General features: G+C 41.2%; 2 protein-coding genes and 3 long non-coding RNA genes across 7 annotated transcripts; 2 read left to right on the plus strand and 3 right to left on the minus strand.

Moving 5' to 3' along the window:
• Nucleotides 1-11,854: 11,854 nt before the first annotated feature.
• On the plus strand, nucleotides 11,855-14,644 carry LOC126381370 (uncharacterized). Of its 3 annotated transcripts, XR_007568779.1 has the most exons (9): nucleotides 11,855-12,141; nucleotides 12,228-12,362; nucleotides 12,450-12,584; nucleotides 12,669-12,803; nucleotides 12,905-13,039; nucleotides 13,619-13,745; nucleotides 13,877-13,975; nucleotides 14,093-14,232; nucleotides 14,365-14,644. It is a non-coding gene; the product is annotated as an uncharacterized LOC126381370 (long non-coding RNA). The 3 variants fall into 3 exon arrangements; XR_007568778.1 differs by lacking the exon at nucleotides 13,877-13,975 and having other exon boundaries at nucleotides 11,859-12,141; nucleotides 14,365-14,643; XR_007568780.1 differs by lacking the exons at nucleotides 12,450-12,584; nucleotides 13,877-13,975 and having other exon boundaries at nucleotides 11,856-12,141.
• Nucleotides 14,645-25,424: 10,780 nt separating this feature from the next.
• On the minus strand, nucleotides 25,425-28,349 carry LOC126381367 (uncharacterized). The gene is made up of 2 exons (XM_050030864.1): nucleotides 26,677-28,349; nucleotides 25,425-26,023 (listed from the first exon to the last, which is right to left on the minus strand). The coding sequence occupies exons 1-2, from the start codon at nucleotides 27,611-27,613 to the stop codon at nucleotides 26,004-26,006; spliced, it is 957 nt and encodes a 318-aa protein (XP_049886821.1). The 5' UTR covers nucleotides 27,614-28,349; the 3' UTR covers nucleotides 25,425-26,003.
• A 27,925-nt stretch (nucleotides 28,350-56,274) lies between these two features.
• Nucleotides 56,275-60,133, plus strand: LOC126381368 (uncharacterized). The gene is made up of 3 exons (XR_007568776.1): nucleotides 56,275-56,432; nucleotides 59,019-59,245; nucleotides 59,948-60,133. It is a non-coding gene; the product is annotated as an uncharacterized LOC126381368 (long non-coding RNA).
• Nucleotides 60,134-60,401: 268 nt separating this feature from the next.
• Nucleotides 60,402-64,654, minus strand: LOC126381369 (uncharacterized). Its single transcript, XR_007568777.1, has 2 exons — nucleotides 63,846-64,654; nucleotides 60,402-60,648 (listed from the first exon to the last, which is right to left on the minus strand). It is a non-coding gene; the product is annotated as an uncharacterized LOC126381369 (long non-coding RNA).
• Nucleotides 64,655-65,397: 743 nt separating this feature from the next.
• Nucleotides 65,398-70,621, minus strand: LOC126381372 (WASP homolog-associated protein with actin, membranes and microtubules-like). The gene is made up of 3 exons (XM_050030866.1): nucleotides 69,838-70,621; nucleotides 69,259-69,471; nucleotides 65,398-65,423 (listed from the first exon to the last, which is right to left on the minus strand). Exons 1-3 carry the CDS (start codon nucleotides 70,619-70,621, stop codon nucleotides 65,398-65,400), a joined length of 1,023 nt encoding a protein of 340 aa, XP_049886823.1.
• Between the last annotated feature and the right edge of the window lie 73,558 nt (nucleotides 70,622-144,179).

Consider the following 144,179-nt stretch of genomic DNA (forward strand, 5'->3'; position numbering starts at 1 on the left):
GATAGCAGACGGTAGGCCTCGAACAATAGATATAATGGATTCCTTATACGAGACTTTCCAGTATCCTCTCTTATATCCTCACGGAAATACTGGTTGGCATCCAGATATGAGAGATAATAAGGGCAATAAGCTTAATCAGGTTAAATATGTCCGTTGTTTACTTTTATCAGAATCGCGATTTAGCATATTTGGTCGGTTATCTGAAGAGTGGTTAGTCGATATGTTTTGTAGAGTTTTAGAAGAACGCTTGCGGTTTTTGAAAAATAGCCAAACAAAACAACAAAACAGGCTAAGAGTAGCTCCACTCCAAGAATTAATTAATGACGAGTTTATTTTAGGAGAAGGTGGAGTAGAACCTGGTAAAATTTATTTACCTAGCTCATTCACAGGGGGTCCACGATACATGAAAAAGAAATACCTGGATGCTATAGCAATGGTAAACAGGTTAGGTCCACCATCATATTTTTTAACTTTAACATGTAACCCCAACTGGCCTGAAATAAAAAATTCAACATTATCAGGTCGATCAAAAGACCCCCTTACTTGTGCTCGAGTTTTCAACTTAAAACTCGGAGAGTTATTAAAAGATTTAAAATCGGGTAAATGGTTCGGAAAAATTGTTTATATAATGCATGTTATAGAGTTCCAAAAAAGAGGACTACCACATGCGCATATTGCTTTTAGAGTGGAAGGTGGTGGACCAGTAGAAAGTCTGGATATTGATAAGTTTGTTCGAGCTACCATACCCGATCCAGCACAAACTTTATTATACAAAGTTGTCATGGATCACATGATACACGGTCCATGCGGCCCTCCTTACCGAACTAATTTGCCGTGTTGGAATAGTGAGAAAAAAAACTGTTTAAAATATTTTCCAAAAAAAGAAACACCAGTCACCTTCAGTGACGATAGAGGTTTTATACATTTACGTCGCAATAGTAAAAATCAGGCGATTATTAAATATCGCGGCAGAGACGTAATAGTTAATGATTTGTGGGTCGTTCCTTATAATCCTGCTCTTCTCCTAAAATATGATGCTCACATAAATTTAGAAGTGTCCACACAGCGTGCTATAATTAAGTATTTATTTAAATATATGACAAAAGGACCTGATGAAGCCCGTATTGCCGTTGTTGATGAAGAACATCGTGAGGATGAAATCGAACAATATGTCACTAAGCGATATATTAGTTCTAGCGAAGCAGCGTGGCGTGTTCTCGAATTTGATATTGTAGCTAGGAACCCTACGGTAAAAATGTTAACAGTACATTTGCCCGATCAAAATTCGGTATTTTTTAAGCCTGGCCACGCGAACGAGGCAGTTAATAATGCAGGTTCAGATCTTTTAGACTATTTCAGTAGGCCTTTAACTGAGGAGTTTGATCGGGTATCCTACTTAGACTTTTTTGAAAATTATAACATTCATGCGAAAGATCCATGTTTAAAGACAGTTCAGGCGGTGCAAATGCAAAACGGCAAATTTCTTACGCGGAGAATGCGGGGTGAGCTCGTCGCGCGTCTATTTTGGGTCGCGCCGAACAGAGGTGAACAGTTCTTTTTAAGACTTCTTTTAAGTGTTTACCCTTGTCGTAGTTTCGCGGATTTACTTCAAATTGGAGGTCCAAATTGCACAACTTTTCAAGAAGCTGCCAAATTCGTAGGACTTGCGGACGACGCAGTCGAATATGAACGGGCTATGGAAGAAGCTTCCACTTTTTTAACCGGACCACGACTTCGTAGCTTTTTTGTAACGCTGGCTGTTAATGGTGCCTCAGTGGCGTCACTGTGGAACACGTATAAACGTCAATTGGCCGAAGATTTCCTTTACAGGGTGCCAGATGACGAAGAAAACGCGTTTAACATGTGCCTCATTCAAATAGATAGAATGCTACGCAGACACGGAACTTCGTTAATAGAACAAGGTTTGCCGGAAGTAGTTTATAGGTCAACGGAGTTGGATAGGGAACGCACTGAATATGATTTAGATAGTTTGAAATCATACGTAGAAGAGTGGTTGCCACAGTTATCTCCCGATCAACGTGCCGTATTCGATTACGTGGAAAAGCTTTGCGTTGATAGTGTTTACCGAGAATCCAACAACTGTGCGATTTTTATCGATGGTCCCGCCGGCACCGGGAAAACGCTTTTATTGAAGGTCATAACTGCATACATCCGCGGTAACCTTAAAGGTATAGTTTTAACCTGTGCATCGTCTGCAATTGCTGCTCAAAATTACACAAACGGAATGACGGCTCATTCCTTGTTTAGATTTCCTTTACATCTATTAGATGATAGCGGATACTGGAACATCTCAAATGGTACTCAAAGAGCTGAATTGATTTATAATTCTAATCTCATTGTGTATGATGAGGCGCCGATGGCTCATAAATACCTTATAAATTTATTAAATAGATCATTACAGGATTTGATGAGGTCAGACAAAATTTTTGGTTCTAAAATAATTATTTTTGCAGGAGATTTTCGTCAAATTCCTCCTGTAGTCCCAGAAGCACGAACGAATTTTGATATATTAAACGCGTCACTAAAAACTTCACCTATTTGGAAACAATTGAAAAAATTTAGTTTGGTAACTTCACAGAGATGTAAGGATGACGCACAGTATGCAGAATTTCTTTTAAAACTGGGTTCAAATTTATTACCTACTCTTAGGTTAGAAACAAATAATAATGATTTGCAATTAGTCGAACTTGAATCCATTGATTATGTTACTGAATTAGAAGATTTAATTGATTTTGTATTCCCAGAAGTTACCCTTACTGAGCCAGGCGTATGCTCCTTCAGAGCGATTCTATGCACCCGTAACGATGCAGTTAGAGAAATTAATGCCGTTATTTTAGACAAACTACCAGGAGAAGTATTACATTTTTATGCCATAGACAAAGTTTTAAGCGACAACGCTGATCAAGTATATTTTAGTCCCGAATTTTTACATACACTTCGACCACAAGGTGTTCCAGATTTCGACTTACAATTAAAATTAGAATGTGTTTGTGTAATCACGCGTAATCTTAGTTTCGCGGACGGCTTAGTAAATGGCACCAAAGTAATAGTTGTTGAAACATCTCCATATATTATTAAAGTTCGGAAACAAGGTGAACTAGGAGATTATTTGATCCCTCGAATTCTTTTTAAAGCGCCTATAGAACATAACAGCCCTTACGAGATGTGTCGCCGTCAATTCCCATTGCAGGTGTGTTATGCAATGACTATTCACAAGAGCCAGGGTCAAACGATTAGTCGCGTTGGGGTCGATCTTAGATCTGATATGTTTAGTCACGGTCAACTGTATGTAGCTTTAGGTCGCGTTCGCGAAAGACGTGACATAAAAGTACTACTACCCAGGCACCGAATCGAAAATGACCAACCTTTCTCGAATAACGTTATCATATCAGAACTTTTAAGTTTAACGTAACTTTATTTAGGGTGGCACTTCTTGAAAAGACTGAACAGTTCATCTCTGTTATTAAGCTTATTGGGTTTTTTTAGATCGGTTAAATCATGTGCTGAAATTATCGTTTATTGCGAATTTTTAATTATTATTTATATTCATTCTATCTTGTTTTTTCTTCTTTTCGTATAATTTAACGATAGAACTGACTTTAACAAGCTTGCACTCGATTTGATAATGGTTACATTGAATTTCAAAGCTAGGTTTACCATTTTATTAGTCACAATCACTGAATTAAAATGTGTGTTAATCAATTGGCAATGTGTGCATGCCCTTCCCAGCCGTTAACGCTGTGGAGGCTCATCTTTAGGGGACGAGAGAACGGGCGTGAAGGGAACTGGCAGGATGAACACTTGGCTGCGGGTGCGACCGGTGCATGGGAGTGAAGTGGAGCTGGCTGGAAGATGGAGGCAGGTATCACTCGATTGCTTTAGCTGAGTTCCACTCAGATCAAGTAAGCTGTCATATGGATGAATGTCGCAGGTTGGAATGATCCGGAGTAGAACTGTCGGTGTCGTTCCCATCGTCGTAGGCATTTTCGGTGGATTTTGTAGGTCGATCAACAATGGTTGCGTGAGTTTTAGCTGTCAAGCTGCTATGCCGTGCTAGCCGATTCTTGCGATCTGGGATACAAGGGATGGACGTATCCTGTGGAATGATCGTGTCAGTGAAGGTTTGAATGTCGCTTAGGACTGGAAAGGAGGGAGTACGGAAACTGTAATCAGTATTCTGGATCTTGCTGTACATGGACAATGTTTAGTTTAGGTGTATTAAAGTGGTAATTGTTCGAAGTTATTTGAAAAGAATTCTGTTTCAGTGTTTAAGCGCTAAAACTGTTTGTTTTTTGTGAGCAAACGTATGATTTATTGATGTTCATTTTTTACTTTATAACGCTAACGCCTTACAAATAATATTGTTACCAAATTTAAGTGCGTATATAAACAATAAATTAATACTAAAATATTTCGATGAAGACACCAATAATGTTTATTGATACATTTTTCTCCTAAGTGCTACTTTCTCAACTTAAAGCAATAAGTTATGCAGTAATTATACTTCTACAAGTATATTTAAACAAATCATCATTCAAAAGCATTTTACCCAATACCTAACTTACATTAAGTAAAATTAATCTTTGTCATTATAGTCACTTATTTTTTTATCATTCACTAAGCAGTAACCAAAATATATTTACTAAAATAATAAAAAAAAAATACGATATTCATGGTAAGTTGGATTAGCTACTTTATAACACAAACGACTTGATATTTTCATGCATTAATTCAGGAAAATAAAATTGTATAATGAAAAATAAGTTTTTATAACCGATTAAATTTGTGTAATGTGTAGTGTATACATTTTAATGTATTTAACATTTGCAAATTATATTGATTTGTAAAAAATATAAGTTCCATTAAAATTGTACTAAAGAATATTTTATACTAGCGTATATTAGTAACTTAAGTTAGAATTAAGTAAACAAAAAAATATACGCCTTAAATAATAAATATAAGGAAGAAAGGAAACTACCCGGATGCCTGTTTACTCATCATCAAGGAAACTTTAAGAAATAACATTACTACAAATGTCTGCTCGAGGAAATATTCAAAAACTTAAACAAATGCCAAGCTGGAAATCGATTAATGAGTACACATAAACGCTACATAGTGAAACTCGTGTGTCATGTAATGGAACGGACAGAATAAAGAATATGTGTTATGGTACGTTGAATCAGTACAGTAAAATATTATACATTAGCATTCAATGGTGTATGAATGGTCATCGTCATTGTGTCAGCAAAGACGCTTCATCAATTGCACAGATTTGTGGCTACAAATATATAAATGAAAAGTATTATTTAGAACATTATTTATTGTGTTGTGGAATAAAATAGGTCAATAATTACCTGTATCCGGCAGTGACGAACAATTTCATTCATAAACATGGGTAAATATGACGACTGTCAGATGGGCTAAACATGAAAAAAGTCCTTAAACCAAATCCCATTGTTTCGCTATTGTGTTTGAAAATCTAAGCCGCAGGAGGATATTAAGTACGATCATGCTTTACCTTTAATGGTGTATGTAAAAATAATAAAGCCTATAATCAACAATGAATGTTCTATACCATTCTAAGCAAATTCAAAAACAAATTTGATCATGTTAATTTCTGGCCTCCCACAAGCGGGTCTCACCAGTATTGACAGAAGAATGATCACTCATCGATACAAAAACATACATAAAGTAATTAATACATGTATACAGGCTAAATAAAGTGAAATTGCTAGAAAATACCTACTACTTGGAAAAACAATAATTGGAGAAGAAAGCACTACCTAACAACGTGAAACTTTGATATTCAAATTTTCAAATCAAATATGGCTAAAACAAAAAAAAATACTTAAAAATTTAAAGGTAAAAGAAAACACCTTTAGTTAAAAAAATAGAAAGCGAGTCATATTTTATATATTCTGGTAAAATTGTTTAGTTTTAAATGTTACCAAATACACCAAATGTTATTAGAAATGAAAGTAACTGCATATAGTTTAATTCATATGTGTACAGTCATAACCAACATACTACCTACGTTTTATTTTTTAAGTCTACATTCGTTATTTATTTACTTATAATGACGCAAATAACAAACAACTATGCTTGTTATTAATTTGCATACACCTACAGTAAATCCAACTTACCATGAATATACAATGATAATATAATATACATAGTAAGTGCAGAATAAAAACTTAGGGATTACATGGTTTTATGTTTTCCGGTGGATCTGGTTAGAGCTATGTCACGCTAAATAGTATTCTTTGCATTTCTTCTTACATTACTTTTCAATAGAACACTGTTTCGCATGAGACGGTTCCTCAAAAAACATAATATCGTGTATGAGCTAAACTAAAACTTAGGTTTTATATGGTTTTATGTTTTCCAGTGGATCTGGTTAGAGCTATGTCACGCTAAATTGTGTTCTTTGCTTTTCTTCTTGCAATACTTTTCAATAGAACACTGTTTCGCATGAGACGGTTCCTCAAAAAACATAATATCGTGTATGAACTAAACAAAAACTTAGGGTTTTACATGGTTTTATGTTTTCCAGTGGATCTGGTTAGAGCTATGTCACGCTAAATGGTGTTTTTTGCATTTCTTTTTACAATACTTTTCAATATAACACTGTTTCGCATGAGACGGTTCCTCAAAAAACATAATATCGTGTATGAGCTAAACTAAAACTTAGGGTTTTACATGGTTTTATATTTTCCAGTGGATCTGGTTAGAGCTATGTCACGCTAAATTGTGTTCTTTGCATTTCTCCTTACAATACTTTTCAATAGAACACTGTTTCGCATGAGACGGTTCCTCAAAAAACATAATATCGTGTATGAACTAAACAAAAACTTAGGGTTTTACATGGTTTTATGTTTTCCAGTGGATCTGGTTAGAGCTATGTCACGCTAAATGGTGTTTTTTGCATTTCTTTTTACAATACTTTTCAATATAACACTGTTTCGCATGAGACGGTTCCTCAAAAAACATAATATCGTGTATGAGCTAAACTAAAACTTAGGGTTTTACATGGTTTTATGTTTTCCAGTGGATCTGGTTAGAGCTATGTCACGCTAAATTGTGTTCTTTGCATTTCTTCTTACAATACTTTTCAATAGAACACTGTTTCGCATGACACGGTTCCTCAAAAAACATAATATCGTGTATGAGCTAAACAAAAACTTAGGGTTTTACATGGTTTTATGTTTTCCAGTGGATCTGGTTAGAGCTATGTCACGCTAAATTGTGTTCTTTGCGTTTCTTCTTGCAATACTTTTCAATAGAACACTGTTTCGCATGAGACGGTTCCTCAAAAAACATAATATCGTGTATGAACTAAACAAAAACTTAGGGTTTTACATGGTTTTATGTTTTCCAGTGGATCTGGTTAGAGCTATGTCACGCTAAATTGTGTTCTTTGCGTTTCTTCTTGCAATACTTTTCAATAGAACACTGTTTCGCATGAGACGGTTCCTCAAAAAACATAATATCGTGTATGAGCTAAACTAAAACTTAGGTTTTATATGGTTTTATGTTTTCCAGTGGATCTGGTTAGAGCTATGTCACGCTAAATGGTGTTCTTTGCATTTCTTCTTACAATACTTTTCAATAGAACACTGTTTCGCATGAGACGGTTCCTCAAAAAACATAATATCGTGTATGAGCTAAACTAAAACTTAGGTTTTATATGGTTTTATGTTTTCCAGTGGATCTGGTTAGAGCTATGTCACGCTAAATTGTGTTCTTTGCTTTTCTTCTTGCAATACTTTTCAATAGAACACTGTTTCGCATGAGACGGTTCCTCAAAAAACATAATATCGTGTATGAACTAAACAAAAACTTAGGGTTTTACATGGTTTTATGTTTTCCAGTGGATCTGGTTAGAGCTATGTCACGCTAAATGGTGTTTTTTGCATTTCTTTTTACAATACTTTTCAATATAACACTGTTTCGCATGAGACGGTTCCTCAAAAACCATAATATCGTGTATGAGCTAAACTAAAACTTAGGGTTTTACATGGTTTTATATTTTCCAGTGGATCTGGTTAGAGCTATGTCACGCTAAATTGTGTTCTTTGCATTTCTCCTTACAATACTTTTCAATAGAACACTGTTTCGCATGAGACGGTTCCTCAAAAAACATAATATCGTGTATGAACTAAACAAAAACTTAGGGTTTTACATGGTTTTATGTTTTCCAGTGGATCTGGTTAGAGCTATGTCACGCTAAATGGTGTTTTTTGCATTTCTTTTTACAATACTTTTCAATATAACACTGTTTCGCATGAGACGGTTCCTCAAAAAACATAATATCGTGTATGAGCTAAACTAAAACTTAGGGTTTTACATGGTTTTATGTTTTCCAGTGGATCTGGTTAGAGCTATGTCACGCTAAATTGTGTTCTTTGCATTTCTTCTTACAATACTTTTCAATAGAACACTGTTTCGCATGACACGGTTCCTCAAAAAACATAATATCGTGTATGAGCTAAACAAAAACTTAGGGTTTTACATGGTTTTATGTTTTCCAGTGGATCTGGTTAGAGCTATGTCACGCTAAATTGTGTTCTTTGCGTTTCTTCTTGCAATACTTTTCAATAGAACACTGTTTCGCATGAGACGGTTCCTCAAAAAACATAATATCGTGTATGAACTAAACAAAAACTTAGGGTTTTACATGGTTTTATGTTTTCCAGTGGATCTGGTTAGAGCTATGTCACGCTAAATTGTGTTCTTTGCGTTTCTTCTTACAATACTTTTCAATAGAACACTGTTTCGCATGAGACGGTTCCTCAAAAAACATAATATCGTGTATGAGCTAAACTAAAACTTAGGTTTTATATGGTTTTATGTTTTCCAGTGGATCTGGTTAGAGCTATGTCACGCTAAATTGTGTTCTTTGCTTTTCTTCTTGCAATACTTTTCAATAGAACACTGTTTCGCATGAGACGGTTCCTCAAAAAACATAATATCGTGTATGAACTAAACAAAAACTTAGGGTTTTACATGGTTTTATGTTTTCCAGTGGATCTGGTTAGAGCTATGTCACGCTAAATGGTGTTTTTTGCATTTCTTTTTACAATACTTTTCAATATAACACTGTTTCGCATGAGACGGTTCCTCAAAAAACATAATATCGTGTATGAGCTAAACTAAAACTTAGGGTTTTACATGGTTTTATGTTTTCCAGTGGATCTGGTTAGAGCTATGTCACGCTAAATGGTGTTTTTTGCATTTCTTTTTACAATACTTTTCAATATAACACTGTTTCGCATGAGACGGTTCCTCAAAAAACATAATATCGTGTATGATCTAAACAAAAACTTAGGGTTTTACATGGTTTTATGTTTTCCAGTGGATCTGGTTAGAGCTATGTCACGCTAAATGGTGTTTTTTGCATTTCTTCTTACAATACTTTTCAATAGAACACTGTTTCGCATGAGACGGTTCCTCAAAAAACATAATATCGTGTATGATCAAAACAAAAACTTAGGTTTTATAAGGTATTATTATGTTTTCCAGTGGATCTGGTTAGAGCTATGTCACGCTAAATTGTGTTCTTTGCATTTCTTCTTACAATACTTTTCAATAGAACACTGTTTCGCATGACACGGTTCCTCGAAAAACATAATATCGTGTATGAGCTAAACAAAAACTTAGGGTTTTACATGGTTTTATGTTTTCCAGTGGATCTGGTTAGAGCTATGTCACGCTAAATTGTGTTCTTTGCGTTTCTTCTTGCAATACTTTTCAATAGAACACTGTTTCGCATGAGACGGTTCCTCAAAAAACATAATATCGTGTATGAACTAAACAAAAACTTAGGGTTTTACATGGTTTTATGTTTTCCAGTGGATCTGGTTAGAGCTATGTCACGCTAAATGGTGTTTTTTGCATTTCTTTTTACAATACTTTTCAATATAACACTGTTTCGCATGAGACGGTTCCTCAAAAAACATAATATCGTGTATGAGCTAAACTAAAACTTAGGGTTTTACATGGTTTTATGTTTTCCAGTGGATCTGGTTAGAGCTATGTCACGCTAAATTGTGTTCTTTGCATTTCTTCTTACAATACTTTTCAATAGAACACTGTTTCGCATGACACGGTTCCTCAAAAAACATAATATCGTGTATGAGCTAAACTAAAACTTAGGGTTTTACATGGTTTTATGTTTTCCAGTGGATCTGGTTAGAGCTATGTCACGCTAAATGGTGTTCTTTGCATTTCTTCTTACAATACTTTTCAATAGAACACTGTTTCGCATGAGACGGTTCCTCAAAAAACATAATATCGTGTATGAGCTAAACAAAAACTTAGGTTTTATATGGTTTTATGTTTTCCAGTGGATCTGGTTAGAGCTATGTCACGCTAAATGGTGTTTTTTGCATTTCTTCTTACAATACTTTTCAATAGAACACTGTTTCGCATGACACGGTTCCTCAAAAAACATAATATCGTGTATGAGCTAAACAAAAACTTAGGTTTTATATGGTTTTATGTTTTCCAGTGGATCTGGTTAGAGCTATGTCACGCTAAATGGTGTTTTTTGCATTTCTTCTTACAATACTTTTCAATAGAACACTGTTTCGCATGACACGGTTCCTCAAAAAACATAATATCGTGTATGAGCTAAACAAAAACTTAGGTTTTATATGGTTTTATATTTTCCAGTGGATCTGGTTAGAGCCATGTCACGCTAAATAGCATTTTTGTCATTTCTTCTTTCCATCCTTTATATTATATTAAATAATATTTCATACGGTATTATTTCGTTCTTTAATTTAATGTGTTTTTAGTGCTTCTGAATGTGATTTTGTTTTAAATACTTAGCTTATTAGCATTCATCAGTATCCAAGAATTCATACCACTGCTAATCAATAAACAAACAACGGTCTTAGCGTTTAAATACCGAAAAAACACCTGCCTGTTCATTTATTACTTGTTTTATTAAACAGGAATTTGCATATCGATCGTTTTCAATTAACTTCGAACAGTTACAACTACACGTAAACTGAGCATGTAGTCTATCTACAGCAAGATCGTGACCGCTGACTGCAGCTCTCCTTCTCCCTCCATTTCACTCCCAACCGACATTTTCACCTTTGCTGATATGATTACTCCACAGGATACCTCCATCCCCTGCATACCTGGTCGCTAGATTCGGCTGGCACGTCATATCGGTTTGACAGCCAACTCACGTAACTATTGTTGATCGATCCACAGTCCACTGAAGTGCCTACGATGAAGGGAACAACATGGACAGTTCTACTCCGAATTACTCCAACCCATGCGATGTTCATCCATGCGACAACCCACCTGATCTGAGTGGAACTTAACTGAAGCAAGAGAGTGATGCCTAATTCCATCTGCCAACTAGCTCCACTTCTCTCCCGTGCACCAGTCGCACCCACACCGACGTGTTCATCTTGCCAGTTTTCCTCACACCCGTCCACTTGTCTCTTGAAGATTGGCGTCCACAACACCAACGGTTGGTTAGGTCATGCAAGCATTGTTACAATTGATAAAAACACATATTTTCATTTAGTGAATGTGATAACCTGTACTAATAATTTGGTCAACTTAGCGATGATAACTCAATGTAAGTATTAACAAACTCGGTACGTGTTTGTTATTGTCAATAATATCTTTAAATTATACAACTCGCTTATGTTTGACAATTACTGAGTAATTGCTTTGCTTATTGCATGCTAATTGCTGAAAATTGCTTTTTATTTTAAATTCCTTAGCTAAAAATTGCTTTTTCTTTCACATTTCTCTGCTTATTGAATGACTATTGCTAACTCATTAGATAGAACCTACTTCTCATATAAGTAGGTGGATGCGGCCTCGATTAGCGGGGGAACCACATGAAAAAAAGCGAGCTACTGGGTGTACCTCCTGGGTAGTTTGGAAATCACCTAAGATATATATGTATATATTTATAAATAAAAGTTAATATATATAAATTAACATTAATTTTTTTTAACAGGAAATGCACAATGCTAAAAACTGCGTAGGAGATTTTAATACAATAGTACTACCAAGCCTGATGTTGGCCGCTATTTCAATGAATGCAGCAGTGTCACAGCTAGCAATCAAAAGTAACAAGATATTGAGGTACGTTAAATGACGATCACGACCACTTTGGCAAATACGTATCGCTATAGACTAAGGAAAAAAAATAATATATATTTTATTTACAGGAAATGCAGATGGCAATAAACTGTGTAGGAGTTCATGATTGCAATAGAATAAAATCGACCAAGCCTGAAGTCAGCAGCCCCTTCAATGAATGCAGCAGTGTGACAGCCAGCAATCAAAAGTTACAAGATATCGAGGTACGTTTCATGACGACCACGACTATTTTGGCAAAAACGTATCGCTATAGACTAAGGAAAAAAAATTAATATATATTTTATTTACAGGAAATGCAGATGGCAATAAACTGTGTAGGAGTTTATGATTGCAATAGAATAAAATCGACCAAGCCTGAAGTCAGCAGCCCCTTCAATGAATGCAGCAGTGTGACAGCCAACAATCAAAAGTTACAAGATATCGAGGTACGTTTCATGACGACCACGACTATTTTGGCAAAAGCGTATCGCTATCGACTAAGGAAAATAAATTATATATTTTATTTACAGGAAATGCAGAAGGCAAAAAACTGCGTAGGAGATCATTAATACAAAAGTATTATATAAACCAAACCTGATGTTGCCAGCTCCTTCAATGAATGCAGCAGTGTGACAGCCAGCAATCAAAAGTAACAAGATATCGAGGTACGTTACATGACGACCACAACTATTTTGGCAAAAACGTATTGCTATCGACTAAGGAAAATAAATTACATATAATATTTAATTATATATTTTATTTACAGGAAATGCAGAAGGCAAAAAACTGCATAGGAGATCATTAATACAATAGTATTATATAAACCAAGCCTGATGTTGGCCGCTCATTCAAAGAATGCAGCAGTGTGACAGCCAGCAATCAAAAGTAACAAGATGTCGAGGTACGTTACATGACGATCACGACCACTTTGACATAAACGTATCGCTATAGACTAAGGAAAAAAAATGTAATATACAGGGTGTTAGTGACATCGTAACGAAAACTTTGAGGGATGATGGAGACCATGATTATGAGATGATATCAAGTGGAATTTTCCGTCGCAAAAGTATGGAACAGAAAATAACTTAAAAAAAAACAAAAATTTTCATGAATTTTCCGACTGAAAATTCCACTTGATTTCAACTCAGAATTATGGTCTGAATCATCCTCCTCAGTATTTGTTACGGTGTCACTAACACCCTTACCTACTTGTATGGCTACAGTATGTACTTGTGCGGGGTGTAAGTGACATCGTACCGAATACAGAGGGGGATGATTCACCTGATTATTCTGAGTTAATATCAAGTGGAATTTTTCATCGCAAAAGTATAGAATTGAAAATAATTTAAAATAACTAAAAAAAAAATCATGAATTTTGCGACGGAAAATTCCACTTGATATGAACTCAGAATCATGGTCTGAATCATCCCCATCAGTATTCGTTACAATGTCACTAACACCCTGTATATTTTATTCACAGGAAATGCAGAGTGCAATAAACTTTGTAGGAGATTATGATTGCAATAGAATAAAATCGACCAAGCCTGAAGTTCTTCAATGCACGCAGCAGTGTGACAGCCAGCAATCAAAAGTTACAAGATATCGAGGTACGTTACATGACGACCACGACTATTTTGGCAAAGACGTATCGCTATCGACCAAGGAAAAGAAATTATATATAATATTTAATTATATATAATATTTAATATGTATTTTATTTATGCAATAAACTTTGTAGGAGATTATGATTGCAATAAAATAAAATCGACCAAGCCTGAAGTTCTTCAATGCACGCAGCAGTGTGACAGCCAGCAATCAAAAGTTACAAGATATCGAGGTACGTTACATGACGACCACGACTATTTTGGCAAAGACGTATCGCTATCGACCAAGGAAAAGAAATTATATATAATATTTAATTATATATAATATTTAATATGTATTTTATTTATAGGAAATGCAGAAGGCAAAAAACTGCGTAGGAGATTATTAATACAATAGTATTATATCAACCAAGCCTGATGTCGGTAGCTTCTTCAATGAATGCAGCAGTGTGACAGCCAGCAATCAATAGTGATAGTGACAAGAATCTAGGTACGTTACATGACGACCACGACCACTTTGGCAAAAACGTATCGCTATCGACTAAGAAAAGGATATTATATCTATACGTTATTATAAATATACGTTATTATAAATAAATTAATATTATTTTATTTTTAACAGGAAATACAGAAGGCAAAGAAGCAGATGTCATCAAAGAAGATCTTTGTTCCTGCAATGTTTCCGCAGACGATACATCCAACAGAGCGAAGTGGAAGGAAAAGACTCGGAAAAAAGACCCCACCACCATATGGGAACAATGCAAGGGAGAGAGAGAGAATATAATTTTATATTTTTATTTTTTGATAACATAAAATAAACCAACAATATCCTACACATTTTTTTTATTTCTTTTTGTGTCTGTCTTAATAGTTATTACAAATCTGTGATGCGAAACAAACTATACGAAAACGTCAATCCACGTACAACGCCCGCGAAGCTGCTTTAGCAGCGAGCGCACTTAGCACCATCTAGTTATATTATTATATTATATATAGCTACAAACCCACTGACTCACTGACATAATTGTTCTCCCAGAAGGAGCGTCGGGGGGTCAAAATGATGTATGGGGGGTGTGACCGGGACCTCCCGGTGAGTATGGGAAAAATCCCAAATCTTGGAAAACTGCTCCGCATCAGGGAGAGACCCTACGGCCTGGCGCAACTATCGCACCTGGAATGATTCTTTTTTCACAAAACCTATTTAAATCTTGGTCAAATTCTATAGTAGTTGAAAAAAAATCAAAATGGCGGAAAAACAAGATGGCCGCCATACAAAATTTTGTTTTTGCAGAAAATGCATCGGGAGTAAAAACTGTGTATGAAGATGTAATCGGAACGTCTTGTGGAGTATGAAAACACTTCTCTATCTTCAAAATCTGCTCCGCATCAGGGAGACACCCTACGGCCTGGAAAAACTATAAAACCTGGAGCAATTTTTCTTTCGCGAAACATATTTAAATCTTGGTCAAATCCAATCCCCGCTGAAAAAAAAACAAAATGGCGGAAAAACAAGATGGCCGCCATACAAAATTTCGTTTTTCCAGAAAATGTCTCGGAGGTAAAAATGATGTATGGGAGGTGTGATCAAAACGTCAAGTTGAATATGGAAATACTTCTCGATCTTGAAAAACTGCTCCGCATCAGGGAGACACCCTACGGCCTGGCGAAACTATCGCACCTAGGACTTTTTTGTTTTCACGATACCTATTTAAATCTTGGTCAAATTTTATCGCTGGTGAAAAAAAATCAAAATGGCGGAAAATCAAGATGGCTGCCATACAAATTTTCGTTTTTCCTGAAAATGCCTCGGGGGTAAAAATGATGTATAGGAATGTGATCGCAACGTCATGTCGAGTATGAAAATACGTCTGGGTTTTCGATAGCTGCTCCGCATCAGGGAGACACCCTACAGTCTGGCGCAACTATTATACCTGGGTCAATTTTTTTTTCGCAACACCTAATTAAATCTTGGTCAAATTCTATTGTGGGTGAAAAAAAATCAAAATGGCGGAAAAACAAGATGGCCGCCATACAAAATTTTGTTTTTCCAGAAAATGTCTCGTTGGTAAAAACTGTGTATGGGGTTGTAATTGGAACGTCTTGATGAGTATGTAAATACTTCTTAATCTTCAGAAACTGCTCCGCATCAGGGAGACACCCTACGGCGTGGCGAAACTATCGCACCTGGAACAATTCTTTTTTCGCACAACGTATTTAAACCTTGGTCAAATTTTATCACTGGTGAAAAAAAATCAAAATGGCGGAAAATCAAGATGGTCGCCATACAAAATTTTCGTTTTTCTCGAAAATGCCTCGGGGGTGAATGTGATGTAAGAGGAATGAGATCAAAATGTCATATTGAGTATGGAAATACTTCCCGACCTTCAAAAACTGCTCCGCATCAGGGCGGCACCCTACAGCCTGGGAAAACTATCGCACCTGGAACGATTCTTTTTTCACCAAACCTAATAAAATCTTGGTCAAATTTTATCGCCGGTAAAAAAAAAACAAAATGGCCGAAAAACAAGATGGCCACCATACAAATTTTTGTTTTTCCAGAAAATGTCTCGGGTGTAAAAACGATGTATAGGGGTGTGATCGGAACGTCATCTTGGAAAACTGCTCCGCATCAGGGAGATACCCTACAGTCTGGCGAAACTATCGCACCTGGAACGATTCTTTTTTCACAAAACCTATTTAAATCTTGGTCAAATTCTATTGTGGGTGGAAAAAAATCAAAATGGCGGAAAAACAAGATGGCCGCCATACAAAATTTTGTTTTTCCAGAAAATGTCTCGGAGGTAAAAAATGTGTATGGGGTTGTAATCGGAACATCCCGTTGACTATGGAAATTTTTCTCGATTTTGAAAAACTGCTCCGCATCAGGAAGACACCCTACGGCCTGGCAAAACTATAAAACCTGGAGCAATTTTTCTTTCGCGAAACATATTTAAATCTTGGTCAAATCCAATCCCCGCTGAAAAAAAACCAAAATGGCGGGAAAACAAGATGGCCGCCATACAAAATTTTCGTTTTTCCTGAAAATGCCTCGAGGGTAAAAATGATGTATAGGGATGTGATCGGATCGTCATGTTGAGTATTTCAGTACTGCTCGATCTTGAAAAACTGCTCCGCATCAGGGAGTCACCCTACGGCCTGGCAAAACTATAAAACCTGGAGCAATTTTTCTTTCGCGAAACATATTTAAATCTTGGTCAAATCCAATCCCTGGTGAAAAAAAACCAAAATGGCGGAAAAACAAGATGGCCGCCATACAAAATTTTCGTTTTTCCTGAAAATGCCTCGAGGGTAAAAATGATGTATAGGGATGTGATCGGATCGTCATGTTGAGTATTTCAGTACTGCTCGATCTTGAAAAACTGCTCCGCATCAGGGAGTCACCCTACGGCCTGGCAAAACTATAGCACCTAGAACTTTTTAATTTCACGACACCTATTTAAGTCTTGGTCAAATTCTATCGCCGGCAAAAAAATGGCGGGAAAACAAGACACGCGAGCAGCTTGCTGCGAGCGAACCACGCGACATCTAGTTTTTTATATATAGCTACAAACCCATGTACTGACTGACTGACTGACTCACTGACAGGGTTGTTCTCCCAGAAGGAGCGTCGGGGGGTAAAAATGATGTATGGGGGGTGTGATCAAGATCTTCCGATGAGTATGGGAAAACTTCCAGATCTTGGAAAACTGCTCCGCATCAGGGAGACACCCTACGGCCTGGCAAAACTATAATACCTGTGAAGAAATCCTTGGGTGTCGGGACGGTGAAATTTATTTAATGAAATAAAACAGCAGCGTCTTGTCTTGTGTTGTATTGAGAGAAGGGAAGAACGAAAGCTCCGCGAATGAATGTAATTACAAAAGTGTTTCCATATTTAAAATACAAATCTTAAATATATTTATATGTTTTCAACATAACTCCCAACAAGGCAAAAGATAATGCTTCGATAATGGACTGTAAGTATATAATTAATAGGTAACTGATTCAAATGTGTGCGATAACTTTTGCATTTGTCAGTGCTATGAAGAATAGTTTGAACTATCTATTACAATTACACATTCAACTTATTATTTATAATATTATCTATTTATAGTTTTAGTTTAAGTAGGTTAAGTTTAGAAGATAAGTACTTTTAATTTATCTAGCTTAAGTTTGGAAGGTAAGTACAATTATGTAAGTATGGTTTACTAGTATATAAGTTACTGTAATTTTACAATAAACATAACTACAATTATTTTTTGTTTTTCACTTAACCTTTTTAACTTTTATGTTATACAACCACTGAGGTAAGTATTACTGGTAAGTACCTATGTAAGTATCTAGTATTTATTTTTTACATTTATAATTAAGTAAAGTAAATTAAATTTAAAGTTTATGAACTTGTTACATAGGCAGCTAGCAATAGTGAAATCAATTATTTGCTCTTATAGTTATTATTCGATTATTTACTCTTATATATAACTTAGGAATTGTTCCTTTTACAAACGTAAATTGGTAAGTAACCAGTCTTAGTGACATAACTATAATTTAGTTAGGAAAATGAATAGTTTTACAATTCAACTTAATTAAACTTATTAATTAACTTAGCCTAAGTCTCTTGGCATCCTCTCAGGCACAATTAGGTTACCTGAGAAGCATCTAGGCCTACGAGAACTGGACAACCTTATACACAGGTAATAATAATAATAGGTAGTTAGACTGAGCCTGATAACAACTTACTTAAATTGTTAGGTATTTAATTTAAAGGCAATATGCAAACTTTAGTTATAGAAGTTTTGTGATAATTACCATTTGCTTTTTTAACTTCCATGGCTCTTATTTTTCCATCACTACCTGGAAATACCTTTGTGACTCTAGCCATTGGCCACGTCATGGGGGGTGTGTCCAATTCTTTCAGAATGACAAGATCGCCTATCTTTACATTTGGCATGTTATCTTTCCATTTTGGTCTATTCTGTAATACATTTAAATATTGTTTTGACCACTGTCTCCAGAACTGTTGTTTTAGAGCTGTACATTTTTCCCAAAACTTAAAAGTGTTTATATTATTTTGTGAGATATCTTGCTCTGGTAAACAAGTTAAGGGGCTTCCTGTCAAGAAGTGAGCAGGAGTGAGATATGATACATCATCACAGTCTGTAGACATTGGTGTTATAGGTCGAGAATTTAATATGCCTTCTATCTGTACAAGTACAGTGTACAGCTGCTCATAGGTGAGAATGTGACTACCTAATACTCTCTTTAGATGGTATTTAACGCTCTTTACTCCCGCTTCCCATAGTCCACCGAAGACCGGGGAGTAGCTGGGTATAAAATGAAAATTGATTCCCAACTGTGAGGCTGCACTCTGCACCTGTTGCTGATGAGCTACTGAGCTATTAAATTTGTACAATTCTTTTAACTGTGAGTTTGCACATTTGTAAGTACTAGCATTGTCGCAATAGACTTCTGTTGGAACATTCCTTCGTGCTATGAACCTTTTAAAGCTTGCTAAAAATGTGGCGGTAGTAAGATCCGACACTAGTTCTAGGTGTAAGGCTTTTGTTACAAAACACACATAGATAATTATGTAAGCCTTTGTTGTAATGACACTTCGAACACGGGATTGTTTAACAAGAATAGGCCCAGCAAAGTCCATTCCGACCTTTTTAAATGGTCGACTAGTAGTTACCCTGTCCGCAGGGAGTGAACCCATCAGCTGTTTGGCTGTTTCAGCCTTGAAACGAAAGCATGTTGTACATTTATATATTACACTCTTAATTAAGCGTAAAGCATTGACAATCCAATAACGTTGGTTTAAACTAGACAAAATTAATTTTTGACTTGCGTGCAAAAGCTTGTTATGTTCATTTTCAATTATCATACAAGTAATTAGAGATTGCCTAGGTAATATAATTTGATGCATTTGGTTATATGGCAAACCAGAATGTTGCAGTCTACCTCCTACCCGGAGAAGACCGTGAGCATCTATAAACGGGTTAAGCCCTCTTAAAGAAGCTTGTACTTGCATACCGTTTTGCAAAGCATTTAAATCTTTAGAAAAATACTTGAGCTGTTCGTGCTTTATAAGCAGAGAAAATGCATTGTTAGTCTCAGCAAAGGAAACAAAGTTTTCTTTAATTTTGGCCGAGTTAGGTTTAGAATTATTACAAAATCTAATGACATATGCAAGTACACGTTTCATTCTGTTAATATCAGAATATTTGTGAATAAAATTATCAAGGAATGACGACCCATTTGAGCTCAGCGATACCGCCGCACAGACCGCCTCGTTCTGTGAACATTTAATTTCAGGAATGTCCTCGGGTAATTGGTAAGTACAATTTTTAAATTTATAATTACAATCTGACATTTCCTTAGGCCCTGACCACCATAAGTGGTGATTTGGTAAGTCGCAGGGACTTGTTCCTCTGCTCAAGCAATCTGCAGGATTTTTATCTGTCTGTATATAGGACCAATTAAAGTTATTAGTACATTCAGTAATTAATTTTGTTCTATTCGCAATATAAGATTTTAATTTGATTGGATCGGTCTTCAACCACGCCAATACGACTTGTGAATCTGTGTAAAGGTGAACTTCATTTACTATCTGTTTCTGACTAATAGTATTGTATACTTTTGAAGCTAACTTGGCAAGTAAAAGCGCAGCGTTTAATTCTAAACGTGGGATGGTTAACTGTTTAGGTGCAATGGGATTTATGCGTGACTTAGAGCATAATAGTGACATTTGAACTTTACCTTGCATGTCAATAGTTCTCACATAAATTGCACAACCATATGCCACATTGGATGCGTCTGAAAATCCTATTAATTGAAATGTTTGATGTTCACTTTTACACATTGTATTCCTTTCAATATGAATACTTGACATGTTAGTTAAGTCATTATAAAGTGATTGCCATTTATTATTTAATTCTGGCGGAGGAATAGAATCCCAGTCTGTTTTGGACAGCCATAGCTTTTGCATAATATGTTTGGCTTGCACAAAGATTGGTCCAATCAGTCCAAGAGGGTCATAAAATTTACTGATAAAACTTAAGATTTCTCTTTTGGTCTTGACAGATTGCTTAGGCGGGGGGGAAAATTTAAAAGTGTCTGAATTGACGTCAAAATTCAACCCTAACGTTTTAACATCTTTTTGCATGTTAATTTCTCCAGAATACCTCTGTTCCTTCGGAATATCCTGTAAAATACTGGAATCGTTGGCTGACCATTTATGCAAGAAGAAACTACCTTTAGATAACAATTGTGAAAGTTGACTTTTTGTTTCTATTATTACATTTAAATCATTATGAGTATACAATATGTCATCAACATATGTTGCATTTAGAATTACTGGGACAGCCAAAGGATATTCATTTTTAGATCTATAAGCTAACTCATTTAAGCACCTTGTTGCTAAAAAAGATGAGTTTTTTAAGCCATAAGTAATAGTGTTTAATTGTAAACATTTTATGGATTCATGGGGGTCATCTCTCCATAATATATTTTGGAGTGACCTCTGACTTTTTTCTATTAAAACATTTCTAAACATACGCCTAATATCGCAAGCGAAAAAATATTTATTTAGTCTGAACAACAATAGAGTGTCGAATAATTCGTTTTGGACCACAGGGCCATTCAACATAATATCATTCAGAGAAATTTTATTTGTTCCCAAGTAGCAACCGATTGTCTTAAAAGAGAATTGTAGATATCTTGAAGGCAAGTAGACTAAATCAAGCCCTTGTCTTGGATAAGTCTTATATGTCTCCAAGATATCCCTCAAGATATCTTGAAGACACAGTTTAGTAAAAGTGGGCACATACTTTAACTCTTATACAAGACAGACTTAAGACAACGCTAAGTCAGACTTAAACCCTACTTTAGACAATGTTCTTGCGTATTCTAAACTTAGAATTCTTGTAGTATCACTTAATACCAAGAATGTATACTTGAAGATATCTACAATACTTAGTTAAGACTATAGGATTGAATTGCACTGAGTCAATTGTAACTTAACGAAGTAAAACTTCAGGTCATACTTAAAACGATTTTTACTTCACGCGTCTTTATTTTAGAATATAATGGCGAACATTTACATTAACACAAGAAATGAAGTCTGTAAGAAAATGGCGACTAAAATACTAGTTGTTATTTTAACAAAAGGTTATTACGCCGTTTCACATACAGGAAATTATAAACGCATGATTGTTTCTCGTGTAAAATCGATAGAAAGTGTTAAAAAACAGAAGGGCCTTGAATATACCAGAAAAATAATAATAAAATTTGTATTGATTATTCAGCAAATAAAAAAAATGGTGACATATGGTACAGATAAATTCATTTTCTATTAATATGTGACAGCTGAACGCAGTAATTGTTACTACAACAGAAATATTATATTAATTTACTTCAGTTTTTGACGATAATATTGTCAAAAAAAATTACTTGTTTTCGTCCCGTAAGTGCAAAATGGCGTTAAGTAATATTTTTCTAAATGAAGTAAGACTTTAGAAACAATTGATTTCGTAAGAATCAGTTTAGAAAAGTAAAGTCAAGTTGCACTTCATCAAGTACTAGTTAAGATAAATTTTACTTCAATTGTCTAGGAGTATACCCACTTAAGACAAAAAGTATTTAGTGAATTCCTACTTAAAACTCTTATATCTAAAGTTATCCTCTATTTTGATTTACTGAAGTATTGTCGTAAAATCATGTTTGTTTATTTTGTGCCAGAATTAGCTATGTAACAAGTAACAATTAAAATCGAACGAGCTTTTAAAACGTATGGAAAGTATGTTTGTTTAAGAGGTAAGTTTTTCGACTCGTGGAAGATAAACAATATTGTTATGCTAAGTTCTTACTTGGATAGGAATGTGATTTACTTAATTGTTTAATATTTATCAGAAATGGAACTAACAAACATAAACTCAATTTGCTAATGAGTCTCCGCGCATACATTCTCATAGGTTACCTACATGGTTCGCTGACGCAAAGTAGGTACGATCACCGCGCTTCTAATTGCCAACGGAAACAATGTGATTATTGTAAAAATTTACGAGTGTCCGTTGAATATTGTATATACGAAGAACCCTTGCAATTTGATTAACGTCGTGTGTGTGCGCGGTAGTTTCTAATCCCACCAAAAACATTATTGTTAATAAAGGCGGCCAAATTCCCGATGACTTTTATCAAGCTAAAAACATATTGGATTCGAATCTAATGCTCACTTTAAATGCATTTAACCATACACAAAACTTAAAATATATTTATGATTGTGAATAAAGCTTAGTTAAAAATAGGTACATTTTTAAAATTATTAAAAGAAATAATGAAATGAAAGAAGAAAGAAAAGTATCTAGACACGCGGTAGCGTGTCAAGCCAAGTTCAAGAAATAGAACTGGCGAGCCGCACCGTGTGTAATATTACACGAACCATCTGGAGCCACTTTTGACCCCCTCATAAATCAAAAACTATATCACATAAACGTATCAAATTTGGCTCATATATTGAGACTTGCAACATACATATGTGTTCTAAATTTCATAAGCTTATCTAAAACGGTTATTTAGATATTAATATCCAAAAATCCTCATTTTTATCATTGACTGACTGACCTATAGATCAAAACTCTAACCCAGTTGCAGATGACCTAGAAAGTTAAAATTTGGTATGCAGATAGGTAATTAGATGAATACAAAGGAAAAAAAAAACTAGCAACTTTTAAATAATTAGATTCTATTATGAACGCTTAACATAATACCTAATTAGTGCCTGTACCTAACTATAGATGTAAGAATCAGTAAGTAATCAAAACTCATGACAGCCGGTCTTTTTGTGGTAGGTATGTAGATTAACTTAACATAACATATCACGCCTATATGCCCTATCGGGGTAGGCAGAGCACTAAGTGATCATGGAACCACTTGATGCCACATTCGACAAGTACTATGAGGGTAGGTAAGCAAGTTGGAACATGTGTTTAGCGGTGATAGGTTGTCAGCTTTTCGCCCATGATACAACACAACTCTCATCCATTTTACTGGCATATATTTTTTTTAACTTAACGAATCTTAAACAAGTTTAATAGGTATTCAAATGTTTTATTTTTATAAAGTCGACTTTTAGTTTTGAATTTGTCCTTTTAAAAGGACCCACGCGTTACGAGGATATGTACTTACCTACAAAAAGTAATGATATCCAATCAAAAACATAAATGTGAAATGAGAGCCAAGTTCAATATTATCGTTAGCAAAGTTTTTTAGTTACAAACAAACTCAATTTGCTAACGAGTCACCGCGCATACATTCTCATAGGTACATGGTTCGCTGACGCAAAGTTGGTACGATCACCGCGCTTCTAATTGCCAACGGATACAATGTGATTTTTGTAAAAATTAACGAGTATCCGTTGAATATTGTATACACGAAGAACCCTTGCAATTTGATTAACGACGTGCGTGTGCACGGTAGTTTCTAATTCCACCAAAAACATTATTGTTAAAAATGGCGACCAAGTTCCCGATGACTTTATCAAGCTAAAAAAATATTGGAAGCGAATCTAATGCCCACTTTAAATGCATTTTACCATATACAAAACTTAAAATAGATATGTTTATGATTGTCAATGAAACTTTGTTAAAAATAGGTACATTTTTAAAATTATTAAAAGAAAGAATGAAAGAAGAAAGAAAAGTATTTATTTATTATTAGACTAATAGGTCATCATCAATTTAAGAGCCGCGCTCTTGTCGGTGTAGCATTTTCCGAATACTCTCCATGCTACTTTTTAGGGAAAAATAGACTAATAGGTACCTACTTTTAAATTTGAACTTAGCAGGTTTTTAATATAAAACTCGATTTTTCATGGTGTAGTGTTGCCGTGCGCTTAGACTAGGTTAGACTAGTTTAATCATTTTTGAGAAGATTTGTGCGAGACGTAGGTACCTGGGCCGCCACACGCTGGTTCGGAATTGAAAAACAGGAACTTACGATTTTTTTGACAAAATTGAATGATTGTGTTATACTAATCGATAGAAAAAATTGATAGCAATGAAGAAGATATCGCATCGCTAACAAAAACAGTAGGATGTGCATTATCACAGGTTAATTTTCTGTATTTAATTTTCTGCATTCGAAAACCACCAGATCTTTTTATTTTTTGAACTTCGTCCATCTTTCTGCTTGCTTCTATTTCGATTTTATCGTCCAGTGAATAGACTTTTCTTATGTTTTACTTATTGTAGTCAAAAACGAATAAAACAGTCTTGTATAAGAGCAACAAATAATCTTAACTAATCTAATCTCAAAGCTTAGTATTAAAATTGCCTTAAGTATATCTAGGCAATTCATTTTTTACTTTACAAGACTAAACTGATACTTCAGTAAATCAATTTAGTATTAAGTGAGCCTTCAAATAATCTGAGTAAAGTAAAAATATACTTTTAGACTTAACAGTAGGCTGAGATAAGACTAAATAGTTTTGAGAATACTTAACTTGGTTTTGTGTATTCTAAATTATCTAAAGTAGGATTTGTTGAAAACTATATAGTATTAAAGAAGGAAAAGAATTTATGAAGTCCTAATAAGTCCTATTTGATTTGGATAAATCTCACTTTAGCTAAAGTTTAGACATATATGACTTAATCACAATTCTTGTTTGCTACTTGGGTTGTTTTCATAGATTCGTCAAATACTGTACGTAAACGAGTACTAACTGCATTTTCACGTATGACAGGGTGATGTGGCATAAAGTATACCGCATCTTTGTTAAAATCGTAACTAGAAATATCGACATAGCTGGCATGGCCAAGGTCTATGTATTCATGAATAAAACTTTGATATTCTTTGAACAAAGCTTCATCTTTATGGAGCCTTTTCTCTAAATTCAAAAATCTGCGCATAGCGAGAACTAGAGAATTCCCTAAAGTATTGTTTACATCGTAAATTGGAATCTTTAAAGGCATTGAGACTTCAAATTTATTGTCAACAAGTTGAACCGTTTCATTAAAATATTCCTCACAATATTTTTGTTCAGACGTGGGGTGCTCAGGATATATTTCTGGTACAGCCTCAGATTTCCAGAACTGAATAACATTAGAATTTAAGTCTGTTTTACATTCTTGACAAAACAAAGAAACAGGGGTACTCTGAAGTTCATGGGGAGACTGTACGGGGACTTTTCCTGCAACCAAATAACCAAACTGCGTGTGAACGAGTCGGGGTGTCGCGGGATCGCTGAGCTCATTGTGCTGGTCCTCAAGCTGGGGCAGCAACGCCTGAAAAAAGATGTCAGCAGCTAATAAAATGTCTATCTCGCTTGTTTTATTGAATGTGTCATCTGCTAGTAATAAATTTTTTGGAATGTTAATAAGTGACAGGTCAAAACTGTTTTGTGGCAAGTTAGTAGTTATTTTGTCCACCACTAGGCAGTTAGTATTAACTTTATAGGGATAAGCACATGAAAATATGTCCACTTGCAAGGAACTTTGTATTTTCTTTCCAGTTTTAGCAATGCCAGAAACCTCTGTGTTTGTAGCTAGTAGATTTCTCCCAATTAGATTAGCTAATTTAGTTGTAATGAAAGATGACTGACTGCCAGAGTCTAATAAAGCCTTGACTATCAATTCCTGCCCATTTTTAGTTAATATTTTTACTTTGGCAGTAGGTAACAAAACTTGGTTGTTGTCATTTAAGCCTGACAGCAACGTTACCCCACCCTCAGTACTAGATGATGATGTTTCATTTCCATCATGCAAGAGCGTGTTGTGATTTTGCTTGCAGTGAGTGCATTTAAAATGAAAGCGACATTTCCCTGTATGGCTGTTTAAGCAGGTTTTGCATAGCTTTTTAGCTTTTATACATTCAACACGTTCTGCAATCGATGCAAGCAAAAACTTGGGGCATGAAAATATTTTGTGATCTGACTTACCACAGTAATAGCACTTAGCTACATGATTATTTGTTACTGCAGCAGTAGCTTGTACTTTCCTAGCGCCGATGACATCATTGTTGCTCGAGTTTTCGAGAGCTAGAGCTCTTGTTTCAAGATATTTTATGAAATCTGTAAAAGTTGGGGATTGAGATGAGTTCCTATCCAAACAGTAAGCTCTATTAGTGACTGGGTCGAGTTTGCGAGATAGAATGCATACAAGTATGCTGTCCCATTTGTCAACGGGTTCATTTAAATTTTTTAGAGCTGCTACATGCTGTTTTGCAACAGAAATTAAATTACGTAACATGGTTACATTTGGCCTGGGTATCGAGGCAAGATCCAATAACTTGGATATATGTTCAAATACAATTTTGTGACTATTATCATATCGATCACGCAGGATTGTCAATGCTTCACTGTAACTTGAGCCTTGTATTGGTAAATTATTAATAAGATCGAAGGCTTCTCCTTTTAGAAAACCACGTAAATACACAAACTTTTGAATGTCAACAATGTTAGAATCGTTATGTACAAGCGCCGTAAACAATTCGATGAAAGGTTTGTATTCTAGGTACTTGCCGTCGAATGGTGGTATTTGGATATCAGGGAGTTTTAACTTGGACGTGACGTTATTAGAACCGCCACTTGGCTTTGCCGCCGCCGCCGTCGTCCCGAATCTTGACTGCAAAGTAGTGCGCAGTAAGTCCATACACACAAAGTAGGCCTCTTCAACAGGAGTGGGATCATGGTCGTCGTTGACCTGAACAGTCAGGTCTATATACTCCTTGAAGATGGACTGGGCATGTTCTTGCTTCGTGCGTAACATTTGTTCGGATGCGGACGCGAGGAATTCCGACGTTAGCGAGTTGCGTAGGCGCGTCATCGTGCCTTTCACATATTTCCGCCTGTTAAATAGCTCGTTGTCGCTTGCCATATTGCTGACTAATTACGTAAACAAGTACTGAATTGTTTAAATTTACTTTTCCTGAAAAAAATATGGTCGCTCGGTATACGAAAACGTGGTAAAAAAATGATGCAATACAATTCCTGTTAAGATTGGGATCGAGATCGATTGTATTGAACGACAACGTTGATTGCTAAAAATCGCTCACTTCACTCCGAACATCGCGTTTTTTGTAGCAATATTAATGTTCCGTAATATGCTATGAGTGAGTGAGATAGCAATTTTATTTGTATTGCGTTGTCCTTTGTCTTCGGCGAGTTTGACGAAATAAAATCGTTACAAATAAACGAACACTATTGAAGTTCTTCTTTGTAAATTCGGTTACACGCAGATGAAGATTGCTTTCTCCGGTTTTGAACACTTCGACGTCGGTGTGTCCTTCCGCCGCGGCAACGATGATTGAGTGAATGAATGAAGTACAATCTTACCGCGTTGCTCAGGAATAATGGCGACTGGAATGGACTCACAAACTTGCCCGACGTAAACTTCTGACGCAAAAATCGTGCTGATCCGTCGCACCGTTTTGGCCGCAAACACCTGTAGATGAGCTGCACACTATGCTCACGTTGCTCGAAGGACCATGAAGAAATCCTTGGGTGTCGGGACGGTGAAATTTATTTAATGAAATAAAACAGCAGCGTCTTGTCTTGTGTTGTATTGAGAGAAGGGAAGAACGAAAGCTCCGCGAATGAATGTAATTACAAAAGTGTTTCCATATTTAAAATACAAATCTTAAATATATTTATATGTTTTCAACAACCTGGATCAAGTTTTTTTTCGCAAAACCTATTTAATTCTTGGTCAAATTCAATCGCCGGTGAAAAAAAATCAAAATGGCGGAAAAACAAGATGGCCGCCATACAAAATTTTGTTTTTCCAGAAAATGTCTCGGAGGTAAAAATGATGTATGGGAGGTGTGATCGAAACGTCAAGCTGAGTATGGAAATACTGCTTGATCTTCAAAAACTGCTCCGCATTAGGGAGACACCCTACGGCCTGGCAAAACTATAAAACCTGGAGCAATTTTTCTTTCGCGAAACATATTTAAATCTTGGTCAAATCCAATCCCCGGTGAAAAAAAAAACAAAATGGCGGAAAAACAAGATGGCCGCCATACAAAATTTTCGTTTTTCCTGAAAATGCCTCGGGGGTAAAAATTGTGTATGGGGTTGTAATCGGAACGTATTGTTGAGTATGAGAAAACTTCTCGATCTTTGAAATCTGCTCCGCATCAGGGAGACACCCTACGGCCTGGCAAAACTATAAAACTTGGAGCAATTTTTCTTTCGCGAAACATATTTAAATCTTGGTCAAATTTAATCACCGGTGAAAAAAAAACCAAAATGGCGAAAAAACAAGATGGCCGCCATACAAAATTTTCGTTTTTCCTGAAAATGCCTCGAGGGTAAAAATGATGTATAGGGATGTGATCGGATCGTCATGTTGAGTATTTCAATACTGCTCGATCTTGAAAAACTGCTCCGCATCAGAGAGACACCCTACGGCCTGGCAAAACTATAAAACCTAGAGCAATTTTTCTTTCGCGAAAAATATTTAAATTTTGGTCAAATCCAATCCCCGGTGAAAAAGAACCAAAATAGCGGAAAAACAAGATGGCCGCCATACAAAATTTTCGTTTTTCCTGAAAATGCCTCTGGGATAAAAATGATGTATGAGGGTTCTGATCGGAACGTCATGTAGAGTACGGGTATACTTCCAGGTTTTCGAAAACTGCTCCGCATCAGGGATACACCCTACGGCCTGGCGAAATTATCGCACCTGGAACTTTTTTGTTTGTACGAAACCTCCTTAAATCTTGGTCAAATTTTATCGCCAGTGAAAAAAAAAACAAAATGGCCGAAAAACAAGATGGCCGCCATACAAACTTTGGCTTTTCCAGAAAATAGGTCGGATGTAAAAATGATGTATAGGAGTGTGATCGGAACGTCATCTTGGAAAACCGCTCTGCATCAGGGAGACACCCTACGGCCTGGCAAAACTTTAGCACCTAGAACTTTTTTGATTTCACGAGACCTATTATAATCTTGGTCAAATTCTATGGCGGTAAGAAAATGGCAAAAAAACAAGATGGCCGCCATACAAAATTTTATTTTTCCAGAAAATGTCTCGGGTGTGAAAATTATGTATAGGGGTGTGACCGGAACGTCATCTTGGAAAACTGCTCCGCATCAGGGAGACACCCTACGGCCTGGCAAAACTATAGCACCTAGAACTTTTTTGATTTCACGAAAACAAGATGGCCGCCATACAAAGCTTCGAACTAATACAGGACACGCGAGCAGCTTGCTGCGAGCGAACTACGCGACATCTAGTTATTATATTATATATAGCTACAAACCCACTGACTGACTGACTGACTGACATAGTTGTTCTCCCAGAAGGAGCGTCGGGGGGTCAAAATGATGTATGGGGGGTATGATCGGGACCTCCCGGTGAGTATGGGAAAACTTCCAGATCTTGGAAAACTGCTCCGCATCAGGGACACACCCTACAGTCTGGCGAAACTATCACACCTGGGACGATTCTTTTTTCGCAAAACCTATTTAATTCCTGGTCAAATTCAATTGTGGGTCAAAAAAAATCAAAATGGCGGAAAAACAAGATGGCCGCCATACTAAATTTTGTTTTTCCAGAAAATGTCTCGGGAGCAAAAACAATGTATGGTAGCGTAATCGAAAGGTCATTTTGAGTATGTAAATACTTCTTGATCTTCAGGAACTGCTCCGCATCAGGGAGGCACCCTACGGCCTGGCGAAACTATCACATCTGGATCAATTTTTTTTTCGCAGGATGTATTTAAATCTTGGTCAAATCTATTCGCCGACGAAAAAAAGTCAAAATGGCGGAAAAACAAGATGGCCGCCATACAAAATTTTGGTTTTTCCCGAAAATGCCTCGGGGTTAAAAATGATGTATGAGGAATGTGATCGAAACGTCATGTTGAGTACGAGTATACTTCAAGGTTTTCGAAAACTGCTCCGCATCAGGGAGACACCCTACGGCCTGGCGAAACTATCGCACCTAGAACATTTTTGTTTTCACGATACCTATTTAAATCTTTGTCAAATTTTATCGCCGGTCAAAAAAAAACAAAATGGCCGAAAATCAAGATGGCCGCCATACAAATTTTTCGTTTTTCCTGAAAATGCGTCAGGGATAAAAAATATGTATAAAGGTTTTGATCGGAACGTCATGTAGAGTACGAGTATACTTCAAGGTTTTCGAAAACTGCTCCGCATCAGGCAGACACCCTACGGCCTGGCGAAACTATCGCACCTAGAACATTTCTGTTTTCACGAAACCTATTTAAATCTTGGTCAAATTTTATCGCCGGTGAAAAAAAAAACAAAATGGCCGAAAACAAGATGGCCGCCATATAAATTTTTGTTTTTTCAGAAAATGTCTCGGGTGTAAAAAATATGTATAGGGGTGTGATCGGAACGTCATCTCGGAAAACTGCTCCGCATCAGGGAGACACCCTTCGGCCTGGCAAAACTATAGCAGCTAGAACTTTTTGATTTCACGAGACCTATTTTAGTCTTGGTCAAATTCTATCGCGGTAAAAAAATGGCGGGAAAACAAGACACGCGAGCAGCTTGCTGCGAGCGAACCACGCGACATCTAGTTATAATATATATAGCTACAAACCCATGTACTGACTGACTGACTCACTGACTCACTGACAGGGTTGTTCTCCCAGAAGGAGCGTCGGGGGGTAAAAATGATGTATGGGGGATGTGATCAAAATCATCCGATGAGTATGGGAAAACTTCCAGATCTTGGATAACTGCTCCGCATCAGGGAGACACCCTACAGTCTGGCGCAACTATTATACCTGGAACGAATCTTTTTTCGCAAAACCTATTTAAATCTTGGTCAAATTCTATTGTGGGTGAAAAAAAATCAAAATGGCGGAAAAACAAGATGGCCGCCATACAAAATTTTGTTTTTTCAGAAAATGCATCGGGAGTAAAAACTGTGTATGGAGATGTAATCGGAACGTCTTGTGGAGTATGAAAACACTTCTCTATCTTCAAAATCTGCTCCGCATCAGGGAGACACCCTACGGCCTGGCAAAACTAGAAAACCTGGAGCAATTTTTCTTTCGCGAAACATATTTAAATCTTGGTCGAATCCAATCGCCGGTGAAAAAAAACCAAAATGGCGGAAAAACAAGATGGCCGCCATACAAAATTTTCGTTTTTCCTGAAAATGCCTCGAGGGTAAAAATGATGTATAGGGATATGATCGGATCGTCATGTTGAGTACGGGTATACTTCCAGGTTTTCGAAAACTGCTCCGCATCAGGGAGACACCCTACGGCCTGGCAAAACTATAAAACCCGGAGCAATAATTTTTTCACGAAACCTATTTAAATCTTAGTCAAATCCATTCGCCGGTGAAAAAAAAACAAAATGGCGGAAAAACAAGATGGCCGCCATACAAAATTTTCGTTTTTCCCGAAAATGCCTCGGGGGTAAAAACTGTGAATGGGAGTATAATCGGAGTGTCTTGTCGAGTCCGAAAAATGTTCTCAATCTTTGAAAACTGCTCGGCATCAGGGAGACACCCTACGGCGTGGCGAAACTATCGCACCTGGAACAATTCTTTTTTCGCTCAAAGTATTTAAACCTTGGTCAAATTTTATCACTGGTGAAAAAAAATCAAAATGGCGGAAAATCAAGATGGCCGCCATACAAAATTTTCGTTTTTCTCGAAAATGCCTCGGGGGTGAATATGATGTAAAAAGGATGTGATCAAAATGTCATGTATGGAAATGCTTCCCGACCTTCAAAAACTACTCCGCATCAAGGAGACACCCTAAGGCCTGGCGAAACTATCGCACCTGGAACATTTTTGTTTTCACAAAACCTATTTAAATCTTGGTCAAAATTTATCGGCGGTGAAAAAAAAACAAAATTGCCGAAAAACAAGATGGCCGCCATATAAATTTTTGTTTTCCCAGAAAATGTCTCGGGAGTAAAAATTATGTATAGGGGTGTGATCGGATCGTCATCTTGGAAAACAGCTCCGCATCAGGGAGACACCCTACGGCCTGGCAAAACTATAGCACCTAGAACTTTTTTGATTTCACGAGACCTATTCAAGTCTTGGTCAAATTCTATCGCGGTACAAAAATGGCGGGAAAACAAGACACGCGAGCAGCTTGCTGCGAGCGAACCACGCGACATCTAGTTATAATATATATAGCTACAAACCCACTGACTGACTGACTCACTCACTGACTCACTGACAGGGTTGTTCTCCCAGAAGGAGTGTCGGGGGGTGAAAATGATGTATGGGGGGTGTGATCGGGACCTCCCGGTGAGTATGGGAAAACTTCCAGATCCTGGAAAACTGCTCCGCATCAGGGAGACACCCTACAGTCTGGCGCAACTATTATACCTGGATCAATTCTTTTTTCACGAAACCTACTTAAATCTTGGTCAAATTTTATCGCCGGTGAAAAAAAAAAATGGCGGAAAAACAAGATGGCTGCCATACAAAATTTTGTTTTTCCAGAAAATGTCTCGGGGGCAAAAACAATGTATGGGGACTGTTGTATATCTACCTACAGTGTTATGTAGGTAGTTGTAAGTTTTGTCAGACAGAGTCAGTAAATAAATTGCCAAGTACCGAACGGGTGTTTTAATTGTTACTCCCTGTTTTTTGGATATCACAGTGGCGACGAGGACTTATTTTGATAATAGATCAATTATTATTATTCCTACAAGCAAATAGTGCGTGTACAAGATGTCCATTTTCGGGAGTGTGCCGACGTTCGACTATAAAAGTGATGAGTGGCAAGTGCACGTGGCGTTGCTCAACAATTTCTTTGTTGCTAACGGGATTAACGCGAGTACCGATGTTGATGGTAGCAGGAGACGGGCTATCTTGTTAAATTGTATGTCACAAGACTCGTACCGGCTGGTGAGAGATTTGCTCCACCCGCTAACACCGGAAGCTACGACTTACAGCGCCATTCTGGATACTCTCAAGTCCCACTTCCAACCTAAAAGGTGCCTATTCGCGGAAAGAGAAAAATTTTATTCGGCAAACAAACAATCACATGAAACATTATCGGACTTCGCAGCACGTCTTCGAGGGTTGGCGTCTGGGTGCAGTTTTGGTACTTCTTTAGATATGTGTCTGAGCGATAGATTCGTGCTAGGATTGGATTCTGCAGTCATTCGTGAAAAATTGTTTCGCGAGGACCCGACCGAACTTAAGCTGTCAAAAGCGTTGGAGATAGCCATCGCGGTGGAGGGAGCGCAACGCGTAGCGCGCGGCACGGGCCGCGAGCTGGCGCCGCCGGTGCTGTACGCCGGCGCCGCGCCGCGCCGCCAGCGCCGCGCCGCCGCCGCATCCGCCGCACCCGCCGCCGACAGGTGCCTCGTGTGCGGAGGGAAGTCTCATTCAACATCCGATTGCGGCTATCGACATTTAAATTGTGATAATTGCGGGCAGAAAGGCCATTTAAAACGTGTTTGCAAAAATAAAAATTGGAAAAGTGACAGTAAAAATGTGCGTCAAAATAATTTTATTAGTAACGGCGGCAGTGACAACGGTGAAGACGGGGGTGATCGTGATTTTTTGTTAGTGAATAACATAAAATGCTTGGATGGTGCACCGATGACTGTTGAGGTACGTGTCGGGGACGTGACGCTGGACATGGAGGTGGACTCGGGCAGCGCCGTGTCCGCGCTCCCGGAGGCCGTGTGGCGTAGGTATTTCTCTCGTGCAGCGCTCGGTGAGTCAGATAAAATATTACGTACATACAGCGGTGCTCTGCTTAAACCAATGGGGGTATGTAACTTAGACGTCACATACAATGACGTCACACACCGTATCTCATTTTATATCGTATCGAACGGGCCGGTAGCTCTGCTCGGAAGAGATTTCATGACAACATTTAATTTGGCTATCGTTTCGTTAAACCATTGTTCACAACTTAAAGACGAATCTGTTTTAAACAATTACGAAACATTGTTTTCAGGGAATCTGGGCGAGTTCAATAAATATAAGTTGACATTGCAATTAAAAGAAGGTTCTGTGCCTAAGTTCCGCAGAGCGCGGTCCGTGCCCTTTGCGATAAGAGATAAGGTGAGCGCCGAGCTAGATCGATTAGTCAGCGCGGGGATATTAAAACCAGTTACATATTCCAAGTATGCGTCACCGATCGTAGCGGTACTTAAGAAAAACAATGAAGTTCGCATCTGTGGCGATTATTCCGGTACAATAAATAAGGATTTAAAAATCGATTCATATCCATTGCCTAAAGTAAACGAGTTATGCTTAGCACTATATGGTTGTCGTTACTATACGAAACTAGATTTGTCAAACAGTTATAACCAGTTCGTATTAGACGACGATTCGCAGCAGTACACATGCATCAATACACATAAGGGGTTGTTTGTGTATACACGGCTTGTGTTCGGGCTGGCCAACGCGCCGGCTTTGTTCCAGCGCGCGATGGCTCAGCTGCTGCAGGGTATCGAGGGCGTCGAGTGTTTTCTCGACGACGTGCTCATCGCGGCCCCCACGCACCACCAGCACTGGGACCGAGTAGACCAAGTTCTCACTCGATTACTTGATGCAGGATTAATGTTACAAAAAAATAAATGTTCTTTTTGTCAGACTAAAGTGGAATATCTCGGGTTTGTGATAGACCGCAATGGTATGCACAAAAGCCCAGATAAAGTCGACGCTATTACGAACCTAAAAGCGCCTACAAATGTGAAGGAGCTAAAGTCCTTTTTGGGAGTAATAAATTTTTATAGGAATTTTATTCCTAATGCGTCTGTGCTCCTAGCACCTCTTCATAGCCTACTACGCAAAGAACAGAAGTGGGAGTGGTCAGAGCAGCATCAAAAATCGTTCGATGCTGTTAAAGAGGAACTGGCATCAGAGCGGACGCTCGCGCACTGGGACCCGCGGGCACAGCCTGTGCTGACGGTGGACGCGGCGCCGGGCGGGCTGGGCGCCGTGCTGGCACTGCGGTATCACAATGGAGACGAGCGCCCGCTCGGGTATGCTTCACGGGCGCTAACGAAGAGCGAGCGCGGGTACAGCCAAATACAAAAGGAAGCGACGGCCATCATTTTTGGAATTAAAAAATTTCATGATTATTTGTACGGCCGTCAGCAACCTTTTGTACTCAGAACTGATCACAAGCCGTTGCTCTCTATTTTTTCGCCCGATAAGGGTATACCACAAATGACCGAGGCCAGGTTGCAACGGTATGCTCTGTTCCTGGCGGCCTATAATTATAAAATTGAATTTGTCAGTGGAGAAAATAACATAGCCGATTACTTGAGCCGGTCCCCCGTGGAAGGTGACGACGGCGAGGGGGACGAGTCGGGGGCGGCGGGCGCGGGCTCGCTGCGCGCCAGCTACGTGCACGCGCTGGCTGCGTGTGGCGCGCCGCTGCCGGGCTCACTGCGCGACCTGGCCGCCGCCGCCGCCGCCGACCCCGTGCTGCGCCGGGTCGTACACTACCTAGCTAAAGGCTGGCCAGACCGAGTACAACCAGTGTTGCTGCCATACAGACGCTGCCAACATGAATTATATGTTGATAATGGAGTTTTGATGCGGGGTCACAGGGTTGTGCTGCCACGAACGTTTGTCGCGGCGGCCTTGCAAGAGTTGCACGCGGCCCATCTAGGAGTAGTGAAGATGAAATCTATGGCCCGTGAGCGCTTCTGGTACCCTAGTATCGACAAGGATATCGAAGATCTAGCGGCTAACTGCGAAAGATGTGTTATGTTGCGGCCCGCCCCGCCTAGAACACCGATCGAAACGTGGGTATGGCCGGGTTCAGTTTTCGAAAGGGTACATTTAGATTTCCTGGGACCTTTCCACGGGAAAATGTTTTTAGTTTTAGTCGACGCGCATAGCAAATGGCTAGAGTGTTTGCCCATGAGTAGTTTAACCGTTGAACAACTTATTGTTCAACTACAATCCATTTTTACACGTTTTGGATTACCGGGCACTCTGGTGACTGATAACTATAAAACGTATACGTCATCAGAGTTAGTAAAGTACTGCTCAGATAATGGTATCCAACTCGTCCATACACCCGTGTACTCGCCACAGAGCAATGGGCTTGCAGAGAACGCTGTTGGAACGACTAAACGTTTTCTAATCAATGCGTTAAAAGATACAAACAAAACTAGTTACGTAACAAAACTAAACGAATATCTGTTTAGCTATAGAAATACGCCACACTGCACGACAGGGGTACCGCCTGCTCGACTGATGTTTGGTCGCGATTTGCGTTGTAAACTGGACCTTATTAGCGGGCAGTCACGAGTCACAGTCCCTCAACACTCACGGGTGCAAGAGCGAGTGCTAATGAAACAAAAACGACAAAAAGAAAATTATGGTGGTACTACTAGACAATTTACGCTATTAGACAAAGTTTGGATAAGAGATTACCGTGGTAATCCAAAGAAACCGTCTTGGGTCCTGGGATCAATCGTCGGCCGTGTCGGTAAAGTACTTTATGAAGTAAGAGTAAAGGATACAGACATCGTTTGGAGGAGACACACGAACCAATTGTTGTCTGCGAATAGGTATCGCAGTTCTGTTGATAATTCATTGCATAGTGGCGGTTGGTATTACGACGACGACAATAGTATGCCGGCGCCCGGTCCGTCGGCCGCGAGAGCGACTCCACCGACCCCACCACCGGCGGCGCGGGCGCACGCCTCGTCACCGCCGCTGCAGAGCGACGACGACAGCTCGGCGTATGTCCCGACCACGGGTGATGAGTTTGGTACGCCAACAAATGACTCGCGTTCTTTGACTCCATCAGACGACGATAGGTCTCCGGTTAACCCATTCATTCGCACTCGCTCGGGTCGGGCAGTAATACCTCCTAAATATTATTCATAAGTAGATAATGCATTATAATATCTTTTTTTTGTTAGACATTAATGGAAACCCAATTAGTTTTTTTGAGTATTAACCATTTATATTTTTTTTTTTTTATTATATTTAAGTTTTTTTTTTTTTCCTTGTTATTATCATTATTGTGGAGGGAAATATAGTACGTAGTAAGTGTGCTAGATTGTTACATCAAGCCACAGATTGTTTTTTTAACTTCTAATCGTTTACAAGTTCTTTTGGTTTATGCTTATTTTTAAGTTATTGTGGAGGAATGTTGTATATCTACCTACAGTGTTATGTAGGTAGTTGTAAGTTTTGTCAGACAGAGTCAGTAAATAAATTGCCAAGTACCGAACGGGTGTTTTAATTGTTACTCCCTGTTTTTTGGATATCACAGGGACGTAATCGGAAGGTCATGTTGAGTATGCAAATGCTTCTTGATCTTCAGAAACTGCTCCGCATCAGGGAGACACCCTACGGCCTGGCCAAACTATCGCACCTAGAACATTATTTTTTCCACCAATCCTATTAAAATCTTGGTCAAATTTTATTGCCGTTGAAAAAAAAACAAAATGGCGGAAATTCAAGATGGCCGCCATACAAATTTTTCGTTTTTCCTGAAAATGCCTCGGGGGTAAAAATGATGTATAGGAATGTGATCGGATCGTCATGATAAGAATTTAAATACTGCTCAACCTTCAAAAACTGCTCCTCATCAGGGAGACACCCCACGGCCTGGCAAAACTATCGCACCTAAAACGATTCTTTTTTCACAAAACCTATTTAATTCTTGGTCAGATTTTACCGAAGTTGAAAAAAAATCAAAATGGCGGAAAAACAAGATGGCCGCCATACAAAATTTTGTTTTTCCATAAAAATGTCTTAGAGGTAATAACAATGTATGGGGATGTAATCGGAATGTCATGTTGGGTATAGAAATACTTCTCGATCTTTGAAATCTGCTCCGCATCAGGGAGACACCCTACGGCCTGGCGCAACTATCGCACCTGGAACTTTTTTGTTTTCACGAAACCTATTTAAATCTTGGTCAAATTGTATTGTGGGTGAAAAAAAAACAAAATGGCGGAAAAACAAGATGGCCGCCATACATAATTTTGTTTTTCTAGAAAATTCCTCAAGGTCAAAAAATATGTATAGGGGTGTGATCGGAACGTCATCTTGGAAAACTGCTCCGCATCAGGGAGACACCCCACGGCCTGGCAAAACTATAGCACCTAGAACTTTTTTGATTTCACGACACCTATTTAATTCTTGGTCAAATGCTATCGCGCTAAAAAATGGCGGAAAAACAAGATGGCGGAATACAGGACACGCGAGCAGCTTGCTGCGAGCGAACCACGCGAAATCTAGTTATTATATTATATATAGCTACAAACCCATGTATTGACTGACTGACTCACTCACTGACAGAGTTGTTCTCCCAGAAGGAGTGTCGGGGGGTAAAAATGGTGTATGGGGGATGTGATCAAGATCTTCCGATGAGTATGGGAAAACTTCCAGATCTTGGAAAACTGCTCCGCATCAGGGAGACACCCTACGGCCTGGCAAAACTATCGCACCTGGATCGATTCTTTTTTCACAAAACCTATTTAATTCTTAGTCAAATCCTATGGCCGGTGAAAAAAAATCAAAATGGCGGAAAAACAAGATGGCCGCCATACAAAATTTTGTTTTTTCAGAAAATGCATCGGGAGTAAAAACTGTGTATGGAGATGTAATCAAAACGTCTTGTGGAGTATGAAAACACTTCTCTATCTTCAAAATCTGCTCCGCATCAGGGAGACACCCTACGGCCTGGAAAAACTATAAAACCTGGAGCAATTTTTCTTTCGCGAAACATATTTAAATCTTGGTCAAATCCAATCCCTGGTGAAAAAAAACCATAATGGCGGAAAAACAAGATGGCCGCCATACAAAATTTTCGTTTTTCCTGAAAATGCCTCGAGGGTAAAAATGATGTATAGGGATGTGATCGGATCGTCATGTTGAGTATTTCAGTACTGCTGGATCTTGAAAAACTGCTCCGCATCAGGGAGACACCCTACGGCCTGGCAAAACTATAAAACCTAGAGCAATATTTTTTTCACGAAACCTATTTAAATCTTGGTCAAATTCAATCCCCGGTGAAAAAAAACCAAAATGGCGGAAAAACAAGATGGCCACCATACGAAATTTTCGTTTTTCCCGAAAATGCCTCGGGGGTAAAAATGATGTATGAGGAATATGATCGAAACATCATGTTGAGTATGGAAATACTTTTCGATCTTCGAAAGCTGCTCCGGATCAGGGAGACACCCTACAGCCTGGCGAAACTATCGCACCTGGAACTTTTTTGTTTTCACGAAGCCTATTAAAGTCTTGGTCAAATTTTATCGCCAGTGAAAAAAAACAAAATGGCCGAAAAACAAGATGGCCGCCATACAAATTTTTGTTTTTCCAGAAAATGTCTCAGAGGTAAAAATGATGTATTGGGGTGTGATCGGAACGTCATCTTGGAAAACTGCTCCGCATCAGGGGTCACCCTACGGCCTGGCAAAACCATAGCACCTAGAACTTTTTTGATTTCACGAGACCAATTCAAGTCTTGGTCAAATTCTATCGCGGTAAAAAAATGGCGGGAAAACAAGACACGCGAGCAGCTTGCTGCGAGCGAACCACGCGACATCTAGTTATACTATATATAGCTACAAACCCATGTACTGACTGACTGACTGACTGACTGACTCACTCACTGACTCACTGACAGGGTTGTTCTCCCAGAAGGAGCGTCGGGGGGTAAAAATGGTGTATGGGGGGTGTGATCAAGATCTTCCAGTGAGTATGGGAAAACTTCCAGATCTTGGAAAACTGCTCCGCATCAGGGAGAGACCCTACGGCCTGGCGCAACTATCGCACCTGGAACGATTCTTTTTTCACAAAACCTACTTAAATCTTGGTCAAATTCTATTGTGGGTGAAAAAAAATCAAAATGGCGAAAAAACAAGATGGCCGCCATACAAAATTTTATTTTTCCGGAAAATGTCTCGTGGGTAAAAACTGTGTATGGGGGTGTAATCGGAACGTATTGTTGAGTATGGAAATACTTCTCGATCTTGAAAAACTGCTCCGCATCAGGGAGACACCCTACGGCCTGGCAAAACTATAAAACCTGGAGCAATTTTTCTTTCGCGAAACATATTTAAATCTTGGTCAAATCCAATCCCCGCTGAAAAAAAACCAAAATGGCGGAAAAACAAGATGGCCGCCATACAAAATTTTCGTTTTTCCCGAAAATGCCTCGGGGGTAAAAATGATGTATGAGGAATGTGATCTAAACATCATGTTGAGTATGGAAATACTTTTCGATCTTCGAAAGCTGCTCCGCATCAGGGAGACACCCTACAGCCTGGCGAAACTATCGCACCTGGAACTTTTTTGTTTTTACGAAGCCTATTAAAGTCTTGATCAAATTTTATCGCCAGTGAAAAAAAAAAACAAAATGGCCGAAAAACAAGATGGCCGCCATACATATTTTTGTTTTTCCAGAAAATGTCTCAGAGGTAAAAATGATGTATTGGGGTGTGATCGGAACGTCATCTTGGAAAACTGCTCCGCATCAGGGAGACACCTTACGGCCTGGCGCAACTATCGCACCTGAAACGTTTCTTGTTTCACAAAACCTATTTAAATCTTGGTCAAATTTTATCGTGGGTGAAAAAAAAAACAAAATGGCGGAAAAACAAGATGGCCGCCATACAAAATTTTGTTTTTTCAGAAATTATCTCGGGGGTAAAATCTGTGTATGGGGTTGTAATCGGAACGACTGGTTGAGTATGAAAATATTTCTCGATCTTCGAAAACTGCTCCGCATCAGGGCGGCACCCTATGGCCTGGCAAAACCATAAAACTTAGAGCAATTTTTTTTTCGTACAACATATTTAAATCTTGGTCAAATCCAATCGCCGGCGAAAAAAAATCAAAATTGCGGAAAAACAAGATGGCCGCCATACAAAGTTTTGTTTTTCTAGAAAATTCCTCAGGGTTAAAAAAATGTATGAGGGATTTGATCGGATCGTTATGTAGAGTATAAAAATGCTTCCGGATGTTCAAAAACTGCTCCGCATCAGGACGGCACCCTACGGCCTGGGAAAACTATCGCACCTGGAACGATTCTATTTTCACCAAACCTAATAAAATCAATTTCAATTGGTCAAATTTTATCGCCGGTAAAAAAAATCAAAATGGCCGAAAAACAAGATGGCCGCCATACAAATTTTTGTTTTTACAGAAAATGTCTCGGGTGTTATCGGAACGTCATCTTGGAAAACTGCTCCGCATCAGGGAGACACCCTACGGCCTGGCAAAACTATAGCACCTAGAACTTTTTTGATTTCACGAGATCTATTTTAGTCTTGGTCAAATTCTATCGCGGTAAAAAAATGGCGGGAAAACAAGACACGCGAGCAGCTTGCTGCGAGCGAACCACGCGACATCTAGTTATTATATTATATAAAACTACAAACCCATGTATTGACTGACTGTCTGACTGACTGACTGACATAGTTGTTCTCCCAGAAGGAGCGTCGGGGGGTGAAAATGATGTATGGGGGGTGTGATCGAAACCTCCCGGTGAGTATGGGAAAACTTCCAGATCTTGGAAAACTGCTCCGCATCAGGGAGAGACCCTACGGCCTGGCGCAACTATCGCACCTGGAACGATAATTTCTTCACAAAACCTATTTAAATCTTGGTCAAAGGAGACGTTTCAAGAATGTATGGCGCCCAGGCCTGGACTGTGTACACTTATAATTTAAATACGTCATTATTATCTATAAATGTTTTAATTGTTATTTTGCCATATTTTTGCCTGGTTTTTTAGTACAAAATTATAAAATACAAGTAATGACAGTCATAACAAAAAAAAATAACCCTAGCGTCATTCAGCTGTCATATGTGACAGGGACATTTCAGATGTTTTTGTTAGTACAAAAATAACAATAAATACAGCATTTTCTATTTCGAGGCAAAAACTAATCAATAGAATAAACCAATGCTTGGAAGTTCGCGGAGTACCTAGTTCTGCGCTAAAATCTTGAAAGGATGACAACGCGCAACTACGTCATGGGCGGCCTACACATCGCAGTTACCACGGAATGGATGCTGCGCTTCCTGGTCATCACCAGTGTCCACGACTCCCGACGCAACGTGGACTTGGCGACGTATTAACACGGCTGTCGGCCACACAGTGTGCCCGGCCTCATTGGACTGCTGGATGCCCCGTATTGGACGTGTGTACAACGGGGAATTAGTGATTAGTTAAATCAGTGACTAATTGGAAACAGATCAATTTCCAACTGCTTTTAAAACTGTAGCTAGACGCCGCTACAGTCCAAGATATTGCAGTCAGGACAAACAACGATACCTAGCAGGTGCTCTTGTATATCTAACCAACATCTAAGATGCAAGATGATTGTGATTGCTGGAACTACTTACACCTCTCGTTCGATATTAATGATAATATGGGATTCTGACTTGTAAAAATAAAACAATAATACTCTTTATTTAATTATTTATTATTTTTCCACATCCTCTCTTATTAAAATACCATCCAACAAAGGTGCCGGTGCTTCAATACTTTCTTGGTGCCGAGCCCAACCTAAATACCATACAATGGCATCACATGAGCACAGCAACCAACAGCGCGGAGACCACAAACACAATTACATAGTATCCTACTATAATTTTATTCCAGGTCGCACCTTGTCTCATCAACAATATATTTCAAATTAGTGAATGTTTTTGAAAATTAGTACTGGTCCAGAAATTCCCAATTATATACAGATTTATGCTCCACACAAATTCTTGAATTTTTCATAACAAGTATTTTTTGGCTTTTTAATATTCTTCCCTTTAAATAGTCAGGAACTATAAAACATTCTGGATTTTGACACCCTGGTACAAAACAACGGCCACTGGAATTTGTAGTATGTCCGAAGTTATCCAGGTCATTGTTGCATAATATGTTGGCACTTGACCTATGTTACTATGGCCTTGTTCTATTTGAAGATTTTCTCATGCTTGAGACAAACAGTTTGTGCAGACCAGGGCTCGCTGTGGCAACTGCAACAAATGTCAATTTTTTGTTAATTTTTTTATGTTACATCCATTATTATATATCTACCTATGAAATATTTGATTATTTTTTAGAAGTATATTTGTTTTGTATTATGAAAGAGAAATAAATTCAGAGTGAGTGCTCCCTAAGTGTCTCTAATGACCTCTCTATGCAATAAGTAAGCAATGTACTGCGATCTCGAGGCGGACAATATCTTCCAGTGGCTAACAGTGCCTATTGTGGCAATCTGTACCTAATGGAGGAACTGTCATACTAAAAAAGTTAATCAAGTTAATACATATATTATTTACCTCACTGGGATAAATCGTTGCAGTCACTTCATCCCTCTCTGGACCTGTTAGTATGTGTGTGTGTGATGCACTTTCTTTGTTAATGAAAGACCGTTATCTTTGACCGGTTACAAATACAGCTGCAATTCTAAGTATTTGTATTGTTAGTTGAAAGTATTTATTATATAAGGTTTAAATACAAGAAATAAATTTTATGTTTATTTCTTGTATTGTAAGTATGCCTTTCACAGTTTCTCGGAAGGAGAGATACATTTTTACGTACCTACATACATAATGTTTTCATATATATATATTGACTTGCAACCGTCAGTATATTTATTTCTTTAAACAGCTCCCTCAAAGAGTCTCGACAACGCAGCTTGTAAATAGCGCGAACTGCTCTTTTTTGAATGATGAAAATAGTTTCTACATCAGCGGCTCGACCCCACAGCAAAATACCGTAAGACATTATGCTGTGGAAGTAGCTGAAGTAGATCGCACCTGGAACGATTATTTTTTTACAGAACCTATTTAAATTTTGGTCAAATTCTACCGTGAGTGAATAAAAAACATCAAGATGGCCGCCATACAAAATTTTCGTTTTCCCAAAAATGCCTCTGGGATAAAAATTATGTATGAGGGTTTTGATCGGAACGTCATGTCGAGTATAAAAATACGTCTGGGTTTTCGATCCCAAGTAGCAATCAAGAATTGTGATTAAGTCATATATGTCTAAACTATAGCTAATGTGAGATTTATTCACATCAAATAGGACTTATTAGTACTTCATAAATTCATTTCCTTCTTTAATACTATATAGTTTTCAACAAATCCTACTTTAGATAATTTAGAATACACAAAACCAAGTTAAGTATTCACAAAACTATTTAGTCTTATCTCAGCCTACTGTTAAGTCTAAAAGTATTTTTTTACTTTACTCAGATTATTTGAAGGTTCACTTAACACTAAATTGATTTACTGAAGTATCAGTTTAGTCTTGTAAAGTAAAAATTGATTGCCTAGATATACTTAAGGCAATTTTAATACTAAGCAGATTAGTTAAGATTATTTGTTGCTCCTATACAAGACTGTTTTATTCGTTTTTGACTACAATAAGTAAAACATAAGAAAAGTCTATTCAATGGACGATAAAATCAAAATAGAAGCAAGCAGAAAGATGGATGAAGTCTAAATAATAAAAGGATCTGGTGATTTTCGAAGGCAGAATATTAAATACTCACAGAAATTTAACCTGTGATAATGCACATCCCACTGTTTTTGTTAGCGATGCCGATATCTTCTTCATTGCCATCATTTTTTTATATCGATTGGTATAACACAATCGTATAATTTTGGCAAAAAAATCGTAAGTTCCTGTTTTTCAAATCCGAACCAGCGTGTGGCGGCCCAGGTACCTACGACTTGCACAAATCTTCTCAAAAATGACTAAGCTAGTCTAACCTAGTCTAAGCGCTCGGCAACACTACACCATGAAAAATCGAGTTTTATATTAAAACCTGCTAAGTTCAAAATTAAAAGTAGGTACCTATTTGTCTAATAATAAATAAATCCAATCAAAAACATAAATGTGAAATGAGATCCAAGTTCAATATTATGATAAATGCTTTGGTTGTTTACTTCAACGACAAAAGAAGTGAGATCTAAATGGGTGCCAAGTTCAATGGTCAGTTATGAAATTTATTTATAAGTAACAGTATAACATATCATATACGACAGACCTTAGGCTACAAATGATCTTATGTTATAAGAAGATTTATGATGTGTTGATTACTTACTTATTCTTACATCTATAGTTAGGTACAGGCACTAATTAGGTATTTATGTTAAGCGTTCATAATAGAATCTAATTATTTAAAAGTTGCCAGTTTTTTTTTTTGTTTTTTCCTTTGAATTCATCTAATTACCTATCTGCATACCAAATTTTAACTCTCTAGGTCATCTGGAACTGGGTTAGAGTTTTGATCTATAGGTCAGTCAATGATAAAAATGAGGATTTTTGGATATTAATATCTAAATAACAGTTTGAGATAAGCTTATGAAATTTAAAACACATATTATGTATCTCGCAAGTCTCAATATATGAGCAAAATTTGATACATACGTTTATGTGAAATAGTTTTTGATTTATGAGGGGGTCAATAGTGGCTCCAAATGGTTCGTGTTGAAACACTAGATTTTTGACTACCTTATAAGGCAAGGTAGGTGAAATGAAAAAAGGTGTTATGAAAATACATATGTTTCAGAAATTTATAAAGTGGTGTTTACCTGAAGGGCAAACACCACTAGCAACGCAGTAGCTACAGCTAGATGTTATAGACCGGTGAGCATGAGACAAAGAAAACTCCCTTTGAATTTGTACACTGTATAATTTTAAATATACAAATTTAATTATCCATAGGTAGGTAAAAACCCTATGGAGGGAGACAGGTCGCGCTTTGGTCCGTCAGGTTAATTGTCACTCCGTAACAACCATGGGATATCACTATATTTGAAACCACTGTCCGTACACCTGTAGGCACCTCACTTACTCGAGGACCTCCGACTATCAGGCCTACCTGAGGCGTTCCGGAATACCGTACAGGTGATGAGTTGAGGCCGGCTCAGGCCAGGGCGTGCTGGACGATGGCGGCGCAGCGGACCAACTGTTACGCAGCTGGCGGGCTGCACGTCCACCGGTCAATCTCGCAGACCTTCACCGGGCCTTATCCGGAGTGTTGACAAAAGGAGAGGCGCGGCACATCCACATGCGCGCCGCACAAAGGAAAGCTTCGACGTGCAAACAACAACCAAGGCAAACTCCGCCGTAAAGAAGCTTGAAATAACTTGCAAACGCAGAAGAAAACAGTAGCAATCTTCATTCACAAAACATTGTTGAAATAGTCTGATCCAATCATAAACTTCTTCTTAGACAATAGCATGTCAAGACCATTGAAATTTCTTCATTCTTACAATAGAACTTTAAAACGTTAGAAAATTAAACAAAACTTTAAAGACCCCATCTGCAACAAGGAATGGCAATGATTAGCATGTGGTTCAGCTGACAGCGTGGCAAGGCAACTCACGAGTGTAAAACAAAGAAAATAACTTACAGGTTCATCCGGGATAGTTGGGCATCGCTCGGATGAAACCTAAACCCACCCACTGGACCTTAGGCGATGGGATTTCAGTGATGTTGCTGAAAACAAGGACCTCGAGGTTATCACAAAGTTGGTGCAAAAATATGCACGAAGAATTGCGAGGACTCACCATCTCGGTTAAGTTGTTTATTTAAATTGAAACATCGGCTCTTGATGTCGCCGATAAATCGTGGCTTTTAATTTGCCCACATTATAGTTACGGCAGTGGAGTCTCTGGCGCTCTCGCGACGTCCCCACTTTCTAAAACCTGTCTCTCAGCTCAGCCAGCTGTCAGTCTGACACACGAACCAACAATGTTGCCAACTTAAAAAAATCTACCAAACCATAAATTCGCCGAATCAACGACAACAAACGATCGACTTGTTTGATCCAAATTAATCCAAAACAATATAATTATAATATATCAAAAATAAATGTTGCAGATAATTTTAATATAATAATTTTGAACAAAAGAAAATTATTAAAATGTTCGGGCCCATCGATAACCCTGCAGCGCCATCTGTGTTATCATAAAATTACGTTGTAAACGTCCGAAACCACAAGATGTCGCTACAACGCTCGTTGGTCCGAAATGCTTCGTTACAGTGTAATATTACACACGGTGCGGCTCGCCAGTTCTATTTCTTGAACTTGGCTTGATACGCTACCGCGTGTCTAGATACTTTTCTTTCTTCTTTAATTCTTTCTTTTAATAATTTTAAAAATGTACCTATTTTTAACTAAGCTTTATTCACAATCATAAACATAATTATCTATTTTAAGTTTTGTGTATGGTTAAATGCACTTAGAGTGGGCATTAGATTCGATTCCAATATTTTTTTTAGCTTGATAAAGTCATCAGGAATTTGGCCGCCTTTGTTAACAATAATGTTTTTGGTGGGATTAGAAACTACCGCGCACACACACGACGTTAATCAAATTGCAATTCTTCGTATATACAATATTCAACGGATACTCGTAAATTTTTACAATAATCACATTGTTTCCGTTGGCAATTAGAAGCGCGGTGATCGTACCTACTTTGCGTCAGCGAACCATGTGCCTACCTATGAGAATGTATGCGCGGAGACTCGTTAGCAAATTGAGTTTATGTTTGTTAGTTCCCATTGGGATAAATTAAGGGTTTATTCCCATTGGCCACCACCCTGTTTACCACCACTGGTGGCCCGTGACACACGACATTAAATATTTTCCCATCCGCCACCAGTGGTGGTCTACGGGAACAATCTTTTTAGGGTATACCCATTGGCCACCACTCTTGGCCACCACTGGTGGCTAGTGACACTACATTAAATTACATTCCCATTGGCCACCTTGATAACTGAGATATATTATTAATTATTTAGTATTACTAATATATTAAAAACACAAATATTCTTGTTTTAAAATAACATTTATATTATTAATTATTAGCACAGTTTGAATCAAATTATAATTAAATATAGTATTGTAAATATTTTTCATTCAATCACCATTTTTTTTTTTGCTGAATAATCAATCCTAATTTTATTATTATTTTTCTGGTATATTTAAGGCCCTTCTGTTTTTTAACACTTTCTATCGATTTTACACGAGAAACAATCATGCGTTTATAATTTCCTGTATGTGAAACGGCGGAATAACCTTTTGTTAAAACAACTTAACAAATATTTTAGATTTAGGCGCATTAGGGCTAATTCTCATTATGGCAACCGACTCGCAAATGGACTACTTCTCATTTAGGCTACTTCTCATTATGGCAACTTCTCATTTTGGCTACTTCTCATTAGGGCTACTTCTCACTTGGGCTTCTTCTCACTAGGGCTACTTCTTATTAGGGCTACTTCTGAAATTTCGGGAATGTTTATTGAAATAAGTACTGTATTTAAGTATATAAAAATTCATTCATAAGAGATCAATGCCATTATTTTAATAATAAACCAACATTAATTGAGCCAATGTAATAGATAAATATACAATTAGTTATATCATACGCAAATCAATATTGTATTCTTTATCAGAATATCGCAAAATCTTTAGTTGGGCAGTGACTGGCTGGTCCCTGGCCTGTCATGAAATGACATTTTTGATTTTAAGTTTTTTTACGTGTGTTGTTTTTCAGTTGTTTTTCTGCGGTGCTCTTTCCACTAATTGTAGGTGATAAAGTATATGCACCAGGAAATCATTATATTGAATAAGTAATTAGTTCTAACTACCGCAGTATAACTCCCGGCAAACTTCTTGAGCATCGAGTGTCGTAGTGGGGGAAAGTTCGCGCACGTACACTTCCGTGCAAAAAAAAATGAAGTTTTGATTATTTTCTTAACTCATTAAAAAAAACAATTATTATATTATTTAATTATGTAAATAAAACTAAACGTATATTATTATAGTTTATTAAAACTTATATTATATATAATAAAAAACTAATCGTCAGGTAAGTATAATATTCCTTCCATGGGGTTGATGAGCTGGTGCTAGGTTTTGGATCTGTAGACATAGACCTCGTGCTAGTAACTAATTCTTAAACTTAAACATATGAGCAATAACAAAAAAAACTAACAAAAGAGCAATAACAAAAACGTGACAGTTTCACTGCACGCAAGTGTATTCGGGAGTCAAAGGGACGAAGACAAGAGTGCGCGGGGGAAGTATCGACTGATCTACCAATAGCCGGTCGATGCGGGACTCACCCGCCCCCGCGCCCCGTACCGTACCACCAAAGAGATCTAAAATTCGGTTGTGCGCAGTCAAGGTCGATGCTCAAGAAGTTTGCCGGGACCTATAATAATTTTCATTATTAGTGCCCTTAATAAAAAATAAAAAGTTACTTTCTTGATTAGGATTAAAATGTGGGTAGGTACATACTAAGTAATTTATGTTATGGAAAATGTGGGTGCCTTAATTTTATTTTTGATCGATTGGAAAATGGTGAATTGTCTCAATTATTGTTGTTTATAATTCGAAAAGATGGAAAATGAACTTGTGTTTGTGAAAAATCAAAGAGGTAACGACGCTCTGTTGCACAACGGATATAGGTATAATAAAACTAAAAAAGTTAACCAAGATAAAAGTGTTTTGTGGCGTTGTACAAACAAAAGGGAATGCAATGCATCTGTTACTTTAAATGAAACTGAAGACCAAATCATAAGGCAATCCCAACTTACTTGTCAGGCAGATCATGATAAAAATGCTGTATATTTAGAAATGTGTACGCTCAAGGAATTGGTATGTACCAATTTAGAACCCATTAAAGGAATATTTGAAAATAAATTTGATAATCTGACCTGTGAACCAAGCACATCCAAAACATCAATTCCGACTTTTCATGGAAAAAAAGATTGTTTGTACCGAGCGAGAAAAATTTTTTTACATGCAGATCATTTGATTTTTCGAGATTTGGCTCAAGTGTCCATACCGGAATCTTTGAGCGATGATTTTCTAGTGGCAGATGACGGAGAAAGTGACAAAATATTGGTTTTCGCAACAAATACTTCTAAAAAATTTTTGCGTCGCTCTCGACGTAAACATAACCGCCGATAATTTGCTGATGGCACTTTTAAATGTGTACCCAAGCCGTTTTACCAACTTTTTACCTTACATGTGGATTTATGTTCTGATACCAAAAGCACACAAATTGTACCTGTAGTGTATGCGTTACTTCCAAATAAAAATCAAGACACGTCGGCTTTTCAACATAATGAAAAGTGTATTGAAAATAAATATTACCAACTTTAAATGTGACTACGAATTAGGTATAATGAACGCGGTAAAAACCGTGTACCCTGATGCGCAAATAACCGGGTGTTATTTTCACTATCAAAAAGCCATATGGAAGAAGGCGAAAGAATTAAATTTGACTGAAAGAAAAGAAACAAGAAAGATTATAAGAAAAATAGCTATTTTACCACTTTTACCCGCAGAGAATATTCCAGAGGGTTACCAAAAACTAACAGAGATTATTGAAAATGAATCGTTGTTACCATTGTTTGAAACTTTTTTGAAATACTTTGCAAAACAGTGGTATCCAAGAATGAACCCTGCGCTTCTTAGTTGCTCTGGGCAACGTCACCGCACTACCAGCGCTCTCGAGGGGTGGCACCATCGGATAAATGTGAAAATTCCCAAGCGTCCAAATTTATTTTTATTCTTACAGAAGCTCCGACAAGAAGCCAAGCATTTTGACTCCAAACTCAAGAACAGCCATATTCAAACAAAAAAAAAAAACGGTGTAATAAGTACATAAATTTTGAACTGAAGGAGTTAGAATATTTTTATATATATTTTTGTTTGAATTTTTTTTTTATTATTATTAATATTTTTGTTAGTTTTATTATTTTCTTTTATAATTATATTTATACATAGTTTATGGATATATTAGCATGCAACTTAAATGATAGCTTTTTTACATGTTCATCTACTGATGATAATTATTGCAGTGCAAATAGCAGCGACTCCATTGATGATCGACCTACTTTGGGCGAACAATTGTCATCAGCCTTTTGTAATTGTGAATCGAATTTGAATATTGTTCATATTAATGCGCAAAGCATCATAAGCCATTATGCTGACCTTCTTTCTTCCTTCTCAGGTCAACATATTGATGCTGTCATGGTTTCTGAGTCATTTCTTAAACCCTCACTCCCTTCTACTATTTGTAGTCTTCCGTCGTATCAATTAATTAGAAATGACAGAATTGGTAAGGGGTGCGGCGGTGTCGTGCTGATATCCCTTTTAAAATTATTAGTAAATCTCCAAATGAGTACAGTGCGGCGGCTGAGTATCTTTTTGTGGAGGTAATTGTACGCCACACAAAAATACTCCTCGGAGTGTTTTACAGCCCGTCGTGCAGAATTGATTATTTTCACTCATTTGAACTGTTGTTGAGCGGAATGTGTCCGGATTATGATCATACTCTACTTCTTGGTGATTTCAACACATGCCTCCATAAAGAGGACTCTCGGGCAGATGCGCTAAAAGGCATAATCACCTCTCTTGGTCTCAGTATACTACCTCTTTCCCCTACCCATCATGCTCCAGGGTGCACAGCCTCACTTTTGTACCTTATGATAGTCTCCGATATCTCTAACGTTGCTTCATTTGGACAATTTGATGCCCCATTCTCCTATCATGATCTTGTTTTTCTCTCTTATAAACTTCGTCTCCCTAAGTCGAAGGTCAAATATCTCTTCTTGCGTAGTTTTAAGGGTGTTGACTCTGAGGCGCTGCGGCAGGATGCGGCGGGCACAGACTGGTCTCCGGTGTTTCTCAGTGCCAGTATTGATGAGAAGGTTAATATTTTTAATTCTATTTTATGTGGGATCTATGATGTCCATGCGCCTGTTAAACGTGTCAAAGTTAAACATCTGCCTGCACCGTGGTTGACTCAGGAGATACGTGATGTTATGGTTCAGCGTGATAAGGCGAGACTCAGGTACAAAAGATGTCCTAATCACCGTAACTATGATGTTTTTCGTAAGCTGCGGAATCGATGCAACAGGATGTGTAGAGATGCTAAAAGACGTCACATACACTCTACTATTCAGGACTCCAATCCTGCTCAGGTTTGGAAGTTCCTCCGATCGCTGGGTGTTGGAAAACCTACTGAGTCTGTCCCTGGTAATGTCGACTTAAATGCCTTAAATAACCATTTTTCCTGTCCCCCGGTTAACTTGGAGGACAATATTAGACTGACCACGCTTCAGCAACTACGTAATGCTCCTAAACCTAAATGCGATCCCTTCAGTTTCAGTTCTGTTGCACTGAGTGATGTTAAGAAGACCCTCCTTTCTATCACTTCCAATGCCGTGGGCGATGATAAAATATGTTTGCAGATGATACGTCTGATTATAGACGAAGTGCTGCCTGTCATCACTCATCTGCTGGAGCATTCTTTGACTTCGTGCTCGTTTCCTACGGCGTGGAAAAAAGCCCTTCTTATTCCACTTCCTAAAACCTCTAATCCTTTGTCGCTTTCGCAATTCCGTCCTATTTCCATTTTACCCGTCCTATCCAAAGCCTTAGAGAGCATAGTTCATGGTAAACTTAGCTCATATCTGGTCAAAAACTATTTCTATGTTTTTATTGACCAGAATACATGTTCCTCCTCGACAATTTTGACGACAATAAGCTGCCCCTAATTTGTAATTTTTGAATTTTATATTTTTCTCAGCTCCTGATTTAACAAAAGTTTCACTGAAACAAAGTACATCAATTTGGTTCCCCTCACTGCTAAGTTCTTCAAAGGCATGTTCCAGTAAATCCAACTTGCTACAAAGACCCTGAATGTTTTGATGAAATAATAAAAATGAATTTAATGGTTTTTTGTGAGGTGTGCATTGAGTAATTGGAATCACTGAGTCACACCTAAAAAAGGACTAGCGTCATGATTGCAACGTGTTTGTTGGTTATAATAATCATTAATATCATTTATCAATTGAAACAGATCCCTAAAAACAATCCTAAGACCTTGTTTATTTAAGGAACCATTTCGTCTGAACATAGTGCTGTCATAACTTAAGTTTAGATTTGAGTCGAAAAGATAAGCATATTCATATTTATTGTTGTTTTCATGAAGCAGGCTATTAAAATTTTCGATTCTTGCATTTATCAAATCTGCATAAATTCTGCATTTGAAGATCGGCGAACATATTATGACGTTTGTGTAATCAATTTTTTGTAAGGTATCTCTCAAGCAGCCAACAAGTTCAACGTAGTCGTTTGTAGCTTTGAACTCCTCTTCTCCGATAAATAAGACACAATAATCCTTTTTAGTAAATCCTTCGAGCTTCTTCTCTATGTTTTCTATCAAGTGGGTAGTTTTAGCTCCCGGCTTTAGAAAATGGCAGAAAGAGAAATCACATGTTTGTGTTGAAATAGTGGGCGATAAAATTTCTCTATTTGTACTCAAGATACACAGTTTTGGCTTTTTATCATATGTTTGCTGTGTTTGTTTATTGTTGTGTTCTCCTACACACGAAACCTTTGTAGTGTGATCTGGAGCAGGGCCATTATATTCATTTAGTGTATCTGAGTTTTTCACAGTCAGTATTTGCTTTGGTGTGTCTAGCTGGAATTCTAATTTTGTTCTATTTAGTCCGCTATTTAAATTTCTTTGTCTACATGTGACAGGCGTACGAAGTTGTTTTGTTGGTGAGCTGCATATTTTTGTTTTAATTTTATGAGATTGAATCAATCTTTTTAACTCATTATTTTCCCTTAGTAATGTCTCTATCCGATTATCAGCTATATTCACAGCCTCCTCTAGTTTTTCCATGCGTTTCTTTAAATCGTTAACTTCTTCTTGGTAGTTAGGACCAATTTCCGGGCAACTTCTATTTAAAGTCTGCAATGATATATACTCCTCCATCTCATCATTGTCATCATCTTCTAAAGGTAAATCACTAAATGAGTTTTCTATTGGTGCGTTTACTTTAATTTTTTTCCGCAATGTTATATTTTCTGTACATTCATCATTATTGGCCATCCTATTCCGATTCCTACAGCTACTACATTTCCATATTTTCCTCCTACTTCTTGACATAGTGTCGAAAATTTTATCTGACACCGTGCTGCATTCAGGAATATGTACTTGCGTAACACAATCACTACATTTTAAGTAGCGGTAATTGTGGATGTATTTGTTACATTTAGTGCAACATAAAAGGGTATCTGCTTCCATCTTTCGGCTAACTTGATATGTCGGTAATAGCGAGGGGTTTTTTTTGTAACACCTATTTTTAGCTTGCTGTCACTAAATGTAGTGTTTAAATTCTCATCGAATGTCACAAAACTAAATACAATTTATATCCGCAAAATATATATATAAAAAAGAAAAAAAAAATAAAAAAAAAATTATAATATAAAAATAAATTTCGCAAAACAATTTTAGGATTCACTGGGATCCGATCTGGCGTCACTTCAGTTGACCGCATTTTAAGTCCATGCATTCGACCGCTAGGCTACTCGGTCGATGGAAGAAGTGGCGAAATCATCTGTTATTTTGTCCAGGTATTTGAGATTCATTTGTGGGTATGTAAACTGACGGTTAATTCGATAACCACTTTAAATTTTAGCGTCACTAATATCCGAGACAAATTATTTATTTTTTTATTAGTTTAATCACTGATGTTTCACTTTCCACACTTCACTGTTTAGATTTTTCAATGCGACGATATAGTTTAAAAGCTTTTAGTAAGTCATTTAAAAAGTAAACCAGCGAGTAGTCACAGTTTTCTTATATGTTTATTATTAGAATATTAACTTGTCTGTTCGACTGGATAACACTAATCACAAGAATTTAGACTGTCCTGAGTACGTTTTGAACTATTTGACACAAAGATTATTAGAATTTAATTAATTATGCACAATATATATATATATATATACAATACAATATATATATGCACAATATTATGTATAAAGTTACAGATGACATCCGACATGCTATGGAGCAGAGGCAGCTCACTCTGTTAACCCTTCTTGACTTTAGCAGTGCCTTCAACTCAGTTGACTTTGATGTGCTTCTAGGTATCCTCCAGTCTCTTAACATATCTCCTCTGGTAATAGAATGGTTTGATTCTTATTTGAGAGGTCGCTGGCAGTGCGTTTGCAGCGATGGCATAATGTCTGACTGGTGTAAGCTATCTGCTGGAGTTCCTCAAGGTGGCGTGCTATCTCCCTTACTTTTTTCCATTTTCATAAACTCAATCACTAAGGTCATATCATCTCACTACCATCTATATGCTGATGATCTGCAGCTTTACTCTCATTTTATGGTTGACGAAGTTGCTACCGCTGTTGCTGCCATGAATGATGACCTGTGCTGTATTGGCAAGTGGGCTGAATCTTTTGGACGGATTGTTAATCCGACTAAATCACAGGTCATTATTATTGGTAGTAGCACAGATCATATAATACTAACGTACAGATGCCTCACGTCATACAACGAAACTGTGCCGTTCTAACTCGGGCAATTCTTCGGGCTATTTTTAGTTCTAATAAATGACCACTAGATGCCGCTAAAACGCCCTTTTTTTAGCGGCATCTAGTGGTCATTTATTGATGGGATCGAACAAATCGAGCGACATCTAGTGAAATTTCAGCTTACTGAGTGCAAGTTATTGCAAGCACAATATATTACTTTGAGTTAGAGTAAAATTAAGATAATAGATGGCGCAAACGGATTTTTTTTTCTCAACGTTGACATGTTAGTATTATAATCTGTGACAATGATCTGTGACATTGTCAAGGTGACAGTTGTTAGTTGACATACGATTATTTCTGATGTTTGGTGGTCTTCATTTTGTATTGGCAAAAATATATCTCCAACTCCTGTAAGTATCTAATCTATACTTATAATAAATCTGTAGAGAGGTCAATTCTGTACATTAAATATTTTTTCAAAATAACTATCAGGGGGTGATAAGTGGTCGATACTGATGCCAAAAATGCAATCAGTAAAATTTTTGTCTGTCTGTCTGTCTGTCTGTCTGTATGTTCCTTATAGAAACAAAAACTACTGGACGGATTTTAATGAAACTTGGTACAATTATTCTTCACACTCCTGGACAGGTTATAGTATACCTTTCATCACGCTACAATCAATAGGAGCAGAGTAGTGAAGGGAAATTCTTTTGTATGAAAAATCTAAACCACTCAAGTTAGACGTTTGAAATTTGGCATGCAGGTACCTTAGATACCGTAGAGGTGCACTAAGAAAGGAATTTCCGAAATTCCTACGGGAACGGGAATTAGCGGGAAAATCCTTTTGTATGAAAAATCTAAACCACTCAAGTTAGACGTTTGAAATTTGGCATGCAGGTACCTTAGATACCGTAGAGGTGCACTAAGAAAGGAATTTCCGAAATTCCTACGGGAACGGGAATTAGCGGGAAAATCCTTTTGTATGAAAAATCTAAACCACTCAAGTTAGACGTTTGAAATTTGGCACGCAGGTACCTTAGATACCGTAGAGGTACACTAAGAAAGGAATTCCCGAAATTCTCACGGGAACGGGAATGCGGGAAAATCCTTTTGTATGAAAAATCTAAACCACTCAAGTTAGACGTTTGAAATTTGGCATGCAGATACCTTAGGTACCGTAGAGGTGCACTAAGAAAGGAATTCCCGAAATTCCCACGAGAACGGGAATTAGCGGGAAAATCCTTTTGTATGAAAAATCTAAACCACTCAAGTTAGACGTTTGAAATTTGTCATGCAGGTACCTTAGGTACCGTAAAGGTGCATTAAGAAAGGAATTCCCGAAATTCCCACGAGAACGGGAATTAGCGGGAAAATCCTTTTGTATGAAAAACCTAAACCATTCAAGTTAGATGTTTGAAATTTGTCATGCAGCTACCTTAGATACCGTAGAGGTGTACTAAGAAAGGAATTCCCGAAATTCTCACGGGAACGGGAATTAGCGGGAAAATCCTTTTGTATGAAAAATCTAAACCACTCAAGTTAGACGTTTGAAATTTGTCATGCAGGTACCATAGGTACCGTAGAGGTGCGCTAAGAAAGGAATTCCCAAAATTCTCACGGGAACGGGAATTAGCGGGAAAATCCTTTTGTATGAAAAATCTAAACCATTCAAGTTAGATGTTTGAAATTTGTCATGCAGGTACCTTAGATACCGTAGAGGTGTACTAAGAAAGGAATTTCAATTCCCACGGGAACGGGAATTAGCGGGAAAATCCTTTTGTATGAAAAATCTAAACCACTCAAGCTAGACGTTTGAAATTTGGCATGCAGGTACCATAGGTACCGTAGAGGTGCACTAACAAAGGAATTCCCAAAATTCTCACGGGAACGGGAATTAGCGGGAAAATCCTTTTGTATGAAAAATCTAAACCACTCAAGCTAGACGTTTGAAATTTGGCATGCAGGTACCATAGGTACCGTAGAGGTGCACTAAGAAAGGAATTCCCAAATTTCTCACGGGAACGGGAATTAGCGGGAAAATCCTTTTGTATGAAAAATCTAAACCACTCAAGTTAGACGTTTGAAATTTGGCATGCAGGTACTTTAGTAAACTTAAAGCTTAGTTGCAACAGGATATTACAAAATTCCCACGGGAACGGTAGTTAGCGGGAAAAAACATTTGTATGAAAAAATCGAAACCGCGTAAGATAGATGTTTTCAATTCAATTCAATTAAATTATTTATTGCATTCCATGTAGTACAATGGGGTGTTACATAGGCATAGGAACTAAAACATGGACCCTGTAGGGCACAGCAACGTTGAAGGGAAGAGAGGAAGTGTGTATTAAAATGAAAACTCAATGAACAATCAATTAAAAAAAATCAATTCAATCAATTGATTCAATCTAGCATGCATGCATACCTTAGTAAATATAAAGTTTATTTTTGGCTGTATTTTGAAAAATGGGAGTTATTGGGAAAAAAATTGTACTTATGAAAAAATCTAAACTGCATAAGTATGCACTCCCACACACACAAAGATCTCTCTCTTATATAACACGCCACGCGGACGAAGTCGCGGGCAAAAGCTAGTTAGTTACTAAAACTGGAAGATAATTAAAAACATAGCTAAGGTCCTACTTAGAACGCAATCGTCCCTTATCATCCCGGGCGTTTCGTAAAACCGACTGAGGAGAACCTTTATAAAAGACAAGTCTTTTCTAGCATGATGAATCATTACATTGGACCACCGGTTAAGCACCTGAGGACTTTGTATAAAGTGCTTCCAAATTGGTCTCTGCTTACTCGTGGCTCTGCCCAGCCTAATCGGGATTACAGGCGTGAGTATAAGTATGTATGTAGTAGATACTTTTTTTGTGTAGCTGTCACCTATCTATGGTACAAATCATAATAATTATACTGTTTGTTGAAAAAAGTTTAATAAATCTAGTTAGGCAGTGAGCGTGTTGTGAATTTAAGCCTGTAACTTATTTCAGATCTCTAAAGACGATGATAACCATTGTGAAGAATGACATGCAAAGGCTATTAGAACCACATATCAACAATTTTCTGACCATGACCAAGTGATGAATATGATAAAAGTCTACCTCATGAAAGCCACACTACTTTTCAAAGAAAAATATTTTCTTTGGAGTTGTAGGTATTATAGTGAAAACTTAATCTTGACTTCTGTTCTGCATAAATGAGAATCGCACTATGCCAGGTATGTATGCTTAAATTATTATCCCATTAACCCATTTCTTTGAGCCCGAATATCTAAATGTTCAATAAAGTAGATAAATTTCAAACTCATCGGATTACATGCGTACTAGGTCATCCATGTGTCTAAATGTAAAAAATAGAACCTACTATTACTACTCCATTCCACCAATCTACTCATTGGTATAAGAGAGTATTAACTCACACTTACTCTCCTTAAGTCTCCTTCTCAGGGCGGACAGAGCAGAGTTTTGGCACACAAGGTGTATATACATTGCAATATACCTACTATTATTATATAGTCACTATTACTCTAATATAAAATAGGTCATAATGGTACACTTGTTTGCATCTCAAACGATGAACACCAGTTCAAACCCTGGTACAGGACTTGCATTAATTTATTTTAAACAGTTCACATCTAGCACAGTTGGCTCGACCATTATAGGTAGCGATACGGCCTATCATTAGCCTAACAGAAAGCTTGTGAAGTGCGTGTGCTTAGTTCATCTTATGATGAATGTTACTTTTGACTACCTCAATGGGATGCAAGATCTTGCTTATGTTATGTTATTATATTATCTGTGATACATAGATAAACTAATGCCTATAATACCTGATGGGTGGTAGAAATGTTTTGTTCTGAATATCATTGCCGATCAAAATTAATGTGCTCTTTTAATAACTATTATATTTTCATTTGTAGGTAACATAATGTAGCGAGTACCCTGGTTGAGTCAAGATAATATAAAATAAGTGGAAAGATAATGTGGCTCAAGTAGTAAAGGAAAGGATGTGCAAACAGCCGAATGTGAATCTGGCAATAATGTGCCTGTTTAAATGAGTTTTAGTTGAGTACCAAATAGTTACCTAGGTTTTCCTGGGAAAAACACTGATCCAGCCACTGATTCAACTGAGTTTTTGTATGGTTTTGAATAAATAACTAAACAATAGAAATGTGTCTTTTTTATTTTACTATCCCCTTTCCATTACATAGATAGGTATCATTTAAAGTAACTATAAATAATTAATTGTTCATTACAATTTATATACAAATAGTATTAGTTTATGATAATTAAGATACCTACTTGATTATTAAAATTAACAAATTTAATGAAGTTGGATTTTTTTTAATGACTAGAATGAAAATACAATAAATATTCAATTAAACTACTTCTTTAATTCAAAAGGTATTACATTTTGTTTTTGTTAGATACAATACTAATTTCTTTTTTAATACTTTGCATTTTGGCGTGTCTTCAGTAATTGACAACCGTCTTCTCTTCGGCGTGTTACACTGGTATGCTACTGCTGGCGGCTCCACGAGCTCTTCAAGTTCGCAGTCGCGAAGCCGTTTATTTTTGTACACCTTTTTCGGTGTCAGTACTTTAAAAGTACCTGATGAACCTAAAAAGAAAAATAGTATGTATTAAATAATGTCGTGAATCTTATTTTCTTGTCGTGGGTGGAATACCAGCCTAATCAACCCTAGTGTCAGGGTTATGAATGAGTCGCCAAAGGCCCCAAAAGGTGAATGTAAAGCAAAGTTGTTGGAGGTAACATACCTAACATAAAGGAAGAAAAGGGCAATTATAACATTCATTAAAGTAGGTAGGTAACTAACGTATTAACGTAGCCATTTTATAAATATTAAATAAAATGTGTATGATAAGTGATTCCTAAAAGATAGACATAGGTAGGTACTTATAAAATTCCACAATACATTGTTTTGTTATATCTCAAAACCATTAGGCAGCTTTTTCGATGAAAGCTCCCACTAGTCTTGATTTTTTTCGGACATAGATTGAACATCAGCGCTCAAAAAGTGGGACGCAAAGTTACTGTTAATATAGCGACGTGAGTGACAGTATTTCTCCGCGGTGCGCGATTAGGCGCCGAACTGGCAACATGCGAAGTGCGTGGTAAAAAGTTGCAAATATAGAAGCTCAAAGAAAAAAATATATAACACTTCTTATAAGTCATGACATTGGTGCTTATTCCTGTAAACACATCTAACTTTATTTTAAGTTATATCTGTCATTATTTTTTTTTCTTTTGAGTTAGCCGCCAACAAACAGACGAGCGAATGGCGTGGGACTTGGGAGCTTTGTTTTATAATATTATTATAATGACAGATAGAATAAAAAAATAATAATGACAGATATAACTTAAAATAAAAATAATGATTAGATTACTGACGTGTTAAAGGCAACCAGACGAGATATAGAATGTAAACAAAGTTTCAGAGGTTCAAAACATTTATATTTGAATAAATTATCATAGAGTTCGAATTTTAATCGCTGTCGTCTGTACTAGACAAAGATGATTCGTCGGAAGAGTCCGAGTCAGCTGTGTTTATGATAAAACTATCTATCGTATTATCAATCATGTTGTCAATACTGTGTTTAAATCAACAACTACTCACAATACTAGCAAAAATCAAAAATAAAAGTAACTGAAACGGAATAATAAGAACAAAAATCTAAGTAGGTAAACACGGGGACGAAAAAATATGTATCACTTCGAACGCAATCCAAACAGAAATGAACTTGTTCATAAAATGGCGGTCCAAATGTTGACAGCTGCGGTACCGACTGCTTTCCTGTACCTACCACGAAACACAACGACAGAGCAGCTGTCGTTGATTAACTGACGCCATAACTGCGCGTACGAGTGATAAGGACAGAGATGATAATCCCTGGTTATCGCAATGTAACTCAGTAATGGTCCGTTTGTTTACGTTTTTTATCTCGTCTGGCTACGCTGCGGTATAGGTTTTGCGTTAAAGAGCCACAAACATAGTAGGTATCTACCTACTTAAGTAAGTGGAATGATAAGGCTTTATTACCTACATTAACTCGATTCATCTGCCACACACAATGCGTCAGGTCATCGTGTGTACCAATGTAACCTACCTACCTACCTATAAAATGTATGACGAAATCGTGGGTCGCCCACCAATGAACTATTTATTATAACACTGCCCGATCCCGATGCCCGAGCCCGCGATCTCGAGTATTCTCGACGCATCGCGTGGGTAGTTTACTAACCGCTATAATATATACCTATAAGCCCTGTAAGCGCGGTGCACTGTTTTGTACAAGATTGTAAACAACTACGTCTCAATTACGTGTGTCGAGCAACTATAGACTTTATGTCATTATAAAGATAAGATCCATTCTGGCTTGTTGCGTTGCGCGAGGTCACGTGTTATTACGATTGTAGGTAGGCAGGTACCTACCTACTGGCTGAGTCGCGCTAACGCATATAAAGATAAGATCCATTCTGGCTTGTTGCGTTGCGCGAGGTCACGTGTTATTACGATTGTAGGTAGGCAGGTACCTACCTACTGGCTGAGTCGCGCTAACGCAAATGATAGGTCCGATGCGATGCGATGCGTAGTAGGTATGTAGGTAAATCTGCCTATACAGGGTGTTAGTGACTTCGTAACGAAAACTTTGAGGGATGAGTCAGACCATGATTCTGAGTCGATATCAAGTGGATTTTTCCGTCGCAAAAATCATGTATTTTTTTAGTTTTTTAAAATTATTTTCCATTCTTTACTTTTGCGACGGAAAATTCCACTTGCTATTAACTCAGAATAATCAGGTGAATCATCCCTCTCAGTATTCGTTACGATGTCACTTACACCCCGTACAAGTACATACGGTAGCCATACAAGTAGGTATGGGTGTTAGTGACACCGTAACGAATATTGAGGGGGATGATTCAGACCATGATTCTGAGTTGATATCAAGTGGAATTTCCTGTCAAAAAATTCATGATTTTTTTGTGTTTTTTTTTAATTATTTTCCTATCCATACTTTTGCGACGGAAAATTCCACTTGATATCAACTCAGAATCATGGTCTGAATCATCCCTCAAAGTTTTCGTTACGATGTCACTAACACCCTGTATGTTTGTTACCTCTTCAGACTTAAACAAATGGTTACGTTATGGTACGTTACATTACCTACGCATCTACGACAATCGCCGTCTGCGTAAAGTTGAAAGCGAAAAGCTACTTTTTCTACCTATAGCTACCTAACTTACCTATTAGGGTATTAAGTAGGTATTATACATAGATAGTAGGTAGGTATCTTGGTATAGGTACAATAAAGTCGTAAATTTCTGTTTTCATAATATTTTACGTCTTTAATTATTTTAAACCCTACAATTTATGTTAATACGGCTTTATTATAGTTTAGTTACTGAAAAAGGTTCGGAATCGAGACGTCTATAGGCACCTATCGAACCTAACTATCATCACAGCCCGGACACTTCATACAAACAACCTATCCCCTACTTTAAACATTTAACTAGGTAGGTAGGTAAGTACCTACATTAACTTGTCTACATCTAAGTAGTAGGTAAGTTGTAATTAGCTAGGTACCTAACATTTCAAAAAACTCAAGGTCGGTAGGTATCATTCACGTAATAACTCACTATCACTATACTAAAACCCAATATTATGTAGATATTCAAGCAATAGGTAGGTACCTAAACTACAATAAAAATTTGATTATATTTGTATTAATTCGGTGGTAGGTAAGTACCTACCTACCCAATTGTAGGTAATAACTTGACAAATTAATTGTGCTTACCTGGTGAGGAAGTGCTTGAGCGATTTTGAAGGTCTTGAGTCTGATATGGTTCTGGAACTGCACTTCTCTGGAGTCTTTTTCTATGACCAGTCTCATTTCGTACATACTTGATATTGAAATGGTCAATGCATAAATACCTTGACCGCAAATTTTCTGCAGGCAAGTGGGCAATGTTCATATTACCTACAAGAAAAGAATATAATGTTCAATAAAACATAAATAGCCTATAGATGTTCCACTGCTGGATCGTCTCTACCCTCTACCCTCAAATAACAGGAGGTAATCGTTTTGGTGGTAGCCCGGACCAACTATATAATTTCTGAAGCAAAGCTTACTCTTACTTTTTCGGACAAATAAGTGACTTAGTCCGCAATGTCATAACTAAACAAAGATTAATGGTTGGATCTTGGTAGTGGTTGCCTGGAAGAAATTGCTTAAACAGGCCTCCCATTTGTACTGTAGTAGGTATGTTGCATAAATTTTTGTATGTTCTAACTGTTTGTGATCATTAAAAATATTTGATTTGTAATGTATAATCTCACAAAGTAATTTTGATAATATCAGGAACAGTATCCGGACCTCCAGATCATAAGCCTAATGTTCTAATCAATAATACACAGAGGCAGAATCCACTAAAACAGCAACTTTTGACATGTCTTATTAAGTTCTTGTAGGTACCTACCTATACATAATGTATGTATAGATTGGTACCTGCTGAAAGGTGGTCAGGCGTGAGCGAGACCAAGATACTAGGTATACCTCATTTGGGTTCCTGGCTTCTGTACACAGTCCCGATGTGTGAAATTGGTATAAAATCAAATCAAAATCAAATCAAATATACTTTATTGCACAGAACTAGAATTTCAACAATCAGACATAACACATGAATACAGTACAATTTGGGCGGCCTTATTGCTTAAAACTGTAGGTTTGGTAGATAGTAATTTATCTTAGGTACCTATTAAGACTGTATAAGAAGAAATAAATTAATGTTTTATTTTTATTTATTTTCAACTTAAAAGTAAATGTGTAAGTAGATATCTGGGGGGTCAAAATGGCTACATCAAAGCAATTCATCTAAGAAAGCAATATTGCTATTTGACATTTGTTTGCATCGCACACTTACTTTTATATGCACAAATGTGAAACTGCAATATTGCTTACATAGATGAATTGCTTCAATGTGGGTATTTTAACCGCCCTGGTCTATAAACTGTTCAATAAAACAGTCCAAAATTCAGAAATAATTATGTACTTGATTGACTTTTTTAACTTTTGTCCCTTTTATTCCACAGTTCACTTGGAAATATAAATGCATCGCATACAGTATTGGCATATAGTAGGTACTTTACAAGTTTTTGACTATTCCAGTGCTTTAGTAGTTCCCAGTAAGAATATGTTAAAAATCACTAATTAAGATTTTCAAGTTTGATTAGTATATCTATATGCCATGCTAAATTACCCAATTGTACAAAAGTTAATTTAATAATTCCAAATTGACATTGAGCACAATACCTAATTATATTATGTTCTTCAGACAGAAAAACCTGTTCTACTGCTCTAAACTGTTGATCTCAGCTTGATTTTAAGTATTACATTAATTATGGTAAACTAAATGGTGACAAATGATAAACCGATTGTCAAAATAATAATAGTCTAGCAAATAGGAAATCAGAAATCAGAAATCAGAATCATTTATTCAACGTAATTATCATGGATAAACTTGTTGAAGGTCAATGTAACATTTTTGAATTTACGTCATTTCGCAAGGTGTTATGGCTGAGGAGAAGAAATGACAAGAAACTGCAACAGCAACACATCTTTTAAAAACCAATGAGGATATACATTACAAGTTATTTAATAACTAGAGGAACACATTCAATACCAGACATTTTTATCATTTAGGTAGTCATTAATCTTATAATAAGCTTTTTTACATAAAGTAAGCCTCACGTGAGCTTTAAATTTATTTTCTGACAAATTTAAAATATTATCTGGTATTTTATTGTAAAAACGTATACATAACCCCAAAAAAGATGAATTTAATTTACTTAATCTAGAATTTTGAATAGCAATTTTATGTTTATTTCTTGTATTGTAAGTATGCCTTTCTCAGTTTCTCGGAAGGAGAGATAAGTTTTTACGTACATACATAATGTTTTCATATATATATTGACTTGCGACCGTCCGTATATTTATTTCTTTAAACAGCTCCCTCAAAGAGTCCCGACAACGCAGCTTATAAATAGCGCGAACTGCTCTTTTTTGAATGATGAAAATAGTTTCTACATCAGCGGCTCGACCCCACAGCAAAATACCGTAAGACATTATGCTGTGGAAGTAGCTGAAGTAGACAAGTCTAGCAGTGGGTACATCTGTGAGTTGTCGGATCCTTCTGACGGCATATGCTGCTGAACTTAGCTTGCCCGCTAGTGATACAATATGTGGGCCCCATTGAAGTTTTGAATCTACAGTAATTCCTAAGAAAACTGTGTGTTCAACAAAATCTAGTTTCTCGTCGTTAATTTTAATGTTATTATTTACTTTCTTTACGTTTGGTAGAACAAATTTAATACACTTCGTTTTCTTAGCATTTAGAACTAGGTTATTTACTGTAAACCAACTTAGAACCTGCGACACAGCGCTGTTTGCTTCGTCAAATTCCTCTAACTTTCTGTCGATTTTAAATATAAGAGAAGTATCATCCGCGAACAGCACAATGTCAGCTTGGTTCTGTACTACATAAGGTAAATCATTTATGTACACTAAAAAAAGAAACGGACCCAAAATGGATCCTTGAGGAACTCCCATTTGAACATGAGAGCCCGAAGAAGTCGTACTATTGATTTGTACCTTTTGTATCCTACCACCTAGATATGAATTTAACAAACTGAGAGCTCCATTATTTAGTCCATAGTGCCTCAATTTCAAAAGCAAGGTCTCGTGATCCACGCAGTCGAACGCCTTAGATAAGTCACAGAATACTCCTACGGCATTCTGCGACTTCTCCCAAGCATCGAAAATGTGTCGAACAAATGTGACACTCGCGTCTGTTGTAGACCGACCCTTAGTAAAACCAAACTGCTGGCTGTGGAGTAAGTTATTTAAATTAAAATGACATAGCAGTTGGTCGAGAATAATTTTCTCGAAAATTTTACTAAGTACTGGTAGAATAGAAACCGGTCTATAATTCGTGGGGTCTGATTTTGTGCCCGATTTAAAAAGAGGTATAACTTTACTGATTTTCATTAAATTTGGAAAAGTGCCATTTTCAACACTCATATTAAAGATGTAAGCTAGATATGGTGCTAAGATATCAATAACAGAGCTCATCAATTTGACAGACAATCCCCATAAATCTTTCGAGGTTTTAAGTTTCAGCTGTTTGAATACTTTAACAATACTACTCGGATCAACGCGTTTAAAATCAAATAATTCAGTGCAAGCAGTAACATTACTTTTTAATAATATATCAGCTTGAACAGGAGAGGACCTGAGAGATTCTGTAGTTTTTACAGGGATGTTCGTGAAGAATTTATCAAAAACTTCAGCTACATCTTTATCTTGTTTTACTAACCCAGTGCCCGATTCTATATTGTATTCTAATTCACGCGGTTTAGAAGCCTTTGTTTCACTATTTATTACTTGCCAAACTGCCTTTATTTTATTATCCGCGGTCTTTATTTTACTACTAATATGCATCTGTTTGGCTGTATAACACACTCTTCGAAATATTTTAGAATAATTTTTGACGTAGCTTTTGAAACTATCAGCGTGTGTATACGTTTTTTCCTCATATAAAGAATAAAGAGTATTTCTACTTTTGCGAATGCCTACGGTAGCCCAGTCACTGAACTTGAATGATTGACTGTTGGTAACTACCTTTTGAGGAAAATTATTTTCAAATTCTTTATGGATAATAGTGAAGAAATCCCTGTAAAAATCGTCAGGATTGTCTGTATCAAAGTTTGGACAAGGTAAGTTACTAATAAGACTATTTCGATATTTCTCTATCCGATTATCAGTGATGGGTCGAGTACTAAATTTAATTTTTTGCACATTTTTAAGTACTGGAAAACTAACCAACTGCCCACTGTGATCAGACTTAAAACAGTTAAGGATACTGTTATCTTGGAAATCACAATTGCAAAAAATGTTATCTAAACATGAGGCAGTTGTTTCTGTAATTCTAGTTGGCTCCATAAATATATTAACAAGGTTAAAAGATGTAAACAAACTTAGAAATCTAGTTGTAATTGAATCTACTTCATATAAATCAACGTTAAAATCTCCACACACTATAATAGATTTATTACTTTTGGATATGACCTTCAGTACATTTTCCATCACTGATTCAAAAACTGTGAAGTTAGCACTGTATGGGGGTCTGTATATGGCCACAACAATATGTTTCTCTGTTTCTATACATGAAATCTCCATAGTGCCCTCTATCGAAAGTCCAGTAATATCTTTGCGTTCTTTATATTTTAAACTATTTCTGATAAAAATAAGGGAGCCACCACGTATTTTGATCTTTCGACAGAAAGCGCTAGCCAAATGATAATTTTCAAAACCGAATAACAATTCATAATCCTTAAACCAATGCTCAGTAATACATAAAATGTCAATAAAAAATGTCTCTAAAAATAATTCTATGTCCAATTCTTTGCCAGAGAAGCCTTGAATATTTTGGTGAACTAGTTTTAATATTCCAAGCTTCTCTTTTGTCTTATTGTCTAGTTTAAAGATGAAGTACCATTCGTGGTACATGGCTGACTACCGTCAATAAAAGGTTTTGTGCTGTAGAAGACAGTACAGTCAATAAGTTTACTGCCTGGTCTGGCAGAAATGTCTGTAATATAAAAAACTAGTACTGACCATATATTTTTTTTAAAGTACTTAGATAGATATATTCTATCTGTCGTTATTAAACAATTTTGAATAAACTTATTCAAATCTAAATAAATAATATTACTGTGATGACAGGTTCTGTTGTAAAGGTGTTGGTTGAGAGAAAATATATAATTATTTTCCTCACTAGCTAATGAATTTGAGTATGGAAACGAACAAATAATTAAGTTTCCACACTCAACAGTCATTAGCGACCTATGATACTTAGTTAACTGCTGTTTTGTGAGCCCTGTACTATTGCTTACTAAAAGAATAACGGTAGTGTTCGCATCATATTTACACTGGAATAGTTTTGTGATGATTTGTGAATATGACGCGCCAGGCATGCACACATTAATAATGTCATGATCAAAAGAGTTTTTTAAAAGTGGTCCTAAACCTATGCCTATATCGTCCGAGAACACAACAGTCTTTTTCGTTAGACGCGGGACAAAGTCTTTCTGGGGCGCGACGTTGTCCGGCAATGGGGTCGCGACCTTTCCGGGCCCTCGCAGCGCCCCACCTGGCGGCGCAGCGGGCGGGGGCGCAGCGGGCGGGGGCGCCGCAGGCGCTTGCGCCGCGGACGGCGGCACCGCCGCTGACGCCCCGCGCCTCGAGGCTCCGCGGACTCTGACCCTCCGCGGCTCGGCTCCCGGCGGCACATCACCGGCCGGCGCGACACTTGGCAGCGCGGCACACGGCGGCTCGTTGTTGGGCGGTGCGGTGTCGCACATCACTGCGGACAGCGGCGCACCGTCGGGGAGCACGGCACCGCGTTTCGCAGCTCTTCGCGGTGTGACCCTTGCCGGCGCAGCACTAGGCAACGCGGCAATAGGCGGCGCGGCTCTGCGTGTCGCAACCCTACGCGATGTGGCCCTTGCCGGCGCAGCACTAGGCGACGCGGCACTGGGCGGCGCGGCTCTGCGTGTCGCAGCCCTACGCGATGCAGTCCTGGCCGGCGCAGCAATAGGCGACGCGGCGATGGGCGGTGCGGCTCTGCGTGTCGCAGCCCTACGCGATGCAGCCCTGGCCGGCGCAGCAATAGGCGACGCAGCACTGGGCGGCGCGGCTCTGCGTCTCGCAGCCCTACGGGGCGCGGTACCTCGCGGAGCGGTCTCGCGCAGCGTGGTACATGCGGCGCTAGTGGACGGTGAGGCTCCAGAAATTACGACCAACCCCCCGCGCTGCAAATCCTCGCTAGACTCGCTGCTTGTTTTGGCGCGGAGTGTTTCCAGCTCCAGGTTTCGGTCGTGCACCAGAGACTCAAGCCGTTCCGTATTAATAACCAGGGACTCTGTTGCCTTGATGTGTTCAGTGATTTCCTTCTGTGCATTCCCATATAATTGCTGTAAACGTGCTAATTGGCGTTGGAGCTCACAATTTTCTTGTCTCAATTTATGTGTTTCTTCACAACCTTCATCATCATCACTATATTTATCACTCATTGAGGTGAGATCTATGGTCATGGACTCATTATTTTGGCAATTTTCTCCACGGACTAACTCATTGTATAACGCCATAGTTTGTTGTGACTCGTTGATGGAATGTTGGTCTTCATGAGCTTTTATTGTATTGTAGGCTATAGCAACCTGTTGCTCTAGTTCTCTGATACGATTTAGAGCAGCCTCATGGTTGTTTCGACATTCATCCTGTGAGTTGATCACGGATTGTAAGTAGTCCCGTTGGTGTTGCAAGTCCTTATACCGACCATCTAACTCGGTGAGCTCGTTCTTTAAAGACAGTATTCTATTATTTACATTAATTACTTCTGCCTCACTCTCTTCATGTTCTTCTAGAAGCTTCTTGCATTCTTCTTGAGACGCCTGTAGTTCAAGAAGGGCTTGCTTCAGTTTTTGTTCTAGGTCCTTTTTGCTGCAGGGAGCCATACTAGACAGAATCTGAAATAATAAAGGAAAGGCAGCAGTAACTATTCCAAGAAAAATAGAAAATTCCTATAATATTGTTAATAATATTTTACTTAGCAATCTGCAATAAGTACCTACATAACAAAATACTTTGTGTACGTTATTTATGTCTAATTTGTGGAGTAAAAAGTTATGTTTTACACTGCTACAATATACAATATAATGCCGACAATATAATGTTATTGTAAGTGTGTAAATAAATAGAAAAACATTGTGTGTTTCCGTTTTTTTGTCGTCAACTATGTTTCTACTTAACGTCAAAACAAAGCGAGACTACAACGGCGCCGGGTGTGAGGTTGGACTTTAATCTCTGGTGTGATCTGTGTACTATTATGTTATAGCAATAATATTTATCGCTAGCTAATGTAATAATATGGAACAAAGCAATACTCCCCAGGTTTTAGTCCGTATTTTCGAATTTGTAACGTCGGTGTCCGTTGGTCTCCGTACGACAATCAGCTGATTTGAATTTACACCAGTATTTCCACTTCAAATACACAAATTTCTATTTTACACACTTTATATACTAAAATTAACACAAATACAAGTAAATTAGTCGACTAAAAACTATGATTATAATAAAAATACGAAATTAAAACTAAGATACGCGTCTTGACATTTACGCGTCAGTGTTGCCAGGGTTTAGGGGGAGTGGCAATAACTTTACCACCATGTTAAGTAGGTATTTCTTTTTATTTTATTCCAGTCTTGATTGTCATTGATTCTTTCAAATTGTTTGTTTGATAACTTTTTGCAGTTTAATATTAAAAATAAATAAAAGTAAACATTTAACTACTTACCGCAATTCTCAAGCCATACTTTTAGGCGGTTGACGTCATTCCACGGAAAACGGAACATTGACTTCTGTTCCGAAGAATTTGTACAATTATAATAAGAACAATTGTCTGCAGGCATTTTTTATAACCACTATTCCTGTGTCGCTACGTGAAAGCAGGTTTCACAAAGAGGTTTCATGAAGCTAAATCAAAGTCCGATTTCAGTCCAGGGTCTCCCCCCCCCCCCCCCCGCCCTCCGCGCCTCGCCACCGCTGTCGCCGCCCCACAAACGCCGCCGCGGCCGCGACGTTTCCGTTCCCAGGGAAATATAATATATGCATGTCAAATTTCAAGCATCTAACTTATGCAGTTTAGATTTTTTCATACATTTTTTTTACCCGCCAATTCCCATTTTTCAAAATACAGTCATAACTAAAATTTATATTTACTAAGGTATGCATGCATGCTTTTATTCGTAGCATGCATGCTACATTGAAAACATCTATCTTACGCGGTTTAGATTTTATCATACAAATGTTTTTTTTCCGCTAACTCCCGTTTCCGTGGGAATTTTGCAATATCCAGTTGCAACTAAGCTTTAAGTTAACTATGGTACCTGCATGCCTCAAGTGTCTAACTTAAGCGGTTTAGAATTTTTATACAAAAGGGTTTTCCCGCTAATTCCTGTTCCCGTGGGAATTTCGAGAATTCCTTTCTTAGTGCACCTCTACAGTACCTAAGCTACGTCCTTTCCTAATTTCAAGTGCCTACGTTTAGCCGTTTAGGCTGTGCGTTGATATGTCAGTCATTCAGTCAGTCAGTTTCTCCTTTTATATATTTAGATATTTCCGTCATACATGATTTCTATGTAACTTTAACCATTAAGGCTGCTGACGCGACGGAAGCTTAAAAAATGGAGTAACTTCTCCCGTTTTCCCAAAATTTCCCTTCACTACTCTGCTCCTATTGATTGTAGCGTGATGAAAAGTATACTATAACCTGCCCAGGAGTATGAAGAATAATTGTACCAAGTTTCATTAAAATCCGTCCAGTAGTTTTTGTTTCTATAAGGAACATACAGACAGACAGACAGACAGACAAAAATTTTACTGATTGCATTTTTGGCATCAGTATCGATCACTAATCACCCCCTGATAGTTATTTTGAAAATATATTTAATGTACAGAATTGACCTCTCTACACATTTATTATAAGTATAGATAAAGACGCGTGAAGTAAAAATCGTTTTAGTATGACCTGAAGTTTTACTTCGTTAAGTTGCAATTGACTCAGTGCAATCAATCCTATAATCTTAACTAAGTATTGTAGATACATTGTTTGTCTCATATCCCCATTTAAACGCGGTAAGAACCCGTTATTATGTGTTTTAAGTATTGTAGATATCTTCAAGTATACATTCTTGGTATTAAGTGATACTACAAGAATTCTAAAGTAGGGTTTAAATCTGACTTAGCGTTGTCTTAAGTCTGTAAAGTATGTTCCCACTTTTACTAAACTGTATCTTCAAGACATCTTGAGGGATATCTTGGAGACCTATAAGACTTATCCAAGACAAGGGCTTGATTTAGTCTACTTGCCTTCAAGATATCTACAATTCTCTTTTAAGACAATCGGTTGCTACTTGGGATAGCTGCTCCGCATCAGGGAGACAACCTACGGCCTGGCAAAACTGTCGCACCTGGAACATTTTTTTTTTCACTAAACCTATTAAATCTTAGTCAAATTTTATCGCCGGTGAAAAAAAAAAAAATGGCGAAAAATCAAGATGGCCGCCATACAAAATTTTCGTTTTCCCGAAAATGCCTCGGGAGTACAAAATATGTGTGAGGAATTTGATCGGATCGTCATGTCGAGTATGAAAATACGTCTAAGTTTTCGATAGCTGCTCCGCATCAGGGAAACACGCTACTGCCTGGCAAAATTATCGCACCAGGAACATTTGTTTTTTCACCAAACCTATTAAAATCTTAGTCAAACCTTATCGCCGGTGAAAAAAAAACAAAATGGCCGAAAACCAAGATGGCCGCCATACAAATTTTTGTTTTTCCAGAAAATGTCTCGGGTGTAAAAATGATGTATAGGGGTGTGATCGGAACATCATCGTGGAAAACTGCTCCGCATCAGGGAGACACCCTACGGCCTGGCAAAACTGTAGCACCTAGAACTTTTTTGATTTCACGAGACCTATTAAGTCTTGGTCAAATTCTATCGCGTTAAAAAAATGGCGGGAAAAAGCTTCGAACTAATACAGGACACGCGAGCAGCTTGCTGCGAGCGAACCACGCGACATCTAGTTTTAGTCTATACTTATACTTATCATAAATCTGTAGAGAGGTCAATTCTGTACATTAAATATATTTTCAAAATAACTATCAGGGTGTGATTAGTGATCGATACTGATGCCAAAAATTAAATCAGTAAAATTTTTGTCTGTCTGTCTGTCTGTCTGTATGTTCCTTATAGAAACAAAAACTACTGGACGGATTTTAATGAAACTTGGTACAATTATTCTTCATACTCCTGGGCAGGTTATAGTATACTTTTCATCACGCTACAATCAATAGGAGCAGAGTAGTGAAGGGAAATTTTGGGAAAACGGGAGAAGTTACTCCATTTTTTAAGCTTCCGTCGCGTGAGCAGCCTTAATGGTTAAAGTTACATAGAAATCATGTATGACGGAAATATCTAAATATATAAAAGGTGAAACTGACTGACTGAATGACTGACATATCAATGCACAGCCTAAACGGCTAAACGTAGGCACTTGAAATTAGGAAAGGACGTAGCTTAGGTACCGTAGAGGTGCACTAAGAAAGGAATTCTCGAAATTCCCACGGGAACAGGAATTAGCGGGAAAACCCTTTTGTATAAAAATTCTAAACCGCTTAAGTTAGACGCTTGAAATTTGGCATGCAGGTACCATAGTTAACTTAAAGCTTAGGTTGCAACTGGATATTGCAAAATTCCCACGGAAACGGGAGTTAGCGGAAAAAAAAACATTTGTATGATAAAATCTAAACCGCGTAAGATGTTTTCAATGTAGCATGCATGCTACGAATAAAAGCATGCATGCATACTTTAGTAAATATAAATTTTAGTTATGACTGTATTTTGAAAAATGGGAATTGGCGGGTAAAAAAAAAATGTATGAAAAAATCTAAACTGCATAAGTTAGATGCTTGAAATTTGACATGCATATATTATATTTCCCTGGGAACGGGAAGCGAGTTAGAGGCTTGAAATTTATAGCTCGCGGTAGTGGCAACGACGAAACGTCGCGACCGCGGCGGCGTTTGTGGGGTGGCGACAGCGGTTGCGAGGCGCGGAGGGGGGGGGGGGGGGGGGGGGGGGGCGGGGGCAGACGTCGTTGATGGTCGTGTCAAATATTGATTTTTGCGGGCGAACTTTTCACTATTCTTGGATGGTTCAAATCTTTCGTAGGTAGTTCTCTGTTGAATTTTCCAAGCGGACGTTTCACGGCGTATTTCTGTTGTAATTTTTAAATTTTGTTTAAATTTTCGAAACTGATCGTATTTTCCTAAAATATCAAACCAAATCATAAACTATAATAATCTAGAAATTAATAACAATTCATTATTTAACTGAGCTAATTATACTGTAACCTCATTTGAAAATAATAAAATTAAGCATTTTTTAACCTTTCTCCCACACACACAAAGATCTTTCTTTTATAACACGCCACGCGGACGGAGTTGCGGGCAAAAGCTAGTCATTACTAAATCTCCTTCTTGATAATGTCTTGCTTTAGTACGAGTACCATCGAATTTATCCTTCTGACTACCAGTGCTGTACACTGGTTTTTATATTTTCATCAATACATTCACGTAACTTAGTAACATCCATAGAATTTTCGTAATCAGGCTCTGGAGCTAATTTATCGCTGTCTGTGTGCAATCTATACCCCAACAGAACTTCACATGGTACGGCTTTAATTGTCTTATGGTAACTACTATTAATGGCTTGCTACAGGAAGCCACTGACAATGCCGTAAGCGTGGCCAATTATTGGTCAGCAAAAATTTAGTATCGATCGCCATCGACTCGCAAAGAAGAAGAAGATGGCTTGCTGAAGAGGTTTAATACATTGATCCCATTTATTGTCATTCAGATCTGCGCTCATGGTTCTCATACAATCCAAGATTGTTCCATTAAACCTCTCTACTTGCCCGTTAGACCTAGGCATTCCGGTAGCTACGCAATGGAGGCGAATATTTCTTTCCATACAATATTCTTTAAAACTTTTCGAAGTAAAAGCTGTCCCCGAATCTGCAATAATTCGACGCGGATTCCCAAAAATCTTGGAAATACTGTCTAGTTCCCTAATAACAAATTTAGATTCCGTTTTTTGTACAGGTGATATAAATACGAATTTAGTAAATGCATCGACAAAGACCAGCAAGTATTTGTTATGTTTGGTGGTTTCAACACAAGGGCCTAAATTGTCGGTGTGAATGGTATGGAAGGGCTGAGCAAATTTAGGCAATAGATATAATTCTCCTTCCTTGGGACCTCCTTTGTTTTTATGATAAATACATTGAATACAATTTTGTACATACTTTTTTATTGTTCGTCTAATTTTTGGAAACCAATACTGGTGTGAAATACGTTCATATGTCTTATCGGTCGCAAAATGACCAAGGTCATCGTGGTTGTATTTCATTATTTGCCAAATGCAACTCCTCGGTACAACTCATCGGCGACCTTGCTCTGTTCGTCGATAGACCTTACCGCCCAAGAGCTCGTATTTCTCAAAAATCTCTTTGTTATTATCCATTTCTCCCGATTCCAAGGTTTGTTTGATCTTTACCAATTCTGGATCTGGATGGACAAAATCATTTCGAATTCCGATTTTTCACCGGACTGCACCGGGTTACAGCTAAGGGCATCGACATGACGCATACGAGAACCTTCTCTATGCAAAATTTCGTAATCAAATTCCTGAGTAGAGAGAACCCATCGAACAATGCGGGGAACAATCTCTTTTTTTGAGAGAGCAAATCGCACCGCATTGCAGTCGGTAATGATCTTGAAATGAGAACCCAAAAGATATAGTCTAAACTTTTGTAACGAATTAATGATCGCGAGTAACTCTAATTCAAAAGAGTGAAACTTTTTTTCGGACTCTGATGTTTGCCGACTATAGTAATGTATAGGTTTTTCGCCTTCCTGTGTAACTTGTACTAAAATACCCCCCAAACCTTCTCTGCTCGCGTCTGTATAAAGAATGCACTCTTTGCTAGGATCTTAAATGGCTAAAGTAGTATCCGAGGTTAATTTTTTAATGTTTCGAAAGCATTTTGGTGTTGGGCGTTCCAAGACCATGGAGCGTCTTTCTTTAACAGTGCAGTAAGAGAACTCGATAGGAACGCGCAATTTTTAATAAATTTCCGAAAGTAGCTTATAAGTCCCAGAAATTGACGAAGTTGGTGTACAGTCTTTGGAACGGGAATTTCTTTTACCGAGTTTATCTTTTCCGAACTGAGCATAAAAGATCCAGATTTGATTCTATATCCCAAGAACTGAATCTCCGTCTTCAAAAAATTACATTTCTTAAGATTTAAAGTCAATCAACTATCACTGAAAATCTGTAATACTCTTTCCAACAACTGTACATTCTCCTCGACAGTTTCAGTGGCAATCAGAACATCATCGAGATAAAGTATCATCTCAAAACTCTATTCATCATCTTTTGGAAGCAGGACGGAGCAATGCATAAACCAAAAGAGAGTCTTAAGAACTCATAATGTCCGTCCTCTGTGATGAATACAGTTTTGTGTATGGAATCTTCACTCATCTTAATATGGTAATAACCACTTTTCAGATCCAAATTAGTAAAATATTTACAACCCTGGAGCCTGTCTACTAAGTCTTCTACTCTCGGCATGGGATATGTATCCTTTATCGTAATTTTATTAAGAGCACGATAGTCAATGCACAACCTGTACGGGACTGTAGACCGCACGCTATGTTCTATGGGATGCTGGTTCGAAATAAAAACAACTATTTAAGATTTGTTTCTGTACGGTTGTGTCTGTTCCTAAGCTATGTTGTGTAAGGTCCTATTGCGACCTTCCTAAACCTCGAGTTGCGAGGTGTTCGAATTGTGTGTGTTTTCGGCGCCGTCTCGCCCCAGTTATATACGATTTTACGGTTCGCAACTAGTGGGCCTTGCGCGCATTAAGACGAGACGGCGCCGCGAATGAGGTGAGTGTAATTTTATTGGAAAAATAATAATATCACATACAATCGTTATCACAATATTTTCTTAACTATACTTATTTAACTATCTATATTTTTATTTCAAAATCTAAGCTATTTACAATAATTTCGCACCCCCCGTGGAAAAACGCAGTAAGTGGACTAGCGACATTTTTTTTTATTGCACCATTCAATTCAGCGTACACGAATACACTTTCTCACAAATTTTCATTAAGATATCAGTAAAAATGAAGAAATTATTACAAAAACAATGAAATTGTGCAACATTGATAAAAATATTTTTCCCCCATAATAAGAAAGTAAGTATAAATACGTGATTTTTTTTTGTAATTTTTCCATATAGTAAAGTCATAATAACACTTACGTCGATTTTACACGAAAGTTTTTTAGGATGGTCGAGTCGTAAGTAAACGTACTGACATGTTTCACGACATTATACGACACGACAGTGGTTGTACGTCTAGTTACTTCGTTATTCCACGAATCTTGTAGCGTTACTATGTGTAACTCCAGCTACTTGCCTATTCTGCGAATCTTTTAGTGTAACGGTTTGGTGTAAATATAATCACGTAGTTTTTTCCAAGCAAGGTTTGATATTACTATTACGTTATTTCATTTAACTTCATTTTTCGATGACATATTTTACACTATACTCTTCGTAAATATGAATACAACTCTTTTAAAGGCAATAATTTGAATCATTTGTCGTGTTATTCTAATTACCTACAAATATACAGGGTGTTAGTGACATCGTAACGAAAACTTTGAGGGATGATTCAGACCATGATTCTGAGTTGATATCAAGTGGATTTTTCCGTCGCAAAAATATGGATAGGAAAATAATTAAAAAAACATACACATACATACATAAACTCACGCCCGTTATCCCTAATGGGGTGGGCAGAGCCACAAGTAATCAAAGACAACTTGCAGCCACTGTTGATACGATGTCATAAGCTGGATATGATGAACCTTATGGTGGTAATTAAAAAAAAACACAAAAAATTCATGAATTTTTTGACAGGAAATTCCACTTGATATCAACTCAGAATCATGGTCTGAATCATCCCCCTCAATATTCGTTACGGTGTCAATAACACCCATACCTACTTGTATGGCTACCGTATGTACTTGCACGGGGTGTAAGTGACATCGTAACGAATACTGAGAGGGATGATTCAGCTGATTATTCTGAGTTAATATCAAGTGGAATTTTCCATCGCAAAAGTATAGAATTGAAAATAATTTAAAAAAACTAAAAAAAATACATGATTTTTGCGACGGAAAAATCCACTTGATATCGACTCAGAATCATGATCTGAATCATCCCTCAAAGTTTTCGTTACGATGTCACTAACACCCTGTATACTATAGGGTGGTCCTTATTTTTCAAAGTAAAATATATCAATGGGGCACCCTCTAATTATGTTCTCTATGATTAAATATGAACACAGTAATTATATTTGATTTTTTAAATAATATTTAGGGGTCGCGACCGACATTTTAAAATTGTAAAAATTACTAAATCAGACTAATGTTTAAGAAAAAAATCACGAATGAATTTATAACAGAATATGAGTTTTATTTATGTATATGACACGTTAATAAGCTGTCTTGTTCTTAATTTGACCTTCCTCGCCCCCCTCGTGCCTCACATGCTCATAGGCACGCCACGCAAATCGCTCAAGTTAGTTCCGTTCCGTGTGAGTGTTACAATGTGCCCAAGATACTTGAAGGACTCCACAATTTTTATAGGTTCATTTTTCAGGCGAACTAACGGTACAGAATCAGGACCCCTCCCATATCGAAATATCACCATTTCAGTTTTTTTTTGTATTATATACAAGTCCATGATTACATGCGTAGTCTTCGCATACATCTAAAAGTTTTTGTAGGCCTTTGATTGATGGACTAAGCAACACCATGTCGTCCGCATAGCTTAGATTGTTCATATACCGACCGCCCATACTAAGACCGACATTGGTGTTGCTCAGTCTCACAATCAGTCCGTTAACATAAGCGTTAAATAGATCGGGAGAGGTCAAACCGCCCTGCCTAACGCCACAAGGAAGACTGAAACTATCAGACAGGGCACCCGCCCAACGTACATTATTGCTTTGATTCTTGTACCAGTAAGCCATTAAATTTACAACGCTGTTTGGGACATTATTATGGCGCAACTTGTCCCACAACACATCATGACTGAGAGTATCAAATGCACGGCTAAGGTCTAGAAAACATCCATACACGGATGTTTTCCTGTCACGATAGTGGTTGACAATCTGTTTAAGCGAGAAAATAGCCATGTCAGTCGACACTCCCGGCCTAAATCCAAATTGCGCGTCATCTATGTTCAGAAAAGGTGTAAGCTGCCTTTGCAGGAGTCTTTCAAGTACCTTGGCAACCGTTGTGGCTAGTGAGATTGGCCTGTAATTGCTACTACTCGATAGATCCCCGGTCCTATTTTTGACGATAGGTACCACAATAGTATGGATAAGTCCGGGTGGCAAATAACAATGTTTAAAACACAGGTTAAAGAAACACGCTAAAACAATACAGATGATTGTTAAACTATGAAATTATGAGATCGTTCTGGGCGTCGTCCGGCACATTCCTCCCGCCGTATGTTGACGGCGCGGGAGTCTACGTCGACATACTCCTTCATCTGTTGTGCGGGCGGCGTCCCTCTACTCCTTCTTCAAGCTCCCATGCGCATGGAGGGTGGCATTTGCGCGCCTCTGCTCCGAATTTTTTGTGGTAGTAGCAGATTGTCGCGTCGGAAGTGAAGTAGTCCCGAGAGTATGGAGAGCCTCGAAGTTGGCTCTCTCTCAGGTAGACGATCTCCCTCTCCAATTGTTCTATTTTCCGTTGGAGATCGATTCTGTTTGCGTTGCGCGGGAGCGGACATGAGAGCCGAGGTAGCGGCGCGGCGGCGGGGGGGCGGAGCAAAGTCGGACGGCCTCTTCTGTTGTTATGTCTATAGTTTTACGAAGCTCCTTGTCGGCGCCTTGTAGATTCGTCCCATTGTCGGACCAAATTTCTGTAGGGCACCCACGGCGCGCGATCATGCGTCGTAGTGCCATAATCGCTGAATCTGTTGTTAGTGAGGCGGCGATTTCTAGGTGTACGGCGCGTGTTGTGAGGCACGTGAACAGTGCGACGTACTTCTTCTGTGTCCCTCTGCCCACTGTGACTGTGAGGGGGCCGAAGTAATCAAGCCCAGTGTATGTGAAAGGGCGTTGATGGTGCGCTAGTCGGGTCGGCGGGTGGTTACCCGTTGGTGGTCGCGGTGGTGTCGACCGTCGTATGTGGCAGGGCAGACATCTATGTATGAGCATCCGTGCGATTGAACGCAAGCGTAGGATCCAGTAGTACTGGCGGCATTCGTTGATCGTAGCTTCGACGCTCGCGTGATGTAGGCGTCGATGTACTCCACGTATAGTTTTGTTACGTGGTTGTCGCCGTCGATGACCGCCGGTGCTCGTGTCTGTGCTGTTATGTCCGTCGCCGCGCCTATACGTGATTTAAGTTGAATCACGCCGTTGACTAATTCGACCGCGATGGGACGTAGTCGGCTCGAATGGGGTATGTTGCCCCCTTTCTGCAGAGTGTCTATTTCGCTCTTGAACGACTGTTGTTGACTGGCGCGTACTAGGAGGGCTTCGGCCTCCTTGCTATATCGGGCATCTAGTGGGATGAATTATCTGTAGCTGTCGTCCCCCTGTATTGTAGGTCGGGGTGTGGCGGTTCTATATTTTCGCCCCCATGTGCTGTCTGTTTCTCTGACTTTCGCCGTGCGTTTGTAGTTGACTTTCTCGTCAGCGCCACGGCGGCATAGAGCTATAAACTGAAGGACGCGAGCGGTGGCTCGCAGTAGGCGTTCCCATTTCGAAAATCTATTACTGTCTGGGAGCGCTGTTGTTAGTGTCGTTGTGGTGACACTTCTGTGTGTTGAATAGTGCAGTCTCTCTTCGCCAGTGTTTTCTATATGTGGTGGCTTCTCCGCAGGCCACGTAGTCGGGTCGTCACGTAAGAATTCCGGGCCTCTGAACCATCTGTGTTGTACATCGAAGTCACTTGGTACGTCGCGGGTCGCGTCGTCGGCGACGTTGAGTTTAGTTGGAACCCAACGCCACTCGTTTAGCTTGCTGACCTCCTCTATTGCCGCGATTCGATGTGCGACATATGGTTTGTACGAGCGAGCGCCCGTTTTTAGCCAGGTGAGTACTGTGCGGCTATCGGACCAATACGTGACTGACGATGGTTTTCGGTCGTGTTCTTCTATTACAGTCGCGGCCATACGACTGCCCATGACGGCCGCTTGTAGTTCGAGGCGTGGGATTGATGTGACTTTGAGCGGTGCGACTTTGGCCTTCCCCAAGACCAATGATGTAGTCACGTGTCCCTCCGGCGACTGTATGCGCCAGTATAGCGCGGCGGCGAAGGCTGTTTCACTAGCGTCGACGAAAACATGTAGTTGCATGTTACTAGCGTCGCTGTAGTGTAAGTGACATCTGGGTTATAGTGTGGAGTAGATTATGTACTGATTATGTATGAATACTGTGTACCCATTTTGGAGTAGTAATAAATCAGATGTAGTCGCGAATACTTGTTTCTTTTGCTCTCCCGATCGTCCATCCTTACATGGCGACCCTGCCAGTCGCGTGTTCGTTATCGCTAAGTGTCGGATAACGCGCTGGTTCCGTATTAGGGAAGTGAACTTTGGAACAATCATGACAGACATATACTTTCTACGCCTTGTTTGTGCGGTGGTGAAATTGGTTTATCGGAAAAAGTTATCCAAAAACATTCAAAATGTGCCAAGCTAAACTAGAAAAAGAGGAAGTCTTCCTCACACAAAACGCCGCGGGTTCTAATACTGCGTCGGTGAAACAGCTAAGTGAATATGTGGAGCACAACAACCTACTGCTGATGGTCATCGTGATTATATTGGCCATAATTTTTATAGCTGGAGTTACGTATCTCTATAAGATATGTCATACGAGATGGATGCGGACTGAGATCAGAAGAGATTTTGAGGCTGGAATAGCAATTTTCCGTAGATCTTTTGGACGAAGTGAGTATGGACGAGAACCAGATCGCGACATGGGCGTTAGACTAGAACCATCGAGGCCAAAGTGCACCATTTGAGATCAAAAAGAAACGACGTATACTGTACTCTACATTTTCTATGATCCACGACGTTAGTGTAACCTATTCAAGTGAGTGTTTATGTGATTATTTAGTGAGTCACGTAACGTAAAAATATACAAAAGATGCGTAAGTGACACATATATCTAAAATATAAAAATATAATCGTATATAGTTAATAATATTAGTTAGTAATGATAAATTCTCTAGAAAGTATTTTGCAAGAATTAAATAAACTTGACATAAATTTGAAAAAATTGCCATTAGCAAGACGAACGGTAGAATATTTTCAACGTAAATTAAAAGAAGCTAATACTTTCTATGAGGAATTTAACACCTTAGTAAAAACTGCACATCAAGCAGTACATGCAGGAACTTTAAGTGAATCTGATATAGAAACAATCAGAGAGATTAGTAGTAACATAAGAAAAGTGTATTTGTCTATAACAACTTTTTGTTCAGGTTCGCAAGACAGTAGTGTTATAAAAGAAGGTAGCCAAGAAGATATTGAAAACATCATGGAGAAATTTAGTTTAAAAACGGCTGTTTCTCTGTTGCCCCAATTGAATGGTGATGAGGAGGTTACGAAGCAGTTGATAGATTCCATTGATTTGTACAGTTCCATGATAGACCAAAAAGAGCATAATCTGTTGATTAATTTTGTTTTGAAAACGCGCCTTACACAAAGCGCAAAGTTGAGACTATCGCCTGCTTACGTATCCATTGACGCTTTACTTGCAGATATGAGAAATCATTTACTAACAAAGCACAGCGCTACAAAATGAACTACTACGCGCTACGCAGAGCAGCGCTACGCTCGAGGATTACGGTAAGCTAGTCGAAGATTAGTTTGTAAGATTGACGGTTTCGCAAGCTGATGGTAATGATAAGGCGTATAAAATCCTAAAGCCCATTAATGAAAAACTCGCCATCAAACGATTCACAGACGGGTTGCGAAATCGCAATTTAAGTATTATTTTAGCTGCACGTGATTATTCTTCCCTTAAGGATGTCATCAGAGCAGCAAAGGACGAAGAAATGTCGATGATTCGCCCTGAAACGGACGGTAATGTATATTTCAATAGACGTGGAGGTAGGTTTGTCAGGAGAAATAATCAAGGTCAGAGATATAGGGGAAATGGTCAGCAGAACGGAAACCAGAATCAGACACGTGGTGGCCAGCCGCCTAGAGCGCGAGGCTATGGATACGGCCGCCCTGCACGCGGTTATAATAACTACAGAGGTAGAGGTAATTACAACAACTCCAACCATGCATATTTTCTTGAGGGAAGCAGTGGTGATAACAGCTTGAACAACCCAGAAAGCGCAGAAGAAACTTCAGACACTGGTAACACTATTAATTTTTTTCGAGGTTAATAGGGTATTTTCTTGTAATTATGATAATTCGATAGAGCTCAACATATATGACAAAAAATATGATTGGTTGATTGACACAGGCGCATCTTTATGTGTTATAAAATATGATATTGTCCAACAGTGGAATCTATATATTCATAGGGAGATAATTAATATCAACGGTTTAGGTGGAAAGTTACAAACGGAAGGTTTTGTTTATGTTTACATAGACTTTGATATAAATGGCCTATCACTGAGTCATAAGTTCCACGTATTAAAAGGCTTATCATGCGAAAACGCCGGGATTTTAGGGCAAGATTTCCTTAGGAAATATAACTGTCAAATTAATTATGAGAATAACACGGTCTCTCTGTCTAATTATGAATACAAAATTAATATTCCATTAAAATTTGGTCGATTCTGTTTAACTAAATATTTATCGATACCACCTCGATGCGAAAAAATATTTCACATCGATACGAGTGTGAATGAGACATGTGTCGTAGTACCAAAAGAGTTGTGCGATGGAGTTTTCTTAGCATGCTCTATAGCAACACCAATAAATAATAAAATTGCTATACTGTAACAACCCATACATTCCACATCATTAGTACCACAAGAAATCCACTAGATGTCGCTGTACAAAATTAGAACGCGCAAGCAAAGTTATTTCTCGATTCAATGTCTACCACCGAGTGGTCTGACTTTGCATTACTCCTTTTTGGATTGCTTCGTCCACTCGTAGTGTTCGGGAGCCAAAAGTTTCGTCGCCTACCTACACACTGCCGCCGCTGGCGAAATAGAAGCAGAGGGGGGTATTTTTATTAAAGTACCCTCCAAGATTCCGCGGTTCCAATCGGCACCACCGTTGTCGCACCTACCACCCCCGGCCTCCCACCAGCGGGTCTCACCGGGGAGGGTGTGATAACGTGTGCTCTGCCAGGCGGACCGCCAGGCTCCGCACAGGTGAACAAGCCACATCGCGTCCATACCAAACGGGGTGAGCAGGGCAGGAATGGCTCCTCCAACCGCCGCCGGAGTGACGAAGCGCAGGGCGCGTACCTTCTTGCGCACGCGCGTCGTCACGACACCAGCAGCCGCCAACCTACCGCCGCCTCCGCCGCGCCTCACCGGCCTAAGCACGAAAATGTCCCCCTTCCCGCTGCTTCCGGGAGCAGGAGCTGCCGCAAGGAGGACCTCAACGCCACCCGACCACCAGCGACACCCACCACAGCCTGTGGTGAGGATCACGCCGCCCGTCGCACTCTCCATGCCCTCATTGGACATGGAGACTACACCGCCGCGCTCGTACTCGGCCATTCTGAGTACGAACCCATTCTCGCCTCTTTCCACGCCACCGCCGGACACGAAGACGACACCGCCGCGCTCATACGCGGCGGTACTGAACACGAATCCGGACTCGCCGCCGCACGCGCCTCCGCGTCCGTCCCTCCGGACGACGCCCACACCGTCGCCGAAGCCCGTCCGCCTTCAGCCGCCGCTCGCCCCAGCGAGCAAGAAGATACCACCCATCGTGGTGGACCAGCTGCCCGACTGGCCGCACCACTTCCGCAAGCTGCGGGAGGTGCTCGGCCACGTTCCGAACGCGCGCCCATACGGGAAGGGCGTCCGTTTTATGGCGAAGACCCACGAAGAGTTCCGGCTTTACCAGCGCTACCTTGCCGGCCTGGAGAAAGCGACGGGACTCTCGTGGTTCGCCTACGCCCCCCCGGCGGAGCGCGCCTTGAAGCTGGCCATCAAGGGCCTGCCAGCTGACACCAACGTCGCCGAACTGGAGGAGGAGCTGCGTAACCGCGGCTTCGACCCCCAGTACATCCGCCTCATCCAGGGCAGGGTGGGCGGTATCTTCTTTGCGGAGATCAGGCGGACACTCGGCTTCCAAGCCATATATGACACCACCGAGCTTCTCTGTATGCCCGGAGTAAGGATTGAAGCGTGGAGGGGACGTAAAGGAGCTCCTCAATGTCATCGCTGCCAGCAGTTTCGGCACAGTAGCCACAACTGCCACCGCCCGGCGGCCTGCGTTCGCTGTGGCGAAAGCCACGCAGCGAAGGACTGCCAGCGACCCCGGGAGGTACCGGCCACGTGCTGCAACTGCGGAGGTGCACACCCAGCCAACAGCCCTTCTTGCCCTGTGAAGTCGCGCGAGTTGCGCAACACAAGGGCAGGCACCGCGCCCTTGACCAGTGCAAGAAGAGCTGCACCTGCGACCTCCATCGTGGACCCGAGCAGCGAACCGACAGCAAGGAGCTCGCTCATGGCCGCGGCGAACGGCCCGAACGGGCCCAAACCGCAAAGGCAGAGGCGCGCCCGCAAAAGGGCACCCCCTGCCCCCACTGCCACCACCACCGCCGAGCCCATCGTCGTGGAACCCGTCCCGCCGCAGCCCTCGACATCAGAGACAGCAGCCGCCGCCCCTCCCAAGGGGAAGAAGGCGAGGCCCCGAGCGGAGGCACCCGCAGATCCCGCCAAAGAGGAGAAGTTGGAAGTGTTGGAGCAGTCTATCCAGCTGCTCCACGACATCCTGGCGGCCATCCGCACAAGGACTGACCCAGTGCCCATCATCGTGGGAGGCCTAGCATCCCTGCTGGGCCAACTCACCGGTGGGCACTGACTACCAACACCGGACTGGACCGGGGCTGCCCACATCCACTACTCCCCGCCGAGTAGTTAGGATCGTGGCCACCCCCCGGGGGATGAGTTGACGCTTCCAGTGGCAGTGGAAGCAGTCCTCTCCCCCCCTCCAGCCGACTCGACACCAGCTGCCCCGGCGACGGAGCAGCTCACCGGACTTGACACCACCGCCAGCTGACGGGCGCTCACTGGGCCTCCCCCAATGGGGAATCACCCGGTGGGCTCGACCTCGCTGGCGGCTCCACGGAAGGACAACGTCGTGGCTCACGGATGGGCGTTATCGCCCGCCGTGTCCCAAACCCCGTGGCACGCCCGTTTTTGCGGGCGGCGAGCGCAGCCACATCAAGGGGGCTCAGCCCCGAGGATGTCTCCCCGCCGCGGGCTTCGCCCGCGACGAGAAGAAACCCGACACCTTTGCATTAATCCAGCCGCCGCTCGCACCCGCGAGCAAAAAACTCCCGCCCATCGTGGTCGACCAGCTGCCTGACTGGCCCCACCACTTCCGCATGCTGCGGGAGTTGCTGGGCCACATCCCCAACGCGCGCCCGTACGGGAAGGGCGTCCGCTTCCTGGCGAGGACCGAGGAAGAGTTCCGGCTCTACCAGCGGTACCTCACCACCCTGGAGAGAGCCACGGGACTCTCCTGGTTTGCGTACGCCCCCCCGGCGGAGCGCTCCCTGAAACTGGCCATACGTGGCCTACCAATGGACACCAACATCACGGAGCTGGAGGAGGAGCTGCGCTCGCGCGGCTTCGACCCGCAGTTCATCCGCCCCATTCAGGCTCGCGAGGGAAGGACAGGCTGTCTCTTCTTCGCGGAGATCCGCAGGACGCTGGGATACCAGCGTGTCTACGAGATCTCCGAGCTCCTCTGCATGCCCGGCGTCAAGGTCGAGGCGTGGAGGGGACGAAGAGGAGCAGCGCAGTGCCACCGCTGCCAGCAGTTCCGGCATAGCAGCCATAACTGCCACCGCCCTGCCGCCTGTGTCCGTTGTGGTGAAAACCATACGGCCAAGGAGTGCCTGCGCCCCCGGGAAGTTCCGGCAACCTGCGCAAACTGCGGGGGAACACACCCGGCGAACAGCTCTTCCTGCCCGGTCAAGTTACGCGAGCTGCGTAACACCAAGGCGGGTGCGGCGCCCATGACCGGCGCAAGAAGAGCCGCTCCACCAGCAGCCTCCATTGTGGACCCCAACATCGAGCCGACCGCGCGGAGCTCGCTTATGGCCGCGGCGAACGGCCCAGCCGGGCCCAAGCCGCAGAGACCTAAGCGCATCCGCAAGAGGGCAAAACCGGCCCCCACTGCCACCACCATCGTCGAGCAGCAGCCAGCGCCAACTCCGACGCCGAACCAAGCGGTCGCCGCCCCTACCAAGGGGAAGAAGGCGAAGCCCCGCGCGGAGATACCACCGGCCCCCTCCAGCGAGAAGCTTGAAGTACTGGAGCAGACTATTCAGCTGCTCCACAACGTACTGGCCGCCATACGTTCCCGGACTGACCCTGTGCCCATCATCGTGGGAGGCCTGGCGTCACTGCTGGGCCAACTCACCGGTGGGCACTGACCATCTCCATCGGACTGGACCGGGGCTGCCCACATCCACTACTCCCCGTCGAGTAGTTAGGATCGTGCCCCCCCCCCCCCCCCCCCCCCCGGGGATGAGTTGACGCTTCCAGTGGCAGTGGAAGAAATCCTCTCCCCCCCTCCAGCCGACTCGACACCAGCTGCCCCCCCAACGGGGAACCACCCGGTGGGCTCGACCTCGCTGGCGGCACCACGGACGTTTCAACATCGGGCTCACGGAGGGGCGTTATCGCCCGCCGTGTCCCAACCCCGCGCCACGCCCGTCTTTGCGGACGGCGACTGCAGCCACATTAGAGGGGCCACGCCCCGTGAATGTCTCCCCGACGAGAAGAAACCTGACGCGTGACGCTTTGCATTCTAGCTACCTAGGCGTATTAGGGTGCTTCCACTTTGTGGGACATTCTCGTACGTACTAACGGTTTAGGATTTCCTCAGCAGGTTGCTCCCACTTTGTGAGACGTCCTGTTGCTGGCGCCCTCTAGCGACTGAGTTACCGTGTTACATATTTCCGCAGTCTGTTACTCTGGAATAAACGCATTTACGTGGACCCCCTTGGATTTTGTTCTCCGTGAGCTCCCCACTACCACCTCCAAACCCTTTTACATTGGCGCTCCAACTCGTGGCCTTAAGGGGAAGACCTTAGGCAAGAATCCACTCTGGCGAGCAAACGAAGATCGACATCCCCAAAGTTCTACGTCACGCGTTCCGGACGGACTACAGCACTCCGCGGGAAGACCAAGAAGGCACCGAACATGGCGTTGTCACCCGAACAGTTCGAAGTTCTGTTGAATGATCAGCGACGTCATCAGTCCGAACTCATCGCTACCCTGGCTGGCGCGAACAAGAAGACCCTCGTTGATTGTACGGCTCGTTTTGACGGCAACAAATTCTCACTGGAACCCTTCTTATCAGCTCTTCAACTCTTCAGAGAACTTGAACGTGTGTCCGATAATGACGTCATTAAGGGACTGCCTCTACTTCTCATTGATGACGCGAGCGATTGGTGGGATGGAATCAAGAACACGGTAAAAACCTACGCTGCGTTCAAGGAGAAGATTCGACAGAAGTATGCACCAAAGCAACCTGCTTACCTGTTGTATAATGACATAAACACCACAAAACAGGAGGCAGATGAAACCACAGAAACCTTCGTGGCCCGAAAGCGGCTACTCTTTTCAAAGGTGCCAGCATGGGAGCATCCAGAAGCGCAACAAATCGACTTAATCTACATGCTGCTCCGACTGGAAATAAGAGATAAAATTCCCCGGAACAGCATCAACACTTTTGACGACCTAATTGAGGCTGCCCGAGATGTGGAGAAGGTACTGGAAGAACGTCAAGGAGCCGAAGTGCCTTTATCAAAGCCAGCATTAATCGAAACGGCTGCAGCGCGTCGCCCCTCGAAAGTCAAGTGCGGTTTCTGCAAGAACATGGGGCATACGTCGGAAGTATGCCGTAAAAGGATAAAAGCGGAGAAGTCGGCCAACTTTAATAAGAAAGTTAACACAGTAGACCTGCCTACGACATCCACCCCAAAGGTGTCATGCTACGGCTGCGGTGCGCCTGGAGTCGTCCGTACCAACTGCTCTATCTGCGCGGGGAAGACTGCGCAAAACATAAAAGCCGAAAATATCAGTTTCTGCGCGTTGAATGTTAAGGCGTGCATAAAGACCCGTCCCATATTGTTTCTTGAAATTGGTGGCGTCTACGGCTACGCATACGTGGACACAGGGGCCAAAGCGAACATAGCCTCTTATTCACTGTACCAAAAGCTGATTGAAAAGGGCTATACCTTCAAGAGGGAGCAGGTGAATCTTAGCCTTGCTGATGGGGTCAACAAAGTGCAGACAGTACTGGTGGTGCAAGTCACGGTGAAGTTGACCGACCGCTTCATTCCGACCACTTTCCTGGTTCTACCGGAAGCCAGAAACAATAAAACACTCCTGGGCATCGGTCTTCTACAGGCGGCCGAGGTGATCCTGGACTTGGCCCAATTCACTTGGAAATTCTCCAACCACCCTACCGTGTACGAACTCTTCACAGAAGATTTTGCAAGGTTCGAGGAAAAGGTACCCCGGAGGGAACTCAACGCCATCAATTCAGAAAATGCGGTGACTCCAATCTCCATTGTCTCCATGGGGAGAAGTATCCCAGACGAGGCACCGATTATTGAGTCTGCAGCCAGTTGTCCTAAAATACGGCGACTGAATCAGGGTGTTCACAAACCTCCCACCATTACCACCGTTTTTGACGGGTATTCACCTGGGCTGGACTATATGTACAGGGATGCAGAGATGGCTTTCGAACAGCAGGAAGAGGATCTGTCTCCACGCTCTCGCCTATTATTCCCAGATACCCGCTACCGTGACATCGACATCAATGCTTTCGATATCTCTTTGACGACAAATGATACTCTCAACGCCAGTCAACAGGTTCAACTCGAGTCATTGCTGAAGAAACACGAGCAGGTGTTCATCGATAACGGAGAACCAGCTAAGGACGTCGAGCATGGCATTGACACTGGTACCAAGGGTCCCATCGCTGTCCCACATTACCGCTTATCACCGGCTCGTAGAGAAATCTAGGAGAAAGAGATACAGAAGATGTTACAAGCAAACGTCATCGAAGCCCGTCCAACTCCATGGGCGGCACCCGCTTTCCTTGTTCCTAAACGCGATGGACAGATTAGAGTCTGCGTTGACTACCGGCAATTGAATGCCATCACCACTCCTGATACATATCCCATACCGAGGATAGACGATTTATTGCATGAAGCTAAACCTACGCCTTATATGTCGAGTCTAGATCTGAAGGCAGGCTATTGGCAAATACGCGTCAGTGAGCAGGACAAATCCAAGACTGGCTTCATCACTCCATTCGGCATCTATGTCTTCAATCGGATGCCATTCGGATTACGAAATGCACCTGCAACGTTCCAACGCATGATAGATAGGCTCCGCGTAAGCTTGGATGACATCAAACTACTGGCCTATTGTTAACGCCGGTACGTTAACGTTAAGCTAAGCTAATAGAAGTTTAGTATAGAGCTAAGGGGTAGCTAGCTAAGGGGTGGTGACTCCGAAGAGAGCTAAATAAAACCGAACCCGTCGAGTGCTGATCGTACACTGATTTATTGTTTCCACCAATTGAACCCACTGCAACGTATAACGTATGACAAAGTGCACGCTATGCTAAATTAAATTAAGTACAATGAATTCTAATTTGTAAAGTAATAAAAAATATGAATGTGCGTGCGTTAGCTCGTACATCTTGCCAACCAAAAAAGGAGAAGAACAGCTTAATAAGTACAATAATTAAATCAGATTAAGAATAACAATGAATTAACAAACTAATTTAAGAAACAGTTACTTATTGGGAAACAATATTTGCTAGCTAGTAAGTAAATGCTTATAGAAATAATATCTTAAGTAAATTCAGTCTATAAAATTAATATGTAACGTAAGAGTCCGCGTCGTGAGCTAGTTACCCTCGGTGGGCGCGACTATTTCACTAAAAGAGTCACACGGTATGGGGATCGACACTGAACGCGGAGGTTTAGGAGGCGCGGTGCCTCTATTTTCACTTAAAATGCCCATGCTCATTGATTTACGCAATTCACTACACTCGCGATCCACGTGACGCATGGCGGCGCGGGCTGCGCAGGCGGCGCTCACCGGGACCTCCCCCCCGGGAGACACTGCCAGCTTGATACGGCGTCTCCTTGCTCTAAGACATGCTGCTGCTATACCTGTCACCACTAGTACAGCTAGTATGCCGTAACTAATGGAAAATTGATGGATATCATGAATGCTGAGATCGGGTGCTGACTGTTGCTTCAAGTTGTTTATCTCGTCCATCACCTGACGATATATTTGCTCGTGGTTCTCTGTAGTAAAGTTGTAGCTGGATGCAGATGTCTTGATGACGCTATTCAAAATAGATACCTCTGGGGTTTCGATAGAAGGATGTATATTTACCTTACGTAAGAAGTCGGTGTGGGAGTGAATAGTAAATAGATCGCTTTTAAGGGTGCAACCTTGACCTATATCTAAAAGGCCATTGCCCAGTAAGGAATGCATGTTCATCGTAAGATCAGCTGTGCAAAACGTGCGAATGTTGCATTTATTGCAACATGAGTATAGCCATGAGTTCTGTCGGTGTAACTTGACCCATCTATTGACACACTGTGATTGTTGATAAATACAGGGTGACGTGGCCTTGCCCGCATTTATCAAGGTAATATTACAGATGTTTTGTTGCAGATTTAAGTCATAAGCAGGTTTATCTAAGGTACATAGTATTCTTTCTTCAGATGCATGAGTACATGCTTGTAGATCGTAATCTGATAGGAATATGACTACGTCTTTTCTTAAGTTAAATGCTAGATATGGGTAGCTAGGTACGGTAAGGTAAGTAAGGTTCCCGTCCTTGTTCTGTGGAATGCTGATTATTTTGTCGAGTTCGTAGATTTCGTTGCTGACTAGAGGGACTTTCATTTCAATGATTAGGTAGTTTTTATAAACCTTTGCGAATACCTTTAGTAGCTTGTAGATATCTCTTATATTTCCCGACTCTAGGGGTATTTTGAGATCGCCCTGTAGCTGGCCAGATATAAAGTTGATTTGTTCTTCTAGCTGCTCGCTTGTGAACAGGTGCGCGTCGATGCGGCCGTGAGTGATGTCAGCCACAGTATCTATCAGAGAAGTTTGCATGCGTCTCAGACTGTCGAGAATGATGTTAGCTGCTAACGCCGATGACGTAATGTAGAGGCCGTTGTCGACGTCAGACCGTAATCTGTTTATATCGGAAGATATGCTGCGGAGATGCTCATTCATTATTGAAAATTGCTTATTCATTATCTGTTCGTTTCGTTGGATGATGTTTAACTCTGCCTCAATCACTACAGTTTGGTTTTTTATAAGAGTTTTAAGATGATTCTCGTTGTAGGAGATCTTCTCGATGTCCTTGGCATATTGTTGAGCAAAGTTGTCGTCTAATACGCCAAACAAATAATTAGCTAAGTTTCCGATACCATTTATCAATCCTCTTTTCTGACGTTTACTGCTAGGGCTCCGTAGAAGTCGGTTGTAGTGCTCGATCTCTGTGAGTTCGTGTGTAAGCTGATTCGTAATTTGCTGGTATTGAGAGTTAGTAGACTTCATTGTCATACCTGTTAAATGCTTCACGTAGGTCTTCATGTCAGTGATTGCTTGCCAGTAGCCGGTCACATTGTAGTAGACTATTAGTCTCCATTCATCACGAATGTATTGTAGATTGGATACCTTGTCGAAATACAAGGTTTTGCTGTCGTTTAAAGCTGTTGTTCTAATTTGAGAGATGTCTTGCTGTGAAGTTGGAGAGATCGTCATCGTAAATAGTAAGAGAGCCAAAGTGAAACAGTTTTTGAAAGTTTTGATACGCTTATTTCCACATGCTTTTCTGCTTGTGTTAGCTGGAGCTGGAGATTGCTGGTCAGTGCCAGTAGCTGAAGCGACGTCATCTTCCTTAGCTTTTTCGACCGGTAGTAGTATTAGCTTTGTTATAGGTCGTTTGCAAACTTTGTTTTCAGTTTTGACAGACACAACTCTGACGTATCCATCACTGCCAGGATGAAGCTCTACGACCCTGCCGAGTGCCCACTTGCCTGGAGGTAAGTTGTCATCTTTAATTAGCACGATGTCGTCGATGTTTAAGTTTTTTGTAGGTGTTCTCCATTTGGAACGAGTTTGTAGCTGCTGAAGATAATCGGATGACCATAGTTTCCAAAAATGCTTGTTCATGGTCTGTACGAGTTGCCAACGTGTTGGTAAGTTGACGTCATCGGGGTCAGTTTGCGGGCGAGATAATAAAGAATCCCCTATCAGAAAGTGTCCTGGGGTTAGATAGCTGTCCTCAGGGTTCTCTGTCAGAGCAAACAAAGGACGCGAGTTAAGGCAGGCTTCAATCTGCAGTAGGAGAGTAGTAAACTCTTCATAGGTGAGTATTTGCTCACCTAGTACTCGTTTCAGATGACGCTTAAAGCTTTTTACGGCGGCTTCCCATAAGCCTCCTGCACTAGGCCACGCAGGTGCATTAAATGACCATTCTATGTTCATTTCGCTTATTTTGGTGAATAAATCCTGATTTAGAGTATCTAATATTCTCCTGTATTCGCTATCCAACGCTCTTTTAGCTCCGACAAAGTTAGTGCCGTTATCACTGTACATTCGACGAGGCGTTCCTCTCCGCGCACAAAAACGGCGAAAAGCTGCTAAAAAGGCTGGAGTGCTGAGGTCGGACACCAGTTCTAGGTGAACGGCCTTTGTAGCTAGGCAGACGAACACAGCCACATAGCCCTTGCTAGTTTTTATCCCCCTGCCCTTGCTAGCCTTAAGGTCAACGTGCCCTGTAAAATCCACGCCAGTATGTGTGAATGGGCGGGAAGGAGTCACTCTGGCCCGTGGTAGGTCGGCCATTACTTGCTGTTGTTTTTCGGTGCTGAAGCGACGGCATGTAACACATTTTTGTAGCTTGTTTTTGACGGTTCGCATGCCGTTTATAATCCAGTACTTCTCCCGTATGTAGGACAGGGTAAGTCGTGGTCCGCCGTGTAGGGTAGTTATGTGAGCTTGGTTTATGATTAAGTCAGTAAAACGGCTATGACTGGACAGGATTATTGGATGTTTAGCTGAGCTACTTGCTAGTGAACGTCCAAGGCGGCCACTCACCTTTAAGATCCCATGCTCATCTATGTAGGGACAAAGGTTAGCTAGTTTGCTGTTGGGTTGAACATGACCCTTGACCTTAATACTCTCCAAGTCGTCTTTAAAGTCATTAGATTGCACATGCTTGATAATTAGTTCATAAGCTTTGTTTATTTCTGTAGCTGACAAGACAATGTTATGTTCCGTACGTCTGTGACGTAGCGCCGCAGTGAAACGCGATACCCATGCAACGACCTTTGCAGCACGCGTGATAGAGCTATTGTTATTTAATAGATCATTTATGAATGATAAGCTTGGTTGATGTAAAGTGGAGTTTACACTGAGCCTTTTAGTTTCAAGTGTCGTTGGCTCATATGTTTTGTTTTTGATGTTACTTGGTTGAAAGTTAGCTAGCAATACCGGGCCGTTCCACCAAAGTTGAGTATTTGTAAGCTTGTCGACCGTAAGTCCTCTGGTGGCACAGTCGGCGGCGTTGTCCTCAGAACGGACGTGGTTCCAGTGCGATGCCGGTATAATTTCAGTTATTTGTTGCACTCGATTCGCAACGAACTGTTTCCAACGAGCTAAGTCGCCGTGGAGCCATCCCAATACTACTGTGGAGTCAGTCCACGCGTAAACATCATACTTGCTGTTCATTAGGGAAGCTTTTATAATTTTCATGAGCTGAGCTAGAAGTAGGGCACCGCATAGTTCTAGTCGCGGCAGTGTTACCTTCTTCTTTAATGGCGCTAGTTTTGTTTTCGCTGCGATCAGTCTTGATGTGTACTCACCCTTATCATCCTGCGCTACTAAGTACACAGAGCAGGCGTATGCTTTCTCCGACGCGTCGCTGAAACCGTGTAATTGAAATTCCTTCTGTGTGTCACCTAGGTGTCTAGGTATATTAAAATGACTTACATTTTGAAGGTCATTTCTTAGCTGGACCCACTCGTTTTGAATTTCTTCAGGGATAGGGTCATCCCACCCTATGCAAGCAGACCATGTGTTTTGAAAAAGTAGTTTAGCTCTTATCGTTAGTGGCGAGAGCCAGCCCAACGGATCAAATATCTTCGATATTTCTGAGAGTAGCTGGCGCTTCGTGTTACATGCCTCGGCGTGCTCTATTTTGTTTGTAAACATGAATGAGTCAGATGAGGGTGTCCACCGAAGCCCAAGTGTTTTTCGAGACTCGGAGCACTTAAAATCTAATGGCTTGTCTATCTGATCGGTCGGCAAGTCTTTTAAGAGCTCAGAGTTATTTGCTGACCACTTCCGTAGATTCATTCCTGCGCCTTTTAATATCTCTATCAGCTGATGCTGTAGCTCCTTAGTAGCTTCAATCGTGTTGTCACCGCTAAGTAGGTCATCCATGTAGAAATGGTTTTCTAAAGCCGCGACGGCAAGAGGATATTTCAAAGCGTCGTCTTTTGCTAGCTGTCTCAAGGTGCGCATTGCTAAGTATGGAGCGGCCTTCGTTCCATACGTGACCGTTGTTAGGAGGTATCCCTGGAGCGGTTCCTGTGGGGACTCTCTCCAGATGATGCACTGTAGATGTTGATCGCTTTCTCTTATTAATATCTGGCGAAACATCTTCTCTATGTCAGCTGTTATAACATATTTGTATTGTCGCCACTTTAGAATCAGGGTTGTCAAGTCATGCTGCAAGTTCGGACCGCATTCCATGACGTCATTAAGGCTGAGTCCGGAAGTCGTCTGGGCTGAAGCGTTGAATACTACACGCAAGCTTGAAGTAGTTGACTCAGGCCTTACGACTCCATGATGTTGCATATGGTATGTAGTTTGGTCACCCTGGTTCGCACGTCGCATATGGCCAAGCTCCCGGTATTCGTTTATGAATTGTATGTAGCTATGAGAATAATAGTCATGTTTTGCCATTTTGCGTTCTAGCTGAAAGAATTGAGCTGTTGCTTTAGTTTTAGAAGAACCTAATTTTTCTTCATAATTCTGCTTCATCGGTAGGGCTACCTCATACCTACCGTCTTCAAGGCGCTTAGTAGTAGCTACGTAATGCTCTTCACAAAACTGTTCTTCCTTTGTTAAATCAGCTGAAGTGTTAGGTATTTCTTCCATCTCCCAGTATTTAGCTATGTCAGCTAAGTTGTTAACGACTACACTACAGTTGAAAGTTTTGACGTTTCCAGACAAGATCCAGCCTAGCTTAGTTTGCTGAGCTATAGGCGCGTTGTGAGAGCCTTTAACAAGACCGCTCATAATGACGTCTGAGTAAACACATGCATCAAGTAGTATGTCGATAGACTTAGATACATTGTAGTCAGGGTCAGCTAGCTTCATATGTTGAATGTGTGGCCATGATCGTTTTGAAAATGAGATGTTTGGAAGATCACCTATCACTCGAGGAATAACACATGCTTCTGTGTTAAAGCTGTAGTCGTCGTAGATAGATTTGCATTCAAGTGACATAAGATGTTTGCTTTGTTTATTGACGACACCTACGCCAAAAACAGATGCGCTAAACTTCTGGCGTGGAAGCCCTAGTAGCTGTGCAGCGTTTTCAGATATAAGTGTAATCTGAGAGCCTTGGTCGAGTAACGCTCGCAATGTGACGTAGTTACCGTCGACCGCTTTTATTTTTAGTAAGACAGTAGCTAATAAAACTTCTTCGTCATCAGCAGCGACGTAGCTTGCTGTATGAGGCTTGTTGCTGGGTGACCTAGTCGGCGGAGACGATGTAGCTAGAGGTTGTTTTTGCTCAGTAGTGGGAAATGTAGGCAGTGTCTTAGAGTGCAGTGACCCGGCATATGCGTCATGCAATTGCGTATGATGTTCATTGTTGCATTCTTTGCATCTTTTAATTGAATTGCATTTATTGCTCGAATGTTTAAATAAGCAATTTTTGCAAAGCTGTAGTTTCGCAACTGTCCTCAATTTCGTTTCCGCTGGCATATTTAAAAAATTTTGACATCTGAATAGCTCGTGATCGAAATTACAAAGAGGGCACTTACACGTAGATGTATAAGCGGCTTGATATCTCGATGTATATTTGTTGCTAAAGTACGTCGGTTTGTAGTTAGACTTAGCTTGTTGCTGTGACGCTAGTTTACCTGAAGCTGAATAATCTCGTTCTCTCTAGGTTCTAGAGCCATGAACTTACTCTCTAGAAAAGTCATGAGTTCATTTAAGGTCGGTAAGTCCCTAGGAGACTTACGTGCTTCCTTGTAGGCATTGTAGGTTTCGCTATCTAGCTTTTTTGTCAATAAATGTACTAATATCGGATCCCAAGTATTAGTATCCACACCCAAGTTGTGTATGGCGTGAATACATTCCGTTGTGGTATCGTAGAGACGTTTAATCTCGAATGAGGTCTGCTTGCTGATGCTGGGTTGATTTAGGAAGGTCTCTATTTGGGTAGTGAATAAGACTTGGGGATTGTTGTAGCGATGAGTAAGTATCTCCCAAGCTATGTCGTAATTTTCAGCCGAGATATTTAAATGCTGAATTAAGCGTTCCGCTTCTCCCTTTACTTTACCTTTCAGGTGTTGCATTTTCTGAGCCTTTGATAGAAAATTGTTGTTATGTATAGACTCGGTGAATAAGTCATAAAATGTAGGCCAGTGGGTGTATTTTCCTGTAAAGGTAGGTATTTCAAGTAACGGGGTTGCTTGCTGAATATGAGACGTAGCTGATAATTTTTGATAAAGCTCCTTCTTAGTTTTCTTGAACGACGCTTCCTGTCTGATAAACTCGTCTTGGTAAACTTCATCTTCACCTTCAAGGATGTTGTCGATTTCGAGATGTAGCTTATCGATAGTACTCCATCTAGTTTGGATGCTGCGTAACTCGTCTTCTAACTCCCACTTCTCACTGATTTCGCTTACATTGATGCTAGATATTAGTCGCTTAAATGCTCTAAAATTAGTTCTTTGCAAGGACATAAGCTCGTTAACCTTGCTAGAACCGATCTGAGGTTTAGTGTTAGTACCTGTACCTGTACCCGACTCCGAAGGGTTTTGTGCCTCGTATGGCTCAAAAGCTGCAATTTTTTCACGCGTGTCATAGTAGTACTTATTAGTGCGTTCGTAAATAGCTTCTTTAAAGTATCTTTGAGTTTTAATAGGCACCGATTCGAGAGTAATATTGTTTTGCTCGAACTCTCCCCAGAGGCTATCTAAAGCGTCTAACCGTAACTTAAGATACTCCGAGGTCTTGCGACGAGATGAATCTTTGTCGAAGTTAGTACCGATGCGCTGAATCTCGCTGACAATCTCCTCTTGGCGGTTGAAGAGTGATTCATAGTTTGTCATTGTAGTAGGTTAAGCAAGTAAAATAAGAATGATCTTACTTGAATGTTGCTGCTAGGCAAGCCTCCCGACTCACACAAAGAAGGGCTGCTGGTGCTCAGTGAGTCGCTCACTCAAAAGTGTGACGCTGTTGGACGAGTAGGCTGCCCGCTTTTTTGCAGAGTGATGTAGGCTTATCACTTAAAACAGTTTTTCAGGCACTAAGTCCGCACTGAGATAGCTAAGTTCAGATAAAAGTTCGCTGAGACCCTATAAATCGCCACGCGGTAGAGACACGTGAACGGATATTGTCACAAATCACTGGGTCAACGTACGCAGAACCGTCCGAATTTTCACTCGCGTGTGGTCCCGCTTATACGGTAGCTCGAAGGACCAAATGTTAACGCCGGTACGTTAACGTTAAGCTAAGCTAATAGAAGTTTAGTATAGAGCTAAGGGGTAGCTAGCTAAGGGGTGGTGACTCCGAAGAGAGCTAAATAAAACCGAACCCGTCGAGTGCTGATCGTACACTGATTTATTGTTTCCACCAATTGAACCCACTGCAACGTATAACGTATGACAAAGTGCACGCTATGCTAAATTAAATTAAGTACAATGAATTCTAATTTGTAAAGTAATAAAAAATATGAATGTGCGTGCGTTAGCTCGTACACCTATCTTGATGATCTCATCGTGTTCTCGTCGACTTATGAAGCTCACTTGACTGACTTAGAACGGGTATTCCTAAAGCTAAAGGAGTACAACCTCACGGTGAACCTCGAAAAGTGCCGATTCTGTTGTTCGACAATCAAGTATTTGGAGCACTACATAACTCCGGAAGGATTAAAGATGGACCCTGGGAAAGTTTCGGCTATTATGGATCTTCCACCTCCCAGAACACTTCGACACTTGGTGTCGTTCCTCCAGACTTGCTCGTGGTATCGGCGGTTCATTGAAGGTTTCTCAATCGTCGCACAACCACTTACGAGCCTAACCAAGAAAGGTGCCGTTTGGACCTGGACAGAGCAGCAACAAAAGGCTTACGAAGAGCTCAAGCGTCGCCTGACCGCCGCACCTATCCTTCACCAAGCTGATCAGTCGAAGCCCTACATCATAAAAACAGATGCTAGTGGATACGCTTTGGGAGCAGTTTTGATCCAGGGGGAGGGTGCAGAGGAGCACCCAGTGGAGTATGCTAGTCGCTTGTTAACCCCTGCCGAGCGAAACTATTCCACAACTGAACGAGAAGCCCTAGCCGTCGTTTGGGCTGCAAATAAATTCCGCGGCTACATAGAAGGATTACCAACGGTCATAGTGACAGATCATCAAGCCCTGAAGTGGCTCATGTCGTTGAAGTCGCCTACTGGAAGATTGGCCAGATGGGCTCTGCAACTGCAAGCATTGAATGTCACCATCAAATATTCACCAGGTCGGACGAACGTGGTCGCCGACATGCTTTCACGACCTCCGTGTACAGAGGTTCCCCAAGCACACTGTGACTTGTGTTCGGTCACAGTTGATTTACCGACTCGTAGTACCAAGGAGATACGAGAGGAACAGCTTAAAGACACCTTCATTGCTAATGTCGTGGAGATACTGAAAAAGTCAGAAGACACTGCGAACGGACAATACTGGAACAACAAAGGCTATTACTTGAACAATGGACTGTTATACCGGCTCCCACCTGACTCTGATCTCGAAGAAGCAACATTAGTTGTTCCCGAGCATGAGTGGGCAAACGTACTACTTGCCTACCATAATGATCCACTTGCTGGGCATAACGGAGTCGAGAAAACATACGCTCGCATTTCGCGCAGATACTACTGGAAAGGCATGAGGAGATATATAGAAGCCTACATCAAAAACTGCCTTACCTGCCAACGCTATAAGCCTTCAAATATGAAGCCAGCTGGTCTATTACAGACCCACGCGATGAACAAGCGCTTCGAAGCTTATATCATTTGACCTCTTCGGACCACTACCAGCTTCGCCTGATGGCAAAACATGGATCTTCGTAGTGGAAGACCTGGCTACTCGCTGGATTGAGCTTTTCGCTCTCGAGAACGCTACTGCTGAGAAATGCGCAGACATCTTAGTCAATGAAGTTTTCCTGCGTTATGGAGTCCCTAGGAGGATGACTAGCGACAACGGAGCTCAATTCGTTAGCGCAATAATGCAGCAGATCTGTTTTTGCTTCGACATAAAACATTCATTCACCCCCGTATACCATCCGGAGGCGAATCCAGTAGAGCGCAGAAACCGGGACCTGAAGATGCAACTAGCAATCCTCGTAGGAGATAAGCATCGCAACTGGCTTGAAAAGTTACCAAGCATTCGTTCTGCCATGAACACTGCAGTCTGCTCGTCAATAGCATACAGTCCTGCATATCTCACCTTTGGCAGAGAGTTGAGAACGCCTGAGGACACCAAACATGACTTTCGAGCAGTCGTGATTTCGGATAACTTTATTCCGGAAATCACACCGAAATTGCTATTTATTGCTGATGTCATGAAGAAGGCAAGAGAGGTTCATGAAGAGAAAGAGGAAAAACGTAAGGAATACGTAGATCAGAAGCGTAGAGATAGTCCTGTTCACAAACCCGGCGATTTAGTACTAGCCGATGTACACACATTGAGCAACGCTTCTAAAGGGCTCAGCTCGAAATTTTTACCAAGACGTGATGGGCCCTACTTGATAATGGAGAGACAAAGCCCTTCTTCCTACAAACTGGCAAACGCGAACGATCCAGCCACGGTCATCGGCACTTACCATGCGTCGGCTTTGCGATCGTACTACGGCGAAACGAATCAAATACCCTCGCCGAGGCAGCCATTGCGACGACGAGGACGGCTACAGAAGGTCCAGCCGCAGGCAATACCTGAGAAAACAAGTCGGCGAGGCAGAGGAAGACCTCGGAAAAACAATTAGACTTTCCAGCTCCTTCGCCGAGACGTCTTCAGGACCTGAGGGGGAGACTGTAACAACCCATACATTCCACATCATTAGTACCACAAGAAATCCACTAGATGTCGCTGTACAAAATAAGAACGCGCAAGCAAAGTTATTTCTCGATTCAATGTCTACCACCGAGTGGTCTGACTTTGCATTGGACAGTTGGAGTTGCAATTGCCGCACGCACTTCTGCTGTCTGCGCACACTCGTTCGGCTTCGTTCGTGGAAGTGGCGGGCATCTCCCCCCTTCCGAATTCCCTCGACAAAGATCGAGGTTAGGGGCTTAGGGCTCGCTAGGTCCGGCCCGACCCCCCGACCCGCGACAGGTGGTCGCGACTAGGTACCGGTGAGCTCCCGGAACCCCACACTTCGGCACTGGTCTGCCGGGTGTGGTTAGGCCGGGAGGGAAGCTGGCGGGAGCGATCGCCTGGCACGGGTAAGATCGGGTGTCGGTCGGCTTCCGAGAGGTCGGGAGGTCTTTGCCCAGCGGGCTGGGGACGCCTGGTGCGCCAGGTGTCCCCCGGTTGTTCCCCCGGCGGGAAAGGAGTTTTGACTCCGCCGCCGGGTGAATCGTCAATTGGGGTGGTGGGGGGTCATGCCGCCCCCCTCCCTCTCCAAACGGCGCCCTAAGCGCCCCAGGGTCTTCCGCAGGAGCGCGGCGGCTTCCCTACTTGGGATTCCGCACCTGCGGGAGACCCTGGCGTCACTGCGCCAACCCGCGCGTGACGCAGTGCGTCCCTCCCCCCCTTCCACGCCGGGGGCAGGGGAGACGTACTTTGATGCGCCCCTCGCCCCCGCGGGCGAGGGCCCCCCGTCACCGGGATCTCGGCGGTCGCCTCCCCTCTCCATGCCGGAGCTGGGGCCGCCGTCGCCGCCGCCGCGCCGGACAGCGCCGCCGCGCCGCTGCACTTAGCAGCAGCCCCGCTGCCGCAGCGCCCCTCTCGCGCGAGCCGCTCCCCGGCCCGTTCGACGTCCCCGCCGCCGGCCAAGGTGCTGCAAGAGTGGCCCCACGAAGCGGCGTAAGAGGAGGCGCGGCAGGGGAGGAAAAGGTCCCTCCTTGCCCCAAATCCCGCCGCGACAGCAGCCTAAGGAGCCGGCGACATCGTCTGCTCCTAAGACAACCCCCTCCATCCGACCCCCCGCCCCAAGCCAGGGGAAGGGGAAGTCGGCCGGAACTGGCGATCCAGCCGCCGCCAAGAAGGCGGCACTATTGGTTGCCATGGGGGTACTCCAAGATGTCCTGAAGGCACTGGAGCAGGATCTCGATCCTGTTACAGTGCTTTTGGACGGGATGAAGAGGTTGTTAACGGCATAAAATTTATGTCGTTAAGAATCCTTCATTGGAACGCCGAAGGCCTGTCTAGAAAGATAGGTCTTCTACGTGTTCTCTTGAGGGAGCAGAACATTGATGTCGCCCTGATCTCAGAGACCAAGCTGAGAGGCGCAGACCGACTGAAGATCCCCAACTTCTTCGTATACCGGAAGGACGAGCTCAGTGACCTCGGTCATTCTTATAGATGCCTAGCCGTCCTGGTAACCACACCCTCCGAATCTGACGCTGCATGGTGAGGAGATCGGGTGGTCCTCGCAGGCTAAATACCTGGGTGTGACCATAGACCGCCACCTCACCATGGCCCAGCATGCGAGGAATGTGATCGGACAGGCAGGTGCTGCCACTGCTCTGCTCCGCCCCATTCTTTGCTCGAGTCTCCCGTTGCGCATGAAGCTCGGCGTGTATAAGGCGTACATTAGGACACGGCTTACCTATGCCGCCCCCGCGTGGTACGCATTGGTCTCTGAGACCCATCGCCAAAGACTGCGGGCACAGCAGTCCAAGGCGTTGCGCACCATCGCGGACGCGCCGAGATTCGTCCGCAACGAAGTAATTCGGAGGGACCTAAAAGTCGAGACCTTGGATGAGTTTATCTCCAGGCTCTCGACTGGGATGTTCGCGCGCGCGGACGAGTCAGATTTCGTGCACCTACGAAATCTGGCTCCATACCACGTGCGGCCCCCGGACTGGAAGCCGTATCCTCGCGAGCTGGCTGATGTGGAGGAGCTCGACGAGGATACCTACCCAGCAACGGACTGACCCAAGCCGCCGGTTTGAGGGCAACCGTCATTGTTGACGGTTTCGACCTTGCCGGCGGACTCATCGGACTGACCTCACCGGACTGACCCCGCCGGCTCGAGCTGACCTGGAAACTTCGGGTCAAGCTCGCCGGCCACCTACTATGACGAGACACGTACCGCCTGGCTGGAGTCGCTCACTGGGCCTCCCTCAACAGGGTCTCACCCGGTGGGCTGACTCGCCGGCGGTACCATCCCGGACAAGAAATTGGGCCTTCGGAGGCGCGAAACTCGCCCGCCGTGGCCCGCCCCCGTGCCCCGCCCGTTTTAGCGGGCGGCGAGAGCTACCGCACCAAAGGGGCTAAGCCCCGAGGGTGCCTCCCCGACGTCCGCTTCGCGGACGTCGAGAAGACAACAACTGGACTTTGCATTCTCATGGACAGTCGGAGTTGCATTTCCGCACGCACTTCTGCTGTCTGCGCACGCTCGTACCCAGTGTTCGTGGAAGTGGCGGGCATCTCCCCCCTTCCGGAACCCCTCGGCAAAGTCCGAGGTTAGGGCTCGCTAGGTTCGGCTCGGCCCCCGACCCGCGACAGGTGGTCGCGACTAAGTGCCGGTGAGCTCCCGGAACCCCACACTTCGGCACTGGTCTGCCGGGTGTGGTTAGGCCGGGAGGGAAGCTGGCGGGAGCGATCGCCTGGCACGAGTAAGATTGGGTGTCGATCGGCTTCCGAGAGGTCGAGAGGTCTTTGCCCAGCGGGCTGGGGACGCCTGGTGCGCCAGGTGTCCCCCGGTTGTTTCCCCGGCGGGAAAGGAGTTCTGACTCCGCTGCCGGGTGAATCGTCAATTGGGGTGGTGGGGGGTCATGCCGCCCCCCTCCCGCTCCAAACGGCGCCCTAAGCGCCCCAGGGTCTTCCGCAGGAGCGCGGCGGCTTCCCTACTTAGGATTCCGCACCTGCGGGAGACCCTGGCGTCACTGAGCCAACCCGCGCGTGACGCAGTGCGTCCCTCCCCCCCCTCCACGACGAAGGCGGGGGAGACGTACTTCGACACGCCCCTCGCCCCTGTGGGCGAGGGCCCCCCGTCACCGGGGCCGTCCCTCTCCATGCCGGAGCTGGGACCGCCATCGCCGCCGCCGCGCCGGACAGCGCCGCCGCTGCACTTAGCAGCGGCCCCGTTGCCGCAGCGCCCCTCTCGCGCGAGCCGCTCCCCGGCCCGCTCGACGTCCCCGCCACCGGCCAAGGTGCTCGCCGCCCAGTCCCAGTCCCCGTTTTCGGGAGAGGGCAGGCATGCCCTTCGACTGCCGGTGCGTGGAGCCGTGTCTCCCCCCCCGTTCCGAGGAGGGTTGAGACAGGTCGCGCCCACGCCGGCGCAACGTCAGTCGCCGGGGGCGATGGACACGCAGCCGTCGTACGCGGCTGCGGCCTCGACGACACCACAGCGGGACGCACATTCCCCGCTCCAGGCCAAGCCCGCGTCGCAGCCTGCTCCGCCGAAGCGAGAGCGTTACCCCCCTTTGGTGGTGGAGGTACTCCCGGACTGGGCTCGGCACTTCCGAGCCCTCCGGGAGAAGCTCGGACACCCCCCTAACGCCCGTCGATACGGGCGGGGGGTGCGCTTTATCCCGCGCACAGGGGAGGAGTACAGGACCATTCAGTCCTACCTGATGGCCCTGGAAAAGGAGACCACGATATCGTGGTTCTCCTACTCCCTTCCGGCGGAGCGCAACCTCAAGGTTGCCATCCGAGGGTTGCCGGTCGACACCGACCCAGCCCTCATTGAGGCCGAGTTACGCCGACTGGGGTACACCCCTGAGTTCGTGCGCGCCATCCAGGCGCGTTTCGGACGACCCGGGTGTATATACCATGCCCAGCTCGAGCGTAACTCTGCGACCATCCCGGGCATTTATGGAGTCACGGAACTCCTTAACATGCCCGGGGTGAAAATAGAGGCCTGGCGGGGCAAAAAGGGACCGGCGCAGTGCCACCGGTGCCAGCAGTTCCGCCACTCCTCGCACAAGTGCCACCGCAAGATTGCGTGTGTGCGGTGCGGGGAGGAACACGCGGCCAGGGACTGCCCCAGACCAAGGGAGCAACCGGCGACCTGCGCCAACTGTGGTAGGCCACATCCCGCCAACCATGTGGCCTGCCCGGCCTTCGTGCGCGAGGCGCGCAACAAGAAGGCCGGAACCACAGCCCGCACCTCCTCGGGGCAAACGACCAAGAAGGTCTTGGTCGCGCCCACAGGCGAGTCGAACGCCCAGGGGTCGCTCATGGCGGCGGCCAACGGCCCGAAGAGTGGCCCCACGAAGCGGCGTAAGAGGAGGCGCGGCAGGGGAGGAAAAGGTCCCTCCTTGCCCCAAATCCCGCCGCGACAGCAGCCTAAGGAGCCGGCGACATCGTCTGCTCCTAAGACAACCCCCTCCATCCGACCCCCCGCCCCAAGCCAGGGGAAGGGGAAGTCGGCCGGAACTGGCGATCCAGCCGCCGCCAAGAAGGCGGCACTATTGGTTGCCATGGGGGTACTCCAAGATGTCCTGAAGGCACTGGAGCAGGATCTCGATCCTGTTACAGTGCTTTTGGACGGGATGAAGAGGTTGTTAACGGCATAAAATTTATGTCGTTAAGAATCCTTCATTGGAACGCCGAAGGCCTGTCTAGAAAGATAGGTCTTCTACGTGTTCTCTTGAGGGAGCAGAACATTGATGTCGCCCTGATCTCAGAGACCAAGCTGAGAGGCGCAGACCGACTGAAGATCCCCAACTTCTTCGTATACCGGAAGGACGAGCTCAGTGACCTCGGTCATTCTTATAGATGCCTAGCCGTCCTGGTAAGAAGAAGGTTGGTGCACCAGCCTCTGCCACCTATCGCTGGTCTTCAGTCGATCTACGCCCTGGGAGTGGAGATCGCTCTCGGAGACGTCCCAACACGTGTGTTTGCGGTTTATAAGCCGCCGGCGGCGCGCCTTGTCCTCGCGGACGTTCAGAAAATTCTGGACAGCCCGGGGCCAACGATCGCGGCCGGTGACTGGAACTGCAAGCACGTTGGTTGGAATTCCACGTGGACCTGTCCAAATGGACGACGTCTGTTCGATGACGCCAACGGGGGCGGGTATGTGGTTCTGGGACCGGAGACCCCGACCCACTACCCGCACAACCCCGCTCATCTCCCAGATGTGATAGACCTCGCGGTGGTCAAGGGGCTCCGGCCCGATCCCACCGTTGAGACGTTAGACTATCACACAGGCTCCGACCATCAACCAGTCCTGATGGTTATTTCAAACCATCCTACCAGGACGAGGCTGCTGCCGCCGCGGCGGAAGTACTCCTGGGATAAATTCGGCCAGTACATGGTAGAGAACACTCCAATGCGACCAGTCTCGACCCCCACGGATGTCGACGAGTTGGCAACCGAGTTCGCCTCTACAGTCCAGCGGGCATTGCAACATGCCGCGCTCGAAGCTCCCAAACCGGGAGCCGCTCCTCCCACGCCGAAGCATATTGCGAATATGCTCGCGGAAAAGAGGCGACTCCGCAAGCAGTGGAATACCACGCGTTGCCCCACCATGAAGTCCCGGCTGAATGCGCTGTCCGAGAAGATGTCGGCCGCGCTCGATAGTGCCTCCGCCGGCTCTTGGCAACACACTATCGACTCAGCCGGCGAGGATTGGACCGGCATCCATAGACTGTGTCGACAGCTCTCCGGGAAGGCGACACCAGTGCGACCTCTCCTCGCTCAGGACGGGACCCCCGTTTTAGAGCTGAGGATCGAGCGGAAATCTTCGCTGAGTGTCTGGAGAGCCAATTTCGGCCGAACCCAGGCGCCGACCATGACGAAGAAGAAGTCTCCCGAAATCTAGCGGGCTATTTCAGTCAGCCGATAGCCCCTGATGAGGATCCCGTCGTCTTTACGCCCGGACAGGTGCTCCGGGCGCTAAGACGGACTCCGCTCCGGAAGGCCCCCGGCCCGGATGGCATTACCAACGAAATGCTGCGTCACCTTCCACCGCGTTCAGTCGCAGCGGTGACGCGCATTTTTAATGGCATCACACGGGCGGACGGAAAGGACGCGGAAAGTGCCCCACTTTCCGGATTGCTGGAAGCTTGGGCGAGTTATCATGCTCCCCAAGCCCGGGAAGAATATCCTGAAGCCTGAGAGCTATCGGCCAATCACCTTGCTACCGAACATCAGCAAGGTGTTTGAGAGACTTCACACACATCACACACATGATCCCACACATCATGCCACGCGAGGAACAATTCGGCTTTCGAGCCGAGCATTCCACGACCCTTCAACTGACAAGGGTACTGCACGACATGACGGCGGCCCTCAACAAGAGGGAGACCACCGTAGCGGTATTCTTGGATATGGAGAAGGCGTTCGATCGCGTATGGCACCCGGGCTTGGTATATAAGCTGTCCACGTCTACGACTCCACGTCGAGTCGTTAAAACTGTGGCCACCTTTTTAGAGAATAGGCGCTTCCAGGTGGCAGTGGAAGGCGCCCTCTCCCAAGTCCGAAGGATCGCTGCGGGAGTTCCCCAGGGTAGCTGCCTATCTCCGGTTTGCTACGCCAGGTACACGGATGACATCCCCGTGGAGGGAGGGTCCAAGCTGGCGCTTTACGCCGATGACGCTGCCTTCTTCGCGACGTCCTTGAACGCCAAGCACGCCGCGAAGAAGATGCAGCGAACCTTGGATGCCCTCCCTGCCTGGCTGGCAAAGTGGAGATTGACGGTGAACGTGGGGGAAAACCCAAGCGATCACTGTGGGACGTGGTCGGCTACACCCTCCGAATCTGACGCTGCATGGTGAGGAGATCGGGTGGTCCTCGCAGGCTAAATACCTGGGTGTGACCATAGACTGCCACCTCACCATGGCCCAACATGCGAGGAATGTGATCGGACAGGCAGGTGCTGCCACTGCTCTGCTCCGCCCCATTCTTTGCTCGAGTCTCCCGTTGCGCATGAAGCTCGGCGTGTATAAGGCGTACATTAGGACACGGCTTACCTATGCCGCCCCCGCGTGGTACGCATTGGTCTCTGAGCCCCATCGCCAAAGACTGCGGGCACAGCAGTCCAAGGCGTTGCGCACCATCGCGGACGCGCCGAGATTCGTCCGCAACGAAGTAATTCGGAGGGACCTAAAAGTCGAGACCTTGGACGAGTTTATCTCCAGGCTCTCGACTGGGATGTTCGCGCGCGCGGACGAGTCAGATTTCGTGCACCTACGAAATCTGGCTCCGTACCACGCGCGACTCCCGGACTGGAAGCCGTATCCTCGCGAGCTGGCTGATGTGGAGGAGCTCGACGAGGATACCTACCCAGCAACGGACTGACCCAAGCCGCCGGTTTGAGGGCAACCGTCATTGTTGACGGTTTCGACCTTGCCGGCGGACTCATCGGACTGACCTCACCGGACTGACCCCGCCGGCTCGAGCTGACCTGGAAACTTCGGGTCAAGCTCGCCGGCCACCTACTATGACGAGACACGTACCGCCTGGCTGGAGTCGCTCACTGGGCCTCCCTCAACAGGGTCTCACCCGGTGGGCTGACTCGCCGGCGGTACCATCCCGGACAAGAAATTGGGCCTTCGGAGGCGCGAAACTCGCCCACCGTGGCCCGCCCCCGTGCCCCGCCCGTTTTAGCGGGCGGCGAGAGCTATCGCACCAAAGGGGCCAAGCCCCGAGGGCAGAGACAACAACTGCTGCTTTGCATTCTAGCTACCTAGGCGTATTAGGGTTAATACGCCTAGGTAGCTTCCACTTTGTGGGATATTCTCGTACGTACTAACGGTTTAGGATTTCCTCAGCAGGTTGGCCCACTTTGTGAGACGTCCTGTTGGTGACACCCTCTAGCGACTGAGTTACCGTGTTACATATTTCCGCAGTCTGTTACTCTGGAATAAACGCATTTACGTGGACCCCCTTGGATTTTGTTCTCCGTGAGCTCCCCACTACCACCTCCAAACCCTTTTACAATACAAATTTTAAATACGCGAGAAGATGAAGTAAACTTAACTTATTTTAATCCAGAATGTGAGCGATTATCAGATTACGACATTTGTAAATTTGATACCAATTACATAGATGTTGATAGAGTAAAGAAAGTCTTATCGGAGTTAGATTTAAAACATTTAAATGACGGGGAGCGAAACGGGATCCAAAATATTTGCGCTAAATATTCAGATATATTTTATATTTCTGGCGATAATTTGACTACTGCTAACTTGTACGAACAAAACATTCAAATAAAACCAGATTCAGACCCTGTATACGTTAAGCAGTATCGATTACCATTCTCACAGAGAGACGAGTTAGATAAACAAGTGACTAAAATGCTTAATGATGACGTCATTGAACCCACTAGAAGTGAATGGTCAAGTCCATTGCTTTTAGTTCCAAAAAAAATACACAAGGGTGTCAACAAAAGATGGCGTTTAGTAATAGATTTTCGGAAACTTAACGAAAGAATAGTTGACGATAAGTTTCCTTTACCTAATATAACGGATATTTTGGATTCTCTTTCTGGCGCTATGTATTTTACTCATTTAGATTTACACCAGGCCTATTATCAATTATTAAATGTGTTTTTTTGCTCTGGCAACCCTACGGTTAAGTTGTAAACAAATTAGCTCTCGTAGTTTTTAATTATTTAAATTAATTTTTCGTATATAAATTCATAAAAAACCAATTTCGTCATAATATTCTTATCATATTTTAACAATATTGTATAAATTTGTGTGGTTATAAGTGCTATAAGGCGTTTAAATTGTGATAAGTGTCTTTGTGTCAGTTAAACCGTTACAAACTCAAAAGTGCGTAATCTTTTTGGAATCTATAGTGCATTCTAAATACTTATTAAAGAATAACGATTATCAAAATTGTAAGTAACTACCACTCTTTCTTTGGTGGCTTCTCACTGACACGTTTTCTTTTCTTTTTGTTGCCTCAAAAACACTATGAGTACTATGTCTTCTATGACTACTCGCAGTGTGGCAGCTCGTAAGCTAGAAGATCAATTAAAGCTGACTTTACTAGAACTTAAGAATTCTAAAGCGTTATGTGAGCAGCTACTATCAGAGAGAGAGGATAGCGAGAAGGAGGTATTAGTCATACTAGAACAAAATAAACAATTAAAGAGTGAGATGGCGGCTTTACATCAGCGTTTAAACGACGTGGAAGACCAAAATGACCAGCTACAAAGAACGGTGCATGTGTTTGACCGGAGCTGCGATGAGTTTGAGACCGCCCTCAAGCGCACCGTTGTTCTGGAACGCGAGCTGCGCGACGCGCATAAACAAATATCGGACTTTGAACTCGCGGACAGTACTTTTAAAACGTCTTGGACACAATCGCTGTTTGACGAGCTGATCACAGACTCACCTGACTTGGTCCCTGCCGCCACCCCATCTCACGAGGTGTTGTGTTCAAAGAGTAACCTCACTTGTGACTCACCACAAGCATCAACTTCACACCACCACTTGTTTAATACGGGGCAACATCTATTGAACGAAATTAATACTTGTACCGTAACGTTAGAAAACCAAACAAAAAAATATGAGTGTGAAATTGATCAGCTCCAGGCACAGATAAAAAAACTGACAAAATCCTTAGAAAATATGACACTGGACTACGAAGTAGCTCAGAAAACTATTCGAAAGCACGAGCTGGCCGCTGATAAGTTAGTGAATTTGAGTTTTCACAACGCGGAACGCTTCGATTCACTAATTAATCGTCAGTATAGTTGCAATCATTCATCCTCGCAGACTGAGCGGCCTGCTCGTGTTTCCGAGTCCTCCCCGCTGTCCGCGCCCGCGCCGGCCCATCAGCTGGTACGGGCGGCGCAGGACTTGCTCCTCACACCAATTGTTAATGACAATAATACGTCCTTCTCGTCGGCGACCGGGCAGGCGGCGCCCGCGCCGGTAAACAAAGCGCAAAATATTATTATGTTTAGTGACGAAATTGGCAAAACAATGGGTTTACAACTTAGCCATTTCTTGAGGCGGGCAGTAATTAATAATTGTATGCCGGGTGCCTCCTATTTAGACATTTTAAAAAGAATAATTTCTTATAAATTCTCGAAAAATAGTACAATCATAATCTTGGCCGGTAGGAGAGGTAACGCGAACAAAGAACTACTTTCCCATTATATTTCCTTACTTAACAGCCTACCGAATGTAGAACAAGTGATTTTGTTTGCATTGCCTTTCAGCCAAAGTCAGCTTAATTCCGAAAATAAGTTTAGGCATGATCTAAACCTGACATTGCATACTTTAGTATGCGATTATTATAATAAATTTCAGTTCATTGATACGAATTCCTATGTTAGGAATTTTTATTTGACCAAAGGTAGATATTACTATCTATCTAACTTTTACAAAAGACAAATAGCGAAGTCGCTATCCTTTTTTTTTACATTAGAATCAGCCAATTCGTTGGCTTTTAACGCGTCTGCTCCTATTGAGCAGCCTATTTTTATTTTATTTCTGACATTTGTAATTTAAATTAAATTTAATGACAACAGAGAAAAACTTTGGCTGTAGTAAGTTAAATGACGACATATTAAATATAAAATGCAATAAGAAAAATACAAATGTAATCAACCTGGTACACCAAAACATACAAGGAATATTGGGCAAGGAACTTGAAATTGAACTTTTTTTAAACAGTAATTGTGTTGATATTATGTGCGTAACTGAACATTGGCTAAAAAAACATGAGTTCGTTTGCTTCAATAATCACCAGGTTGCCAGCTCGTACAGCAGGGAGACGGCTATCCGTGGCGGTTCATTAATATTAGTACGAAATTGTTTAAAATATAAGGAACGAACGGATATTGTAAGTCTCTCAGTTGAGCGAACTGTTGAGCTAGCCTGTATTGAACTCAGCCGGCTTATTGTATTGAGCGTATACAGACCCCCCGCTTCATCTTATGATCTATTTGAGAAAGTTATTGATGAAGCTTTATGCAAATTATGTAATAAAAGCAAACATGTTATCGTCTGCGGTGATTTTAATATTGATATTCTGGAAAATTGCTCATTAAGTACTACATTCAAATCCTTATTTCTGTGTTATAATCTTGTAAATCTTTTTTCAGAACCAACCCGAATCACGTCACAGTCCGCGAAATGTATCGATAATATTTTTAGTAACTTAGAACCTTGTGATAAATTAATAATGAATAAATTAAAGTCAGATCACTGTGGTCAACAAATATCTTTCAACTTATTTGTTGACCGCTCAGTGAAAAAGGATGTTACATGCAATCCCATATCAAGTAGTCGCTTAGAACAATTCAAAGATAATATGTCAAACAAATTACCAGAACTTCCTTACTGTGATGACCCAAATTTGTTATATAACTCCCTATTTAATCTAACAAAATCGGAATTTAATAAAGTATTTAAGGCAAAAACAATTAAGAAAGCAGACACACCAATTTTTAGTGACTGGGCGACGGTAGGAATTTATAAGAGTAGAAACAGGTTGTATGAACTTTACGAAGAAAGAACATACAATCATAGCGTAGCTTTTCACGACTATGTAAAACAGTATTCAAAAGTTTTCAAACGTGTTTGCGTTACCGCGAAGGCAATGTTTGTTAGCAATAAAATTAAAGGTAGCTCAGATATTATTAACATGACTTGGAAAGTTATTAATAGCGAAACTGGGAAAGTCAAAGCACGCGATCTCGAGTATCAATTACAAATTGACGGTAAACTACTCACAAATGATAAGCAAGTTGCTGAAGCTTTTGAAAAATTCTTTACTGACATTCCATTTTCGACTACCAAGGACTTGAAGTCATCTCCTGCACTCGCTCAATCACTTGTAAGGGAGCACATAGATACGTCCAAAGTAGATAAACTAACATTTACACACGTGAGTCCTAGGGACGTCTTAAGAGCTTTTAAATCTTTAGAAATCAAAAAGACTGCAGATCTTTATGGTCTCTCTGTTAAAGTCATTAACTCCGTGATTGATTGCATAGCTCCCTATCTATCATGTATATTTAATAAATGTGTAGACAATGGTGTGTTTCCAGATTTAACGAAGCACAGTAAAGTCATTCCATTGTTTAAAGCTGGTAGTACTTCTGACCCTACTAATTTTAGACCAATATCTATACTACCCACGCTTAGTAAAATATTTGAAAAAATTGTATTACTGCAATTACTTCAACATTTAAATTTAAACAATTTAATGTCTAATAAACAATTTGGTTTCACAAAGGGTCGCTCAACAACCGATGCTGGTGTTGAGTTAATAAATCATGTTTTTCAGGCTTGGGAGGAGTCCAAAGATGCTATTGGTGTCTTTTGCGACCTTTCCAAAGCCTTCGATTGCGTTTGTCATGATATCTTGATCGCGAAACTTCGTCACTATGGAATAACTGATAATGCCATCGCTCTTTTGGAGTCGTACCTTAGTGGCCGCGTTCAGAGGGTTGATGTGCATGGCTCCAGATCGTGTGGATCTAACGTCACTATGTCACTAGGCGTCCCGCAGGGCTCAATTCTAGGTCCATTTCTATTCCTAGTTTACATAAACGACCTACCTAGTCTTGTAAAACACGAGGTGGTGCTGTTTGCAGATGATACCTCCTTACTTTTTAAAGTAAAGAGACGACAAGATTCCTTTGACGATGTAAACAACGCCATTTCAGAGGTAGTGGATTGGTTTACTGTAAACAACCTGCTACTTAATGAAAATAAAACAAAATATGTTTATTTTACGTTATCGAATGTTAGTAGGCCCCTCGATTCTATTATTGTAAAAAATAAGGAATTGGACCTCACGGATAATGCTGTATTTTTGGGAATTACTTTGGACGCTAAATTGCAATGGAGTCCTCATATTGATAAGTTGTTCAAAAGGCTCAGCTCAGCAGCATTCGCGGTCAAAAAAATTCGTTCAATAACCGATGTAGAAACCGCGCGATTAGTTTATTTTGCCTACTTCCACAGTCTAATGTCGTACGGCATCTTGCTGTGGGGTCATGCTGCAGATATGAACAGCATTTTTGTTCTGCAAAAGCGAGCTATTCGGGCGATTTACAAATTGGGACCCAAGATGTCACTTAGAAATAAATTTAAAGAAATTAATATTTTAACTTTCAAATTCAAATTCAAATTCAAAATATTTATTTCGGAAACTAGTCCATATTTAGTTAGTAACAAAAGGCTTAACCTAGTATTAGTAACAGATTCGAAAGACGAACAACATAAAAATAAAACACAAGAGACCGGCCCGAATCACCGAAGCCGCGGGCAGCTATGTAACAGCGTGCAATCGCACCCAGCGGTTCAGCAGTGGCGAGTCGTACCGGTCCACCAATGCGCTCATGATGGTGTTGGGGCTGGCACGCGCACGGCGCAACAGAGACGCACAGCGCTTACGCATGATCGCGTGGAAGTCGTCTACGCGCGCCTCGCAGAACATACCGGAGGCGCTACAGCGTCGCGACAGCCCCAGCAGCGCCCTGAACGCATTGTTGTATTGCACTCTCAGGTCACTGTATATACGCTTCGTAAAGCTGGTCCACAAACCGCACGTGTACAAAGATGTACAAAATGCTTTGAAGAGCGTAATCTTTACTTGTTTGGTACATCGTGCAAATCTGCGAGCCAACATATTACAGCGCACAGACAGAGACCGGCGCTCCCTCTCGATGTCCAAGCCATCACTGAGGTCGTCGGCGACCCAGTGACCAAGATACTTAAACTTAGAAACCGTCCTCAGCGAAGTGCCTTGAAGTGCAATAGTAGGGGTTTGAGGAAGATCCCTCCCTCGTACTCTAAACACCATTATTTCATTTTTATTAGCATTGTATCTCAGTCCATGGGCCACCGAATATGCCTCACATATGCTCAAGAGCCTTTTGAGTGCCCTAACTGATGGACTCAGCAGCACCATATCGTCAGCATAACTTAAATTATTCACGCAAACACCCCCGACGTGGCAACCAATGTGGGTGCTGCTGAGCTCCTCCAGTAGGTTATTCATGTACAAGTTGAAGAGGCCGGGCGAGGTCAAGCCGCCCTGCCTCACCCCACATCCCAACCCGTACACTTCAGAAGACGAACCCGCCCACCGAACATGATTATTTTGATTGTCGTACCAATACCTAAACAAAGATGTGATTTCCTTCCTTTGGTAGGTCCGTCTTTCGACTCAACTTCTCCCAAAGCTTATCGTACGATACTAAGTCGAAAGCTTTTGACAAATCAAGGAAAGCTGCATACACATGAGTCTTCCGTGATGTGTAGTAATGGACAGTCTCCTTGAGGCACATGATAGCGTTCTCAGTCGAAAGGCCCGGCCTAAAACCGAACTGAGAGTCATTAAGTTTTATATGTTTGGATAGTTGATTTTCAAGGAGACTATCAAGAACTTTTGCAATAACCGTGGCCAGCGAGATGGGCCGGTAGTTATTTAAATCAGATGAATCACCAGTCTTGTTTTTAACAATGGGTGTTACAATCGTGCGCAGTAATTTCTCGGGAAGATAGGAATGACCGACACATAGGTTGTATAACATAGCCAGTATTCTAGGTAAATGAGTTCCAGCATGTTGCAAATGCTCGATGCTGAGCCCATCATGTCCCGGTGACTTGCCCCTGACCATACCATTCACAACTAATGCCACTTGTCTGGCAGTAAATTTAACAGTACGTTCAGCGATGATAGTCTCAGCATCGATCACCCGCCCCACTACTGGCTCCAAAGGAGAGACTACTTGGAAATGTCTCTGAAACAAGTTGGAAATTTCACTCGGCTCAGACACGCCCGCGACACTCACAGGGAGGCTCGTCTTATGATTTAATTTATTAGTTAACTTCCAAAATTTTGTGAAATCTTTATTTTTATGTTTATCAGCTATTATGTTCATTTTAATTTGTTGTTCATTATTTTGGCACCATTTTAATTTGCTTTTAAAAATACGTCTCGATTCTTGCATGTCATTGTAAAGTTGACCGCTCCTAGGTTTACCATATAAAGTCCACATTTGAAAACAAAGTCTAGCCTCGCCGTGAGCGCCCCTCATTATCTATTCCAACCAGTAATGTGTTTTCCCTTACGCTGACGAGGTTTAACAATACATGTACAATCCGCCGCTCCAGAAAGAACAGAAATAATATTATCATACATTTGATCTAATACAACACGATGACTCATATCACGGCACATAAGGTCCGCACAGTTAGTACACTCAACTGGAAAATCAATATTTTTCAAGCTTTCGTGACATTTTCTAAGATATTCAGTTACTTGGTCGCTATTGCGTATACCCCAAATAATTTTATTTATAACATTATTTACTTTTATAGTTTTAGACTTTATAACAGATAAGCTACAAGTCACTAAAAGTGGCATATGATCAGACCAATATATTCCGTATAAAACACTCGTACTATCAATAGTTGACCGCGCAGCCTTGGTGACAACACAGTGGTCCAACCAGCGCCTGCAGCCATGTACATCGCTTATAAAAGTATACGAGTCTGGCGGCAAAAAGTTAAAATCGATACATGACCATGTTTGTTCACTACAGAAACTCAACAACTCTTTAGCAAAACGCTCGCCAGGGTGCGCGTTAAAATCACCTAAGATGTAAACATATTCAATATTAAGACTTTCAGTTATTGCAACAATTTCACTCAGACACTCAGTAAATATAGTTAAATTATCATTACCTTCCGCGTCACTATCCTTACCAAGCGAGTCAGTAGGCATGTACACGGAGAAGAAAAGCAACGATTTATCGTTCAATATCACTTTTATCGCCGCCAAACGCACATTAGCACATTTGATAACATTTACATTTGTAAATAATGCCTTACGCCACAACAGGGCGACTCCGCCATGTGGACGACCCCTTAACACGCCGGCACTAGTATCAACAGCCGAGGTCCCGGTAAAGGCAAAGTCACTATCGATGGTGCCTAAAAAAGGAAGGTCGTGAGGCAAAAGCCAAGTTTCTTGTAACGCGACGATATCCGCTTTCAAACACAGTTCCTTTATACAACCAATTGACGTGACTGCATTCTTGCAGTTAAAGCTGATCATATTGATTTTATCAATCATTCTGAGTTTTGTAGATTAGCCATATGCCTCTCAGCCTTTTCATTACTTCGCCTTTTATGACGAAAGTCTACAAAACGGCGATACGTGACGCCCTCTGGCCAAAAATCGTCGCACATAAAAACATCAATTTTTTGTTTAGGTACAATAATTTTGTACGAATCATATTCTTTTGACATTTTCATGTTCATTTTCTCAACTACTACGTTAAGGTTAGTTTTACTCAGTATACTGGGTGTTAGTGACATCGTAACGAATACTGAGAGGGATGATTCAGACCATGATTCTGAGTTAATATCTAGTGGAATTTTCCGTCGCAAAATTCATGAAATTTTGAGTTTTGTTTTTAATTATTTTCAATTCCATATTGTGCTTTTAGCTGCATAGAACCCAAATTTCAATAAAAAAAACAATAATGACAAATTATCGAAAATGTTCGATGTAATGGAGACAACAGCTGCTCGAACGGGTCAACGGCCACACGCACCGCGCGCCGCGCGCCCCGCTCCGCACGCCCCGCTCCGCGCGCCCCGCGCCGCACGCCGGCGGCGGCGCGGCGGTGGCGCGGCATACAAAGTAGGCACTACGAACCGATCCTATTTCTTTCTCTGTCTATCGTAAATTATAAATTTATTTTATTCTTATTCTTAACAGGCATAAAATTTATGGAATACACGTCAATTTTAAGCAGAAATCTAAAACAACCGACAGATTAAGTTGACAGCACACGTCAAACGGTTTGCATATCAGCGAGATACCTTTTTGATTCGACCGGGTTATTCATTCATTTACTCATAGGAATCGGGGCCATTATCTACCTAAAACAGTTGAAACAGTAAATAATTGTATTCTTTGTTGTCATTAGAATAACTAACAACCAACTAACACAACCACCACAGATTAGGTAATTAGTTACCTACTATGTCAACCATCCACCAACTTAGTATGTAAGTACCTACGCAAAACCTCGCTACACAAAAATCGAGCGAGATCGCGTCTAGAATTGGGCGGACACTCCGCCAGAGTGTTGCCTATCGATATTCTATCGATACCTAGTTAAAAAAAAACCAATAGTAGGTACCTATCGATAGATCTTTTAGATCAATACCCATTATTGTTACAAAGCAAGACCTATCGGCACTATCGCTAGTATGGATCTAAATGTACTATCACTACTTTCGATAGTTTAGACAATTTTCAAGTTCAACAATTGATAATCTACCTATCGATAGTTCGGCAACTCCGCCGCGTAGGCAATGTCGGCATGTTCAAAGAAAAAAATTGTCCGAGAGGAGTGATCTTATTTTTCTTGTTACATGTTGGTACCGAGGTACTAAGTACTAAGTTATTCGTGGTTTTAAATCTCATTGTTAAATCATCAGTAAAGAACTAATTAAACCTATCCTGTTCTGTGTACAATATTCATGTAACGGCTACGTGCTTACATAAGTACCTAGTAGACGGGAGCAACGACTTAACGTACCTTCCGAAGCACGGATCATTTTACTTTCGGACAATCAGGTGATCAGCCTGTAACGTCCCAACCAAAGGCCTTATAAACAGATTTTTGTGATATGTCCCCACCGGAATACGAACCCGGACCCTCCGCATCCCATCGCTCAACCACTGGACCACATAGGCCAAGAAGGTTCTAAGACATAATTAAAGGATCCTGGGACGCAAGACCTCCGAGTTAGGGCTTGTTTGATCTGTCTTGATGGATACTCGGACGTGAATAGCCTCACGGATCAAGGGCAACGCGCGCCAATAAAGTAGGCATTACGAACAGATACTAGGTATTTCTTTGAGTTGATAGGTATCAAGTGAAGTTTCCTGTCGCAAAATTCATAAAAAAATTAGATTTTTTTCAGTCCCATATTGTGTTTTAAGCTGCATAGAACGCACATTTAAAATAAACAAATAAAAATTACTAATTATTAAATTTTGTCAATGTCATCAATAATAATAATAACGTATCTACAACTTCAGCTATGCGCAGGTGAATAGCCGGGCGGCGCACGGGTCAAGGGCAACGCTCGCCAATAAAGTAGGCATACGAACAGATACTATTTCTTTCTCTGTCACTTGCACCATAAACATACTTCTCTCTCTCTCTCTAGTCGTCGGCTCGACTCGGCCGCGGCCGGTGCGTCGTCGGCGCCTTTGATGCTTTGCGCTAACGCCGCCGCGCGCTTCCGCTCAGTCGAATACTAAGCTTGACCCGAATCGCGTGATGTTTTTCGAGGATATTTTTTTCGTGTTTGTGAGTGTTTGTTTCATTCTGTAAATGAGTAGTGTCGACTATGATGATAGATCATAGACCATTTACTGCGCAAAAGTATGGAAGATTGTTGATGTTTATTAAAGAGCAAGGTGTTGTGTTTGTGAGTGCGTGTGATACCTACCTACCGCGGAGGAAACGCGATGTTGCATACCTACGTGACGTGACATGTTCTAGGGTACCTACCTAGGTACTTCATTCGAAGGAATAACAATTAAGGTAAGGCAAGAGTAGGGTTTTTATTGTTAATAAGTTAGGAACGTTTCAATAACTGGTAGGTAGGTACCGTGCGTGAAAAATCGTGGCAGTAGGTGTTCTACTTCAACAAACTCAACATTTTTAAACGTTGCACCACTAAGCATCCAAATAAAAGAGAATGAAAACTCCTACCTAGATGCAACATCGTATCACGCACGCACGCGTAACGTAGCCGTGCGTAGGTTTAACGTCTGTGTGCCGCGTTGTTCGCCTTACATTGCGGCACAGTAAAAATTCAAAATCTTAATTAAACATTTGCGACAAGAAAAACACCCACCATCGTTTATAGTACAATCAAATAGGCGTTCTATTTTTTTTTTCGTTACGATGTCCCTAACACCCTGTATAGCTCGTTATATCACATACGGACGTGTCCTTCGAGACATTATAAACATAAATGGGCACTTTAATTTCTGCCGCTCTAAAATTGTTTTCCGGCTCTAAAATTGCTTTTCCTTTTTTCCCAACAAAACGATTCCTCAATCTTTTCCTCTGCACAGTTACCCACCCTTCTTCCTTACTTTCAGTTTTCCAAGATCCATTCTTAACAACATCCGCCGTAGATTTTACCACCGTCCTTGTTGGACTTTGTACGATCGCGGCGGCGGCGGCCTGATGAGCCGTCGACGAACGTTCAGTCAGCTGGCACGCGTGAGTCATTTCGGCCGAAGAATGGACCGGTTCGCACGCGCTATACCTACTAGACGCCGCTGCGCTCAGCTGTTCGGTGCGTAGTGGCGGTTGGCCGCTTATTTTTTTGCTACCTTCATATGGTTCGCTCACAATTTCTCTATAAAGTGTTTCAGATGAGGATATAGACAGATTCCCCGGGATCACACACGGACTACACGTAGCTGGCCCTTCGACCAGCTCATCAGAAGTTTTCATCAAATTGGCTCCACGTCGTTTATTGACGTTTTGGTCGTAATTGATTCCGGTCGATGTACTTTTCAAGTTCCAAAGTTCCTCTTTCACTATATTAAGAGATTCTGTAGTAGCATAGTTTTCTCTAATCTCCCCGAGATCCTGTTGCATTTTGACAATTTTCTTCAATAAATCAGTCACGTCAACGTGATCGAAGCACACCGGAGGGAGCTTATGGAGATCTTTGGCCACGAAAACTGGTAATTCATCTGGATCACAGTGCTTAAGAAGTACGATGATATCTTCAATATCTCGCAGTTTCTTCCCATTTTTATCCGTTTTTGAGTGTTTTCTATTAATTTTCCGAACAGCTTTAGACTTTGCCACCGGCACTGAGTCGTATAGCAAATTTTTAGCTATTACAATATCATTTTCTGCATAGGCACTCACACATACGCGGCAAATTCCTTCCTCGTCCATCACATCAAGTTTATTATTCACAAAAGCGAGAACCTCGCTTATCACAATGTTGCAGCTAGTGCATTTCACAACATTCGACGACATCGTCGATCACATTTACAAAACACGAACGCAGCACGAAGGGAGTAAAAACACGTCTGTCTTCGCGCGCGCCAGACGTCGTCGACTTTGGCATCACAATATATCTTTGAAAACTTAATATACAGGGTGTTAGTGACATCGTAACGAAAAAAAAAATGGAACGCCTATTTTATTGTACTAAAAACGATGGTGGGTGTTTTTCTTGTCGCAAATGTTTAATTAAGATTTTCAATTTTTACTGTGCCGCAATGTAAGTCGAACAACGCACCACACAGACGCTAAACTTACGCGCGGCCACGTTACGCGTGCGTGATACGATGTTGATATCTAGGTAGGAGTTTTCATTCTCTTGTATTTAGATGCTTAGTGGTTCAACGTTTAAAAATGTTGTTTGTTGAAGTAGAACACCTACTGCCACGATTTTTCACGCACGGTACCTACCTACCAGTTATTAAAACGTTCCTAACTTATTAACAATAAAAACCCTACTCTTGCCTTACCTTAATTGTTATTCCTTCGGATGAAGTACCTAGGTAGGTACCCTAGAACATGTCACGTCACGTAGGTATGCAACATCGCGTTTCTTCCGCGGTAGGTAGGTATCACACGCACTCACAAACACAACACCTTGCTCTTTAATAAACATCAACAATCTTCCATACTTTTGCGCAGTAAATGGTCTATGATCTATCATCATAGTCGACACTACTCATTTACAGAATGAAACAAACACTCACAAACACGAAAAAAATATCCTCGAAAAACATCACGCGATTCGGGTCAAGCTTAGTATTCGACTGAGCGGAAGCGCGCGGCGGCGTTAGCGCAAAGCATCAAAGGCGCCGACGACGCACCGGCCGCGGCCGAGTCGAGCCGACGACTAGAGAGAGAGAGAGAAGTATGTTTATGGTGCAAGTGACAGAGAAAGAAATAGTATCTGTTCGTATGCCTACTTTATTGGCGAGCGTTGCCCTTGACCCGTGCGCCGGCTATTCACCTGCGCATAGCTGAAGTTGTAGATACGTTATTATTATTATTGATGACATTGATAAAATTTTATAATTAGTAATTTTTATTTGTTTATTTTAAATGTGCGTTCTATGCAGCTTAAAACACAATATGGGACTGAAAAAAATCTAATTTTTTTATGAATTTGGCGACAGGAAACTTCACTTGATACCTATCAACTCAAAGAAATACCTAGTATCTGTTCGTAATGCCTACTTTAGTCTCCGTGATCCGTGAGGCTATTCACGTCCGAGTATCCATCAAGACAGATCAAACAAGCCCTAACTCGGAGGTCTTGCGTCCCAGGATCCTTTAATTATGTCTTAGAACCTTCTTGGCCTATGTGGTCCAGTGGTTGAGCGATGGGATGCGGAGGGTCCGGGTTCGTATTCCGGTGGGGACATATCACAAAAATCTGTTTATAAGGCCTTTGGTTGGGACGTTACAGGCTGATCACCTGATTGTCCGAAAGTAAAATGATCCGTGCTTCGGAAGGTACGTTAAGTCGTTGCTCCCGTCTACTAGGTACTTATGTAAGCACGTAGCCGTTACATGAATATTGTACACAGAACAGGATAGGTTTAATTAGTTCTTTACTGATGATTTAACAATGAGATTTAAAACCACGAATAACTTAGTACTTAGTACCTCGGTACCAACATGTAACAAGAAAAATAAGATCACTCCTCTCGGACAATTTTTTCTTTGAACATGCCGACATTGCCTACGCGGCGGAGTTGCCGAACTATCGATAGGTAGATTATCAATTGTTGAACTTGAAAATTGTCTAAACTATCGAAAGTAGTGATAGTACATTTAGATCGATACTAGCGATAGTACCGATAGGTCTTGCTTTGTAACAATAATGGGTATTGATCTAAAAGATCTATCGATAGGTACCTACTATTGATTTTTTTTTTTAACTAGGTATCGATAGAATATCGATAGGCAACACTCTGGCGGAGTGTCCGCCCAATTCTAGACGCGATCTCGCTCGATTTTTGTGTAGCGAGGTTTTGCGTAGGTACTTACATACTAAGTTGGTGGATGGTTGACATAGTAGGTAACTAATTACCTAATCTTTGGTGGTTGTGTTAGTTGGTTGTTAGTTATTCTAATGACAACAAAGAATACAATTATTTACTGTTTCAACTGTTTTAGGTAGATAATGGCCCCGATTCCTATGAGTAAATGAATGAATAACCCGGTCGAATCAAAAAGGTATCTCGCTGGTATGCAAACCGTTTCACGTGTGCTGTCAACTTAATTCTGTCGGTTGTTTTAGATTTCTGCTTAAAATTGACGTGTATTCCATAAATTTTATGCCTGTTAAGAATAAGAATAAAATAAATTTATAATTTACGATAGACAGAGAAAGAAATAGGATCGGTTCGTAGTGCCTACTTTGTAGGCCGCGCCGCCGCCGCCGGCGTGCGGCGCGGGGCGCGCGGAGCGGGGCGTGCGGAGCGGGGCGTGCGGAGCGGGGCGTGCGGAGCGGGGCGCGCGGCGCGGTGCGTGTGGCCGTTGACCCGTTCGAGCAGCTGTTGTCTCCATTACATCGAAAATTTTCGATAATTTGTCATTATTGTTTTTTTTATTGAAATTTGGGTTCTATGCAGCTAAAAGCACAATATGGAATTGAAAATAATTAAAAACAAAACTCAAAATTTCATGAATTTTGCGACGGAAAATTCCACTAGATATTAACTCAGAATCATGGTCTGAATCATCCCTCTCAGTATTCGTTACGATGTCACTAACACCCAGTATGTAAAAAAACATATAGGATTATTTGCGAAAAATAGCGATCGGCACATTGTTAATACCCGGAATAAAAATAAACTTGCTTTACAAGTCAGTCGATTACATAAGATTACTAAATCTTTTAAGGGGCAATGTATACGTTTTTACAATAAGATTCCCATTGACATTCAGAATTTGCCTTTCAACTGTTTTAAGACAGTAGTTAAACAAAAACTTTACAAAAAAGGTTATTATAAAGTTAGTGATTATTTAGAAGATATGAATGCATGGGATTAACTGTCTGAGAACCGATAGGTATTAGGCAGCTAAATTACTCAATTGTATACCAATATTTTATGTTTTATGTTTATTTTAATTTTTTTAAAGAACGTCTAGGGCCCTGTGCCGAGGTTTTTCTTGCAGCTTCTTTTCCCCGGCTATACAGGTTGTGAGAAGCTGCAGTAGTTTTAGGCGGATGAGACGTTCGTTATGTAAAATTGACGATTCAAAGTGTAACTATGTTACCTACTGAATAAAGATATTTTTGAATTTGAATTTGAATTTTGAATTTGAATTTGAATCAGTTACAATTGAACGAAGAAAGTGTGAAATGTACCGCATTTACAACTCCTTCAGGGCAGTATCAAATGAAACGACTACCTATGGGGTTAAAAACTAGCCCCAACGCTTTTTCGCGAGCGATGACAGTTGCTATGGCTGGATTAAATTACGATAAAGTCTTCAGTCTTTAAAATTGAAACTGATCATAGACCCTTTGTTTATTTATTTAACATGTCGAATCCTTCTAGTCGCTTAACAAAATTCAGATTACTATTAGAGGAATACGATTTTGAAATTCATTACGTAAAATGAAGCGAGAATGTGACTGCTGACGCTATGTCCCGTATACGTATTACAAGCGATGATTTAAAGTACATGAATGAGCATATAGTGTCAGTATTAACTAGGGCACAACGTAAGAAGATGATGGATTGTAGTTATAATCCCCCGCCAGTCAAGGTCACAACCAACAATTGGACTGATCACCCAAGAGTTGTAGAAATGCCTAAACTGCCGCAGGATTATACTGAGTTAGTTTTCATGAAAGAAAGCGAATGGAAGAAGAGTGAGAATGAAATGACGGAAAGAACGGAACATTTAGGATTTATACCTGATAAGTCAATTATATGCACAAAATTAATTACCCCATCACGGTGTACACGAGATGTCTTCGTGAGGGAATTAACTTTGTTATGTCAAAAAATAAAAATCCCCTGTATGTACGTTCTCAAAAATGAAGAGAACGACAGAATAATAAAAAAGCTAGCTCAAATGATTACAAGTATGGATACATGGACCGGTCCACGACTATGTATTGTAAAAGGGGTAAGGAAAATTACAGATAAAGATATGCAACGTATTATATTGAATGACTTCCATATGCTGCCAACAAGCGGACACGCCGGCATCCGACGCATGTTGTGCAATATACGTAAGTACTACTTCTGGCCAGGACTTGAAAAGGACGTCACAAATTATGTGAAAAAATGCGACCAATGTCAACGATATAAATATAGTAAGTACGTCAAAGAGCCAATGGTCATCACCAACTGTGGTAACTCAGCATTGGAACGTATTTATACAGGGTGTAACGGAAGGGGGGTATCAAGCCGAAAGGGGACAAAACTATACCTTATGTAGATCTTATCTGCAAAATTTCAATTAAAAAAAAACACTTTTGATATTTTTTTCAATTTCAGTTAAAAAAATATTTTAATATTTCCAGCATGTAAAAAACGCGGCACAGCACTATTGAGGTCACTGTTCTTAATCCACTCAAATATTGGCACTACACAAATCTCCTAGCGCGTCCTGGTCGCCTGGTACTCGTAGCGCTCGCACGGCCGCGATAGGTACGAAATTCGAGCGGGCGGCGGCTTTGGCGGCAACGTCAAAAGGAGTCGGCGGCCGATTGGAACAATCCGAGTCGGCGGCACGTCGGCGACTGTAACAAACAAGAATGACACTAAAGCATCTAATAATTGGAGTCATTTTGCTTTGACAACTATTCTCACATTATTTTATGACGTGTAAAATAAGTTAAAATTACCTACTTGTTTAGGTAAGGTATTTAATTTAATAGTAAATAGGAAAAAAAAGTGTGAAAGTGTGGGTAAGTAGGTAGGTAATTAATAATTAGACTTACGTTTTACAAGAAAGGTTCGAAATGTCGTCATCCCCGTTCGATGCACAGACCTGCCGCTTCATCTGTCCACAACACTTTCGAAGCAAAGTCTGGTGAGCTTTCCACTTGAACTCGGTACCATTCTCAGAATGCCACACGAGGTAAATAATCAGCAGGAATTAGCTCGGGCGTACGTTGCATGTGGTAAGGTTCGCGTGGTAGTCCTTGGGTTGGCTGAACGGCTAGTACGGCTTCTTCAAACTCCGGATCACGGGTCGCCGAGCGGCCAGTCTCGGATGACGCGTGGAAAGAGCCCGTTAAATGCAGTAGGCGATTGACCATTTTCCTGAAGCAATGCAGTGAAGGCAGTTGCCTGGCTTCATCAGCTGGTCTACCTTCTATGAATCGCTGATACAAGTTCCGTGCTTCACTTAAGTTGCCATCGCCGGCACCCACACACATCATCATTTCATAATAAGTAACCTACATTACTCAAAGACACCTCGAACTATCACTGATCACAATTATCACAACAAATCCAAATTTCGAACTTCACTCCACAGATAGTAAACAAGCACTGACAAATAATTTGACAGTTTACTTTCGTGTGCATGTTTCTATCTCTTTCGAATGCTAGTATCCTGGTACTTAAGGGTATGTTATTTCTTTGTGCGCAATAAAATATTTTTATGGTATTGTTTGAATGAATGAATGTATTGTATTTTATGAAAGTAGGTACGTATTTTACTTTGAACCTAGAAAAGTAAAAAAGTCGTTTATCTAATAAGGATCACCCGCGCTCACACTCTGGCACTAACACAGAATTGCCACGTTTCTTCGCAAATATCCCGCGCAATAGCAGAAGGCGAAATTAATCTGTCAATAATAAGACATACTATCACTCTGCCCGTATCCCTAATGGGGTGGGCAGAGTCACAAGAACATCCCATTAGCGGTACGAGCATGATAATTATTTATGTACCTATGTTATGATTACTTGTGGCTCTGTCTGCCCCATAAGAGATAAAGGCGTGATATTATGTATGTATGTTTGGTACGGGCATGTAGCGATACGAGCGTGTAGTGGTAAGTGAAATTCCGCAGTCTCTGCCTACTCCAATGGGAAAAAGGCGTGATGTTATTGTTCACTGTTGGACAATACACGACTACAATTTAGGAAGGAAAAAAAATACAAAAAAAAATAATATTTTTTATCATGGTTAATGATAACTTTCCCTTAACAGCACCGCCATTTTGAATTTCGGGTGCACTAAGGCTTGCCGATCAAAAAATGACTATCGATAATCTATCCCGACCGAGAGTCGATCGATAGCAAGACTATTGATAACTCGGAAAGTGGGAACATTTTCGATTTTATTACCTAAGTGCAATACAATCGATAGTATCGTTGCGGATTAATAACAAACTATCGATAATTTTGCCCTCAGTCAGTAGTATTGCTACACTCCGATAGTATGGTTATTTTGAGTGGGCTGATTGTCTAAACTGAATTTCAATAACTCAAAAGTCCATGGATTTAGATTTTTTGAAAAGTTATTTTTTTATTTCTACCAATCAAAATCGTAGTTGAAAATGATTATGATCGATAATCGATACTGAACTATCGATAGTTTGAAACACTAGCGTGCCTTTTTCTATTCGCGAGCCCTGGCATCCTGGTACAGGGTATAAATCCCATTAACTGTCCCAATGCAATTTGCAATTCCGTGCTTCGGAAGGCACGGATGGTCCCGGTGACTACTTACTCATGTAAGAAAGTAGTCATTACATGAGTCATGTCAGGGGCCTCTGGCGGCTTAATAGTTACCCTGACACCAGGGTTGATGAGGTTGGTAATCCACCTCACAACCCACACGATAGAAAAAGATTTAAAAAAATACTGTTATGTGTTTTTAATTCCTTGTACGCAATAAAGTATTATTGTATTGTACGAAAGTACTTATTTTAAGATTACTTTTATCATGTCATAGTAAAAGTAAAGTTATGTTAGGTAGGTACTTTACTTGAGAAATTAATTTTGTCTTTACTATGTTGTAAACGTAACATAAATGTCTCGTTAATAAGATACACAATCACTTGCAGCTGCTCGTATCCCTAATGGGGTGGGCAGAGCCATAAGTAATCAGAACATACTAACATAATATCACGCCCGTATCACTAAGGGGTAGGCAGTCACAACGGTACTTGAGAAATTTATTTTGCTTTTACTATGTTGTAAATCCCCAAGGAATTCTAACAAGCCTCTGACGTTGCCGGCCGCCTCAGGGAGGCACCCCGTCTGGCCAAGGTGCCGGACCCGGTAGTTGGCGGCTCCTTCACACTCCAGTAGCACATGGGCCGCTGTCTCGTCCATGCAGGTTCTGCACAGGGGCTTGTCGGTGACAAGGCGGTTCGCGCCCAACTGGGCACCCTCAGGCCTGTTGTCTTAAACGTTGTACCGGGTGAGAGCCTTCAGCGCTCCCCATTTGTCCGGCCAAGTAGTTAATGTCATTTGCGGCAAATCTTCGATAAGTCACGTCAAAAAAAGGTGTGTTTGTTGGCTGCTCTCGTTCGTAGCAGCGAGCGGACCTGTCCGAATGAGATCGGCAATATCGGTTCCGGACCGATGGCTGTTACCTCCCGTTCCCCTTCTGGCCAACTCGTCCGCCGCGTCGTTACCTCTTAAATCGCTGTGTCCTTTGATCCATTGTAAAGTGAGGTGTTAGTACTTGCACACCTTAGTCAGTGATTGGTGGTAACTGTGTATGAGTAGTAGTAGTTGTTTAGGGCCTGCAAAACTCTGAAAGTATTCTAATGAAACTGTCCCGTACCTAGCTAGCCATGAACGCATTCGCCGCTAGCGTGATGCCCATTTGACCTGGATGACGGTGTTAAGGGAGCCTGATACTACATAATCATAAAATAAAGCATAATACACAAGGAGACGAGATGCATTGTACATTTCTTTATCAACTATTAATGTAGGTAATCGACTACATTTTTGGACAAAACTTGTACAACAACGTGACTCTGCCCATCTCAGTAGCGCAGTAAGTGTGATATTAGATATGTGTAATTACTTGTAGCTCTGTCTGGTCCATTAGGGATAAAGCCGTGATTTATGTATGTTCACATCTTGTTCTATCCTATTGGTTGTGAGGTGGATAACCAACCTCGTCAATCCTGGTGCGAGGGTTATTATTGAGCCGCCAAATGCCCCTGACATGGCTCATGTAACGACTACTTATTACATCAGTAAGCAGTAACCGGGACCAAAGCCCATTGTTTTTTTAACTATTGTGTCTGGAAATCTTGGCCTCACAAGGATGAAACAAAACAATTTAAAAAATATTGATTAATATGGCCATCACTGGCACGTTTACCCTTTACTAGGGCAGGCATAAATAAAAGAGGTGGTAGCTGTTCACTCAAAAGTTAAATACCTTGAACAGCTGATTGCTACGTAGTGTTGTGCAAATGACAATGGGCACTTTTGTATGAAACTTGGTCCAAGAACCTCCACTGATGAGACTTATATGTAATGAAAGCTTATGCTTTCCCTATGATTCTGGCAAAGTTCTATCAGATTCTGTCCCGGGGTTCTTTTTTTACGGCCATGTTTGTCCTGGCTAAAAATGTGATAAAATACAGTGGGAGCTAAAATCGACTCAAGATTTGTTGCTGGATAACTAAGTCTACATAAATAATTATGTATCATATTGTATATCATTTTAAAGAGGATCTTTTCCAGAATCCGAAACATAAAAAAAAAAACAAAAAAAATCTTTTTGTAAGCGAATTATAGTCAATTTATATCTGCAGCGCCATTGTTTCTCGGTAGCTAAGTTCAAGTTTCATGCCTTTTACCCCTTCCAAAAGTATCTTACCGATTTTTTTTATATTGCTTCCGGAATTTGATTTGAGTGATAATAACAAGAAAAATAAATAGACACCTCTCCGATAGAGACCGCCTAAGCTATTGCCTATTGCAAGAAATCGTCATCATTAGCAAGTCATTACGGTATTGCATATAAGCTTATCAGCAACTTGGAACTTGGTCCAAGAACCTCCACTGGTGAGACTTGCATGTAATGATAGCTTATACTTGTCCTATGATTCTGGCAAAGTTCTATCAAACTCTGTCCTAGGGTTTTTTTACGGCCATGTTTGTCCTGAGTGTACAGTACCTAGTGGACTGCAAAATCACCTCAGGATTTGTTGTCGAAAAACTATTTAACTAAGTCTATATACATAATTATATATCATAATGTATATCAATTTTAAAGGGGAAGGTTATCAGAATCAGAAACACAAATAAAAGAAATGCATTATGTAAACGACTTTTAGCCAACTCACGTCCGTAGCACCATTTTTCTGAGCAGCTACGTACGAGTTTCGCGCCTTCCAACCTTTCCAAAGGAGCCCAATAATTTTTTCCTTCTTCTGATATTGCATTCTTAACCTGACAAGTGACAACAAAGAAAAAAAAATAAAAAAAATAAGAAGAAATAAAATAGATACCATTCCGATAGAGGCCGCGTAAGCTATGGACCTATTGCAAGATAACGTACTCAAAGGCTAGTCATTATAATCCAACAGACGTAACAACGATTAGAATGCGGCGGGACGGAAATGTAGTACATCGCTTTATGCGAAAGAGACGAAATATGTGTCTCTTTAACACTAACAGTATACAGCTTAGTACGAGAGAAACAAGAAATAAGTCATTCTAATCAAGATGCAATACAATGACTCTATTGTATACAAAAGAAACACATTTATTAAACAAGTTCAGGCAATAACTGGTGCAAAAGGAGGCTTTATTGCCAAGGTAGCAATTACTACCAGGCAACCTTACGTTTACGATACGTTTGTTGTACCATTCGGCATTGTTTATAAGACAAGATATAAGCCTGGATTAATAAAACAAGATTGTGGTGAAAGAAAACATACTACATTTGCGTCCTCCCGCATTCTAATCATGTTACGTCTGTTGGATTAAAATGACTAGCCTTTGAGTACGTTATCTTGCAATAGGTCCATAGCTTACGCGGCCTCTATCGGAATGGTATCTATTTTATTTCTTCTTATTTTTTTTATTTTTTTTTCTTTGTTGTCACTTGTCAGGTTAAGAATGCAATATCAGAAGAAGGAAAAAATGATTGGGCTCCTTTGGAAAGGTTGGAAGGCGCGAAACTCGTACGTAGCTGCTGAGAAAAATGGTGCTACGGACGTGAGTTGGCTAAAAGTCGTTTACATACTTAATGCATTTTTTTTATTTGTGTTTCTAATTCTGATAACCTTCCCCTTTAAAATTGATATACATTATGATAATAATATATAATTATGTATATAGACTTAGTTAAATAGTTTTTCGACAACAAATCCTGAGGTGATTTTGCAGTCCACTACTGTACACTCAGGACAAACATGGCCGTAAAAAAACACTAGGACAGAGTTTGATAGAACTTTGCCAGAATCATAGGACAAGTATAAGCTATCATTACATGCAAGTCTCACCAGTGTAGGTTCTTGGACCAAGTTCCAAGTTGCTGATAAGCTTATATGCAATACCGTAATGACTTGCTAATGATGACGATTTTTTGCAATAGGCAATAGCTTAGGCGGTCTCTATCGGAGAGGTGTCTATTTATTTTTCTTGTTATTATCACTCAGATCAAATTCCGGAAGTAATATAGAAAAAAATCGGTAAGATACTTTTGGAAGGGGTAAAAGGCATGAAACTTGAACTTAGCTACCGAGAAACAATGGCGCTGCAGATGCAAATTGACTATAATTCGCTTACATAAAGACTTTTTTTGTTTTTTTTTTATGTTTCGGATTCTGGAAAAGATCCTCTTTAAAATGATATACAATATGATACATAATTATTTATGTAGACTTAGTTATCCAGCAACAAATCTTGAGCCGATTTTAGCTCCCACTGTATTTTATCACATTTTTAGCGAGGACAAACATGGCCGTAAAAAAAGAACCCCAGGACAGAATCTGATAGAACTTTGCCAGATTCATAGGGAAAACATAGGCTTTCATTACATATAAGTCTCATCAGTGGAGGTTCTTGGACCAGATTCGCCCATTCTCCTTTGAATTTATTACATGAAGACCTGGAATTCAATTGCTCATAACTAATGCAAATATGAATTTAGGCGGCCAATACTCTCGCATGTGATTTGTAGATAGTGACAGAGTAGGCACACTTCGGCTTGATACCCCCGTTCCGTTACACCCTGTATAGATTTAGTGGGTCCGTTAGTTAGGGATAATAGTAATAATCAATATATTTTAACTTTGCAATGCGACCTAACCAAATACGTTGAAGCGTATCCACTACCATCGAAGGATACAGAGACTGTAGCTTCGGCATTTGTCAATAATTTTATTTTACGCTACGGCATCCCACATGACCTTGTGTCAGACAGAGGAAAGGAATTCGTCTCAAAAACCATGCAACAGGTATGTAACATTTTGAACATTAACCATTTAACATCCACAGCCTATCACCACCAAACAATCGGCGCATTAGAGAACAGTCACAAACATCTGGTTGCGTTTTTAAGAATGCAAACACAAAACAAACCAACTAGTTGGAGCACGTGGATACCTTTTTGGTGCTTCTCTTATAACACAACTGTTCATACTGAAACCAAATACACGCCTTATGAGTTGGTATTTGGTAAACAGTGTACCATACCAAGTAACCTATCAAATACAATTGATCCATTATACAATGCATTTGATTACCCATTGCAATTGTAATATAAGTTGCAAGTGTCGCAATATGATGCAAAGAAAAATCTAGAGTTAAAACATTTAAGAAAAGAGCGTTATGATAATTATATTAATCCTATTACATTAATATAATTATCATTTTTTCTGCTGTCAACTGCCATTGGAAGCAAAAGTGCTCTCAAAGTTATATAAAAATATCCCACGTAAAAAGTGATATTGTGCTTTAAAAACATTACCAAAGTGTGAATCAACATCTGTGAACTATGTGATATCGTTATCCTCGCGCAAAACACTAAACCAACACCTAAATAGTGCTAAATATACTGTGGTGATATTTCTCATAGTTACGAAAAATCAAAATAATAATACATCTACCCTCAAACTACATTTTGATATAAAAATAATATAATTCCTCCATAATCTACCGTGGCTGACCAGACTTCTAGTGAAGAAAATGAAAGTTCTAAAAAGCTGGTGCAGCAAGCCTTTCACCCTGGACTATTTCTGACTAGACCTAAAAGTTCATCTTTGAGCTCTATGACAGATTGTCACATGGAAAGTCAGACAAAGCCACAAAAGCCCAAAATGATAAATATAGACGTAGACGCAGAAGAGACTAACCCTCCTACCTGGCAGAGAGTACCAATGCCAAGAAATGCCAAAAGGAAGAAAATGTCGTCATCACCGTCCCTAGAAAAAACATTCATCACTAACAAATTCAGTGGGCTTCCTGTTGACCAAGAAGAAGACAACAACAGCGAGCCTGCAAAAACGAACTCTAAACCGCCACCGATAATTCTATACGGTATTGAAGACCTTACACAACTCACAGAGCTCCTAGAAAGTGTGGCTAACAAAACAAATTTCATCTACAAAAACATCAACAAAAACCAACTACGTATCAACTGCACTAATGTAGAGACCTACAAAGTCATAATAGATGTCATCAGAAAAAAAGGTTTAATTGGACACACATTTAATAGAAAGGACAAAAGACCTTGTAGAATTGTAATTAGAAACCTACACCCCTCAACACCTGTTAGTGAAATTAAAACAATTCTAGAAGAAACAGGGAACATTGTCATTGGGGAAATTATCAATGCAAGGTATGGACCCGAAAAGAAACCCACATCAACATTTTTCGCAACTTTACAACAGGGCCCCAATAATAAAGCAGCAAAGAATTTGAAATATATACACCACCAATCAGTCACCATAGAAGAACCAAGAAAGCGGAATTCGATTGTCCAATGCCAAAGATGTCAGCAGTATGGCCACTCTAAAAACTATTGCATGAGACCCTACCGCTGTGTAAAATGTGCCCAATCACACAAAACAATCGACTGCCCTAAAGTTGATCGAAATACACCTGCTAAATGTGCCTTGTGCCTTGGTGCACATCCAGCAAATTTTAAGGGATGTGAGGTGTATAAAGAAATACTATTAAGGAAATCGCACAAACAACAACACTTTAAAAACCGAGAAGCCACTAAAACATTTGACAACTATCATCATCAGCTAGAAAACTCTAAACTGACTACTGATTCTAATACCCAAATACCACCACAAACTCAGCACACACCTAAAGATCAAGATAAACCAAACAAGCAAATAGGTAAAAAAATGAGATACTCGGACGTACTAAAAGCCAACCATAACTTAAAAAATACTGATACCCTAACATCAAATATAAATATAGAAGAGATGCTACTCAACCAATCACAAAAATTTGATCTCATCCTACAGCAAATGAGTACATTAATCAACCTCATAACAACCCTCGTAGCCAAGATGTCGTGATGTATTCATTCAAGATAGCTACGTGGAACCTAGACGGCCTATCTCCGAATGTAGAAGAGGTAGAGGTCTTACTACACACACACGACATAGACATGTCGGAGTTAGTTATGAATTAAGAAGAGAAATTAATCAAATCGGAAAATAAAATGAAGTTACATCACTTCCGTCATGAAGTTGCAACGCTCCGACGAAAGGTGACGTACGAGCAGAGCGGAGTGAAGTCGGGAGTCACTACAGAGTCGTCGTGTCGAGCGGACGTGCACTGCCGTTATAGTCGGGCAGTCTACCGCGAACCTTCGTCGTGAACGGACGTGTCGAATAATTACGATCGGAACGTGGAGTGCTATAGTCGCTCACCTATAACTTGTAGGGACGTCAAGAAAGTGTGATCGGAAAAGAGCACCTAGCAAGTACGTTCACATGTCCCGATGATTCGGTCCGAATGTTGGAACCATGGGTGGTGGAGGGCCCCTTCGCGCTAACGCCCTTAGGCGCGTTAAATTACGAGAGACTGTGTAACCGTTACGAATACCGTGACGTTGCCGTGAGTGTATATCTTATGCTGTGACTTTATCTAATCGTGATACAAGAACTATGTGGAAGTAAATAAAATGATTGTGATACTATTGACGGCCATTATTGTCTTCTAACGCCCACCCTCCATTCTGATGATGATGTTACGACACGACCCACCGTTACGACATCAGAAGCGGGATTAGTGAACTTATGAAGACAATGTGATGCGACGTTCACAACAAGACAATGTAAGTTTGGATTATCACAATCAGAAGAAGATTATGATGACTATCACATTCGTGTGACCACGTGATGAAGATGTAGTCTACAGCCATGCCTGAATTTAGAGATGGACCTGAATTTGAAGTGACCTGGACCTTGTTAATGATCGGCATCACTACATGCCGTAAGATATGATGGCGTGAACATCACAATATTTCCATACTGTGTGCAGTCGTGTTTGAAGATTATGGTACCTCAACTTGGAAACTGTTATTACGGTGAGTCGTTTTCATACTGGATCCTTATTGTTATTGACTTTATTGCTGGGTGAATTTCCGTTTCTAGTAATGAGGAAAATTGCTTTGTTTAAAAAGAAAATTGACGAGACATATTGTGTCAATCCGTGTCAATCATAACCGCGTTTTCCAATCTGTTTTCATCATCGTCAAATCTTTGTATTTTGATCTAAAAATATTTCGAATTGGTGTAGACACGCTTAACCTGCGTGGTTAAAGTTGTATTTTCTCACTCCAAGCAGGAGGAGGTTAGTCATGACATGATAATTAAGTCTCGTTAAATAACGTGTTTTGTAATCTACCGTCGTTCATCAAATCTTTTTAAACCGATTGAAAGAAAGTCGTGTGAATACGATAATACAGTGAATTCTTTTGTTTCATGTCATAACTTTGCACGTGGTTCGGCAACTGGTGGTTTGCAAGCGGCGATGCAAGTGGCGCGGGCTGAGCTGTAGCCGTGTAAAGTGATGACATCACGGCAGCGCGTTGTATAACAACGGGACTTGTGGAAGACCTAAACCATGTCACAAGACCAGTGGTTGATCTTTTATTGGAAATTCTTATAAGTCCTGGTGAGTCGTATCTGTTTTACCTGATTTGAAATATGGGAAGTTGTAATAGGATACAAACGAATATAGTGTAGAAAGTTATCTTTTGTTAATTTTAAGTAAATTGGGAATCGTAATGAAGTGAAGTAAACATTGCGAAGTAAAATTATTTGGATCATGATTAAATGAAATAGGCTTAGAAAATGCCCGAAACAGAGTAAATCATTAGTGAGAAAATTAGAGTAAAACATTCTAAATGATGATCATACCGAATCGGTAATTGTGTAAGTGCCGTAATATTTCCTCGAGGTGTTGGTCGCTACATTGTGACTTTATGACTTGTGTGTGTGTGTGTGTGAGAGAGCCAGGGTGCTCTGTCGTTTTGTGGTCGTGGACCATGGTGGCCATCCCGGGAGGGGATGTTGTGACTCATGACTATTTTGTAGCGTAACCGCAGTTCGGGGAGGAATATTACAGCCTGTGCTTTGCAGTAGATGTGTAATGTTGGTCGATTTAATTGAGCAATGAAAGCTATGATTGACCTGTTTCGGAGCAACTCTGATAGTAAGCTGCGCACTTGTAGTGTTCGGGGCTGCAGCCACTTTTGTGCTGCTCGTCTTAGAAACTACAGGTATGCGGTCGAAGCCCGGATTTCATGTTGACTTTGTATTTGGTCATGACGTTGTACCTGAATCTAAGTCATGTTGAACTCCGGTAGAATTAGTCAAACGAATTAGAAATTAGTGATATAGAAGAAATTGTGTAACCCATTGACCTGTTTCGGAGCAACTCTGATAGGGAGCTGCGCACTTGTAGTGTTCTGGGCTGCAGCCACTTTTGCCATGCTCGTCTTAGAAACTACAGGTATGCGGTCGAGGGCTGGATGTCATGTTGACTTTGTATTTGGTCATGACATTGTACCTGAATCTAAGTCAAGTTGACCTCCGGTAGAATTAGTCGAACTTCACAAATAGAGCTGCTCATGTAGAGTCACAAGTAGAGCTGCTCATGTAGAGTCACAAGTAGAGCTGCTCATGTAGAGTCACAAATAGAGCTCGGGCAGAGTCCTATATAGTCTCATGTTAGGTCAGGAATGACCGAGCGAACTTGGATACTGTGCTGTGGTATATTGTTTCAGATTAACACACGAGGACGTGTGTCACGCAGGATGGCCGTGTCGGAGTTAGTTATGAATTAAGAAGAGAAATTGATCAAATCGGAAAATAAAATGAAGTTACATCACTTCCGTCATGAAGTTGCAACGCTCCGACGAAAGGTGGCGTACGAGCAGAGCGGAGTGAAGTCGGGAGTCACTACAGAGTCGTCGTGTCGAGCGGACGTGCACTGCCGTTATAGTCGGGCAGTCTACCGCGAACCTTCGTCGTGAACGGACGTGTCGAATAATTACGATCGGAACGTGGAGTGCTATAGTCGCTCACCTATAACTTGTAGGGACGTCAAGAAAGTGTGATCGGAAAAGAGCACCTAGCAAGTACGTTCACATGTCAGTCCGGCGCGAGCGCACTCTGTGGGCGGACGTGTGAGCGTTTAAAAGATACCTACCGACCACGGCGTATCGATCGAAAATGGTTCAGTGTAAAAAGTGTAAATTGTTTATTTCGCTTAATAAAGATGACACAATGAGATGCGAAGGAACATGTGAAGGATATTTCCATAAGAAATGCATCAAAAACTTGAATCAATTCATGCAGTTAGGTGTCTGTGCCAAATGCAACAATGGCGAGAGCCCTAAACAATGCGAATCCCAAACTCCGAAGATAAATATAAACCCTACAGAAATCTCTGTTGAAAAATTACTACAAGAGATGAATAAAAAGCTTGAAGTGATATATAAAATGGAGAAAAAGCTGTCTGATATATCTGAGGCGGTTGACTTCTATGCCGAAAAATACCAAGAACTCACGGAATTTAAAGAAGTTACGGAAAAAAAGTTGGTGGCGTTAGAGCACAAGAATATATACTTGGAAAAATGCAATAATGCCCTGGAAGAAAGAGTGCGTGAACTAGAAGAAAGAGAAATACAAAAAAATATCGAAATAATAGGTATGGAAAAAGTCGATAACGAGAATTTGCATACAACAATTATAAAAATAGCCCAGAAATTGAACGTGAAGCATAGTGCTATCGAAAGTGCAAAGAGGGTAGGAAGAGACAAGACCGCAGACAACAAGTACCAGCCGGTAGTGGTCACACTCACAAGTCAAAGCGCTAGAGACCAATGGCTGTCAGGGCGTAAAACTGTGATTACCAACAATGATATATTCAGTAATGGAAATGGCACGCGCATTTACATAAACGAAAACCTGACACGATATAAACGGCAGCTATTGTGGAGCTGCAAAATGCAGCTGAAGGGACTGTACAAGTATATTTGGATTCAAAATTCTAATGTCTTGGTCAGGAAAAGCGAAAACGATAGCAAAATCTATAAAATCAAGAGCGATAAAGATATTAACAAATTGTTATCTGCCGAACCCACAGCACATTGAGCGCGCGCTCATTGTTGTATGTACACACTCCCGGAAATCGAAACATACCCTTAAAATTCAACGATGTTGATAGTACATCTTTTATCAATAGTATAGATACACACTACGGAAGATTCAATGATATTTTAGCCTGGAAAGATAATATTCATGTTGCTGGAAAACAATTACATATTCTACACCTAAACATTCGCTCCATGAGAAGACACTTTAATGAGCTGTTGGTCATACTGCAGCAATGCCAATATGAAATTCTCATTCTATCAGAGGTAAACATTCAAAAAGAAGAGGTAGATATGTATGCAATGGATGGATACAATATATGGAGTAGTACAAGAAAAACACAAAGAGGAGGAGGATTAATTATATACAGGGTGTTAGTGACATCGTAACGAAAAAAAAAATGGAACGCCTATTTTATTGTACTAAAAACGATGGTGGGTGTTTTTCTTGTCGCAAATGTTTAATTAAGATTTTGAATTTTTACTGTGCCGCAATCTAAGTCGAACAACGCGCCACACAGACGCTAAACCTACGCGCCCGCGCGGCTACGTTACGCGTGCGTGATACCTACGATGTTGATATCTAGGTAGAAGATTTCATTCTCTTGTAATTAGATGCTTAGTGGTTCAACGTTTTAAAATGTTGAGTTTGTTGAAGTAGAACACCTAGCCACGATTTTTCACGCACGGTACCTACCTACCAGTTATTAAAACGTTCCTAACTTATTAACAATAAAAACTCTACTCTTGCCTTACCTTAATTGTTATTCCTTCGGATGAAGTACCTAGGTAGGTACCCTAGAACATGTCACGTCACGTAGGTGCAACATCGCGTTTCCTCCGCGGTAGGTAGGTATCACACGCACTCACAAACACAACACCTTGCTCTTTAATAAACATCAACAATCTTCCATACTTTTGCGCAGTAAATGGTCTATGATCTATCATCATAGTCGACACTACTCATTTACAGAATGAAACAAACACTCACAAACACGAAAAAAATATCCTCGAAAAACATCACGCGATTCGGGCCAAGCTTAGTATTCGACTGAGCGGAAGCGCGCGGCGGCGCGCGGCGTTGGCGCAAAGCATCAAAGGCGCCGACGACGCGCCGGCCGCGGCCGAGTCGAGCCGACGACTAGAGAGAGAAGTATGTTTATGGTGCAAGTGACAGAGAAAGAAATAGTATCTGTTCGTAATGCCTACTTTATTGGCGCGCGTTGCCCTTGACCCGTGCGCCGGCTATTCACCTGCCTGTGGTGCATAGCTGAAATAGCTGAAGTTGTAGGTAGTTATTATTTATTGATGACATTGATAAAATTTAATAATTAAATTTTTTTATTTGTTTATTTTAAATGTGGGTTCAAAACACAATATGGGACTGAAAAAAAATTTTGCGACAGGAAATTCCACTTGATATCAACTCAAAGAAATAGTATCTGTTCGTAATGCCTACTTTATTTGCCCTCGATCCATGCGGTTATTCACGTCCGAGTATTCATCAAGACAGATCAAACAAGCCCTAACTCGGAGGTCTTGCGTCACAGGATCTTTTAATTATGTCTCAGAACCTTCTTGGCCTATGTGGTCCAGTGGTTGAGTTGATGATGCGGAGGGTCCGGGTTCGTATTCCGGTGGGGACATATCACAAAAATCTGTTTATAAGGCCGTTGGTTAGGACGTTACAGGCTGATCACCTGATTGTCCGAAAGTAAAATGATCCGTGCTTCGGAAGGAACGTTAAGCCATTGTTCTCGTCTACTACTTATGTAAGTAGGTACGTAGCCGTTACATTAATAGGTAGGTATTGTACACAGAACAGGATAGGTTTAATTAGTGTTTTTTACTGATGATTTAACAATGAGATTTAAAACCACGAATAACTTAGTACCTATTTACCTCGGTACCAACATGTAACAAGAAAAAATAAGATGAATCCTCTCGGACAATTTTTTTCTTTGAACATGCCGACATTGCTTACGCGGCGGAGTTGCCGAACTATCGATAGGTAGATTATCAATTGTTGAACTTGAAAATTGTCTAAACTATCGAAAGTAGTGATAGTACATTTAGATCGATACTAGCGATAGTACCGATAGGTCTTGCTTTGTAACAATAATGGGTATTGATCTAAAAGATCTATCGATAGGTACCTACTATTGGTTTTTTTTTAACTAGGTATCGATAGAATATCGATAGGCAACACTCTGGCGGAGTGTCCGCCCAATTCTAGACGCGATCTCGCTCGATTTTTGTGTAGCGAGGTTTTGCGTAGGTACTTACATACTAAGTTGGTGGATGGTTGACGTAGTAGGTAACTAATTACCTAATCTGTGGTGGTTGTGTTATTGGTTGTTAGTTATTCTAATGACAACAAAGAATAACCAACGAACGAACGAATTTGAATACAATTATTTACTGTTTCAACTGTTTTAGGTAGATAACGGTCCCGATTCCTATGAGTAAATGAATGAATAACCCGGCCGAATCAAAAAGTTATGCAAACCGTTTGACGTGTGCTGTCAACTTAATTCTGTCGGTTGTTTTAGATTTCTACTTAAAATTGACGTGTCCTTATTCCATAAATTTTATGCCTGATGAATATCCGTCCATTTAAGAATAAGAATAAAATAAATTTATAATTTACGATAGACAGAGAAAGAAATAGGATCGGTTCGTAGTGTCTACTTTGTAGGCCGCGTCGCCGCCGCGTCGCCGCCGCGCCGCCGCCGGCGGCGTGCGGAGCGGGGCGTGCGGAGTGGGACGTACGGAGCGGTTCGCGCGGCGCGCGGTGCGTGTGGCCGTTGACCCGTTCGAGCAACTCAAGGTCTTTGGAGCAACTGATTAAGGATACCGCAAAATTGTTGGCTCCATTACATTGAAGATTTTCGATAATTTGTCATTATTGATTTTTTTATTGAAATTTGGGTTCTATGCAGCTTAAAGCACAATATGGAATTGAAAATAATTAAAAACAAAACTCAAAATTTCATGAATTTTGCGACGGAAAATTCCACTAGATATTAACTCAGAATCATGGTCTGAATTATCCCTCTCAGTATTCGTTACGATGTCACTAACACCCAGTATACAAAGGATAAACTACACATAGAATTTAAGACTGTAGCAAGCAGAGCCGTGGAACTCGTCCACCTTCAATTTAATTTGAACAGTGATTGTATACATTTGATAGCAGCCTATAAGCCGCCGCGCAAGAATAAACTAATGTATATTGAAGAATTGTCCAATTTAATAAAGAAAATTCCACCAACAGCGGACCTTATTGTAATCATCATCAATTTAAGAGCCACGCTCTTGTCGGTGTAGCATTTTCCATTCCAGTCTATTAAAGGCCAATTCCTTGACTTCCCTATAAGACACGACGTTAACCTTTTCTTTAATCTGTTCCATGTAAGCTCTTCTTGGTCTTCCCCTTCCTCTCTTTCCTTCTAGCTTTCCTTCTATGATGTTTTTAATGAATTCGTCGTGTCTTATTAGGTGTCCAATCATCTTGCCTCTTCTGTCCTCAATAATTCTCAGTATTTGTCTCTTTTCCCTTACTCTTACTAGCACTTCCTCATTTGTAACCCTTTCTGTCCAACTTATTCTTTCCATCCTCCTCCAACACCACATTTCAAAGGCCTCGAGTCTCTCTCTGTCCTTCTGTGTCAGTGTCCAAGTTTCACATCCATAGAGGGCTATACTCCTTCCTCCTCCTTATTGTAATAGGAGACATGAATATGGACATTTACAAAAACATAATAAATCCTAGTATTTCACGTTACAAAAACATGTTGTGTGAACACGGCCTCCAACTGGCAATACCATGCACGGAGATAACACGAGAGGCGGTAGTTGACGGCCAGTACCAGTGCTCCTGCATCGACCATGTATGGGTGAGAGCGAGACAGATTGTTGCCTATTCTACCGCGGTCATTGAATGTTGCCTATCGGATCACCATATGATTGGAATTTCACTGCAAGCACAAAGACAGAATGACTCAGACTTGTTTACGCAAGGTAATGCCGATAAACGTACCATTATCAGCGATAGATTACTGCAAGAAAAAATAATGGAAATTAATTGGACTGATTTATTATCGTTCACATGCCCATTGCTTCTATATAACTCCCTAA

This window comes from Pectinophora gossypiella, unplaced genomic scaffold (assembly GCF_024362695.1).
Source record: "Pectinophora gossypiella unplaced genomic scaffold, ilPecGoss1.1 Pgos_47, whole genome shotgun sequence".
In the NCBI taxonomy this organism is placed as follows: domain Eukaryota; kingdom Metazoa; phylum Arthropoda; class Insecta; order Lepidoptera; family Gelechiidae; genus Pectinophora; species Pectinophora gossypiella.

Excerpts from the sequence above, each read along its gene's own strand:
- LOC126381367 (XM_050030864.1), bottom strand. The coding sequence starts at position 27,613 with ATGGCAAGCGACAACGAGCTATTTAACAGGCGGAAATATGTGAAAGGC. Across the intron at positions 26,024-26,676 it reads AGCTAAGTGCTATTACTGTG|GCGTTGCTGCCCCAGCTTGA; the intron begins GTAAGTCAGATC and ends ATCTTTTTTCAG.
- LOC126381372 (XM_050030866.1), bottom strand. The coding sequence starts at position 70,621 with ATGGCTCCCTGCAGCAAAAAGGACCTAGAACAAAAACTGAAGCAAGCC. Across the intron at positions 69,472-69,837 it reads GCGCGAGACCGCTCCGCGAG|TGATGTGCGACACCGCACCG; the intron begins GTACCGCGCCCC and ends CGCTGTCCGCAG. Across the intron at positions 65,424-69,258 it reads CCCGCCCGCTGCGCCGCCAG|CTGAGATCAACAGTTTAGAG; the intron begins GTGGGGCGCTGC and ends CTTAAAATCAAG.